This window comes from Medicago sativa, chromosome 6, assembly GCF_051527215.1.
Source record: "Medicago sativa cultivar Bolivia chromosome 6, Bolivia_mono, whole genome shotgun sequence".
Lineage (NCBI taxonomy): Eukaryota > Viridiplantae > Streptophyta > Magnoliopsida > Fabales > Fabaceae > Medicago > Medicago sativa.
The window spans coordinates 96,365,785-96,507,795 of record NC_140754.1 but is presented as its reverse complement, the minus strand read 5'-3'; the positions used below and the strand labels follow the sequence as shown (position 1 = coordinate 96,507,795).

The following is a 142,011-nucleotide window of genomic DNA, read 5'->3' as shown; positions in this document are numbered from 1 at the left end:
GGAAGTTTAGGATTGCTATATGCCACATGGACATTAAATCTTGGGTTGGGAGTGTTCAGGTCAGGACCAAAGGAGAAAAGGGTGGCAATGTGTTTTGTGCTGAAATATGTATTATTTGGAGAGGATTGTAAGTATGTTCAACAGTTTTTTTTTTCCCTTTTTTGTTACAATTTTCTTGCCAAGTAAAAACAAATGTTTCAAGCTCTAAGGTAAAGACTCTTGTAAAAACATGTTCACAGTATTGACTTCATTTGGCAGAATTTTGACTTGAATTTACTACATATGCAGGTCTCTGATGAGTGCACCATCAAATCTAGCTTCATTTTAGAGGCATAACTAGCCGCTACTCGAATTTTCAAGTTTATTGACAGAAAGCATATATGTTGACTTTAGTTACCCTTCACGGCCAGATACAGTGACTCTCCACGGACTCAATCTTAAAGTTCAGGCATGTAAAACAGTAGGACTAGTTGGACGAAGTGGTTCTGAAAAATCCAAGAGCATATATGTTGACTTTAGTTACCCTTCACGGCCAGATACAGTGACTCTCCAGGGACTCAATCTTAAAGTTCAGGCATGTAAAACAGTAGGACTAGTTGGACGAAGTGGTTCTGAAAAATCCAAGGTTCGATTGTTATTTGTTATTTTGTTTGTTCTATTTGTAGTATATATGCCTTGTGTTCTTCCGTGTGACCATTAACTGCATCATCTTCTTGATTACTAGTTGAACTACCATCATCTACTATCACTGCCACCACACTTGTCTTCATGTTTAAATTTATGCTTTAAAATCACTTCACCATTCTCCCGATGTAGTTTCCTCATTACAATATTATGTTGTTCCTTCCTTATATTGTTCTTTTCACACAACCACCACTCTATTCATTCAAATCTTAATATATATAAATGTTATACAGTCTCCAATCAACCCTGATTAACCCTAATCCCGCCCTTTTTCTGTGAATTTTTATAAAAATAGGGGTTTACAAGGAATCGAACCACGTACCATATGCCACCACTTCGTAACTTTTACCACCAGGCCACAACCATTTTTTTGAAATATTGTTGCTTCTAAAATAGATATGTAAGGCCTTTTTTTAAGCCACTAACTCCTTGGCGGTTCCTTTTCCAATAGGAGTTACTTGTTTATTATTGGCGGTTCCTTTTATATTTTTCCCAATTACTACATAGCAGGTGCAAACTTTTGTTTATTATTTTCTTTTGATTACAATGTTCACTATGAATTATCATTTTAATTGTGTTGATATTCTTTTGATTACAATGTTCACTATGAATTATCATTTTAATTGTGTTGATATTCACTTTTGATTACTTCAGCTGAATGATACTTATTCAGCTGAATGATACTTATATATGAAACTCTATAAAAACCCGTGCATCGCACGGGTTAGAGTCTAGTTCATAATAATTTCTACGCAAAACCATTCAAATTATTGGACATACATGTTAATTAAGATCAAACATAATTATTCCTCAAACAGAATCAACAAAATATTTTTTTGTTTCTTTTCAATTCCATACTCCTAACCATAATTTCCAACATCAAGCATACATATATAAATCAGAGGTGAAATCAAGAATGAAGGAATATACAAGATGACACCACTAAACTTGAAAAAAATTGTTCATTACATAACATCTTAATATCAAGATCTCTTGCAGTTAAACACGTAAATAACACAATAATAATGATATAAATTATTTGCAAAATAAATCCTAAAATTATTGGGAAAAAAGAGATTTTCCCATTGCACCTTCTCCTCAGAAATCATTCTTGAAGCAGGTGATAGAAGGAATCTTAGAGTAATCCATGAGATGTTTTATCCCATGAACAACGAGTGATGGTGTAATGAGAAGATCAGGCTTTGTAATCAAGACATTGGATAGTGTTAAGTTAGAAGAGGATTTGTTTGTTAAAAATATGAATCTACTAGGCATTACGGTTGGAATTGGGGAATTTTGAGGGAACTGAAGTAGAGAAAGGAAGGGGAGCTTCATTGGAATGACATGGTATGATAGAAGGTAATGTTCCCTAATGGCAATTTTTGTGTTGTTTTCTTGCGGAAGAAGCAACGTCATTGGAAGTGTGGCGTTGGATACAATTCCCAACCAATCAGAGATTGTAGCTTTATGGACAGAAGCTACCAATAGATTGTATAATTGCATGTTCACATCCATTGCTTCAGTTGGCGCCGGTGGCGACGCAGGAAGAGGGGATGAATGAGAAGGATAAGCAAAGAATACAACTCCAAGGATGAGAGGGAGAAACGATTTCATCATGTTATATGTATAAGGTTTAATCTCAGAGTCAGAAGATTTCATAAAATGATGAATGAATAAGGGAAAGTGTGTAATATAGGTCGCACTTGTTAGTAGAGAACAAGGGAAAAACTACACATGATCACTACATGATGAACCAATTTAGTTTCATGAAATTTTGAACACTCCTCTTAAGAAATTTTGCATGTTGGGTTGTTAGCACATGGTGTTTAAACCTCTTCATAGAAGGTGGGTATCGACATATAGTGTGCGTAATACCTCAATTTTGTTCGGGATTATTTTTTATTTTTTAAAGATTAGTGATAATATTTTTGGTTCTTACCATCATTTTAATCTCCTTATAAAATCTAGAAACATATAAACATATATATTTGTATATCATTTGTTAAATTTTATTATATCAAAATACAATTGCAAAATATAATTAAAAAAATACATAGTTAAAAATACAATAAAAAGGAACATATTATCACTCAATTATGATTTTCCCCGTACTGTTATTTTCAAACAACCACATGAATATATTCCAATCACACAGCTAAAGCAGGAATATATACTGTATCTTCTGTTAGTACTGTATCAATTAGGGTTACATAGATTCATCTCTGACCTAATCTCTAAGAGATTTAGCTACTCAAAATTGAGTTTACAAATAGCATAATCAATGAAAGAATTAAAACATACATAAACTGGGTTAGAGATGATGAAATCCTCTCCGCTGCAGCCTTCTGGGTGTTAAAATCGCACTTTAGCTCTCCAAAATCGTAATAATTATATTTGAGAGTGAGATGAGCTTAAATAGGCAACTTCTGGATCGCCCAAAATCGCATTGCGATTGTAAAATCGTACCACGATTGCATCTTTGAACCCTAATTTCCTTTAAAGCCCTTCTTGAAATCGTATTGCGATTGTATGGATCGTATTACGATCCAACTCCTTCGAAAACATGCCTTCTGACTTCAAGAAATCGCATTGCGATTGTAAAATCGCAGTACGATTGGCTTCATTCCAGTTCTTCCAAATTTGTTGCTTTTAATAGGCGTTAACCATGAGAATAGGCGTAACCTCTAGAGAGACACACTCCCTGAGACCGAGAGGAGATGGGATAAGCTTAAGAGAGATTCGCCCTTAGAAATTAGGTCTATCATAAACCAAGGTTTAAGGTTTGGTTGTAGGATTAGTCGTTAGATGAACCAACGATCCCAAGATACCGTTTTTATTGTTATTTTATTATTAAAAATCAAACCTTTTAAAACCCAAATCTTTTCAGCTAATCGTTTATGGAAGTTAATTAGAATTTAACCAACTCCCTGTGGATCGATACTCTTATTTTATTACTTCGATAGAACCGTGCACTTGCGGATTCTCCTATCAGTTTACAATCTACGGATTGTTTCCTAATATTTCTATTAGTATAGGGTACTCATATTAGGAAACAATCCGTAGATTATAAACCTTTATTCCAGAGGTTTTGTGCAACAATTATTCATGCAATATTCCAATGGTCATTGCTCTTATAAAAGAAAATACTCATGTTGTCCTATAGTATAGGGTATGATTAAAAAAACATATGAAAAAAAATTGTATTCATTGTAATAGAATGAAGAAAATACGAAGGCAAGTTTTTGTTACTTCTAATTGGATATGCGTTTAAAGGCTTGTTCTCGTGTCTCGAGGCAATTTTGATGTGAAAATAAGGAAGCTACAAAAGTAACAATTAACACTGAGATGGAGTAACGGATTTGTCAAATATAAAGAGGTATGTGAAAGGAAGTGATGAGACTCAAGGGAAAAATAGACAAATGGTGTTGTGTATTTTTGCGGTGGATGATAAGTGTTTAAAAGTGATATATTTCGCATAGGAGTTTAGTCGTTTTAGTGACTTGTTTTGCAAGATTCTCTATGGAAAACTCCAAATATTGTGTTAATATGTCATTTATGCTTTTGAGCCTTAGTCTACCCTTTTTGTGCAGGAAATTACAAGCAAGGAGCAAGAAATGTCAAAGTTCATGAAGCTACGCCATTAGCGTGTCCTACGCTATTGGCGTGATGAAGAAATACCCAAGGCCAGAGGGATACGCCATTAGCGCACCTGGGGCGTGGATCTGGAGCTCTCTTGAAGAGTACGCTAATAGCGTATTCTGCGCTATTAGCGTACAATGTCCAGAGAGCTACGCTATATGCGTACCTGGAGCGTGGAAGCAGAAGCTGGGTTTGAAGAGCTACGCTATTAGCGTATTTCACGCTATTAGCGTAAATGCTCCAGAGAGCCACGCTATTAGCGTGGCTGGAGCGTAGCAGCAGGGCAAGAACAACGTGGCAAGCTCCCATTGGCCAAATTATAGGCCGCCTTACCACGCTATTAGCGTGAGATGCGCTATTAGCGCAGGTGCAAAAACACAGGCCATTTAAATAGCATTTTTACCTCTCTTTTAGGTATTCACTATTCCATTAAAACATTTTACACATTTCTAGAGAGAGGTTAGAGCTATTTCATAGAGAGAAACACAAAGCAAGTGATTAAGGAGTAGATTCAACCCTAGATTCATTGAGACATCAAGGATCTTGGCATGGAATCTTCATCTTTCCTTCATTCCTTGCATTAGTTTACATGTCTATATGTAACTAACCTTCTTTGTAGTATTGAGGTAACTATCAAGCTATTATGTAATCTTTTGATCTTTTAATATATAAGGTTCTAGCTTAATGATTCAATATTGTTGTTATTCTTGCTTTTAATGCTTTCAAAGAGATTCAAGATGATTTGGACACAAACCCTTGAATCTAGACCTAGAATAACAATCTATCTTATGTTATATCATTCTTGACAAGTTTGTAAACCTTTGATAATTACTTTTAATCAAGCTTTTAATGCTTTCGGATACTTAATCAGGCTGGACACGGTCGATTAAGTCATCCGATCGACTTTGTTATCGTTTAAGGAATTTGGACACGAATGTTTAAACGATAACCTAGAAATAACGATGTCGCTTTGGACACGAAGGATATTGTAGAAATGATTGTAATAATATTGGTTATAAAGCTAGAGTCTGTTAATCGATCGAGAGATTGCTGCTGTTATGCTTGCTCGTTATCTTATACCGCAAGCGAAATAGTTCGATCCCCTCTCGTTTTTACTTAAATGTCAAATATGGATATAGTGTTACAAACAAACAATTTATATCCAAACCCTTAATGTGAACGATTGTGTAAATGCTTATGATTAACGTAACTCCCTGTGGAAACGATCCTATATATACTCACGTGTACATAGTTATATGACGTGTAGGAAAAATCTTACACCAAAATGGCGCCGTTGCCGGGGAGTAACGGAAATTTTTATCATAAGTATTGAAACAATTTTGTCATGTTAAGTCAATTTTGCACAAAATTCTTTCATGCATATACTTATACACTTATGTCATTCATTATTTTTTATGCTAACCACCTGGTATAGTCTTGGTGAACTTTGTTTATGCGAGGTACCGTTGATAAGGAAGACCTACAATTTGATCCTGAAATTGAGAAAACTGCTAGGTTACTTAGAAAGCAAGCAAAGGAAGCTAGGAGATTAGCCAGGCTGGCTCAGCCGGAATCTTTACTTTTTATTCCTTCTCCGTCAGGTTCGGTGCATACTATATCACTAGGTGATTCTTCATCACATTCTTCTGCACATTCATCTCCAGGAGTGATCCAGAAGTAGTCATGGCTAATGAAGATGAGAATGCTCTACCTATGTGGGTTAGTCCGAGGAGGCTAGCTAATCTTGGCAACCGTAATGCCAAATCTTTTGAGCTGAAGTCTGGGTTGATAAACTTGATAACTCATAACCAGTTTACCGGTATGGATCATGAGGATCCATATAGACATCTTACCAACTTCTACGTTACCGCCGGTACACTTGGTATGAAAGAAGATGAGGAAGAGGGTGTGTTTGTGCAATTGTTTCCTCATTCTTTGATCGGGAAGGCTAAGGAGTGGTATCTTGATCAACCAACTTCTTTGATGGAAAATTGGGGTGAGCTAGAGAAAGCATTTCAAGAACGGTTCTTTCCGGAGGATAGGCATCTTGAGGCTAAAACTTCAATTACAACTTTTGCTCAAGGCCAAAGTGAGACTCTTTGTGAAGCTTGGGAGCGCTATAAATCATTGCTAAGGAATTGTCCAAAGCATGGTTTTGATAGCCAAATGCAACTATATCTTTTTCGTCAAGGGCTTCAAGACATGTCCAAGACGATGCTAGATGCAAGTGCTGGAGGTTCTATTGCTTTGAAAAACCCAGCTGAAGCTGTCAGAATCATAAACCAAATGGCGCTCAACACAAGAAAATCTTCTCACAATCGGAATCCTAATCAAAGGAAAGCCGGTATTCTTGAGCTTGAAGCAAATGATGCGGTCTTAGCTCAAAATAAGCTTCTCACTCAACAATTAGAAGCTATGCAAAAGGAGATGAAAGCTATGCCTAAACAAATTCTTGAATCTCTCAAGCAAGAAGGAGGAACCGCTCAAGTCTATACTTGTGGACTTTGTACGGGGGATCATCCCACCGGCTATTGTCCCGAGCCCGGTTCTTTTGAAGGGGAAGAGGTCAACTATGTGGGAAACCAACAAAGGCCTAACCAACCACAACAAGCCGGAACCTCACAACAAAATCCGGGTACTTCCAACTTCCAAGGAAGGTATCCGGCCAACCAAAACCAACAAAGACCTTGGAGAACACCGTACAATAATAACTATCAATATCCACCATCAAACTACTACCAACAACCTTACCAACAACCATTCAATAATCAATACCAAAATCCACCACCAAATAACCCCCAACAACCTAATAATTCCCAAAGCACCGAGGAGGTCTTGAAACAATTCATGCAAGTGTCCATGGCTAACCAGAAAAACACCGACGCGTCCATCAAAGGCCTTGAAACGCAAGTTGGTCAGTTAGCTCAACAAATGGCTCAAGGTCCTCCGCAAGGTGGAGCGTTCACCGCTAACACTCAACCAAATCCTAAGGAGCACAACAAGGCATAGCAGTCAAAAGCTATAGCTACAAGGAGTGGGAGAGTAGTAGGTATAGGGGTAGGTGATGATATTGTTGTTGAGGAAAAGGATGATGAAGTTGTCAATAAAGAGGAGTTCGAGGAGGATAGTGTAGAGATAGAGGAGGAAGTGTATATAAAGAATAAAGAAGCATTAGTTGAAAAAGAAAAAAATCAAAAAAGAGATCTAGAGTTACAAGAGGAGATGGAGAGGAAGAATAAAGATGTGGGGAGAGATAAAGGGAAGAAACAAGTAGTTGAGAAGCAAGTGGTGGCTCAACGCTTACCATACCCACATGCTCCATCGAAGAAAGACAAAGAGCGGCAATACGCAAGGTTTCTTGAACTCTTCAAGAAGTTGCAAATTGATATACCATTCTCGGAAGCCTTGGAGCAAATGCCGGTCTATGCAAAGTTCATGAAAGATATCCTTTCCAAGAAAAGAAGAATCAACGATGAAGAGACGATCCAAATCGATGCCAATTGTAGTGCTATTATTCAAAGAACAATGCCAAAGAAAGAGCAAGATCCGGGAAGAGTCACTCTACCGGTAGCTATTGGCACAACACATGTAGGTAAAGCACTACTTGATCTTGGATCAAGCATCAATCTCATGCCTTTGTCCGTTGCCAAAAGAGTTGGTGACCTTTGTATAAAGCGGACTAGGATGATGTTGCAATTGGCCGACAAATCCTTTGCAAAACCACTAGGTATGGCCGAAGATGTTCTTGTAAAAGTGGACAAATTTATTTTTCCGGCTGATTTTGTGGTTATGGATGTCGAAGAAGATGAGGATGTGCCTATCTTAATGGGAAGGAATTTCATGCAAACGGCTCGGATGATGATTGATCTTGATGATAATATCATGAAGGTCAAGGTAAATGATGAAGAGGTTACCTTCAACATCCGAGAAGCTTTGAAGTACTCGAAAGACAAGGGTGCATGTTTCAAAATGGATGCAACCGAAGAAGTCATCTTGACTACTCGGAAGCAAATGCACAATAGAACACCCCTTGAGAGTGCTTTGGTGGACGCACTCAATGCTATTGATGAAGACGAAGCAAGTGCCATTGAAGAGTGTTTGAAGGAGCTAGATTCCTTGAAGGAGGTTCTTCCTAATCAAGCCATACTTGAAGATTTGAAAGAAGAATCCAAGGAAGAAGCCAAAGTCGATGACACCAAGGTAGAATTAAAAGTTTTACCATCTAATTTGAAATATGTTTTTCTTGAGAAAGATGGTACAAAACCGGTGATCATTAGTAGCTCCTTGTCCATCGATGAAGAAACAAAGTTGGTAGAGGTTCTCAAGGCCAACAAGGAAGCAATAGGGTGGAAGCTATCCGACTTGAAAGGGATAAGTCCATCTTATTGTATGCACAAGATCATGATGGAAGAAAACTTTAAACCGGTAGCACAACCGCAACGCCGCTTGAATCCAAACATGAAAGAGGTGGTGCGAAAGGAAGTAGTGAAGTTGCTTGAAGCCGGCATGATCTATCCTATCTCGGATAGTGCTTGGGTAAGCCCGGTTCAAGTAGTTCCCAAGAAAGGAGGAATGACGGTGATCACTAATGATAAAGATGAGTTGATCCCAACTAGAACCGTCACCGGATGGAGGATGTGTATAGATTATAGAAGACTCAATCAAGCAACAAGGAAGGATCACTTTCCCTTGCCCTTCATGGACCAAATGCTTGAGAGACTCTCCGGTCAATCCTTTTATTGCTTCCTAGATGGTTACTCCGGTTACAATCAAATCGCCATGAACCCAGATGATCACGAGAAGACGGCTTTCACTTGCCCCTTTGGTATTTTTGCTTATCGAAGAATGCCATTTGGCTTGTGTAATGCACCCGCAACTTTTCAACGGTGTGTTCAAGCAATCTTCTCCAAACTTATTGGTAAATGCATGGAGGTGTTCATGGATGATTTCTCAGTTTTCGGTTCGTCATTTGATACGTGTTTGAATAGCTTGGATACCGTGCTGAAGCGGTGTATTGAAACTAGCTTGGTGCTCAATTGGGAGAAATGTCACTTCATGGTTACCGAGGGTATTGTCCTTGGTCATAAGATTTCTGCTAAGGGTATTGAGGTAGACCAAGCAAAGGTCGATGTCATAGGAAAGCTTCCACCACCGGTGAATGTCAAAGGTGTTCGGAGTTTTCTTGGTCATGCCGGTTTCTACCGGAGATTCATCAAAGACTTCTCAAAGATTGCAAAGCCTATGAGCAACTTGCTCAACAAAGATAAGTCTTTTGTTTTTGATAATGAATGTCTTGATGCATTTGAATCTTTAAAAGAAAAGTTGACCACCGCACCAATAATCATTGCTCCTAATTGGGATTTAAATTTTGAATTAATGTGTGATGCAAGTGATTATGCTGTTGGTGCGGTCTTGGGTCAACGTAAGGATAAAATTTTTCATGCTATTCACTATGCAAGTAAGGTTTTAAATGAGGCACAAATCAATTATGCCACAACTGAAAAAGAGTTACTTGCAATAGTTTATGCAATGGAGAAATTTCGTTCTTACTTTGTAGGTTCCAAAATTGTTGTTTATACTGACCATGCAGCTATCAAGTATCTCCTTACTAAGTCCGACTCAAAGCCTAGACTCATCCGGTGGATGTTGTTGCTTCAAGAGTTTGACTTAGAGATCAAGGATAAGAAAGGCACGGAGAATCTTGTAGCTGATCACCTTTCAAGGTTGACAAACAATGAGGTAACCAAGAATGAACCGGAGGTTCGTGAAGAATTTCCAGATGAACGGTTGCTAGCAATCAATGTGAGACCGTGGTTTGCCGACATGGTGAACTACAAAGCAACCGGGTTCATTCCGGAAGATTTTGAATGGCAACAACGCAAGAAGTTCCTCCATGATGCTAACCACTTTGTGTGGGATGAGCCTTATTTGTTCAAAATTGGAGCGGACAATCTCTTGCGTAGGTGTGTGGATGATGAAGAGGCAAAGAAGATCCTATGGCAATGTCATAATTCGCCCTATGGAGGTCACTTCAACGGGGAGAGAACAGCCGCAAAGGTACTTCAATCCGGGTTCTATTGGCCAACTTTATTCAAAGATGCCAACTTACATTGCAAGCATTGTGATGAATGCCAAAGAACCGGATCAATGTCAAAAAGAAATGAGATGCCTCTACAACTCATCCTTGAAGTGGAAGTGTTCGATTGTTGGGGTATAGATTTTGTTGGCCCTTTCCCTTCATCATATTCAAATGAGTACATCTTGGTCGCTGTTGATTATGTGTCAAAGTGGGTGGAAGCCGTAGCATCGCCTAAAGCCGATAGCAAGACGGTGGTGAAGTTCCTAAAGAAGAATATTTTCACCCGGTTTGGTACACCAAGAGTGCTTATTAGTGATGGAGGATCACACTTTTGCAACGCACAACTTGCCAAGGCCCTAGATCATTATGGAGTCAAGCACAAAGTAGCATCACCGTATCATCCGCAAACGAATGGACAAGCCGAAGTTTCTAACCGGGAGGTCAAACGCATACTTGAGAAGACGGTCTCTACATCTCGGAAGGATTGGTCGGCTAAACTTGATGAAGCTTTGTGGGCATATAGGACTGCATACAAGTCTCCTATAGGCCTCACTCCTTTCCAAATGGTTTATGGCAAATCTTGTCATTTACCGGTCGAGCTCGAACATAAAGCCTTTTGGGCATTGAAGTTCCTAAACTTCGATCAAGAGAAAGCCGGTGAAAGAAGAAAAGTTCAAATGCATGAGCTTGAAGAATTGAGAAATCAAGCTTATGAATCTTCAAAGCTCTACAAAGAAAGGACCAAGAAGTATCATGACAAGAAGATCATTCTGAGACAATTCATGCCGGGACAAATGGTATTACTTTTCAATTCAAGACTGAGGTTGTTTCCGGGCAAATTGAAGTCTAAGTGGTCCGGACCTTTCATGGTTAAAGAGGTCAAACCATACGGAGCTGTGGAACTTGAGGACCCAGTCACCAAAGCCAACTGGACTGTTAATGGGCAAAGGCTTAAGCCCTACTTCGGTGGTGAAATTGATCGGTGTTTGACGACAATTTCACTAATCGAGCCATGATTTCTTCAAAATGCGTCAAGCTAAGGACGTAAAACAAGCTCTTGCTGGGAGGCACACCCAGTTTTGTAAGTATTTTTATGGTTATTGCATATAGTAGTAGTACATATACATTTACAGCAGAAATGAAAGACTTTGAAAAACTGATCCTGAAGCCTCACGCCAATAGCGAAATTTGCGCTATTAGCGTGAGAGCTCCAGAGAGCCACGCTATAAGCGTGAGTTTGGCGTGGGAGAAAAAATTTTGTGGGCCCAGGGGATTAACTCCCCTTAACTTCCCACAACCCCTCTTTTTCCCCTTTTACGGTTTCATTTGTCCATTATCTCATAACCACACATAAAAACTTCTCTCCCATTCCCTAACCCTAGAAATCAAACCCACTTTTCATTTTGGTTCAAGCACCCATTTTTGCATCATTTCTTCTTGCATTTGTGTTGCTTCTCTCTGCATTAACAAGGTTTGATCTTCTCTTCCTATCTTTGTTCTTAAATTTGAAAAATCCATGTTTTTGACATGATTAGAGATGGTTAGGTTAGGGTTAGAGTTTTGATTTGTGAATAGAGATTGTTCTTCATTGATAATAGTTGGAAAAGGAACAATAATCATAACCCACATGCAACAAACATTCATCTTTTGATTTTGACCCATTTTGTAAATTTGAAAAATAAGGGTTTTGAATGATTTGTATGCCAATGATGTGATTTTGATTCCTTTTCATGATTCTATTGTGTTTTAGAGACATAGGATGAAACCTAGGGTTGAAATATGCTGGATTGTGCTGAGAAATTGCAGGAACAAAGATTTTGAAAATTTGAAAATTGCAGGTACGAAGAGCTACGCTAATAGCGAAAATTACGCTAATAGCGCAACTTTTCCAGAAAAATTTCGCTATTAGCGTAATCTACGCTAATAGCGAAAGTTTCCCAGAAAAATTTCGCTATTAGCGTGGCAGGCGCTAATAGCGTAGATCTTCTTACTTGCCCAGATTTTCAAAATTTTTGATATTTTTAAATGACCAATTGTATTTTGTGCTAATATTTTCTATGCAATATGTTGGTGTTTCCTGGTTTTGTTGCAGATGGCACCGAAAAATGTTGAAAAAACTACCGGGACTAAGCGTCCTAGAGGCAAAGGTGCCTCTTCCTCTGCTGCACCTGCAATCCCAAACCGTTTCCCCACCCCTGCCCACTCTGCCAGGTTTAAGAAAATGGTACAGTACAAAACCTGGCACGAGAAAACTTTTGATATTCATCCTAGTGGTGAGCATTCTGATATGCTCCACATTTTCACTGGTCGCAAATGGACCAAACTCCTCGTGCCTGCAACCGAGATTAACACCGACCTAATCAGGGAGTTTTATTGTAATGCTGTCCCTGATGCCTCACCCGCTACCTTTGCTGAGACTTTCTCTTGGACTTCTTACGTCCGAGGAAAGCAAATCCCTTTTGATAGGGATGCAATCAATGATTTCCTTGAAAATGCTTTAAACCTTGAGCCATCTGAGGACCCCACAATGCCCACCTTGTGTACCTATGCTAAGAGAAACGCTCAAGGAAATTGGAAATATCAGCAAATTGAGCGTGATATAATGAACAAGGGTAGGCTATTTGTCAAAAATGACAAGGGAGAGATTAGGCATGCACTTACCAAGGAGATGACAGCTACTGCCCGCTTAATTTTCCAATTCCTTGTCCACAATGCCCTTCCAAGAGCCCATACTTCCGATGCCCCAAAAGCCGTTCTACCACTCATCTGGTGCATTATGAAAGAAGTGCCTGTTGATATTGCTCGCATCATTGCTAATGAGATGAAGGCTGTGGCTTTGAAAGTAGCCACTGGTGCTAAGAAGGTGGCTTTGTTCTACCCGGGTTTGATTATGGGATTGCTGAAGGCTTATGGAGTGCCTATTTCTGGACCCTATGATGAAGATATTGAAGGGGTCATTACTGACACTCATATTCGCACCTGGGAGAAAACAGAGCAAAGGGCAGCTCAATACCATTTCTCTGATGATGAAGGTGGCCCATCTGAGGCTGCTGGTTCTTTTGACTTTTCAGGTTTGCAGACCTTTATGCTGGAGCAGCAGATGCATAACCAGTACGTGAGGGACCAGAACAGCTTCTTGATGGACCAGAATGAAGCAATTTGGAGGAGTAACATGGGCATACACCAGGACCTCTACAATGCTCACATGCATCCGGGAAATGCTGAGTACCCGGTTATGACTCCTGAGCAGTACCAGACTTATGTTCATTGGCCTGAGGGCAGGCCAAATCCTTATGTGGGGGTGGCTGATGCTGTTGATGATGAGGCGACACCTGATGATGCTGGAGTCGTGGGTGATGATGATGATGTGTACCAGGATCTTGATATGGATGATGCTGGAGAGGATGATCAGTGAACTTGAGTTTTTAGTGATGTTTTTCTTTTTGCTTTATAACTCTATGTTTTTATTTCATGTTGGAACATCTGTTTATTTTGGTTGTATTTTGTACTCTTCAAGCACTGTGGTTTTTAGTGCTTGATTTGTTACTTTGTTACTTTGTTACTTTATATTTGGTTTAATAACTTAGCTTTTTAGTTTAATAACTTATGCTTTGGATGAAATTTTTGTTACATCTTGCTTGTGTCTCTCAAAAGAAAATTGCTCATGAACAATAAATCTTAAAGTGCTCCATGGAGCCATGTTTGAGCAAAAGCAGGTGAGTGATAATGATATTACTTGTGATAAAGCGTAAGGCCAAGGTATTGGTTTTCTTTTATTCTAGGTTTTTAATAAGAATTTGAAACTTGTACTTTGCACAAATATATATCATTTAATTCTTTTCATAGACATAAATATTTTTGAACCACTTAGTACTTAACATAAATGTGAGGTAGCTTCAATCTGTTGTATATATGCTGGAGACCAATAATCACCGTCTAACTTGTTTTAGTTATGTTAAATCTGATAATTATTTTGAATTGTTTGAAAGCATGGAAAGGATCAAGGCACTTTTTGAATTGAGAGTAACCAACTTGACCACATAAAGCCTACCTGTGAGAAGAGCGAGTATCTGATACCCCAATCCGAGCCTAATGAATCAAGTCCTCAAACATGAACTGTCAATATTCATAAGCACAATGCTTGTTGAATTTGCCTGGAATTTTTCAAAAAATCCAGTTCATGCTTGAATCTTATAGGACTTTGATATTTTTACTTTGTTGAACCCTTAACCTTTTTGTACTTTGTCCCTTGCCTTAGGATAGGGGAACATTCAATTAGAGTTTTTGTTGTATTCAAGTTGGGGAGAAAAAGGAGGCATTATATGTTAAGTTCTGGTGAAGTTGTAAAATAACCTGACAACGTTGAATCAAAGAAAAAAATTGTACATTTGAAAAAAAGAAAAAAGAAAAGAAAAGAAAAAGGAAGTGAAAAATCAAAAAGAGAATAAGTTGTCAAGGTTATAAGTTTTATTGTTAATCACCAAAGGTTTTAATTCTTGGTAGGGAAGTATATGGATTTCAAGTTGTGATACAAAAAAATGTTCCTCTTTGATAGGCTTTCTGATCAATTGCCCCACATATGACATTTCTTTTGTAGCCCGGCCAAGTTATAACCCTTGCAAGACCTTTTGATCCATGCTTTTATGCTTTTTGAGACGATATTTGGATGGACACCTAACTTAAATAGGATGTTAGCATGATTGTTGGATGTGTGTTCATTACCTCATTCATTGTTATCATTATATTGCATTTACTTTCAAAGAAGTGTGTTAGGTGTGGTTCATAGATAGTTATGTTTATGTATTGAAGTTTATGATGTATAGTTTGTGCTTAGGACATTTTTCGCATTCTTAGTTTGAACCTAGAGTAGCGGAGGACTTCATGCTTGTCCACGCGATCATTTTTTGAATCACCATTTGTTTATTTTTGTTTTGAATTGTTTGACACCATGTTGAAAACCTTGTCCAAAGCCTTGTTAGTTTCCTTTTCAATTAATTTGTTTGAGGACAAACAAAAAGCCAAGTTGGGGAGAGTTTGATAAGTGTTTAAAAGTGATATATTTCGCATAGGAGTTTAGTCGTTTTAGTGACTTGTTTTGCAAGATTCTCTATGGAAAACTCCAAATATTGTGTTAATATGTCATTTATGCTTTTGAGCCTTAGTCTACCCTTTTTGTGCAGGAAATTACAAGCAAGGAGCAAGAAATGTCAAAGTTCATGAAGCTACGCCATTAGCGTGTCCTACGCTATTGGCGTGATGAAGAAATACCCAAGGCCAGAGGGATACGCCATTAGCGCACCTGGGGCGTGGATCTGGAGCTCTCTTGAAGAGTACGCTAATAGCGTATTCTGCGCTATTAGCGTACAATGTCCAGAGAGCTACGCTATATGCGTACCTGGAGCGTGGAAGCAGAAGCTGGGTTTGAAGAGCTACGCTATTAGCGTATTTCACGCTATTAGCGTAAATGCTCCAGAGAGCCACGCTATTAGCGTGGCTGGAGCATAGCAGCAGGGCAAGAACAACGTGGCAAGCTCCCATTGGCCAAATTATAGGCCGCCTTACCACGCTATTAGCGTGAGATGCGCTATTAGCGCAGGTGCAAAAACACAGGCCATTTAAATAGCATTTTTACCTCTCTTTTAGGTATTCACTATTCCATTAAAACATTTTACACATTTCTAGAGAGAGGTTAGAGCTATTTCATAGAGAGAAACACAAAGCAAGTGATTAAGGAGTAGATTCAACCCTAGATTCATTGAGACATCAAGGATCTTGGCATGGAATCTTCATCTTTCCTTCATTCCTTGCATTAGTTTACATGTCTATATGTAACTAACCTTCTTTGTAGTATTGAGGTAACTATCAAGCTATTATGTAATCTTTTGATCTTTTAATATATAAGGTTCTAGCTTAATGATTCAATATTGTTGTTATTCTTGCTTTTAATGCTTTCAAAGAGATTCAAGATGATTTGGACACAAACCCTTGAATCTAGACCTAGAATAACAATCTATCTTATGTTATATCATTCTTGACAAGTTTGTAAACCTTTGATAATTACTTTTAATCAAGCTTTTAATGCTTTCGGATACTTAATCAGGCTGGACACGGTCGATTAAGTCATCCGATCGACTTTGTTATCGTTTAAGGAATTTGGACACGAATGTTTAAACGATAACCTAGAAATAACGATGTCGCTTTGGACACGAAGGATATTGTAGAAATGATTGTAATAATATTGGTTATAAAGCTAGAGTCTGTTAATCGATCGAGAGATTGCTGCTGTTATGCTTGCTCGTTATCTTATACCGCAAGCGAAATAGTTCGATCCCCTCTCGTTTTTACTTAAATGTCAAATATGGATATAGTGTTACAAACAAACAATTTATATCCAAACCCTTAATGTGAACGATTGTGTAAATGCTTATGATTAACGTAACTCCCTGTGGAAACGATCCTATATATACTCACGTGTACATAGTTATATGACGTGTAGGAAAAATCTTACACCAGTGGAGAAACTCAATTTCAAGAAGCTAGGAATAGCAGCTTCTTTCAGAATCGATTTGGAACATGGAAACGTACGACGGCGGTAGAGTGTGGGAGGAGAACCAAACACATTGAAATAGCTTTTGATGAGTGGAACGCGCGTTTCGTTGCTTTCACCGGGTAACCAAACAGACACTTAGTGTTTCTTGCATTGCATGAACTACTTGCATGCATTTAGTTTGATTAGGTGACTCACGTTCTTGAATGAACTATTTGCATTTCCTTTGATTAGGTGACTCACAACACAAGGTTGTGTTTTCGATTCCACTTCTAGTTCCTGATTAAAAAAAGCTTAGGCGGTAGTTATATTATTTTGTTAAGATACTTTTTTTTATCTAGAAATCATATACTTCCTCCGGTCCTCATTATAAGAAAAAAAAAATTTAAGAAATTTGATCCTATTTATAAGAGAATGTCACAACTTTTAAGGTATAGTTATTGTTTAAAAGATTTTTATATCCCTCATTTAATGTTTCTCTTTTTTTAATATTAGTGGGTGTAGTTATTGTTCATCATAACACCCATACCTCCACCAGATGTAGATGATTGTTTTAAGGATAAAAAAAATTGGATCAACTTGGCGGTGTTAAATGGATCAATTGCATTGATCTCATATCATGAAAAGAAGACTACTTTTCACATAACAATTCTAGGTGAGATTGGTGTGAAGGTATCATGGACCAAGCTCTTCACTATTGGACCATTGCCTTGTGTTGATCGTCCTATTGGAGTGGGTACGAATTGGGAAATATTCTTCTTTAGAAAAGATAAAGAAGTAGCTTGGTTTGATTTGAGTACCCAAATAATTGAGGAGCTTGGTTTTAAAGTGGATTTGCCTAAATGTCGTATAACAATTTACAAGGAAAGCATTCTTCCATTTGAAGGAATAAACAATTAACTTTTTTTCTTATTTTTACCAACAGATATATGATTGTGGTTTGGAGTACTTTGATCTCTGTCTTTTGTGCCTCAGCAGTATGTATTTACCGTCTAGTGGAGACTTCTTTGTTTTTTTGCAAGCATCTGGTACTTTACTTCTAGCGCTTTGTTAGCTTTATGGTTGAGAGGGTGATCAAAGTTGTGTCTTGTTTCTAGTAATTAGTAGTGGTAGTATTGTGTAGTAGGGGTTGGAGTTGCTGGTTTGTTTTGGTATATTGTAATCTTTGTATCTTTGTTTTATATCAATGGAAACATAATAATTATGTGAAATGTCTCACTCTTGATTATGTGACTTATGTAAATTACATGAACATATGTGGAAATGTGTACTTACTTATATTTTGCTTTGGTGATACTTGTATACTTGTGATGATAAAAATGATATGAGAATGATGTGATGACCTCTTGATGATGGGATGATTATGAGAATGTTCGCTTGACTTATGATGTTTGAATTGTGACCTGTATTTGTTGTAATTTTTGAGTATATTTCAAAAGTTTCAAATATTTTGTGTCTCATATTTTTAATTGAGAAATATAGAAAAATATTTTAAATCTAAATTATTATTATATAATTAATTATAATGGCTGACTTGGTCTTATAGACATGTTTTTAATTCCAAAGTTTTGTAACTGCCTTTTCTTAATATCTCTTAAACGTGGCTATTATTAAGGCTTATTTCTTGCTTCACTAAACAACTACATTTGGTCAAATGATGCACGTACATGAAAATATTCTACTTCACTTGCTTCTTGCCTTTGATGAGCATTGAAACAAAGAACAATCATAATGTGTCTATAAAATGAATTTTCACGTACCAAATGTAGTTGTTTTGCACTTGGCTTATAGAATCAAAACAAAAACATGTCTCTCACTTCCAATTGTTTATTGGGTTACATCTTCCTGAAATTATATCTTTCTTGTCAGTTTTGTATCCTCGGTTCTTACCGGGGAGTGTTTGTTAAATCCTGGGGATTAGCGTATAATTACGTGGAAAATACTTTAGGACAGTGCGATCAACACGTCTCAGACTACCTCACTGTTTGTTTGTTCTAAAGATCTTGATAGTTGATTCGGTAGCAGGTTTATCTAGTTGTGTTGATAGAGTTGTGGTCGGTGATCGAATTCAACAAGATAAGTTTATTAATCTCTCTTTTGTTTATATTTGATTGATTCCTTTATTTATATATATTGGTTATTATTCATAGAGATAATCTTATCTATAATTAAATAACAATCTTAAGGATTTTCTACATTGTTTAATGGTTGTCAATGTTAGCGTTTTCACCGCCAGCTGCTAGGCAATATTTGTGGATGGAGAAACGTATAACAAATTGTCAAGGAGAAGCTTTTTAAAGGAGATAGAAATTAAAGAATTTGAAGGCATTATATGAATTTGGCTTTGCTGCTAAAGAAGCTAGAAGAGCATGGTGTGATTTTGTAAGTTTTAAACTTTATTCCTATGAAACCATCCACAAGGGATCAGGTACATATCCTAATCTCTAAACCTAACAAGTCTTGTTGAACCTTGTTTCGTGTGTGATTGAAACTTCGATCTTGAGTTGAATGTTTATGAAAATATCTTTCTTCTAATGTCACTAATTTGGTTACTGCGATTCATTTTGATAATTATTAATTATATTGTTTTGACTTGGATAAATTTTCTAAGAATATTAAGATTATTGTGGGCTAATAATTCTTGTGTAACAACGTTACGCCTGTATATACAAAAGGTTTTCTTTTTTGTGGTGATTAGTTGAATTCTGAATGTAGTATTTCTTCATTTTAAATTATCATTATATGATGATTTATCTAACACTTTTACAGCTGTTGTGATATTGGTTCTTTGCAAATACATATTATTATAATTGTGTCTAAAACCCAATGTTATCATGAAATGAATAGTTCTATTGTGATGATGTGTTTGGGGTTATATATATAAATTAGAAATTGAGGGATATTTGCAAAAGCATGGAAATTTTGTTAGTATAAAATACATTGATATGTTCACTTTATAATTTGTGTGATATCTGTTCAAATATATTTTGTTGAAAGGACATCTACTATGCACATGCTCACCGAAGGATTTTTGTTATAAGTATTTCATTTGTCTATACTTTGATGTTTGCTTGTGAGGTATGGTGATTTATTCATTCATAAGCTTATTTTAAACCGTAGCATTAAAGTATAGTATGAGAAGTGGTAATGAATTGAAATTATATGGCAAATTATGATAATGGCATATCCGAATAACTGATCATGTGTCTATTTGTAGTATTGAAAATTTAATTGATGATCAGTGATTATGGCATTGTGGTTACTTTTAATCTGTTGATATGATTATTGAGTATGCACGTAGATAAATATTCAGAAAATGATGACAGCTGCAGTTTTAGAAGATGTAAATTAATTCTTCCATCGCATTGTGTAGCACAGTGAATGATTTCTACTTCTCATGTTGAAATATATATGATGTGGTCATATATCATAGTTTAATGTATAAAGCAATCTCTTTTAATATGATAAAGTCCATGTTAATTCTCTACGATAATGACTTGTTGGTGATTTTTAAAATAGTTGAATCACTTTAGAACCAACAGTTGTAACTCTTCATGTGAATCATTCATATAACCTTTGGGAAATGGGTGCTAAATGAACCATAACATTAATTCAAGTCAAAAATCTGATGCATATGGTCATAACCTTTGATAAAGGGGTGTTTTCTCTCATGTGAATGGTCATATGTTGCACTATAAATGCTTGGCATTTGGGCATCATTTGGTACACGAATTTTGTGAGATTAACATCAAAATTCTCCCTCATTCTCTTCTTCTAAATCATCCACCAATTCTCTAATGCATGAGTGAATTGTTGGAACCATAAATCTGTAAAATACTGTTAGGAGATACGCTTGGTGTGGTTGTGCAATACACATCAAGGAACTCATAGTATCCTGAAGGGGATTCGCTGATCATTCCTATTGCATCCAATATACAGTTATTGGTGGGGGCGAATCGAACCTAAAGGTTAGTGTGACAACCCCATATGCTTTGAGTTTACATGCATAACCATTAAACTTTTCAGATTTCAAGTGCAGCAGTCTCTTCCCAACAATCAAGATATACAACATGACTTTGATTAGTTATATCTGATATACGTATATCTTGAGTCCACTTGACTTGTGTATGAATAAGTTTACTGTTTTGAAAAACTTATCCTGCTTAAAGTGTGCATATGAATAACTTGATAACGTAGAGAATCATGTTTATAGTTTGGAGTGTGTCATTATCTTGTGTAAGTTCATAAGGATGTCTCTCAAATACATTTTAATGATAAATTTATGAAAATATGTATGGCGATATCATGAGATATTTGAGAGATACCATCAAATATTATATGGTATATTATGGGCTATCCATTGTATTAGAATAATACAATGATGTTTAATATATTTATTGTATCCATTGTATTAATAATACAATGATGTAAAAATATATAATTGTGTAGATTTATTTTCCCAAATGTGGAGGTGTCGTCGCTTGAAAAATAAATCAAGTAGACCTGAATAAAAATCCACACATGAGTTTATATTTTTCCAATGTGGGAGTGTTGTCACTTGAAATTCAAGTAGACATGAATAAAATTCACACATGGAGTTATATTTTTCAATGTGGGGGTTTGTCGCTTAAAATTTATCTAAGTAGACCTGGTGACGTATACCAAAGAAGTCAGATTGACAATATATGAAATATTGTTTAGAGTTGATGAACCATTGCATCAAAATAATGCAATGATGCTAATTGAAATTAAACTCCAATGAGAATAAATCAAAATGTAGAATTATTTTATGGTATGTTGTCGCTTGAAGTCATTCAAGCAGACCTGTATAATAAATCTACAAATAGATTTATATTTATCTACATTAATAGTGATGTCGCTTAATAATAATGTAAGAAGACATGTATAAAAATAATTATAGAGATCAAGTTTATTGTTATAGACTTTGATAAATATATGAGGTTGATTGACTTAGAGACGTCTTAGTCAATCTGATATGATGAAAGAAAATTGTCTTCATCATTTGTGTATAAAGTAGCTACTAAACAAAACCCCTGGGATGAAATAAATTTGTGTACATCGAGGGGATTGAGACTTAAGCCATTTGAAATTAATAAGTGATGGGAACCCTACCTTTGTGATTGGAGATCCCATGAATAAGATTCATATGGGTAAGAACAAGTCACTTATTAGTTCTGCTAGCACAAAAAATTAGTTAATTAATTTTTGTTTTTGTCCCTTTCCTATGGTGTGTGTGAGAAGTGCTAGACACTGCATTATTGAGAGGATAAGCATATAAAGCTTTTAATGAATTTCATATCCCTTACGGGTGGTGTATGATTTGCAGCATACACTTGATGAAATCACCTATATGAGTGTCAAGTGGGGCCGCTTGTATGAGATCTTGGCGAAATCTCTGGAGCACTCATGAAATATTCCAGGCACGCGCACGGCCTATTAGCGCACCAACAGCGCCAACGACAAGAACTGTGGGGGTGTGATGTGAGTGGTATACCGCTAACATACGCAAGTGATTTTGGTTCATATAGCTTGCTACACCAACTTCACTGTGTGTTAAGTATTATCAATCTAGGGCTGGTTCATATAGCTTGCTACACCAGCTTGATGCATCACATCCAGGATGTTAACCCATGAAGTCATTTTTTCTATTTTCTTTTAAACTTTTCAAATATGTGGGGGATTGTTGTAATTTTTGAGTATATTTCAAAAGTTTCAAATATTTTGTCTCATATTTTTAATTGAGAAATATAGAAAAATATTTTAAATCTAAATTATTATTATATAATTAATTATAATGGCTGACTTGGTCTTATAGACATGTTTTTAATTCCAAAGTTTTGTAACTGCCTTTTCTTAATATCTCTTAAACGTGGCTATTATTAAGGCTTATTTCTTGCTTCACTAAACAACTACATTTGGTCAAATGATGCACGTACATGAAAATATTCTACTTCACTTGCTTCTTGCCTTTGATGAGCATTGAAACAAAGAACAATCATAATGTGTCTATAAAATGAATTTTCACATAGCAAATGTAGTTGTTTTGCACTTGGCTTATAGAATCAAAACAAAAACATGTCTCTCACTTCCAATTGTTTCTTTGGTTACATCTTCCTGAAATTATATCTTTCTTGTCAGTTTTGTATCCTCAGTTCTTACCGGGAAGGGTCTGTTAAATCCTGAGGATTAGCGTATAATTACGCGGAAAATCCTTAAGGACAGTGCGATCAGCACGTCTCAGACTACCTCACTGTTTGTTTGTTCTACAGATCTTGATAGTTGATTCGGTAGCAGGTTTATCTAGTTGTGTTGATAGAGTTGTGGTCGGTGATCGAATTCAACAAGATAAGTTTATTAATCTCTCTTTTGTTTATATTTGATTGATTCCTTTATTTATATATATTGGTTATTATTTATAGAGATAATCTTATCTATAATTAAACAACAGTATTATGATTGAATTGAAGAGAATATGTATATGATGTTACTATCTTAGGAATGATGAATATGTGTAAAGGTGGTACTTGAATTCTAGAATGCTATACTTGTGCTTATATTTTTTTATGTCGAATATTTATCTTACCCCCCGGTGGTTGTTTGACCGTCTCTCCATTGAAAAATGGTGTAGACGTGCAGGTTTGAAGACGCTTAGGACGGCGTGAGTTCCCGAGGCTTAGCTTGACGCTTCCTCGTTTTTCTTACTTGCTTGGAGTCTAGTTGTAGGCTGTGATTAGGACCTTGTCAGGAGTTTTATGTTTATTACTTTTGGATTATGCTGAGAACCCTAATGTTTATGTATTATCGAGAATTGAGACATGTGTTGAGATTCTAAGATATCTTGAGATCTTGTTTTTATTCCGTTGCAAAACTTTGATGAAAATCGAATTATGCATATTTTGAGAAAATAATGATGTAGCACCTTAGATATTCGTGATTAATTGTTATATTTGCATTAAATATTACTTGTGGGGTTCAAGGGTGTTACACAAGACGCTAATGGTCTCCGTAAAGTGCAGTCTTCTTAAAAGGCCGTTGGTGATTGTGTGGACAGTGGAGATGGAGACAGGGTATACTCCTGTGCAGATTACTGCACAGAACTTCGCGCGCTCCCTCGTTTTTTCTTGCCTTGTTGATTTTGGACTTTGACATAATCTGTCTAGCTTTATTAGACATCTAGCTGATCCAATACACTTCGTATCTTGAAGAAGTAGACCCTAACCCAATAATATAGGTAGATTATGTTCTTTTTTGTTAGCTACTTCTAGAGTATGCTTATTTAGAGAGAAAAAAAAATAGAATAAAGAAATTGAAGAACTCATTTCTCAACTACTCTTGTAGCGTTGAAATCGTGTGCACAAATTTGTTGACAGGTGTGTCTCAACTACTCTTTTCAAGCTTTGCATATGCATTTCTTTCATTTCATTTATTTATATAGAAACTTCACACCCTACATTGGGAACCATTATCTCTCCTTCTAGCTACTCTCTCTTTCTAACTTCTTTGCCTTCCAACTCTAAAAAAAAAATAAAAAATCTCTCTCTAAATGTTTCATGCATTCTAGAGAGAGAGAGAGAGAGAGAGAGATTCCATGAGAACGTCCTCGTTTGAGAGATACCAATATATTTTATAATTGCCTGTTCACAACCATCCTTTGCTTATCCGTCTCATTCATTCCCTCTTCCTGCGTTGCCACCGGCGCCAACTGAAGCAATGGATGTGAACAGGCAGTTATACAATCTATTGGTAGCTTCTGTACATGAAACTACAATCTCTGATTGGTTGGGAATTGTATCGAACTCCACACTTCCAATGATGTTGCTTCTGCCGCAAGAAAACAACACAAAAATTGCCATTAGGGAACGTTATCTTCTCTCATACCATGTCATTCCAATGAAGCTCCCCTTCATTTCTCTACTTCAGTTCCCTCAAAATTCCCCAATTCCAACCGTAATGCCTAGTACATTCATATATTTAACATACAAATCCCCTTCTAACTTAACACTATCCAATGTCTTGATTACAAAGCCTAATCTTCTCATTACACCATCACTCGTTGTTCATGGGATAAAACATCTCATGGACTACTCTAAGATTCCATCTATCACCTGCTTCAAGAATGATTTATGAGGAGAAGGACAATGGAAAAATCTCTTTTTTCCCAATAGTTTTAGGACTTATTTTGCGAATAATTTATATCGTTATTATTGTGTTATTTACGTGTTTAACTGCAAGAGATATTGATATTAAGATGTTATGTAATGAATAATTTTTTCATGTTTATTGGTGTCATCTTGTACACCTCTGATTTATATATCCATGCTTGATGTTGAAAATTATGGTTAGGAGTATGGAATTGAAAAGAAATAAGAACATTTTGTTGATTCTGTTTGAGGAATAATTATGTTTGATCTTATTTAACAATTAACATGTATGTCCAATAATTTGAATTGTTTTGCATGGAAATTATTATGAATTTGAATGAATAGAATGGTGGTTGTGTGAAAAGAACGATATAAGGAAGGAACAACATAATATTGTGATGAGGAAACTACATCAGGAGAATGGTGAAGTGGATTTTAAAGCATAAATTTAAACATGAAGACAAGTGTGGTGGCAGTGATAGTAGATGATGGTAGTTCAGCTAGTAATCAAGAAGATGATAGTAAGTGATAGTAGCATATATACTACAAATAGAACAAACAAAATAACAAATAACAATCGAACCTTTGGATTTTTCAGAACCACTTCGTCCAACTAGTCCTATTGTTTTACATGCCTGAACTTTAAGATTGAGTCCCTGGAGAATCACTATATCTGGCCGTGAAGGGTAACTAAAGTCAACATATATGCTTTCTGTCAATAATCTTGAAAATTCGAGTAGCGGCTAGTTATGCCTCTTAAATGAGGCTAGATTTGGTGGTGCATATATAGTAAATTCAAGTCAAAATTCTGCGAAATGAAATCAATATTGTGAACATGTTTTTACAAGAGTTTTTACCTTAGAGCTTGAAACATTTGTTTTAACTTGGCAAGAAAATTGTAACAAAAAAGGGAAAAAAAAATTGTTGAAGATACTTACAATCCTCTCCAAATAATACATATTTCAGCACAAAACACATTGCCACCCTTTTCTCCTTTGGTCCTGACCAGAACACTCCCTAAACTTCGAGTAACCACTCCCTTTGTTTGACATTGCTTTATGCCAAGCTCCATACATGTTTCAAAAGCTGAGCAAAACCTTTTCAAAGTTTGCTTCTTACCCTTATACAAATAAACAGTTCAAACAAATGAGATTTCTTGTACTGCTATATATACAGTTCATTTTACCACTCGGCTCTTTTACAACCTTTGCAAATATGAGTGGCTGGCATGATCATCATGATTGAAAATGAAGCTACTGCAAGTATCCAAGATAGGAAGAGTGCTACTATAAAGCTAGAGAAAAATGCTGAGAGGTGAACCAAACAAAAACTAATCTGATATTTGCTTTCCTGTGCTTGGACCTTTTGTAATTCAGTATTCGTATTTTTTAAAAATTTATCAAAAAACAAAACCCTCATCAATCAGGTTCGAACCGGCCCATGCTGGTTGACAAAAGGACTTCCTTGCCACCGCAGTAACAATCTTCTATCTTCAAATATTGCTTTAAAGTATTATATATCTTAATAGAATTGGCCCACCCTGAGTATTATTTCTAGCTCCGCCACTGCCCATAAGGGTTCAAAATATTTATTTCTGAGACATCTGTAGCGCTTATAATCATTGTTTGGGTGGAAAGAAAATATAACAAATGACCTTATAATTACTTGTAACAGAATCATAACCAAATCCATCAAGATAACACACAATGTTATAAGAACGCTTAACATCATCTGGAATTAATATAAGACTCAAACGGACTGGGAGGAAGGATCTTGAATTTCTGGGTAGGTCGATGCCACAAATGATGTTTGTATCTACTTTGTTGATGGAGCGAGAGTATGCCAGCAATACTACTAAAACCAAAAATTTGAAAATATCTTTTATAGTTAAATGGATTTGAGAAATCAAATTTGAGCATATTCTGAAACCTGTGACCAGAAAGATACAAAACTTGCATCTGGCTCATATCTCGCCAGAATATAACCTTTAAGAATAGAGATGCTCCGTCATAATGAGAATTAGACGATAAGAAATTGTTGCGGAACATGTTCATGAAATGAGTATTTTGAGACAAGAGAGACCATGATTTGCGAACGGATTCAAATCGTTTAAAAGATTTAAGAGGAAGTTTTGATAAAATGGAGAAGGAAATATCATCAGGTATATAGGTACTCACAATTTCATTCTTATTTTTCACAGACACTGATTTCTTCTTCTCCATTGATTCGATTTTGAAGTGTTAGGGTTTTGATTTTGGAATGGTAACCCAAAACCCTAACCAGTTTGTGGATTTGAAACAAGCGCTGAGACTTGTGGTTTCTTATTCTTTTCTTCTGGTAACCCAAAACCCTAACCAGTTTATGATGGATACATTATTTTTTTTAATAAATCATCAATTTAATCCCTGAACTATCAACATCTTACCATATAAACTATAAAAAATATACTAAATAGTCCTTGAATTATATAAAATTCATCAATTTAGTCCCTCGCATTTAGATGATGTATATGATGTACACCCTCCGGTCACTATTATAAGCAAAACTTTGCATTTTAAATCCATTCAATTAATTATGTGTATGGTATTTATTATATACCACTAGCGGAAAGACGGGCACTATCGTGCCCGTCTGTCCGCTCTTTCTATTGCGCAAACACATGTGATTATTTTATTATGTTTGTTTGTATAATTTTGATTAAATTTTTTAATTTTTTAAATATTAATGGAAATTATTGATATATTGATTTATAAACAAAATATTGTCAAGTTATATAACAATTATTTATGAACTCAACATATTTTAGTTTGTCTGCATATAAAATAACGAAAAAATAATGATCTTTTATTGTTTATTCTAATAGTAATTAGTATCATCATAACATAAATGTATAAATGACATTTTATGTAAAAGAAACACTGTTATGATTGCGATAAAAAAATATCTTTAAAAACTACATTTTTCATAAAGTATCCATCTTCTCCTTCTATTTTCCCTTCATTAATGAGAACTTTCGTTGAATTTTGAGAAACTCCTCTCGATAAAGCTACATATAATTGACCATGACTGAAAACATGTCGTGGAAGATAGATTCCGACATTGGGAATGGTCTGCCCTTTAACATTAATTTTTGCTCACATTTGTTACTAATATTTTTTTAGAGAATTTAAAGTCCGATCTTTAACATAATATTTTACTCACGTTTGTTACTAATATTTTTTTCCAGAGAATTTAAAGTTCAATCTTTAACATTATTTTTTGCTCACGTTTGTTACTAATATTTTTTTAGAGTATTTAAAGTTCAATCTTTAACATTATTTTTTTTCTCACGTTTGTTACTAATCTTTTTTTTGAGGATTTAAAGTCCAATCTTTAACATTATTTTTTGCTCACGTTTGTTACTAATCTTTTTTTAGAGGATTTTAGAGGATTTAAAGTCCAATCTTTAACATTATTTTTTGCTCACGTTTGTTACTAATCTTTTTTTTTTAGAGGATTTAAAATTCAATCTTTTCCATTATTTTTTACTCACGTTTGTTACAATTGATCAAAGACTAAGGATGAGTAATTTATTTCAATAAAATAATATGGAATACTGTTTTTTGTGGAAGGTATATGAAAATACATGACAATCTTTGTCGGTTGTAAAGAGGGGAACAACACAGATGTACAACATAAAAGCGGCTGATAAAAAAGTAACATGAGTTGTTGTTTTGTGCTAGTTTTTTTGTGAGTTTGATCTTTGGTTAACAGAGGTAAAAGAGGGTTAACGGTGACGATTAGTGACATGGATTACTAATCCACGTATTATTTTATAATTGGCTATTTGTATTTAAAATTAAGGGCATTTTTGGAAAGAAAAGTCCAACCCAAAGGTGTGTTTATAGATAAAAAAAAAAAAGCACACTATCATAGTTTGTATAATCACTTATAAACCAGCAAAGTCAAATAATCCATAAAATTAATCAACTTTGATTAGTTGTAACATGAAAGAAAAAGAAAAAAAACTTACAGGTTAATTCTGAATTCTGATGCAGAGGGCGGAGAGAGGTTGAGAAAAACTAAACAATGCGGGAACGAACTATGAACTGTGAGAACCCTACTTATTAATATTTTTGATATAGTGCTAACAAATCTTTTTCTAAAAGATTTTGAATCATAATATTTTGCTCACGTTTATTACTAATATTTTTATCAGAGGATTTAAAGTCCAATTTTTAACATTATTTTTTTCTCATGTTTGTTACTAATCTTTTTTTTTTGCTCACGTTTGTTACTAATCTTTTATTAGAGGATTTAAAGTCTAATATTTAACATTATTTTTTGCTCATGTTTGTTACTAATATTTTTTTAGAGGATTTAAAGTCCAATCTTTAACAATATTTTTTGCTCACCTTTGTTACTAATCTTTTTTTAAAGGATTTATAGTCCATTTAATATAGTGCTAACAAATCTTTTTCTAAAAGATTTTGAACCATAATATTTTGCTCGCGTTTGTTACTAATATTTTTATTACAGGATTTAAAGTCCAATTTTTAACATTATTTTTTGCTTAGTTTGTTACTAATCGATCTTTTTTTTTTTGCTCACGTTTGTTACTAATCTTTTATTCGAGGATTTAAAGTCTAATCTTTAACATTATTTTTTGCTCATGTTTGTTACTAATCTTTTTTTAGAGGATTTAAAGTCCAATCTTTAACAATATTTTTTGCTCACGTTTGTTACTAATTTTTTTTAGAGGATTTATAGTCCAATCCTCATTGGCTATTATTTTTGTTTAAAAAAAATTAAAAAAACTCATAAACTCATGAGAAATAAAGCATGAAAAAACATAAACTTTGGATTATTTTTTTCATAAGTGATTATTGTTCAACTTTGATTTTCTCAAATTCTGATTCATTCATTCTTCTAACAAAAAAAAGTAAAAACAAAGCTTGAATTGTAATGTTGGCGGAAAGTAAATTGCTCGAAGGATAAAACAGAAAGATATTCGATTCATGAAGTGGACCTTAAAGATATTTCATTCAATGGTGCTTCAGAAGTATTAATCAAGTTCGTGAGCCTTGGAACTTTCTAATTTTTTAGAGGTGATGAGATGTGATCAGAGGGTACTATGATGAATTCTGGATCGATTTGAATTCATGAGAAGAGACATAAAAAATGCAAATATAATTTTTAAACTTTTTGTGAGTTTGATCTGTTGTTAACGGTGGTAAAAGAAAGTTAACGGTGACGATTAGTGACATTGATTATTAACCCACGTGTTATTTTATAATTGGCTATTAATTTGTATTTAAAATTAAGGGTATTTTTGGAAAGAAAATTCCAACCCAAAAGTGTGCTGAAAGGGGTAGTTTTCTTTATATATAGTATAGATATACATCATTTAATGAATGAATCTAGAATGCAATGTATTGCTTATAATAGTGACCGGAGGGTGTATAATTTAGGGACTAATTTGAAGGATTTTCATATACTTGACTAAACTGACAAATTTTGTATAGTTTAAGGATTATTTAGTATATTTTTATAGTTTATTAAGTAAATTGATGAGAGATTGATAGTTTATGGGCAAAATCGATGATTTGTTCTTACTTTTTTAGGGGTGTTAGGAACAATATCTTTTAAACACTCGTTATTTTATTAGATAAAATCAATCTAGATTCTTCAATGCAAGGATAGGTGGAGATCCAATATTCCCTTGATCTTTTTCCGCGCCTTTATTCTATTTCAATGCAAAAGGAGAGTAGTGTGGGGGAGGTTTGTCGTTATTCGGAGGGTGTGAGAAGATGGTATTTATGTGGCGTAGAGATCATTTTGTATGGGGTAGGTTGGAGGGTGTGGTGTTGGGAGAAGGGAGAGATGAGTGGTGTTGGAGGCCGGAAGATGGGGGAGGTTTTACGGTGAATTCTTGTTATAAGCTACTTGAGAGAGGTTGTTTTTGATTGAGGATAATATTCCCGAAGGTGAGGAGAGGGTGTTTGGTTACTTTTGGAAATGCCAAGCTCCATCAAAGGTATTGGCTTTCGCTTAGATGACGTTACTTGATAGAACTCCGACAAGGGTGAATCTAGCGGCTAGAGGAGTTTTGAATGGGGAGGAGTCGAAAAATTGTGTGTTGTGCGGAAGGGTGGAAGAAACGGTGTTACATCTTTTCTTGCATTGTGAGGTGGTTACGGAGGTGTGGCGAAGAGTGATGTCTTGGTTACAATTTAATTTCTTAATACCTCATAATCTTTTTGCTCACTTTGAATGTTGGTATCATGAGGTTAAATCTAGAAAAGTAAGACGGGGATTTTGTTTGATTTGGCTTGCTTTTATTTGGGTTATTTGGAAGAGAAGGAATGAGGCTATTTTTGACAATGGTGTGGTTGAGATAGAGGTTTTGGTGGACAATATCAAGGTTCTAGCTTGGTATTGGAGTATGAGTAAACTCAAAATAGCGACATGTTTGTATTATGAGTGGTTTTGGAACCCGAGGGATTGTTTACACAACTGTTTTGCAATACAGAATGCTGAGATGAATTTAGAGGAGATTACTGCATTGAGCTACGGGAGAAAACTGCAAGAATGGTAATTAAAATATAACATAAACCAAGCATAAGAAAAAAAAGGAAATATAACTGGAACTAATTGCTGGAGCCAATTATTGGAACCAACAAATTGAACAAAAAAGCAATAAACATAGTTGAAAGTGATGCGAGTTAAGAACACTCAAGGTTCATACTTCATAGAAAGAAAATCAATATGAAACGAATTTAATCTCGTTGATTGACTGATTTAAATGATCAAAGTACAAGCAGAATTAGTTTATATAAAGAATTGAATGAGTTAAAGAAGTAAACAGATTTGTAACTCATCTCATTGATGATCTAACTAACTATACCTAACGTGAGCGAACCATCGTCACTGGTCTCGAGTAATAGAAAGCAATTGAAAACTACAAAAGTTTAAAAATTAAAACTAAAGATCAATCTGTAAAGGCAAGAGATCGATCTTTTTATTGATATAGAAATCACACAAGTTTGCAAATAAAATGAGAGTAAACATTCAAAATAAAAATGCAAAAGCAAGATAAAAACTAGTTTCCTAGTTTACTTGACAATAATTGTGATAACCACAATCATATACTACTTTGTGAAAACAAGAAAAACAATTAACTACTTATTCCTCCAATTGGAAATATGCTTTTGTTGTAAATTATTATCCTACAATCAAACCACATTGTATTATAAGCAAGCTCCTCAATCGTTTGGGTGCTCAAATCAAACCAAGCTAGTTGTTCATCTTTTCTTACGAAGAATATTTCCCCCCTTGTCCCCATTCCAATGGGATACCAAACGCAAGACAGCGATCCAATAACGAAGAGTTTTGTCCAGGATTCTTTCACGCCTAGTTCGCTCAAAATTGATATGTTAAAAGTTGTAATCTTTTCATTATATGAGAGCAAGGCAATGGACCCATTTAACACCGCCAAGTTTATCCACTTTGCTTTAACATCAAAACAATCATCAACGTCCGAGGGTATCGGGGTTGTGAAGAACACCTCATTGCTTAAGTTAAATGATACCAAACATGGTCCAACTGGACTATTATCTTTGCACAACCAATGACAGAACCCATCCATGTATGCTTGGATGCCCTCGTCACAATACATATAACCCGGCATGTGAAAATCAAGTTTCTTCCATGAATTACTTCTTAAGCTATATATCTCCCATACCTGGTCTAAAGTTGTATCTCCAAGTAAATCTTCGAATGGCACGTAGGGACGAAGGTCATAACCTAGAAAGCTTTGACCTACAAAGTGTACACGACGAATGACCTTATAGTCGCATGTACCACGGTCATAACCAAAGCCATGAAGACAAGAAATAATGATATAAATATCCTTAACAGCGTCTGGAACATATGACTCAACCGGACTGGGAGGAATGAGATTTAATAGATTGGTAATTGGGTTCCACAAAGTAATTTTGCAAGAACTTAGTTCATGGAGACAAAGAGTGCCATCGCTACTACCCAGACCAAAAATCTGAAAATTGCTAAATTCTTCTTCAAATAGATTTGGGCAATCTAATTTGATTTTATTCTCAAACCTCTGACCAGAAAAAGAATACAAAACATCTTCTTCGGATTCAAAAACCTTTAGCATGATAGGTGCTCGGTGAGAGTTAGATATGAAATTGTTGCGGAACAAGTTCATGAAAGGAGTGTTTTGTAATAAGAGAGACCATGATTTACGAACGCATCCAAATCGCTTTAAAGACTTAAGAGGCAGTTTGTATAGAATGGAGAAGACAATATCATCATGTATATACCTGCTTACCTTTTCATTATTCTTCCCCACTGATTTCTTCTTATTCTCCATCAAGATGAAACGCTAAATAAAAAACAAAACAGCGAATTAAAATTAGGAGGAATTTGGATCAAACCACAAAAAAAGTAAAAAAGAAAAACACACTAACCAGGAAGGGGAAGAATAATGAGATTTAGAAGGAGCGAAACTGTTCTATATGAGATTAAAAGCGTGTTTTTTGGCGGAGTAGTTAAACAAATGGGTTTGACTCGGTTGTTTGGTCATCATTTGTTTGTTTTTTTTTTTTTGTTTAAGAATCATTTGTTTTTTTTTAATAGAAAGAATCATTTGTTTATAAATGCGTCAAAAATAAGTAGGTTATCGATTTGTTTGTTGTATTATTATTATTTTTTTTTTGGAGGATTGTTTGTTGTATCATTTAACACTATCTTTTGGTTCAACTCTTCTTTTCTTGTTTATGAGTTCATGTGTTTGCTGTTTACAAGTTGGCTATCATTTGTTTCTTGTTTTCAAGTACGTAGTTTGTAGATTATTTCAAAAAAAAAAAAAAAGTACGTAGTTTATTTATAGATGCCTCAAAAAAATATGTTAGCGTTTTTTTAGTAGGTTAACTTTTGGTCCAACCTCTTCTTTTTATTTTTCTCAAAATTATAGGAAATATGAAAATAAATTGTATTATCTTTTGGCCATAAATTTAAGGATCCTCTTGTCCAAAAGTCCTAGCTCAAATGGCAAATGCCGAAATTGCAAGGTCAGACGTTGTGACCCGGGTTCGAACTCGGGACCTCACAGTTGTGTGTGAGTTTAATTCAGTGGATTACCACTTCATCTAAGACCCAAAAAAAAAAAAAATTTAAGGATCCTCTTCATTTATGAAAATAAAAAGGGGATTGTCATTAATTTAAGGATCCTCTCCTTTGGAGCTTTTCTCGATGAGATTGAATATTTCGTTTGGAGCATTTGCATTTTGCAGCTGATATTTGATTATTATTTTTCAACTTTGCAAATGAGTTATATTTTGAGGATCAAGATGAGACAATAATTTATTTTCTTTCAAATAATCTATTTGAACTTCAGCTGCTTATTATCTCACCTATAATATTGGGAAAACTAATAATCAGCCTACTAGACTATAAGTTGGCTCAATTCACTTAGAATATTACTCTCTCCGTTCCTTTTTAAGTGTCGTTTTAGAGTGAATTTTTCGTTCCTAATTAAGTTTCGTTTTAGCATTTTTAATGGTATGATTTGTCAATTATACCCTTTGTCAATTACTTTTATTTTTTATTTTTGTTTTTTGGTTACTCTTATCTTTTTCAATAAAATTAATTAACGCTATATATTTGGAAAACTAAAGTTTGTTTTTTTATATTGACCTAAAATAATTAAAGAGATATGCACAATATTTAGAAAATTGACAATTGTTTGTCATGAGAAAAATATAAAACGCACAAAAAAATAGGAATTTGTTGGACGAAGAGAGCAATTGTTTGTTACGAGACAAAAATAACATATTTAAATTTATTGGAAATATAGAGTGTTAGTAACAGAATAGGAATTTATTTGTTAGATTAAAATAAGGATATAATAAGAAAAAACTTTTGCAAAAATACATTTAGCTATTTTTGTGCTAAAATTCTTAAACGACGCTTAAAAAAACGACAGTTTGTTTTATTTATTTTCTTTCCTTGTTGCTACGATTGAAAACTGTTTGCTTTATTAAAGTATTAGAGTATCCATCAATTAACAGGTTTCATCCTTTTATTTATTTTTATTTTTAATATCAATTCATCAAAATGAGGTTCCGTCGTACCGACGGAACTCAGGTAAATTACGTTGTAACGAGAATTTAAATAATTGTTATGAATAATTTTGTTTTATAATTATTAAAAATCTACTACGAAAGTAGAGATACCGAGATATCGTTTACTCATCAAAAAGAGTGAAAACGATATTGACTTGGAAAAATATCAAGTTTTTGATTGAAGAGGTTAATCTTTTAATCCTAAGTAAGAGTTTATTGAATTTAGAAAAAGAAATTTTTAGTACTATAATTATACGCTACCAAAGTAGGTGGTTACCCGTCTAAGATTCTGACAACGTGTTGCGAAAGCAAACGTTATCTCTTATTAGATAAATTCTACAAGAAGTTTTAATTCTCTCGTTACCATTTAGTTAGCTCAACAATTTACTTTAGTGACGGAAGTCGACGGAAACCGTCGTTTTGGTCTCTACTCGTCTATTAATTAATTAAATCTTATTTTATTTCGCGTAAATTCCGTTACCGTTCTTTTGAACAAGTCCTGTTTGCTCCGAGCAACCCTCGTTGAGAGGGGGTGTGTTGCGAGTATTTTCCCAAATACGATATTTAGGTTGTATTTTTTTATTGCGCCTAAACAATCGGTCCTAAGGTCTTTGACCGGTCCAGCGTATGTGAACAATATAACCAAGAACTAACAAAGATGAATTTAAAAATACCACTAACACGTGTAAGGAATAGAGGACGTCCCAACAAAGTTGACACCCCACTCTAAGCCTACTTTTGTCAAATGCTCATATATATTATTTAAAAAAAGGAAAAAATAAAATAAAAAACTGGGGACATAGAACTGACCCGGTGAATCCAAGTGAATCAACCCTAATGGGAAATACAACGACAATACACTTGATCCAACCCTACTCAAGTCTAACAAACGGATGTTTGCGAGCCCCAACAGGTCAATAAGTTGGCAAATGAACCGACTGTCAACACAGAACGGATCACGTACCATCAACTCCCTGCACTATCAGCAGCAAAACAATTCATTAACCAACAACGAATTCAAATGATCAAATTGGATTTAAGACCATATATGTTGACCAAGATAAGTCTTCACTTTTCAATACGGCGAATGAATCGACCGCCAACACGATCAAATTCACGTTCCAACAACCCCTATTAACAACAATCATAGCAGGTGCCACGTATCGATCATTTGTTGTGAGGTTTACATTTCCATAAATAAATTTGAGGAAAACCCTCAAATATATATCATATAGATATAGATATAGATATCAAAGATTTGTCTCGTGTATGATTTGTATGAAAAAAATATAATTAATGCATTATAACTGCAATAATATGATTTGATTATTTTTTTATCTAAAAGATATTTAATAAATGCAATAATAATCAAATGTGCATAATAGAAGACAACCATGAAGGAAAAGAAAAGAAATTTTCCGCTTAGGTGTATGCTTTAGATTCTTGTGTTCTTAAGACAATATTTTCTACAAAAGTGCTGATCCATTCAACACAATGTGTATGTTTTAAGGTGTGGATATGATCAAGAGGGCATGCTTTTGAACACATTGGCAAAAACAGATGGAATCATGGGACTGAGCAGAGCGAAAGTTGGCCTACCTTATCAGTTGGCAAGTAAAGGGCTTATTAAGAATGTCGTTGGTCATTGCTTAGGAAATGACGGAGTTGGTGGTGGATACATGTTCTTAGGTGATGATTTTGTGCCTTATTGGGGTATGACTTGGGTACCTATGGCGCAAACTACGTAAGTAGGAGTTTCTTGACAATGTGCTTCTTTACTCTTCATGAAGTGACTTTGTTTCTTCGTTTGAGAAATCTACAATATATCGGTCTGTTTATTTTCTAAAACATTTTTCCGTTTTCGTTTTCAATTTTTACTTTGTATGTCAATGGCTAGAATAACATTTGGTTGAGTTTTTTTTTCTTTTTAGTTGTGAATTTGTGATACGTAGAAGATGAAAGCTAAATAGGGAGAATCATTTCTGAAAATACTGAAATGAAAACAGGGATTATATCAGTGGAAACTTCTGTTTTTAAGAATTTTCGGAAATATTCAATCTATTTTTAAATGCATTTTTAGAAACTTTTGTAATTTTTATTATATCAGTGGAAATGAAAACAGGAAACAGATGAAGTAATCGGACCTAAAGCTCCAATTTGAGAATACCAACATTGATTCTTAAAACTATTGTTCTATACTGTTTTTGTTTGAGAATTTTCGTTTTTAAAGTTTTTGTAAATTTACTGTTAAATTTTTGTGAATGCCAACATTCTGTTTGGAGCACTTGTTATTTGTTGTTTCTGAGGTTTCTTCTGATTCATCTATAATTTATATGTGACATATTCTCTTCTCTATACAGAGATTTATACCAAACTGAGATTCTTAGAATAAACTACGGAAATCGTCTACTCAGATTTGATGGAAACAGCAAAGTTGGAAAGGTGGTTTTTGATAGTGGCAGTTCTTATACGTATTTTCCGAAAGAGGCGTACTTGGATCTTGTTTCTTCTGTGAGTTTTTATTTCTAAGGAAAATTATGTACTTCTTTTTAGTCCAATGTTGAATATGAATTCAGTATGCATACAATGGTGCAGCTTAAAGAAGTTTCTGGATTGGGACTCATTCAAGATGATTCAGATACAACTTTGCCAATTTGTTGGCAGGCTAATTTCCCAATCAGGTAAGGGAAATCGCTGGAGGTGAAATTCAGTCTTTGGTTTTTGTAATGCTAGCTGTTTTCAGCTTAAATCTATAAATTTCTCTAGGATCGCTTACGAAAACAGTTTATAACTTATATGAAAATAGTTTGATTTTACTTTAATTTTTGATATAGAAATAGCTTATGTATAAGCACTTATATGGTAAGTGTTTATGCTATAAGCGCTTAATTAAGTTGTTTATCAAAACAGAAAAAAAAAAAAAAAAAACTGGTCTAAAATCCATGTTAAATGCATGCAGATCTGTCAAAGATGTCAAGGATTACTTCAAGACATTAACGCTTCGTTTTGGAAACAAATGGTGGATTTTGTCCACATTGTTTCGGATACCGCCGGAGGGTTATTTGATCATTAGTGTAATCCTCTTTTTCTAATACAACTTTTATTTCCATTTCCAAATGATTTTTGTTCTTGGAAGGCCTTCTAATAAACTTCTATGCTGCAGAACAAAGGCAATGTTTGCTTAGCTATCCTTGATGGTAGCAATGTAAATGATGGATCCTCCATTATACTTGGAGGTACTTTCACACCCTCAAGGAAAACTTTATTATGATCTTGTGCCTTCTAGTTTTTATACAAGGTTTTTTTTATGTTGATGAATGGATTTCAAAAAGATAATATGCTTTATACACTCTTTTTTGGTGTGTTGTTGATAAGTAACTCAGCTAGGATTAGACCATTCATTAAGTGTTATTGAGGTTCTGTCACTTTATATAGTAAATCAAGTTACTAAGTTACTTGCTATTTTACATTAAGCTTTGGAACTTCTATGACTTTTTGATTCATATATATTAATGTTACTAATTGTTGCTCTCTAATTACACCTAACTCTTGATTCATATATATTAGTATACCAATTTTTGCTACCTTCGAATGTTGACTGAAACAATCGTTGGTCAAATTTTACTTATCTTCTGACTGAACTCTATATTACTAGCTTCCTCTTTTCCAGAGGACAGGATGGTTAAGACAAAAAAAAAAAAAAATACACTTGTGTTTTTATTTGACAACATGCTATATTTTTCTTATAAATTTTTTATTCTGCACCTTATTTTCTAATTTGTGAACATTTTTTCTTCTTAATTGATTATGAATATATTTAATTTTTGCAGACATTTCACTGCGAGGACATTTGGTTGTGTATGACAATGTGAACAAGAAAATTGGTTGGGAGAGAACAAAATGTGGCATGCCAAGCAGAATGTTGAAGAAGACTCACAATTTCTTAACTGATAGTATGTTATGATTCACACCAGAATCTTAGATGTCAGTCAGGTGTAAAATAGTATGTGTATAGGTACAGCCATAATGTAGGAATTTGGAGGAATAATGAATTAATATCGTATTATGTTATCTTAAGAGCCTAGCGGTGAAACTCATTGTATGTTATCTTATTTTTTTGTTGAGTACTTTTGCATTTCACAACTTTAACCAACTGACAGGAAAACAAATTGTGATTTTAAGTAAGCAAAACTAAGGATTTCATGTCGTTTTCATTGTTTTCTTAATTCTTTTTCCATTATGAGCTTTATTTTCATTGTAAACTGTTCCATTTCAAATCATAAATGGCCCTAGGTAGCAATGACAATGACCATAGTGTCGTATCTTCTTAGCATTTGCTTAGCTCCATGTATGAACCTTTTAGAATCACTTTTTGGTTAGTCAAGTGATTTGACGATGTTATTTTTGGCTTTTGTTCCCGGATGGAACTTTTTCGATCTCGGTAGACGATATGTCTCGCTCAAGGTCGGGTGTTTACTTTAGAGTTTTGATCAAGGTCGGGTGTTTACTTTAGAGTTTTGATCGAATGAATGACTTGGGTCTTCTTTCTTGGTCCATCCTACTTTTATATGGATGATGAGCCAAGTATATTGATCACGAGCCACACATCCCTTTGATGGCTATAACTCAATGTGAAAAAAGAAAAAAATAGCATGATGCTCATAGACAATGAACCGGATATTTTTCTTCATATCATATATTTAGAGGTATATTTAAAGGACTTTAGTTTGTTTTTTTTTAAGCAAAGACTTTAGATGTTTTGAAATGATAAAGACTTTTTTGGTATTAAAATGATAAAGAGTTTATAACAAAATAAATATAATGTTTAAGAGGAACAAATTGGATATATTTAAATTATAGAATGAATAATAAATTAAAATATTTAAAAATCCTAATTTGAGATATTACACCGCAACAATCATTATATATAACAACATACGACATTTTTCTTCAAAAAAAAAACAACATACGACATATATATATATATATATATATATATATATATATATATATATGATATTTTATATGGTTGAGAGCTTTAACTTCGTGACAACAAAGTTTCTAGAACCTCCTTCAAAAAAAAAAAACAAAGTTTCTAGAATCATCTCTCAAAAAAAGTTTCTAGAATCATCAAAGTCTAACATAAATGGTTGTGTAAAATGTGTGTACCGAATTATATTCTCACTCATAAAAAACAATGACATTAACATTAACATGAACCATAAACACACTATCTGCAACAAAACCATGCATTCATTCCCAACAATGTGTCACATTGACTATTGGTAGCTTCTATGGTTGCATTGACAAATAAATATGATATTTTATAGAGAAAATACAATATATTTATTTAAATTATAAGATATATATACTAAATTATAACTTAAAAGATACAGTAAATTATAATATTCAACAAATCCTCGTTTTATCATAAATATATCAAGTTTGAAAATCCTTCCTATCGATTTTAGGCCATGGTTAAACTTAACCTTTGATTTGAGATCAAATTATCAATTTCTCATAACCAATCTCACATATTAAAACAATCTCAACCGTCAAAATAAATTGAAAAGTCGAGAGTTATAACTGGGTGATACGATTCCTAGAATCACCAAACTAAATCATCGAATAGTTAAGAGTTGTAACCATGTGACACACGTTTTTAGAATCACCACATAGTCTAGCGCAAGTGGTTAGTATCGAGTTCTATTCCTACTTATAAGAAAGAAAGAAAAAAATAACATAACATTGACACGAAACACACTATCAACAACAAAACCATGCATTCAGCTCCCAACAAAGCCTATGGTTGAAAGACATCAACATCCATCCAATTTCTCATTGCTCTTTCTAGACCTAATCAATTGATTGAATTTACTTTTTTGTGTCACCAAGCTGCAAAGTGCTTTTGAGGTCGACAAAAATGGTGGCTTTGCCAACAACAAAGAAAAAATAACGATCCGAAATAAAGTCACCATTAGGTTCAATTTCAGCTTCCATCAAATTTCTTAAAGTATCGATTTTCTTCACCAATTAATCTGATACAAGTACGTTATAATTGATATGTTCAGGGGCGTAGCCCTTCACATCATCAGGACTATTCCACCTGTTGTTACTGTTGATCTATCTAATTAAATGTCGAAGAAACTGTTGTTACTCCTAAATATCTTGTCAACTAAGCTGACATAATATAGGAATATGAGACTATTGTTGAAGTTCATCAAACCCCTGCTAGATAAATTCATAAGTCAAATGTTGAGCCTGCTAACTTCAATAGTGAATTTTAACTGGCCTTTACATCAAACAGACTAAAAAAACTGAATTTCTTAATGGGAAGAAAATGGTTTTATGAACCTTCCACCTGGACTAGAGTAAGGTATGAGAGGGTTAAGGTGGTGGTGACGAGTCATGGATACACCCAAAGCTAGCCGAATTATATTTTATAAACAATCAGCCAAATGAGAAACGATGACACTAATTGTCTACGTGAATGAGAAGTTATCAGGATGTTTGAAATTAAGGATTTGGATCAACTGAAATGTTTCCTAAGGATTGAATTCACAAGATCTAAAGAAAGGTATACTCATAGACAACAGAAAGTATGTACTGAAGCTAACAAAGATGCAAGCTAACAAATGCTGGTGAAGTGATTGATAGAGAAAGATACCATACTGATCGTGAGACGGACCGACCTATCTATCTCATAATCGTCCAGATATATCTTTTGCAGACTGCAGTTAGCTTGGTATGTCAACTAAAGCACTCGCCAGGACTGCAACACCTTAGTTGTTTATGGATTTTGATGTATCGAAATGGTCACAAGGTAAATGACTAATCTATAAGAAGCATGAATACATGCATAGAGAAGTCACTACTATGACAGATAGTAGATGAACTTATGGAAACGAATATTGGCTAGGAGCAGTACTCAAATAGAATTTGAATGAAATGCGCATGGAATATGGGAAATTAAGTGGATTGAAAATCTAACACACAAACTACGACGAGTTCGCGTGATAGAATAGAATTAATCATTGAAAAAGGAAAAATACTTCTTAGCTAGCTGCACATGCCTTAATGGCTGATTACACCTAAAACGCATGGAACCATACTATAATGCCATGCTAGAAATCAAAAGGTATCATGGTTACAACTTTCAAATCTCATTCACTATATGATCATGAAAGGATTCAGATTGAGCGTTGTTCAATGACCTGTATGAGTAAGCATATAATCTATGTCGATTATATGGTCTATTCTAGAGCTATTGAGGTACACAGTCTATACATAACAGAAACTCAAAACACAAAATTGAAATAAATCCAGATCCAATTACAATATGCATAACAACTGAAGGGTGGATCAATTCTTTACATTAAAGTCAAACAACGAAAACATAACACACATGATTACAAATACAAAAAAGTCGATTAACCTAGCATTTAAACCTAATCAATACCCAAAATAGTTCCTAATCACGTACGTACACCAAGTAAAAGAGGAATACCATACAAGCAGTGAAATTAGCATAGGAACGCAGAGCATCAATCAGCGGATAAGACGAGTAGTGAATGACGGAATCAACACCATGAACGACGAGTGATGGTGTCATTATCATATCAGGCTTACGGATCAACACGTTGGAAATAATTCTTACATCCGAAAAGGATTGATGAGTTAACACCAAGAAACGTTCCGGCAGGATCGTAGGAAGAGGACTGTTTAGCGGAAACGTCATGAAAAAGAGTAAACATGATGAGTGAATTGAAGGAGAGAAGGGTTTAGGAGTGTTGTTGGTTGAAGATGATTATGCGACTCGATACGAGGGTTTAAGGGTCGTGATAGTGATGATGCTACTCGCTAAGGTCATTTCCTTTTCTTTCTTTTTCTTTTTTGTCAAATTATTTCCTTTTCTTTCTTTATTTCTTTTTTGTCATACAATCAATAAATATGCAATAATAATAATAATAATAATAATAATAATAATAATAATAATAATAATAATAATAAGGGTTATCTCTCAAAATAATAATAATAATAATAATAATAATAATAATAATAATAATAATAATAAGGATTAAATATGTTTTTGGTCCCTATAAATATGTCGACTTTTCGTTTTAGTCCCTCTAAATTTTTTTTTTCAACTTTTAGTCCCTAAAAAGTTTTCCATCTTCACTTTTGGTCCCTTTTTAAAGTAAACTCATATGTACAATTCATATTTTTTAATAAAATTTTCCATAAAAATTCATAATATTATAAGAATCTCTCCAAAAAAGTTTTAGAATTTTTTAACAAAACATGAATTTAATATGAATTTTTATATTTTTTACGGTTAAAAATTCATATTAAATTTGTGTTTTGTTAAAAAATTCTAATTTTTTTTAGAATATTTGACACATTTCTGCGCAATTTCATTAAAAAAATACAAAAATTTAATTAAAAATAGGGACCAAAAGTAGTGATTGAAAATTTTATATGACTAAAAGTTGAAGGAAAATTTTATAACAATTTTGATTAGAGAACAATTTTCTCTAATCAAAATGATTTGAAACTTTAAAGACTTTTTGACTTGTTTAGTAAGAGATTCTTTTCACATGGATTTATTATCTCCATTCCAATGAAAATCTCATATTGTGTGTGTGAACCAAAACCTTCCAAATGAGTAAATCTACACCACCATGTATCAAAATGAAAATCTTCATTCTTCTCTCTTTTCTCATTTTCACCTATGCAAATTCTCAACAATCTCACTTATACAATCAAGAACATGAAATCCTATTAAAAATAAAAAACCATTTTCTAAATCCATCATTCCTTAGTCATTGGACAAAATCAAACACTTCATCACATTGTTCATGGCCAGAAATCATTTGCACAAAGAATTCAGTCACTTCACTTTTAATGATCAACAAGAACATAACACAAACATTACCACCTTTCTTATGTGAACTCAAAAACCTCACTTACATTGATTTTCAACTCAATTATATTCCAAATGAGTTTCCAACATCCTTATACAATTGTTCCAAGCTTGAACATCTTGATCTTTCACAGAACTTCTTTGTCGGTAACATTCCTAATGATATCGATCGGTTGGCCAGTCTGCAGTTTCTTAGCCTTGGAGCAAACAACTTTTCAGGTGATATTCTAATGAGTATCAGTAAGTTGAAGAATTTGAAAAGTCTTCAAATTTATCAATGTCTTCTTAATGGTACTATTGCTGATGAAATAGGTGATTTGTTCAATCTTGAAACATTGTTATTGTTCTCAAATAGTATGCTACCTAGGACAAAGTTGCCATCTAGTTTTACTAAGTTGAAGAATTTAAGGATGTTTCATGTGTATGACTCTAACTTGTTTGGTGAGATTCCTGAAAATATTGGTGAAATGATTGCTTTGGAGTACTTGGATTTGTCAGGAAATTTTTTGAGTGGAAAGATTCCAAATGGTTTGTTCACTTTGAAAAATTTGAGCATAGTTTATCTTTACAAGAATAATCTTTCTGGAGAGATACCTGATGTGATTGAAGCGTTCGAGTTAACAAGCGTGGATCTTTCGATGAATAATCTTACTGGTAAAATACCAGATGATTTTGGAAAACTCGAAAATCTAAACGTCTTGAGTTTGTTTGTGAATCAATTATCTGGAGAGGTACCAGAAAGCATCGGTCATTTGCCGGCTCTAATTGATTTTATTGTTTTTCAGAACAATTTATCAGGTAATCTTCCTCAAGATTTTGGTAGGTACTCTAAACTTGAAACTTTTCAGATTTCATCTAATAGTTTCAATGGAAGGTTACTAGAAAATTTGTGCTATCATGGAAGGTTAGTTGGTTTAACTGCTTATGATAATAATCTTAGCGGCGAGTTGCCAAAAACTTTAGGTAGTTGTAGCTGTTTACAGTATCTGAGAGTTGAGAATAATGAGTTTTCTGGTAACATTCCTAATGGTTTATGGACATCTATGAATTTTTCACAAATTATGTTAAGTGAGAACAAATTCACCGGTGAGCTTCCAGAAAGATTGTCTCAGAATCTTTCAATACTAGCCGTAAGTTACAATCGGTTTTCTGGTAGAATTCCAAATGGAGTTTCTTCTTGGAAGAACGTAGTGAACTTCAATGCTAGTAACAACTTTTCCAATGGAAGTATTCTGTTAGAGTTAACATCTCTTCCTCGGTTAGAAACTCTTCTACTCGATCAAAACCAGCTTACCGGTCAAATTCCATCGGATATAACATCATGGAAGTCTCTAATAACATTAAACTTGAGCCACAATCAATTATCTGGAGAAATACCTGATACAATTTGTCAGTTACCTGCACTTAGTGTGTTGGACTTATCAGAAAACCAGATCTCGGGCTGAATTCCACCTCAACTAGCACCTATGAGAGTCACAAATCTCAATCTCTCTTCCAATTATTTGACTGGGAGGATTCCGAGGGACCTCGAAAACCCTGTGTATGACAGAAGCTTTCTGGGAAATTCTGGTCTATGTGCTGATACATTAGTACTAAACCTTACCTTGTGCAATTCTGGAACTATAAGGAGAAGAAGTGATTCATCTATGTCTAAGGCTATGATCATAATTGTAACACCCCGTTTTCCCAACGTAAAAATTTCTTAAATATAATCAGAGTTTAACAACTTTAAACGGAATGCTACACTTCTTAAAAACTCATAAACTGAATAAGTAACAATTTATTCTTCAAAATCATTGAACATAAGTAATTCAAAACTTTGCAGCGGAAAATAGTTCAACAATAAGAAAAGTCTTTGGCACGCAGGCCTTATTATAAAAGTCTCATAAATCACAGTCATCAGTGTTCATCAAAGCTTCATAAAATAATACGCAAAGGAATAGAAAATAGTTCATAAATCCCATCCCGTTACGTATCAGAGCACCTAGACACTTGAGCCAACCAACCTACAAGCCATCAGCACCTGCAGTTACCCATACGAAGGGCAACATTTCCAGCAGAAGGGGTGAGATTTCTCAAACAATAATATTAAACATATAAATCATATAAAGTACATTCAACAACTTAAACATCATTAATATATTTTAAACTCCATTAACTAGCATCATTAATCTCCTACATTAGTCATATACTTCATTTTATATCCTCTTAATTATAGACATAAACATCATCATATAACATCAATTACTAATCATAAACATCAGCATACATAATCAAATATTAATTACAAACATCGACACATATTTTAATCACAAACATCAACACATATAATGATCATAAGCATCAACATCTAATACCAAATATAATCATAAGCATCATCATGTATTTCACATAAGTATCATTATCAAAGCATATGATTTATCGAAAACAACTTCATAATTAAGTTCATAATCAACTTCTTAAACAAACATCATCATTAAATCATCATCAAATATAAGTTATGACGACTCTACAATGCAACAACAACTTCAACAACAGCTTAGACAACTTCAACAACAACTTAGACAACTTCAACAACAACTTAGACAACTTCAATATGCATGTGGTACCACCAGGGCATTAAGCCCCCTTCGCTAAGGTCATATTTGGACCGTCGGGCATTAAGCCCCCATCGCTAAGGTCATAAAGAACCTGTCAGGCATTAAGCCCCCATCGCTAAGGTCATAAGGTCATAAATAACCTGTCAGGCATTAAGCCCCCATCGCTAAGGTCATAAAGAACCTGTCGGGCATTACGCCCCCATCACTAACTATGCAACGACACATTCTTCCTACAACTTGGACAACAACGTGAACATCTTATACAATTCCATTAAAATGGACAACTTCTTAAATCATGACAATTTAGACCGACTCATACAACTCTTATCATCTTAACGTCTTAACTTCTTAACATCTTAGCATCTTGACAACATATGGATCACATAAATAATTCATGTCATATCATAATGTAACAATATCAAAAGATAATAAACAACATCTTAAAACATCATATTCATCAATCATAAACAACATCATATAACATCGTATTTAAACATCAACAATAAATCACTATGTATCTTTGTAAAAACATAATAAATTATCCACAACATATTTTCATGTCAAACCAAAGCTACTGGAAAGGTATCACAAATATCAACAACTTTCATGTTTACAACAAAGATCAATTCAAAACAGAAACATATGAACAAAACGCAAAAACATGAAACAGAGAATGCTGTCACCGTACAATTTTGCTAAGACCTCCCTGTAGTATTTTCATCATAACTCAAAGATCAAACATCATTTTCACGTCAAACCAAAGCCACTAGAAAGCTAACAAAATTATCTAAATCTTTCATGTTTACGCCTAAGACCAATTCTGTACCGATCAATATCAATTTCCATTTTAAATTCGGAAAAGTTGTGCTGAAAGTCCATAAAAATTCACTGTGACCTATATGCAGTAATTTGACCATAACTCAAGTTTTATAAATCGTTTTGACGTGATACCAACGGCATTAGAAAGCTAACATCCATACCTACAACTTTCGTGTTTACACCTAAGACCAATTCCTCACCTATCTATACCAGTTTTAATATCAAAATTCGGGTAGAATGCAGATTTTCTCCAAGTTTCACCTAATCTCATGGTTCTAACCTCAAAACTACTTCCAATAATCATCATATGGATTATCTAAGGTCTGTTCATGATTCTCTCATCAATTCTACGGTTCTTCATCATCTAATCATCAAAATCGCTCATAAACCCTAATTCTTAAACTCACCGACTTCTCATCTAATCATATGGTTTAAACTTCAAAACTATTCCAATAATCATTCTACGGATTATCTAAGGTCTGATCACAGTTTCTACATCAATCTAACAATTTTCATCCATTAATCCTCAATTCTTCACTCAAAACCCTAATCTTTTTAATCTCACAAACTCTCCCCAACTTTGTTAGATGTAATCTAATGATTTACAACTTAATATTAATGCAAGATAGTCTCACCCTTACCTTAAATTAATTCCTGAATCAGCAGCAGCGTTCTTCTTTCCTAAGGTCTTCTCCTCTTCTCTTGACTTTTCTCTTCTCTTCTTTCTTTCTTGTTCTCCTCTTTTCCAAAAAGCGGTTTAAGGTAAACTCTTTCTAACCCAAGCCTCTCTATTTATAATACTAAAATATTCTTCCCAAATCTATTTAGGCCCAACAACTTATTCTTCTTTCTATTCTAACCCCCAATTCCACTCACACTAATAATCCTCATAATCTTATTTATTTCTAAATTAAATATATCTCTCTCAAATAACAAATATATCTCTAACAAATAACAAATATATTTCTACACCAAATAACAAATATATCTCTAACAAATAACAAATATATTATGCTAGTAAATACCAACATATAACATAACAAAATATCACTCATCAAAATAAATCGACTAAATCATAAAAAGACATCTAATCTCAAAACTACCTCCAAATCTACTTACTCTAATAATTCTCATATTCTAATAAATAATAGAATAATGCCACTTAATAAAATACTAACACCTCACATATTTAAATAAATCACATAAATAGACTCTAACTTAATTAAATAAAAAGGAGGGCGTTACAATAATCCTTGTTATAGTAGCTTCTTTAACGGTTTTCTTTGCGGTGTTCTTGTCGATCAGTTTTTACAGAAAAAGAAAGCGATTAATGAGAAGGACATGGAAGCTAACTTCCTTTCAGAGGCTGAGTTTCACAAAATCAAACATTGTGACGTCGATGTCAGAACATAATATCATTGGAAGTGGTGGATTTGGTTCCGTGTACCGTGTTGCTGTTGAAGATTTAGGCTATGTTGCAGTGAAAAAGATAAGGGGAAGTAACAGAAAGTTAGACCAGAAGCTTGTGGATTCAGTTCTTGCAGAAGTTGAAATACTGAGCAATATTCGGCATAGCAACATTGTGAAGTTGATGTGTTGTATCTCAAGTGATGATTCTCTACTACTTGTATACGAGTATCATGAAAATCAAAGCCTTGATAGGTGGCTGCACAAGAAAAGTAAGATACCGGGCGTGTCAGGTACGGTCCATCATAACATCCTTGAATTGATTGGCTGAGGAGACTGCATATAGCCATCGGAGCTGCACAAGGTTTGTGCTACATGCATAATGATTGCTCGCCGCCTATTGTTCATCGAGACGTGAAAACAAGTAACATTCTTTTGGATTCGAAATTCAATGCAAAAGTTGCTGATTTCGGTCTCGCCAGAATATTGGTCAAGCCAAAAGAACTTGCTACCATGTCAGCTGTGGCTGGAACATTCGGCTATATTGCTCCAGGTGAAAAAATGTCTCATAATATCTTTCATAGTATCTTTGATATTATATTAGAGTATCTTAACTTATTTCCTATGTTCAGTTTATAATATATTAGATATTATATCAGAGTATCTTAACTTATCTTAAATCTCAACATTTGTCATCAATGTAATCTCCATGTTAATTTCATGCGTGAATTGCAGAATATGCTCAAACAATACGAGTGGACGAGAAGATAGATGTTTACAACTTTGGTGTAGTCTTATTGGAACTGACAACAGGAAAAGAAGCAAATCATGGAGACGAGTTCTCGTCTCTTGCAGAATGGGCGTGGCTGGCGCCACATTCAGATAGGAACCGAGATAGAAGAACTTCTAGACGACGATGCTATGGAACCTAGTAATGTGAAAGAAATGTGCAGCATCATCAAACTTGGAGTTATGTGCACTTCAACACTACCAGCTAGACGACCATCAATGAAGGAAGTTGTGAAGATATTGAGCAACTGCAAGGATCCACTCGCCAATGTGGAGAAGATTGTTGATATCTATGATGCTGCTCCACTTCTTAAGAATTTGAAAGGGGAAAAGCAGGTTGAATACTCAATATGATAGCTATGCAGTCAGAATTAAGTTCAGTATACTTTAGAAGATTAAGTGCTAGGATATCAATAACCTTTGAACATGTGATAAAATAAATGCACATTTGTAACAAAATAGGAAATTGAGTTTTGGACTAACTGTTATAGTTCCTAACTTCATCTTTTAAAGTGCAAAATTCACTTTAAACTTCAAAGGAAAGAAATCTAAAGTTTAGAGTGTCCTATCTGATAATAATACATAATGGTGACAAATGAAACAAAAGGGCTAGTCTTGAAGTTAGAGTTGGAGAGAATGAAACTCATAGTACTGCTACTGTGTAACTAATAGAGTCATAGTCATAGAAGAGAAAATAAATGGGTTCAGAATCAAATAAGCTGTAGTTAGGAGTTCTAGTAATAGCGTGCTTTGCAAATTGTAAAAGACAACTGAGTTGTATTGAAGAGATATATTAGAGATACTAGTTGGTAGTGGTATATATACTTGTAATAACCCCATTAGTGGGATATCTTCATCATTTGTAATATTCACTTTTATCATCAATACAAATATTATTTGAGTTTTCTCTCTATCCTTCCATGGATGCCATGTTTACTAACATGGTATCAGAGCAAACTTGGTATCCACCTTAAAGGATATTTTCCGCTGCATTTTCTCGAGAAAATCTAATTTTCTCTCTTTCACTTTCTTTCTCTTGTTTCATTTTCCTTCATTTTCTTTTCTTTCTCGATCATTTTCATCGATTTCTTCAACTTTCTTCTTGATTTTGTTATAATCTCAAACTTGAGATTCAGTCTCTGTTCTTGATTTGTTCAATCAATTTCTCTTTTGATATGCATCTCGGTTTCATATGATCAACATTTTCCAGTTTGTGATTGCGTTTTGATCGATTTTTTCTTTGTTCTCACCTCTTTCCCTAATTTCTAGGGTTCGGTGATTCAGTTTCTCTCTGTTAGTTTTTCTGGTTCAATATCATGTGCGATTCAAAAGTCTTGTTCAAATTCTTACTTGATTGCAATTTTCAGTTTCTTAATCTCTGGATTTCGTGATTGTGTTTTGTCCTTGCGATCTCTACTCTATTTTCAGATTCCGTTTTTCATCATAGTTTTGTTTTCGTATACTCTTAATCCCAAATTCTAGGTTTTACGTTTTCAACTTCTTGATCAGAATTAATTTTCTGATTCAATTTGACAATTGAGGGTTTCATACAGTTTCTTCGTTACGACTCGAATCATCGTTAGATTCAATGCATCAGTTCCTTTCATTTGTGTTGTTCCTCCCAGAAATTCTGATGACAAATTGTGCTTCCAAGGTGTTTGTTGAATGTCCTCAATGGAAAATAGATTGACATTGTGTTCAGATTGATTGCTGCTGATTGCTGATTGCTACTGCTGATTGCTGCACATATTTCCCGTGGCATTCACCTTTCGTATGTTGATGAGGTCACCTTTGTTGGTACTTGTTGGTTCATTCTCTCATTTACTGAATTTTTTGGTTCCGATATCTTGCTTCATTGTGGTGTTACTCCTAGTTTTCTTTGTTATTGCCAAGAAGTTGCTTATATCCTTGTTGATGAACTCTTGGATACACATTTGTGTTAGCTTTGGCAGAATGTACATTGCATGTGAATTTGGTCACATGGTTGAGTTTTTGTTATGCGCACATGTTGCTGGTGGTTGTTGTTGCTAGGACTTGCAGCCTCTAATTCTCTTTGGAGCAGCCTTGGGTTTTTTTTTATTTTCATTCATAGTTTGAGAATTAACTTTGGAGCAGTTTGTGAAGCATGTCTGTGTTGGGAATTATCCAAGTTTATGGAAGAGCTTTGTTGGAAATTTGAAGTTTGTGAAGCATATGTTTGTTGTGGCTATCTGCTGCACAAGTGCTTTCTTCAAAATGGTTATGGCCATATATTTCCATTTGGCTAGTTGAAACTGCTTGAAGTGCTTTTCTGCTTGCTGGAAGTTATTTGATTGTTTGGTCTTGTGCCTTATGTGCACGAACTTGTTTGCTATTTTGTTGAAGCCATTGGTTTTCAACATGTTGGTTTCTTTGTTGAGCTCTAGCATGCTGTCCTTGGATTGCTTGGAAGCATTGGTTTGGACTATGGTTTGAATGCATCAACATGGCTTTGTTTTCTATGGTTTGAAGACACATCACATGGTTATGCATCTCTATTGGCTTGCATTTGGTTTTTTCTTGTCTCGGCTTGGCATAGGAGGGCATCACTTTTATCTTTGGAACCTTGGTCTTGTATATGACCTCCTTCCATTGTAGACTATGGCCCTTCCTTGCATTTGATTTTTCTTGTCTCGGCTCGGCATAGGAGGGCATCACTTTTATCTTTGGAACCTTGGTCTTACATATGATCTCCTTCCATTGTAGACTATGGCCCTTCCTTGCACTTCTTTTTGGATACCATCATTGTTTTTGGATATCCTTGTTCTTCTTGTCTTGTGCTTCTTTCTTGAGTTCTTGAGAACTCTTGATGGTTAAGCGTTGTGCCTTAATTGGCTTTGTTGATATTGGCTTCTACCGGATGGTGGTTAAGCGTTGCTTGGATGCTTATTCCTTCAATTGGTTCAACCTTGAGTTGTGGTTGCTTCTTGTTGGATAAGCACTTGTTTGATGACTTTGTTCTTTTTTTTTTTAGCCGATGTGTTTCCGGCATCTTTCCTTGTATTTTCATTTGCTTGATGCATTTCCTTGTATTTTCCCATTTCAAGTTGGAAGTGTTTTGAACACCTTCCAACTTGAGGGGGACTATTAGAGATACTAGTTGGTAGTGGTATATATACTTGTAATAACCCCATTAGTGGGATATCTTCATCATTTGTAATATTCACTTTTATCATCAATACAAATATTATTTGAGTTTTCTCTCTATCCTTCCATGGATGCCATGTTTACTAACAAGATACATCGCCTTTTTAGTTTTTTTTTTATAATAGTGTAATTGGTTGCTCTGTTTAGATTTCAGTTGTCTACATATTTGGAACAAACTCGACTATTTTGATACAAAAGTTGGAACAGAACCATTCTAGGTTGGAAACTCAAAAGTTGGAACATAACCATGTTGTTAGAGAAGACGATATCTCATGCTAAAGCAACTCCAAATTGAGTAGTTTGAAAACGAGGTGAAGACATAATTTCTGAAACACAATTTAGGTTGTAGAATCAAAGAAACAGACTACGTAAAATGCAAGCTATGAGCGTATGACAACGGCCACAAAATTGAGAATGAACATTGAGCAGGCGTCGTAATCCAAACCAAGGATTGATAAGCCCGGAGGCAACACCACAAGGATCAACATTCCTTATAAGTTCAAAGTGAATTTCCCAAGTCTCACTAAACTGTAAAGAGCAAAGTCTCACAAGCCAATAAGCAATGTGTTTCAAATCTGATTTCCAAAAGCATGAGTGTGCCTTTTATAGAGGACAATACCTTACAAGTTCAGCTTTTCTGATGAGTTCAAACAAAATAACTGACCAAACAAAAATAAACCAGGATAGTAAATATTACAAAAGGTTGCCAATTAGGAATGTATATCATAATAATCAAAAGGAACTCTTCATTGATAACCCAAAAGCTATGAGTTAAAATCTTTCACCTTTGCCAATAAGTTAAGTTAATCCTAATTTATTCTTGTAAACATGTTACATTTGGCAAAACATCACTATTCAAAAGTTTACATCTTTTCTTTTCCTTTTCTTTCTTTATTTCTTTTTTTAAATACAATCAATAAATATGCAATAATAGGTTTTTTCTAGATTACTCTTTCTAAATTAAAGGGTAGATTACCCCCTGCTCACGTGGACCAATTAAAATGAATAATGTGAACTACGTAATTAAAGTCAAACATATAATTACAATTTTGAATATATTTTTGTTATACATACTCACCCCACATTCAATTAATGTGTATTTATGTTTTAAATAAAAAAATCTAATGAAATCTTTCGTTACCTCATCTCAATTGTTTCTTTTTCTTTAGTGTTTTTTGTTTCATCTCTTCTATGTTACGCAAATTTTTTTACACCATATCTTAGTGTTTTTTCAATTTTGGTTCTTTTTCTCTCACAAAATTCATTTGTTAAAAAAAAATTCACAAAATCCATTATTTTTATACCTTAGAAGGATCTAAAAAAAAATAGTATAAACATTATTTTCTTTTACAACTGTTAGATTATATATTCCCTTGTACCAAAAAATAATACATATTCTCATGTGTTTTTTTTATTACAAAATATTCTCATGTATATCAATAATAGTTTAAACGTTTTGTAAATAAAAATAGTTTAAACGTTAGTTTTTTGACATAATGACTAAACATTATTTTTTCCCAAGATATAAATATATTAGTTTAAAAATTATATTCTTTGATAAGAATAAACAAAAATATTGGTCTAAACGTTATGCAATTAATGAATTTAAAACATCTATTTGTCAAACAAATATATTTTAAAACACCTGAATTTCTTAAATCGTAGAACACGACTTTAGATCGCTTTTTTGGGTTTCATGTATATTACTTGGTCAAAAATAATAAAAATCTCAACTAACAAAGTTAGAATATGTATTTTTTTTTTTGACAAAGTATTTTATTTTATTTTATAGAGTCATTTTTCAGATTTTGCGTATATTATATGATCAATTTCAACAATTAGTCTTTGACTATATTATTAATCATGCAATTCATTCTTTAAACATGCTAACACCGTAATAAAATAGTGAAATATAATTAGACTCTTTTTTGCTATACATTAAACACTTTCGTTAGAAAATTGATTTTCTTCTAATGTAACTTTTGACTGCACGATCCACGAGTGATCTTAACCATTGGAAAAAAAAAATTAAAAGGCACGTCTTGAAAGTTTGCTTTAATTGTCAACCATTTGTTTTCCCAATGGTTTAGATTTGCATGACCATGTGAATTTAAGATTATATTTATTTCAATATATAAAGGGAATACATTTGACAATTGTAATAGGATGCACCCTTTTGAGAGCATGGCACAGTGTTCCTCTGCAGTGCTCTGTAGCTTATATAGTGTGTGGTTGCTAGGATACGCCGGTGAGACTCTGAATTCATTCCAAACTCACCTTCTTCTATGCACTCTTCTATAGAGTAGGAGAAAAGAGGCACTTGACATTGTTTTTTAGGAGGGGGTAGTGAATGGTGAAGCTCCTCTTATTCTTCTCTCCGTTTTCAAGTTTTTATTCATTCTATTTTTCACCATTTTATACAAGAAGCTTACTTTGGAGAGTGGAAGTGGGTAAATAACTTGTTTATCAAGCATTTCAGTTTTCTAACATGGGACAACTTTACCAAACTTGTCACTAGTTTTTTTTTTTGTTTTGTTCTAGTATAGATCTCATCTCGTGTGGTAAAATACACGAACTCAGAGGGAAAAAATGCCAAAAAATTGAGGTGTACAATATTGTGATGTTATTAGGAGAAAGATTTAGGGCTTGTTTGATTTACTTTTCAAAAACAGTTTTTAAGTTTTTAAAAATTGGAAAATAAAAAACCTGTTTGGTAATACAGTTTTAGAAAAGTGTTTTTAGAAATTGTTTTCCATTTATCAGTTTTTAAAACTAAAAAACTAAAACAGCTAAAGGTTGTTTTGCTTTTCAATTTTGCTTTTCTCTTGCCAAAAACAGAAAACACGGAGAAAATGCACAGTTTTCATTAATGGCAAACTTGTAATTAATGGTAAAATCTTTTGTTTCTCTCTCAACACTTCTTGCTGTATTTCTTCTGGTAGTGTGCACTACTCGTTCTACTCTTGCCAAACAAGTTTTTTCCTTCGGACCTCTCCAAAACAGTTTTCAAAATTGAGATTACCAAACAAATTTTTTTTTGATTTCTTTTTCAAAACAGTTTCCTAAAACTGATTTATAAAATAGAATTTAAAAGCTAAAAACCAAAACTCTTTCAAACAGGCCCTTAATTTTAGGATAAGATAGACTTGTAAAGATCTCGTGAAAGATTGCTAAGGGTCTATCAACGCTCGGTCATGGCTTAGGTTCGATTCTACCAGGGATAATAATGTTCTGACGTCATACTCACAATAATGCTTCTGAAGTATTGTTCGTTCTAGACTTTGTGTGAACTCTTACCGTTTTGTCCTTTATAAAAAAAAAAAAAACTTATTAGTTTGTGTTGTAGTTAATTGACAATTATATTAGGTACGAGTGTTGTTTATAAACTACTTTTACTCTTTTTTTGAAGGGAAACTACTTTTACTCTTGACTTCAAAATAATGTAGGACTTTTTGGTGTGCCAGATTAATGGCCTAAAAAAGAGTTGTAAAATTTCACCATATCGTGTTATTAGGTGAAAGAGTTTATTATTTTACCCTTCAAGTTATTTTCAAGTTCAAAAATGTGCTCTGATTGTTGGAAATTAGGTCTTACTCCCTCCGTTTCAAAATGAGTGTCGTTTTAGATGTTTACACACATATTAAGAAATGCAATGATTAAGAGAAAGAGAATGGTTATTTTACCAAATTATCCTTATTAACTATTGGTTAGTTTTAAAAGTAATACTTTGGAAGTAGTGTGCAGAGTATTAATTGGAGGGTACAATTGAAAAGAAAAAGTTATTATTGCATTGGAAACTTAAAGCGACACTCATTTTGAAACAAATTTTTTTGGCTAAAGCGACACTCATTTTGAAACGGAGGGAGTAATAAAAACAGATTTCATGAAACATGTTCAATCATTATAAATCGATAGCGGAAGCAAACAAAGCATTGAACATGATTATGATCGGATCTACGACATGTTTGATTTATCAAGGATATTAAGAATTATGGTATTAGGAATACCTGGATAGAGCTTTCATGTAGCCCTCTCCACAACGGCAATAAGGAGAGAAGGTGATCTGAAACAAACATCAACATCAACACGGTTAGTGGCGGCTGATTTGGTTCTTCCTCAACCGGTACCTTTATGCCTCAAGTTCTCTTCAGATGGGGAGAAGAGAGAGTTTTGCCGTGTACAGTATATTGGGGACCATAGCCTCTTTTATATTGGATGGCCATTAGGGTTTCCCATTATTCCGTTAATGGGCCATCCGGACATCCACTCATTGAGTCCATATCAACTAATTAAATATTTAATTAATTATCTAATTAGAAATCTAACAGCCTTATTACTTAATTTGATCACTAATCAATTAAGGCTCACAATTGATAAATAGCTAATATAATTATTATTACGATATTTGCCCACATAATGATATTGAAATATTATTAAAGCTAAAATATTCCAACAATCTCCCACTTGGGCTACATATCTTAATAATTATATCAGAATTCTTTAGGCGCGCAACTGAATGCTATTTATCTTTAGATTTCAACCTTACAATCTGGTCCACCTCATACATTAATAATAGGACCACCACGGCTGTCGTCACTGACGTATAACGTGACGAAACCCCGACGACCACCATACCAATGCACTTGATGACATAGATCGATATGGATGAGTGGCATGGAAATTTCATGTAATGTGATCTCTAAATCATGCCTATTTCCAACTGATCCAACTGAAAACTTTAGTGAGATCAAAACTGAAGTTTGCAAATTCAATATTTGCACAAAATGATACAGAAATGGTTATAATAAATATAACCTCATGAACTTTATTTCTGGAGAAAATCATAACATAAAGTCTGTATCAATACCAAAACAAAAGTATAGAACATAAAGTAAAAGAGACTCCCACTAATCCAAGACATCCTTGATGACAACAACCATATGAAAGACCTTATGTGTCATGTCTTTGAATAGCGGATCAGCTAACATAAAGTTTGTCTCTACTTGTTCTATCATTCAACAACAATAATCTATAAGGTAATGAACCTTATAAACTTTGTTATCAAATAACTATACGACTGAATTATGTCACTATATAACTTGAGTGGTCTTTCAATGCCTTTAACGATATGCAACCAAGTGACATAAATACTTAGAGTCATTTCCTGAGTTAGGATGTATGTCATATATTGACATCCAAAAGTCAGAGTCTGACACAAAAATGATCTCCAAATTGTCAGATCTCTGATGTGAGCATAAGCTCCTTATGAACTGTTATGTTAGTCAATTATAAAATAACACGTGGATTACTAATCAATATCATTAATCGTCCCCGTTAACCCTCTTTTACCTCCGTTAACCACAAATTAAACTCACAAAAAATGGCACAAAACAAAAACTCATGTTACTTTTTTATCTACTGATTTTATGTTGTACATCTATGTTGTCCCCCTCAATACAACCGACAAAGAATGTTGTACATCTGTGTTGTCCCCCTCAATACAACCGACAAAGATTGCCATGTATTTTCATATCCCTTCCACAAAAAACAGTATTTCCATATTATTTTATTACTTCCACAAAAAACAGTATTTCCGAACCACAAAAAACAGTATTTCCATAATATTTTATTAATATAAGTTCACTCTTCCTTAACCTTTGATCAATTGTAAAAAAAGTGAGCAAAAAATAATGGTAAAGATTGGACTTTAAATCCTCTAAAAAAAGATTAGTAACAAACGTGAGCAAAAAATAATGTAAAGATTGGACTTTAAATCCTCTAAAAAAAAAATTAGTAACAAACATGAGCAAAAAATAATGTTAAAGATTGGACTTTAAATCCTCTAAAAAAATATTAGTAACAAACATGAGCAAAAAATAATGTTAAAGATTGGACTTTAAATCCTCTAAAAAAATATTAGTAACAAACGTGAGCAAAAATTAATAATGTTAAAGATTAGACTTTAAATACTCTAAAAAAATGATTAGTAACAAACGTGAGCAAAAAATAATGTTAAAGATTGGACTTTAAATCTTCTGAAGAAGAAAAAAGATTAGTAACAAACGTGAGCAAAATACAATGTTAAAGATTGAACTTTAAATTATCTAAAAAAAAGATTAGTAACAAATGTTAGCAAAAAATATTGCTAAAGATTGGACTTTAAATCCTCTAAAAAAAGATTAAGACTCAAAATATTTTAGAAAAAGATTTGTTAGCACTATATTAAATATTAATAATTAGGGTTCTCACAGTTCATAGTTCGTTCCCGCATTGTTTAGTTTTTCTCAACCTCTTTAGCCCTCTAGATCAGAATTCAGAATTAACCTATAAGTTTTTTTTTCTTTTTCTTTCATGTTACAACTAATCAAAGTCGATTAATTTTATGGATTATACTTGACTTTGCTGGTTTATAAGTGATTATGATTCAAAAATAATTTTGTTATATGTCTTGACAATATTTTGTTTATAAATCAACAATTTCCATTAATATATAAAGAAAACTACCCATTTTAGCACTTTTGGGTTGAATTTTTCTTTCTAAAAATACCCTCAATTTTTTGAATAAAAGGAGATATTTCATTAAACTTGGTCCAATTGAACCTCAGGTAAAATACACATAGGAGTTTCTCCTATCCAAATACCCTCAATTTTCAATACAAATAACACATGTAAAAAATATATAAGAATAATTTAAATATTAAAACAAATGTAACAAAACCGACATGATTATATTTTTTTTGTTTTTTTTTCGTTTATCATTTAAAAAGTGTAACAAACTAGATGAGTATATTTATACTTACTTTTTCATCACTCCAATTATACCCTTAAACAACTTTTTCTATAATAAAATTGTTGTTAGTGTCATTAAAAAAAGAATTTAGATTATATTTTTTTGTTATATTATATTATTGTCGATTTCATTGAAATAGATAATCATTGTTAGTTTGATTTTTTATAAATTGAAAGGAACAAACATTTATATTTTTTTAAGTTTTAATGAAAATAAAAATTTCATAAAATAAATATCATTCATAATTTTCAAACGTTAGGGCAATAAAAAGAGCGAAAGTGACCATCTTTTCGCAAGTATAAGTAAGAAATGTTAAATATTAAATATATTTTTTAATTTGGGTGCAATTTATTAAAGTAGAAAAATTAAGTAAAATTATTAGATTGTTTGTTTTTAAAAAGAGAAAAATTATTAGATAGTTTAATTAAAGGGAAAAAAATCTCAATATCAAAAAAAAAAAAAAAAACGGGAATAAAATCTCCCTCGTAAAAAAAAACCTATATTAAGAGAATGAAGAAACAAACAAAACCGAAAACCCTAACATACACACAGTAGTCGCCGCTTGTTCACTAACAAACAATGAACACTCATCACAAGCGAATAAGCTCTTCTCATCTTGAATTGATGGAGAAGAAGAAATCAGTGGTTGCTGCAACGAATGAAAAGGTGAGCACCACATATATATCCGATGATATTGCCTTCTCCATTCTATCAAAATTACCTCTTAAATCTTTCAAGCGTTTTGAATGTGTTTGTAAATCATGGTATCTTTTATCTGAAAATCATTACTTCATGAACATGTTCCGCTACAATTTCTTATCCAATTCTCAATGTGAAGGTGCATCTCCCCTGCTCTTTGTAATTGAAAACTATGAAGAAGTTTTGTATTCTTTTTCTGGTGAGAGGTTCGAGAATAAAATCAAATTAGATTTTTCAAATCCATTTGAAGAAGATAACTCTTTTTATATTGTTGGTTTTGGTAGTATTAATGGCACGCTTTGTCTCCATCTATATGAATATGATAATTTTGGAAAAATTGTGCTGTGGAACCCAACTACCCAAACAATCAAGCTTCTTCCACCATGAATCAACTGTCACTAATGTAACTGACGAGAGGTTTTTTGATATTTCCGTTAACGCCCTTATTCATGGATTTGGTTATAACCATGTTACAAATGACTATAATGTCATTCGGCATGTAAAAGTGTTTATAAAACCAAATTCATCAACTGGTTACGATGGTAAGTTCAAAGAAATTGTTTCTCATCGGTTTGGAGATATTAATTCACCAAAATGGGAGATATATAGCCTAAAAAGTAATTCGTGGAGAGAACTTGATGTTGACATGCCGTATTCTATGGAACGTTGAGAGGGAACCCGAGTCTATATGGATGGTGTGTGTCATTGGTTGTATAAACAATATAAAAAACTAGACTTTTCACCCGTGCTGCCGCACGGGTCATATATAGTTCAAAACAATACGTGCACTTTTTATTAAAAAATATAGGTGCTAAATATCATTAGGCCTGTTATAAAAACTCATGTTATACGTATATACGATAATTTGTTTAGTATAAATAAGCTTTTATCAGTAAGTTTTTTTTTTTTTTTTGAAATGAGCCTATATGACTCTGTAAGTTAGATTGCAATTTGAGATATAATAGATACTTGATATATAAAGGATGACACCAGTGTCTGTGTCAACATGATTGGATTATAAAGCTGCCAATTACATACTTTGAATGAGAATTATAACACCAGCGTATGTGTCAACATGGTTGGATTAGAAAGCTGCCAAGAAGAAACCGCATTGTTGACACCGTATTTTCAATACAATGCAAGATCAAATTTTTCCTAAACATATCTTGAAGGAAGTTAGAGTTTCAAGTGTGCAGTGGCATTTATTCGTATAACTATGCCTTTTTTAAACCATAAACACCTGGATTGAGAAAAAAAATAGCAATAGTAATATCAAGGTAACTAACTCAATACAATTCCAACACATAATGCCAATACATTTGTTGTAATAATTGGTCAATAGCAGAATAGGTTTGTAATTTTGTTAAATTATCTGTAGATGTTGTGACATTAAGTAGTAACAGAAATGGCATTACACACACTAAGCATATTATTGAGAGCTTATACTTCATGGGTTTCCAAGTTACTTTTAAACTTTGCTCAATGTAAGCATGGAGCAATCATTGGATTTCAGAAAAAATATATGACCATTGTAATGCCATTTTTTATATATCAGCATCCTCAGGATCTATTTGTCATTGGCAAGCATGATAACACATATTATAAGTAATCGTCAACAATATTATAACACTAAAGGAAATTGCATGAACTGATAAGATAACAACATATAAAAAACAAAAAAAACGCAACTTCATTCAAGATCGTTGCTCAATCAACAGTACGGAAAACAGAAGGTGCTAGCGCACAACATAAGAGTTTTAAATATTACACAATAACACAGCCAGATCCAAACAACAAAACAAACAGGAAAAAAAATTTTAATAAACTAAAAAAGACAATCCATCCAGAGAACAACAACTAATCTTCATAGGGACCATTGTAACACGAACACAATCTCTTAAGCATCCTTTTCCGTTTTGACACACTTGAGCTTCGCTGGTTCTGTGATGGAATTCTCCCCAAGTTCTAGGACATCCTTTGTAGCAGACCCCACACTATCAACAGTCCTTTTACCAACGACCTTGCTGTACAGCATGCCTTCATCGACTGCATCCTTGTGCTGAGTTTTGGTGGAGTCACCACACTCAGCCAGTCTAACCTGTAAACAGCATAATAACATACATATTGAGAAGCTCACACATGCCAATTAAATGTTACTACATAACAAAGCATAACAATGATCAATATCAGATGATTGAAATAACTATGGTCCAAAATCAGATTGAAAGCAAACATAGGAGACCATCTCATTGTTAAAGTATAAGCACATGACACGAAAAGATATGAGTTTTAAACTATAACCACAATACTCTCATCTTCAAATTAGAAGATCAGGGGTCAAATGCTTTTAAGGATACCTCTCATCTTCACAATTTTTGCGCACATATAAACGTCTGATCCAAAATTATCTGCTATTTTAGTTACGTCAATTGCCATTTCATTAGACATAGTCAATAAGTTTGCATCTGGATTGTCGCCTTCATTTTCTTCAGCATCATTCTTAGACACAAATTGAACCGCTGTAAATTAGAGTCATATACAAACACTATATAATTGACACATAGAATTCATCATAGATGTGTACCTTAATTTTATGGAGAGTTACAAATTGGTCAATAAGATTGACATCATCAGATGTCCGTTTCAAAGAGTAGTTGCCCCAATTGTGCAGAATGTTACCATCAGTAACCTCAACCTTAAACATGCGTTTTCCCATACAAATATCCAAATCTGAAGGAAAGTCCAAAGTATTTTCATTCTGCACAAAGGTATGAACATTTTTACCAACAAAGGTCCGAACATTTTTACCAACAAAGGTCTGAACATTTTTACCAACAAACGTCATAATAACAGCACCCTAAAAAAATGAAAACGCCATTCCATTAAATAATCCACGTGACACAAAAATACGAAGTTGAGTCAAACAAAAACGAAAGAACACAAATAACCCACGTATTTAAAAGAAACTGTAAATTAGCTGCAGAAACTGTAAGTTACCAATCCTCACCAAATTTCATCATTCACTAAATTAAAAGAAAAATTGAAGTCCATATATAACACAATGGATTTCCATAATTTGAAAAACTAAGCAGCAATCATTAACAAAGAATGCACATTACCTTTGCATTTCAACAGTAAATTAAACTTCCATGCACCTCAATTGGGCTATAACACCTCGAGGAATGACCTTATAAAATAGAGATGAGTTCCTTGGAACTTGAAAATGATGGTGCCTTGGAAGTAGCTTGAATTGAAGCAGTCTACAACTTTCACATGACATAAATCCAATAGTCTTACTATGAATTAAGTCCACAAATCCTTATCATGTGAAGGTAGATGATCAAAATATACACTCACCTAAACAAAATATTGAAAGTGGTTCAAAAGAGGAAGACTTTTAAGAAATAAACAAATATAATATGATCCTCTCACTTCTACCAGACACTTACAAAAGCAACCAATTTTTCTCTCATAGTAAAACCAAAAGAAGTGTATACTTCATCCATAATTGAGATTTATCAAAATAATACATACCAAATCTGCCAAAATATATAGAGTAGAATAAAAAGCTCCAATACAACAGATAACACCTGAACAACCGATTCATGGTAAAATATTCAAAACAATTGGCAGTTGGGACTTTTCAAACCAAACCATAGAATAACATTACATCCACCTCTACCTTTCTCTAGTTTCCTTCACCTTTTTAAAAAACTCAGTCCATGGACAGAAAAATATTTAGTGTGTGCTTCACTAACATTCTTTCACTTCCACTAAACAAAGCTAACACAACATTATATAGAAGGATTGAAGAAAAAAGAATGCACACTTACTTTAAATCATTAGAAGAACTTGGATTGTAAATATTTTTATCGGCCTCAAATTGTAAGTATTCTTACAATTCCAACAACGCCATTAACTTAATGAACACAAAACCAATTACTTATTCAAAGGCAATTATAATCAATTTCTGAAAACTATGTGTAAGAGTTGAAGCATGACACGGCTAGGAACAAAAATCAATATTTGCATTCCATTTTTCAAAAAATATGATATTTAAATGTTAGGAAAAAAATTCTTAATTAACTTCATAGACATTTATGCCTTGAAAAAATCACATTTCATTAGACTAACTTAGTGGCAGAATTTGGTATGACATCACCAATTAAAATCTTAACACGGCTAACAGGAAAAGAGTAGCAGCAACAAAAGTATATTTACAAATAGATAGATCAAAATAAATGCATGTTGCTAACACATTAGACTATAAGCATGCTTCTGCCACACAACCCATTAAAGTAGACATAATACATTATAGAGAGTCAATATTATGGTAAAGGATGGTAAAAAAATGACAACATATGATTTTGAGTCCTCCAGTATCAAAGGTTCAAATGAAAGAAGCAAAATCACAAAAAAAAAAGTTATAAAATATGAGACACCTTATGCCTGATTCAAAGATTGCTTTTAGAAATTCAATTAAAAAAATTCATTTGAACATGAATAACCAAAAACCAAAAATTGAACAAACTAATGTTCTCCCTCTACTGATGATAACCCCAAAACATCAGTGTTGTGTTTCACAACTGCAACCACAAACCAATTCATAGATTATTCAAAATACCATAGAAAATAAAAACAATTCTTTGTATGAACAATAGCCTTTATCTCTATTACTTTAATTGCATATATTATTATGTGGCGAATCTGAATCCTATGAAGAACTTTTTCACGACTAAGACAAAAAAATTGAGTTACTTATTCCACTAAGACAATACAAATTTAAAAGTTCAAAGGGATAAACAGTTAAAACAAAAACAAAGACATGACTTGTTAAAAACAGAGTGCATAAGTATAAGAAAATAGGAAAGTAGAGTATCTTCAACAAAAAAGGATGAAAATTGAGACCTTCCATATTCAATGCTTGGACCTTACATCCATCGTTGGCAGTTCAATTGCTAAAGTTATAACGTCACTGGACCATCAATGGTAAAAAGAAAAATTACTTAGATTAAGTAAATCCCCAATATGAAAATCCCAAAATTGACAAACAAACCAAACCCTATAAATTATTTATACGAATTATTACCTTGAATTGGGTTTTTCGGCAAACTCCATTTCTGAAAATAAACCTCCTTATCAAGATATCTAGTTGATATGGGTTTTACGGCAAATTCTATTTCTGAAAATAAGAAATTCGTGCAAATGAATTAGGAGAAAAATGAAGAAGAATGAGAGAGAATAAAAATGAAGCTTATGCTGATAAGGAGTTACAATGTTTACGCTGATACGCAAGACTGCCGGCGGAAAAACTTGTGGTGTGAAGCTTTTGTGAGAGTGGGAGAGAGAGAGAGAGAGATGCAGAGAAGAAGCAAATGAAAGGGTGAACAGGAGGAGATACACGTGAGGAAATGAAAAGAGAATAATTTCTCTAAAACATCAGCTGTTAAGTTTTCATTTGCATAGGAAACGTAATATACATTTAATGTCCTAGTAAGTTGGATAGTTGTATTCTGCCAACAACAGCTAATTAAATATATTAGGAGGTTAAGTGGAATCCGAAAATTTTGAAATGTTGGAGCCAAAAGTGTAGAATTAGGGTTAGCAAATTAGGTTAACATTGTTAGCTAGGATTAGATATAAAGGATATATGCCGGTTGGACAATGTTTGGTATCATTTTCCTTGAGCAATGAAGTGTCCTTCACAACACTCATTCCCCCAGAAGTAGATGATTGTTTTGATGTTAGCGCAAAGTGGATAAACTTGGTGGTGTTAAATGGATCCATAGCATTGATATCATATCATGTAAAGATGACTACTTTTCATGTATCAATTTTGGGTCAACTCGGTTTCAAAGAATCATGGATCAAACTCTTCATGGTTGGACCGTTGCCTTACGTTGAGCGTCCTATCGGAGTGGGGACAAAGGGGAAAATATTCTTCATAAGAAAAGATAATGAAGTGGCTTGGTTTGATTTAATTACCCAAATGATTGAGGTGCTTGGTTATACAGCAAAGAGTTGTCATTTTCTTAGGATAATAAATTATAAGGAAAGCATTGTTCCATTTGAGGAATAAGTAGTTTAATTTTTTTTGTTGATTCTCACAAAGAAGTATATAATTGTGATTGTTGGGATCTCACAATTATTGTCAAGTAAACTATGACACTACTTGATCTTGCTTTTGCATTTTTATTTTTAATGTTTACTCTCATTTTATTTGCAAACTTATCTGGCTTCTATATTAATAAATGAATGATTTTTGTTTTTATCGAATGACCTTTATTTTTATGTAGAAATAACTTATAAATGGAAAAATTTATATTCTTGTCCGGCTATGGTTGCAGGGACTCTCTCCTTCTCTCCCTTCCTCTCATATCTGGTTCAATTTGTTTATCATTGTTGCTACTATTTTTTATTATATCTTTCTTCATCTTATTTTCCGATCTTATGCTATTATATTTACTACTTGATTTCTTAAAATGTTAGCTTAATGATCAAAATCATGGTTAGAGACAAGGGTTGTTGTTAAGGTGCTTAATGATTAAGGTGGTCAATGGTTGAACTTCAAATATTAGTTAGAATTGAGAAACATTGGAGTAAATATATTACAACGTAATATTGAAGTGGTGGGACTGGAATGTTGAGATTTCAGTATCTAAGCACTACTAATGCTTCTTTACTAATCAAATATTTTTGCTTTTCCAAAACAAAGGAAATATTTTTACATTTCAGTACTAGAAAATCTAAGATTGGATAAATGCCTAAATCCCCTGCCACCAATACAGGTTAAGCCCCTTAGACAATTGGTAAAAATTTAAATATGTCTTGTTCTTGTATATTTTAGTTTTGGCCCTTGTAAACATTTTTCGGACTCCGTCTCTGCCAAGTTCAAAACCATAACATTTTTGGTCTTACATATTCTTCTATTAAAAATAGGCCGACTTGGTATTTAACATTTTAAACCTTGATTAAAGCTTGATTAAAGCTTGATTTTTTTTCATAATAGAGTTCCAACTAAGGACAGTCTTAAATTAAGAGATATAAACTTCAATTTGTCGGCGTAATGTATTGGCGGTTGTGGAAACCTTGAAACCGTAAGTCATCTCCTTTTTAATTGTCCTCAGAAAAGGGGGCCCCGAGCACCTTCATTTCAATGTTCTAGCTCTTGACAATGAAACATTTGTTGAGATATCTTTTGTGTGCTGTTAATGCTTTCTGTCCCTGCATTTTCTTTATGGCTTCCTGCATAATTGTGGGGATATGCTGTTAATGCTTTCAATGTTCTAGCTCTTGATTTTTGGAAATGGAAGGCCGTTTGACAAAGTGCTCTTATCGCGTTTTGTTTTCCTTTTGTATTCAATTCTCAACAATTTTTTGATCTGAACTTATCTTACAATCAAAGGATTGTGGTAATAACTTCGGAAGTGCGTCGGTCACTACTGCTCAGTTTCTGCTCATTGGCATCCACCCCGTTCTTGACTCCGTCGCATAGGTCTTCACAATATCCCATGCAATTGCAATTCTCCTTTTTCAAGAATCAACCATTGTGATTTTGTTGCAGTTCTCTTTTGTCAAGTTAACAATTTTGGGTGAGCTTGGTGTGGAGGAATCATGAACCAAACTCTTCATTGTTGGACCATTGTATGGTGTTGAGCGTCCTCTTGGAGTGGGAACGAAAGGAGAAATATTCTTCATAAAAAAAGATAAAGAACTAGTCAACAGATAACAAATCTTTATTGACTCTGTTTTCTTTAGCATGAACCAATAGAAGTTGCAATTTTCTTCAAATATAAAACTCAAATGTTACAAAAGAAACATAATCCGAATAGTCAAGTATTAAATAATTTACAAAGAGAACTCAAGAGAACTAATCCAAACACTTAATTCGTCCTTACAACCGTAGCTTCGATCAAACAACTATACACGAATATATTGTAACATTGACCGGACAAATGATCCGGTTTAAATAATGAATTTATATATTGACATTTTTTAATTTTACAATTTTCAATATGAATTGATCGATTTAAACAATAGATGAATTGATTTATTTATATATACAACAGCTGGACAACCGCCTTTTCTTATGTCACTTACTGCTATTAGAGTGCCGCGCTTTACATGTGAATTGGTGGTTTCACCAATTTTCCTATTAATGTTCATAGGTGTTTTTGGAGTATGCACAATAAGTTGAGTAATCGCTTTCCCTTGAGATTCACTCAGCTGATGACCTCTCTCTTGAAAAACCTACTTTCTTCTGAAAGCTCAATGTGACCACCATCACGATTCACGATCAATCAAGTTCTCATAGCAAACACAATCTGGTATTAGCTACAGAAGATAAAGATCGCAAGTAGATAGAAATTAGGAGCATCATACACAAAGAAACTATTTGAATACAAATGGGTTAAAACCTTGGTATAGACTATTGGTCACTGTTGTGCTTATTCCACCGAAAGAAAACCTTAGTACCAAATTCTTCATCAACATTCTTCTTCCAAAATGATGATGATGATTCGGTGGGAGCTTGCAATTCAACAATCATGATGCTTCAATTCAACATTCTTCTATTTGAAGTTTATGTCTTGTGCTCTTTGCTGTGATTTGTTGAAAGATAAAAGCCTAGCCAACATTCTATCAGTAATCATAACGTTATTCTATTTCCTTGTGATTCTCTGCATATCAATGCAATAAAATATGAGTGACCAAGAGTACAATTCATGCAGCCAGAATGAGATCAAAGCTGCCATAACTCGTCTGTATCTATAGGAACCAATATATGTCTTGCACTGACAAATCCACTAGTATGTAAGTGTGAAGTACACATTGTCAGAAGACAATTTGTGGCAGTGGTAGTAGGTGATGGTCTAGAGAGTTCAACCAGTAATCATAGTATTTTTTCTTTTACATTCCAAATTGAATTCAACAAACTGCGCCTGTACTTGATCTGAAATATATTTTGGTACATAATATAAAATATTTTTGTACTTTATGATATATTTTGGTACTCAATTTGAGATAATTTTGTACTAGATCTAATATGTGAATTACTTGTTTCCAAAGTTTCTCACATATTAGTTAAGAATTTTCTCCATAAAAATAGAGAGCTTACATAGTTCATTCAACACACCAAAAAAGACCTCTGAAACTTCAATTTTTTTCCTTCTCTTCTCCCTTTTCGACTTGGGTTGACGAGGTTTTTTTCTGTACATCTCCTTTTTCTAACCCTTCAGAATAAGGTCGGTATCACATTGTGTTTTGTGAAAAAAGAAGGTTTTTAGCTTTGAGTTTGTGTTATTTACTACAATTGTGAAAAACTAAGGAGTTGTAATTTACATCCGAAAATGAATTTTTTCTATAGGATGTAATTCATGCTAAAATGATATCAAAGAATCTTATTTACTGATTTATACTTCATAAGATTGGGTTACTCAAACTTCACCAATAATCGAAAAAGAATATATTCTTAAGATCATGTTTCATTTTCGAAGGGACATTATACCTTAAAGGGGACATATACTATGGAAGGAAATATGCTCTTAAGATCATTCATAATTTCGAAGGGAATGTCCTAATTATGGGAGATGAAACACATACACCCCAATTGGATAAAATTCAAACGAGAATTTGTCAAGAATTATTACATTTTCCCCATGATACAGACTCATGTAAAGTACTGAGACACCATTCATTCATGATGAACTATTCAAGGTCTTTCACGTTCCATCTATCTAATACCGAAAATATATCCTCTACTTTTTCAACAACCCTACTAAAAAATCTAACACTATAATCCTTGACCCATTTATCATATTAAGACAAATCACTTCAATAAAAGGAACAAAAACACATTTAAGGTATGAACTTGAAGGTGACCCTTTAACAGTGAAAACCCTAAAATCTAAATGAAAGAGGCTATGATGTTAGATGATAAAGATCAAGGTTGAAACTTTGAAGCATCAATGAAGAATGAAGAAAAGAGGATTCAAAAGGGTGAAGAGAAAAAACTATATTCTTCTTTATTCTCTTAACCCTTTTGAAACCCCTTTTCTTGATTCTTCATTAATGCTTCAAAGTTTCAATCTTCATCTTCGTCACCTAATCTCATAGCCTCTTTCATTCAGATTTTAGTGTTTTCACCGCAAAAGGGTACCTTCAAGTTCAAACCTTTAATGGGTTTGTTCCTTTCTTGAAGTGATTTGTCTTAAGGGTCAAGGATTATAGTGTTATATTTTCAGTAGGGTCGTTGAAAAAGTACAGGAATCAGTATCACGTTGTGCTTGAAGTGATTTGTCTTAAGGGTCAAGGATTATAGTGTTATATTTTCAGTAGGGTCGTTGAAAAAGTACAGGAATCAGTATCACGTTGTGTTTTGTAAAAAAGGGAAGATTTTTTCTGCTATGACTAGGTAAATCCATCTAGTTGGTAGATCAAGTGAATGGTGGATCAACATCATGTTTACTATGACTATGTTATGATCAATACATATTCTACTACTGAAAAGAAGAAAGTGTTGTCAGAATCTTATTTGCGGTTTTCTACTGAATAAGACTGTGTTCACTTCTACTACTGAAAAGAAGAAAGTGTTGTCAGAATCTTATTTTTGGTTTTCTACTGAATAAGACTGGGTTCACTCAGACTTCTCCAAAAATTGAAGAAGACTATATTCTTAAAATTATTCTTAATTTTCGAAGGGACATTATACCTCAAAAGGGCTGTGATTTTAAAAATACTAATTAATTCATACGGGACATTATATCTAGAAAGGATATATGGTCTTAAGAACACTCTTAGAAAAAGAGATGAAGAGAAGAAAGACTCGTCAACACAAGTTGAGAAGGGAGAAGAGAAGAAAAAGATTCGAAGTTTCAGAAGTCTTTTTCGGTGTGTGGAATGAACTATGTGAGCTCTCTATTTATAGAGAAAATTTACAACTAATATGTGAGAAACTTTGGGAACAAGTAATTTACATATTAAATCTAGTACAAAAATATTTCAAATTGAGTACAAAAATATAATATATTACATACCAAAATATATTAGATTGCATATCAAAATATTTTTGCAAAACTTGGGAACAAAGAAAGCACTTCCTAATAATGATTAAATTAATTATTTAATTTAACATTTCCAAATAATAAAATATATAAATATATATATTTTTTCGCTAGTGCTTACTTCGTTCACATAATTATTTACCCCCATTATATAAACAATACTAATGTGTGTGATCCACCCAATGTAGAACTTCCACTTTTTTTCAATTCACACAAACACTAGTTTTATCCATTGTGAACACTACTTTTATCCATTGTGAGGATTTGTGTTTAATTTTTCAACTCAATTTTCACGCATGTTCCAACAATCCCCCACTTATCTCTTCGTGATTCCATGCATAACAATATTGTAAAAGCATATGTGAGTTAGCAAGAGTACTGTTCATGTAGCGAAAATATGATCAATATTGCTATAGCATGTTAAAGTTACCAAACAAATTACTCCCTCCGTCCCATAATACATGACACAGTTGACCCTATTACGCATGCCAATGCATAATTTTGAGCTTAAATATCTTGAATAATATGTTAGAAAAAATTATGAAAATTTGATATTTTGAAAGTACTCATCGAGACGAATCTAACGACTTCTTATATGATATTATTTATCTTTGTATATTATTAAAAAAAATATGGTCAAAGTAAGTTAAGTCAAAATTACAAATTTTCAAACGGGTCATATATTGCGGGACGGATGGAGTATAACTTGTTAAACTTTGAGCAATAATTGTGCAATACACATTGTCATAAGCATTACTAGGAACAACTAGGATCATATAGGTTGGAATTATAATACAAAAACGAGAAGTCAGCCTTCATATAGGTTGGACGATCAAAATGATTAAAGTACGCGGCTGCAAATATCTTCATAAACATTTATCAGGTATTGCGAAGGAATAAAACAGAGCATTGTTATGATGCAAATGGTGGAGTCAAGTAGGAATGTTGCTATGTTGAATTTAAGCTACTTATGAAATGATAAATTGGAAGTCAATAAATGATTAATTACACATGAATAGAAGGCAAGATGTGCCGCTGGACCTTTTGGATAACAAAACCAATCCTCGTAAACACAGTAGGTGATGATCTACTTAGTTCAGCTAGTAGTCATAGGGAAAAATGAAAGACTTTTACAACAAAGGAGATAAAACTCAATTAAGAGTAACGAGAAATGTTACTTAAAACATTTCAACAAAAGAGACTAAAAGTAACGAGAAATGTTACTTAAAACATTTCAACAAAAGAGACTAAACATTCATATTAAAATTGATCAAGCAAGATCAAGTAGTTTTTTAATTTACTTGATTAAAAACCCAAGTTGTGTGATTTAACAAAATCTCCTAAATGACCATCAACCACTTATCTTAATAAATGCATAGAATTAGATTAACCGAACATATTAATCAAATATTTTAATTTATTTTCTTATATTATTAACGAATCAAACTTTTCATGTAAGTAGTCACAATTTTGCTTTCGCATATACGATTAAGTATATTTTTTATATAAGTTAGAAATGTGTTATATTAAATATATTTTTTAATTTGGGTGCAATGTATTAAGGTGGAAAAATTAAGTAAAATTTATAGATTGTTTGTTTTTAAAAAGAGGAAAATTATATAGTTATTAATTAAAGGGGAAAAAAGTATCCATCCAAAGAGATTGAAGAAACAAACACAACCCAAAACCCTAACATACACTAGTGGCCGCTTGTTCACTAATCTTCTTTTGCGAAACCCTAACAAACAAGCAAACGCCAGTCTTTAAAATTTCTTCAAAGCAATGAACACTCATCATAAGCGAATAAGCTCTTCTCATCTTGAATTGAAGGAAAAGAAGAAATTTGTGGTTGTTGCGACGAATGAAAAGGTGAGCACCACATATATATCTGATGATATTGCCTTCTCCATTCTCTCAAAATTACCTCTTAAATCTTTCAATCGTTTTGAATGCGTTCGTAAATCATGGTCTCATTTGTCTGAAAACCATCACTTCATGAACATGTTCCGCAACAATTTTTTATCCAATTCACACCATGAAGATGCATCTCTCATACTTTTTGTTATTGAACACTATAACGAAGTTTTGTATTCCGTCTCTGGCGAGTGGCGAGAGGTTCAAGAATAAAATAAAATTAGATTTTTCAAGTCCATTTGAAGAACATCTTTATTTTAATATTTTTGGTAGTATTAATGGTACAGTTTGTCTCCGTCAAATTTTCTATAATGCTAATTATTGCAAAACTGTATTGTGGAACCCAACTACCCAAACAATGAAACTTCTTCCACCTAGTAAGGCTGAGTCGATTGTCACTAATGAGGCTAAGGAGGGTTGTTTTTATATTTCTTTTAATGCCCGTCTTCATGGATTTGGTTATAACCATGTTACAAATGACTATAATGTCATTCGGCATGTAAAAGTGTATATAAAACCAAATTCATCAACTGATTACGATGGTAACTTCAAAGAAATTGTTTCTCATCGGTTTGGAGATATTAATTCACAAAAAAATGGGAGATATATAGCCTAATAAGTAATTCGTTGAGAGAACTTGAAGTTGACATGCCGTATTCCATGGAATATGAAGAGGGAACCGAAGTCTATATGGATGGTGTGTGTCAATGGTTGTATGAACAATATAAAAAACATAGGCCCGTTGAACAATGTTTGGTATCATTTTATTTGAGTAATGAAGTGTCCTTCACAACACCCATTCCCCAAGAAGTAGACGATACTTTTCGTGGATAAACTTGGCGGTGTTAAATGGGTCCATAGCATTGATCTCATATCATGATAAGACGACTACTTTTCATGTATCAATTTTGGGTGAAGTCGGTTTCAAAGAATCATGGATCAAACTCTTCATGGTTGGATCGTTGCCTTGCGTTGAGCGTCCTATCGGAGTGGGGACAAAGGGGAAAATATTCTTTATAAGAAAAAATAAAGAAGAAACTTGGTTTGATTTGAATACCCAAATGATTGAGGAGCTTGGTTATACAGCAGAAAATCTTCATTTTGATTGTAGGATAATAAATTACAAGCAAAGCATTTTTCCACTTGAGGAATAAGTAGTTTAATTTTTTCTGTTGTGTTTCACAAAGAAGTATATGATTGTGATTGTTGGGATATCGCAATTATTGTCTAGTAAACTAAGACACTACTTGATCTTGCTTTTGCATTTTCCTTTTTTAATGTTTACTCTCGTTTTATTTGCGAACTTATTTGGCTTCTATATTAATATATAAATGATCTTTTGCTTTTATCAAATGACCTTTAGTTTTGTATAGAAATAACTTCTATATGGAAAACTTTATATTCTAATGAGCAACAAAAGAGTTTTGGTAGAAATCAAGAGAGGGAAAAATATAAGCGGCGGGCTACCAGCAGCTAAACAACCACCTGGTTTCTCTTTCACCGGCAATGACACAACATGGTGGAGAGGCAGAAGAAATCGGGCAGGACAGTAGTGGAGGATTAAACTGATGTGGCCGGCTATGGTTGCAGGGACTCTCGTTCTCTCCCCTCCTCTCATATCTGGTTCAATTTTTGTATCATTGTTGCTATTATTTTTTACTGTATCTTTCTTCATCTTATTTTCCGATCTTATGCTATTATATTTACTACTTGATTTCTTAAAATGTTAGCTAAATGATCGAAATCATGGTTAGAATGCAGAGATTTCAGTATCTAAGCACTACTGATGCTTCTTTACTAATCAAGTATTTTTGCATTTCCAAAACAAAGGAAATATTTAGGGATAAGTTTTACTGGGTTATAGAAATAGTGCAGGGACTTAACATACTACTGAGGTGCATTTCATAAGAAGATTGACAATATAAAATGTCAGTTACATAAGTTGCTCTATACATTTCACTACTAGAAAATCTAAGATTCGATAAATGCCTGATTCGATAAAAAAGTTTAAATATGTCTTGTTCTTGTATATTTAGGTTTTGGCCCTTGTAAACTTTTTTTTCTGACTCTGCCAAGTTCAAAACCATAATAGTTTTGGTCTTTGACATAACCTTCTATTAAAAATATGCCAACTTGGTATTTAACATTTTAAACCTTAATAAAAGCTTAATTTTTTTATCATAATAGAATTCCAACTAAGGACAATCTTAGATCAAGAGGGATAAATTTCAATTCGTCGGCGTACTGTATTGGCGGTTGTCTTGAAACTGTAAATCATCTCCTTTATAATTGTTCTATGTTATTGTTATCGGTTGTGTGGAGCGAGTCTTTGAAGTTGCTGGATTTTTTGTGCGCCCTCACAAATCGGGGGGCCCAAGCACCTCGTTCATTTCAATGCTCTAGCTCTTGACAATGGCACATTTGTTTTTTTTTGTCCCTGCATTTTCTTTATGGCTTCCTGCATAATTGTGGTGATATGTTGTTGATATACATTATCTGCTGCAAATTTTTTAATATGAACTGCTACGCCAAACACTGCCTTAGCAAAACACATAACTAAATCACGTCTCTTTTTTCAAGAATCAACCATTGTGGTTTTGTTGCAGTTCTCTTAAGACAAACCCATGTATAATTTCCTCTTTAAGAACCCTATAAAATCTGAAATTTATTTTGAATGAATTTGGCCTCTTAACTAAGTCATTACTGTGAAATACAATGTCCATGCAATTTGTCATTTATAATGGTACATTTAATCAAATGATAACAAATCTTTATTGCCTGTGTTTTTTTGTTCTCTTTGATGTATAAGCTTTGTAATCTTCAGTGTGATCTTTGACTGCATCATCTTCTTAATTTCTTTGTTCAGTCTGAATGTTACAGCAATGCTCATTTATCATATGATTTTTTGATTGTGATGGAATATCGGTTTTCCCTTTTGCTAGATTTTGAAATGGTTCCAAGTTATGATTTCTATTATTCAATTCACGTGGATTATTTCCAATGCAAAAAAGTTAAGGGAGCATATTTGAATTTCAGAGAAATGCTAAATTGTGCTCTTAAGGTAGAAGTTAATGAATCAAATATAGAAATAGTTTATTACAATGTGTGCATTACATTTAACCTTATAATGAATTGAATGCACAAAATTTTAGAGAATATTTCTTCTTTAAAGTTTCTTAACATATGCGTTAAGGCCACAAGATAGCCCTACTTATTCAAATAGTTAAATAATTTACAACACACGATATCATACTAAGAAATACATGAATAGATGATGTTTTAGGGTATTGTGAATGGATTTGTGATTTGTTAAGGTGTTGATATTTAAAAGTTGATGGAAAAATAGCGTTAGGTGAAATTTGGTTTGAGTATAATTAGAATAATGATAAACAAAAAATACACCTTCATTTTTATCAATAATATTTATTTACCAAGAAGAAAATACCAAATTTCAAAACTCATAAATTATTCCTTAAAAAATGTTATCATAAATTCAAAAATGAAATGAAAATAGAAAAGAGAAAAATTCAAAGAAGAAAAATAAAACAAAAAAAACAATGGTAGCAACAAACTTCATTGGATCCTTCTATTTTTTAACATCATTCCCAATTTCACTTTATTAGTTGTTTTTACGTTTTACCATTTTGAGCTCAACTGCTTTGCATTTTCTCCAACTAACAACCTTACACTTTGACATTTTTCCTCATGCCTTAACCTAACTTTTTGGTATAAAAGGATGATAAAATGGAGGCAAAAAAATAATAGAAGTTTAAGAGCAACAAGTTTTCCCAAATCACCATGAAAGATATATCTATATTTATAAATTGTGAGTAAGTCATGAGAGATTTTGTTGTGTTGTGCGCGACAATGAGTGTGTAGTGAAGAGATTCAGCTCGATAATGATAACATTACAAAGAGTGAAATAATATATGGATGATCACTACGAATTGATTGAGCATCACAATTGGAAGCAAGTGAGTGAGTTTTGAGGGAGTTGAAGTAGTGAAATGTAGGTTAGCTTCATTTGTATCACATGATAGGAAGAAGCCAATCGTAAAAACTTTGTTGTTGTTTCTATTTGGAAGCAACAAGTCATAGGCATTAAGGATTTTGACACAATTTCCATCCACCGACTTATTGTAGTGTCCTTGATTTGATAGACCTAATTAACAAATCATATAACTAAACACACCGGATAATTCACGATTACTTTTTTTCCCTTGCTAATTCCTATATTATCACATTGGGTACCAGGTAAATATTACCGTTGTTAACCATGTGGAGTACCACTATAAATATTTAATGCAGGAATGTAAACAATTTAGAAAAACTTTAATTAGATCTTTTCTTCGAAACACTCACTCAAAACTACGATGATAAGTCGTTCATCGTAACAGCTTACAAGTCATCAGAGACCGTCAATTGATATCTAATTGATGTCACAAAATAGTTAGATATTGCAAGGACATTACAATAAGTTAGTGGATTGAAATTGTGTACAATTGTCTTCCAATGACTCTGTTGCTGCTTATCAAAAATGACACAGAGATAGTTATGAACATTTCTTGGCTCTTTCCGTTTCATGTTGTGCCGATGATTTTGACATGCAATCCACTACTTTGCTCAAAAAACAGTTATTTCAATTGTCATGCATGAACATTTTATAGTTATCACTTGCAAATTCAAACAACGGAGAAAAACTAATGCTAACAACTACAATGACTAATGAGAAGAAGAACGGAAATACATATTTTTTCCAAATTAATTACATGATAGTTTAGTCTTTTATTTTTGGTGTAACATATGCTATTTGCAAGTGATAGGATATTCTTGGCCATATAGAAGATGTTGGCAGACATATGTATGAATTATGCCAATATTGGAAAACATGTGTAAAGAAGATGTTTCAACTTGGTGAAATTCGTTCTGTGTTAGAAACGAAAAATGCCAAATTGAATTAGAACCTATTGAAACTATCTTGGTAAACACTATATATATTTGCAATGTAAATTTATTAGCATTATCGTATAACATTAACACTTCAATCCATTTGAGTATAAAAATGGAAATAAGCAACCAAGTGAAAACCAAGTATAGATGGTGGAATTAGACTTCACGTTTATAAACAAGCCAACAGAAAAATAATGGAGAGTCCCTAATGATTTTTGGAATATAGGTAGATGGGTATGATCTCCTATTTCTCTTTTCCTTCTTTTTTCTTCTGTTTATATTTGTATAACACGATTTCACTTTTTTATTTTGATGAAACATTATTTCACCTTCATCATTCTTACCAATAAGATATGAGGCTATGTAAGTAGAAATGAAATAATCAAAATGATTTGATTATCCATATTAGTTGACCATTAACAAACCATCCCCAAGAAGCCCACATTATAATATACAGTTTAACCTAAGTTCCCATAATATTTTTTTCTTTTGCATGAACCATTATATATCACTGTTGATAATAAAATTTTCATCTATGAAATTTGTGGTAATACAGTTTTGAGGAACATAATCTTTTAATTTAATGATAATTTTAATCGAAAATGAGGGATTTTATTTTCTACATACACAAATATTCAATGTACTATTTTATTAGGAAGAATGCTTCCGTTTCTTTCTCAATTGGATCTACAAAAACCTATCGCTCTTCGTACATCTCGATGTCTCGTAAAAAATAGAAGATCTGTTATATCATCTAACTTCATGTCTCTATCAATTAGCCGATACAATAACATTATGTTTTGATAGTATGTGTGATTGTAAACTTAGATCGATGATTTCAACTAGTATCTATCTATAAATGCTCCTAATAAGTCAAATGATCGATTTTCTAGTGCACATCGGAAAAATATTAAGTTGAGAAATAGAAACATCGATATAACAAAATATGATTTATGTATAACCCGACAGACTAAGTATTTACACTAGATCTTAGCTAATTACGTTTAATCCCAACACAATGAGAAATTAGCTACACGTTGTTATGGTAACATATAATAATTATAAGAGGATAACGAGATGTTGCATCGAATGACTTGATCTATAAGCCTCAAATGTTTCCACTTTGTTTACAAACTATTTCTACTCTTCTATTATTTTTCTCAGACCTTCTAACATCCAAGAATGTCCGAAAAATGGAATTACACCTATCTATTTATATATTTCATAAAAGTGCAATTTCACCTGTGACTGGACGTTTCTTCATTAGGGAAAATTAACTTATTATTTTGGCTTTACCTTTCTTAATTTAATCGCCTAAAAATTGTGTTGCTTGCCAAGCGAATGACTTGTGTTTCCCTTTCTAGGCTTCATTGCTTAGGGTCATTCCATCATTTTCTCTAGATTAATCTACAATGAGTGTTGAAAAAAGGGTAAAAGTGAAAGCAATTGATATTTTATCTAGCTTACTAATATTCACATTAAATGAGGTTTTTTATAAGATTTATTGTAAAATAGGCTAAAAGGTTCCCTAAATGATATAGGTAAAACAATGTCATTTTGTCATCTTATCGTATTTTTGAGGATGAGCTATATATTTAATTGGTCATATACACCCGACCACCTCGAATGTTCATGGCAGGGTTGTCCCTATGAAATTGGAGGTTCGACTCTCGTCATAAAAATAAGTCCATAATAAAATAAAAACACAATTTTTAAAAAAAGAAGGATTGTTGTAATTCTTTGAAATAGCTTCCATTAATGAAGTGACTATACAAATTGGATGGTTTAATAGCATTGAATTATTGTGAAAAACTGAGAACTAGAGTCTAAATGATAGGTGGTGGTTACCAGTGTATGGCGGTGCGTGGCTGAGAGATGGGAGGTCGAGAGGAAACACAAGAGGTTGAGAAGAGAAAGAAGTAGCGTTGTTGTTGGAAGAAGGAAGAAACAAAAACATGTTTTTTTTCCTTTGATTGGGGGTTGGGTATTGGCTATAATTATTTTTTGGGCCCGTCACTTTGGGAGGCCTAGTTTGGTTGAGCTTTTTGCACCCCACCAAAGATACACCTTGGTGGTTGTTGAATATTATTCGAAATAGGTTGAAGCAATTCCATTAAAAGATATCAAACAAAAGGATGGTATTGATTTTATCGAAGACCATATAGTCTGTCAATCTGGATTCCTAAAACTCTAATTAAAGATAGAGAGGAAATCTTCATAAGCAGAAAAAAAAATGGTAAGATATGCATAATCTAGAGATATATCAAACTATAAGCACAATTGCTTATTATGCCCAAGCAAATGGACATGATGAAACCATTAATAAAATTTGACTAATGTAATAGAAAAACATATTAATGAAAAACCTCAAAATTGACATGAAACTCTAAATTAGATCATCTGGGCATATCGAAATTCTCCCAAATTGACATCGTTTTTTAAGTTTGTGTATTGTCAAGATGTTGCCTTACCAGTCGAATTGAATTTGCAATCATTTACAAAGGCAAAATGATTTACCTGCGCAAGGAGAAAAAATGATTTACAACAAAGGAGACAAAACCCAATTAAGAGTAATGAGAAATGTTAAAACATTTAAACAAAAGAGACTAAACATTCAAATTAAAATTGATCAAGCAAGATCAAATAGTTTCTTAATATACTTGATTAAAAACCCAAACTATGTAATTTAAGAAAATCTCCTAAATGACTATCAACCACTTATCTAAACAAATGCATAAAATAAGATTAACTGAATAGCATGCAATTATAGCAGAAACCAAACTAATTGAGTTGATATGACATTGAAATGGGCAAGGAATTTACCTGCCCTCTTCAAAGTGTAGGGTAAAAGGTCAGAAACTTCCTAGCACGGCAAGAACAATCCACAAATAGAGCAATAATCCATGAGGATCTGAGAGCTTAATCACTGCCTGCATCACAAGACCTTTAATGTAGAACACCATGGCGATAAATATCAATCAACGAAGACCGTATGAAACATTACATTGAATGGAATCCTGCGATCTATAACCATATCAAACCCCATTTCAGATCAAAACAAACCCACACAATTATGTTCTTATTTCCTTTCCTTTACATATTTCAATAACTTTGGCTCCCCGCGTTTCAGGAAGCAACCTCACCGGTTTTCGAGACATCTACAACATGAGATTTTAAGGCACAATATGCAACGTAATAAAAAAAAACCTTAAACTGAATAATCTCTAAGATAAACCTAGGTCATTTATAGATTGCAATATCACTTTAAAGTAGTTTGTTGGCTATTTATTCACCTGAAATAATTAGTATTGTAGAATTGTATTTAGGAGAAAGTTAAGCATTAGTATACACAAGGGTCACTATAGTTGGATTTCTTATTTTTGAAGAAGTAGTTGGTTTTCTCATTAATCGCTTGCATGTTTGAAATCATGGTAAGTCCAACAAAATCATGGTGGAATTGTGAATTTTACACAAGGATGGGACAACATCATTGAACACCTTAATTACATAGCACTGACGGGTGATGTTGGATGAAAAGGGTTGCATAGCTATCTGGAGGAAGAAGAAGAAGAAGAGGCGTGCATGGGAGAAAAAGAGAGGTGCACGTGGTATTTTAATGGAGCATTTAAAACTCAACCATTAACTTTTAATCAAATGGTTGATAGTTATTCTCATATAAGATAGTCATTCTCGTAGTATACATCACGTACATGTGTGTGTAGGGTTTTTTTTATCGTGTGCAAATTTTCACATGCTAATAAGTTTAAAAAAGTAAGTTTGCATTGGAACTTGTGTATTTAATATTAAATATGTATCTTTTTAGTAAATAATTGTTGTTTTCGATAAAAAATTTCCATTTCTAGTTACTTTGACATGTGCAATATTGCACATGTTAAACAATATATATATATATATATATATATATATATATATATATATATATATATATATATATAACAACTTAAAATAAAGTACAAGTGTATTAAAACCCAATAAAATGCAATTGTTTATTCATTACATAAAGTGAGACATAACTCGCTATTACAAAGTACTCATTACATATCCCTATTGCATAATAGAGTTTCAACACTTTTTCTATTATACATTGTACTTAATCACATAAGCTACAAGGGAAATAAAAGCTAAGACTATAGATGGTCCTATTTGTCCCAGTGCCCACTACTGCAGAAGGAGAAAATATTCATACCAAATGAATATTAGTCGCAAGGAGAAGAAAAAACATGATAACACGATGAACTATTGAGTAAAAAATAAAGTGAATGATATGTTATAAGGTATTTTCTATTTATAGGTGTCTATATATGTTAGTTAAAGTGTGTTGTTGCTTAACCCTTGATTAGTTTTGCAATCTTTTTGCACGAGCACCAAGTTCCTTTAATTATATTGCATGATTGCCTTAGTTGGTTAATAAGCATTGTTGCAGGACCGGCATAAGGGTCAAACAACACAAGCAAGGGTTTTAAGTCTCAAAATTTTGGGTGAAAAAAAAAAAGCTTCTAAAAAATTAATTTGGTTATAAGTATATTATATGACAGATAACTTACATTCATTTGCGTAACTTAACTGATTACCAAAAAGACCTCGATTACTCTTGGTCATGAATTCAAATTTTGGTCTCCACAAAATTGATTTTATATAAATATTCTGTTAAAAAATAATAATTTTAAAGGCCGCATTAAAAAACTTCCTTTAGGCCTCTTAATTTGTTGGGACGGTCCTGCAGTGTTGGTGTCTTTGCAAAGACATTAAAACCTTAAGTGTACTTTGAGAGAAAAATATATCATTGAAAGGAGCCAATAAACATAAACATTGAAGCGCATAATTGAAACTATATTTTATAAATAAAAAAATAAGTAAGAAATAAAAAAAAATTACTAAATTTTTTGAATTTTCTCAAAGCCGTATTTACCTTAACTAATTCAAGTGCGACTCTAACTTGGATCAATCCAATCAACATCAAAGTGGTTTGTAACCCAACATATTAAAATAAATATGAATTTTGTATGTTGACGTCTAAAACTTTAATGTTGTCTAGAGTCTTTTAATTTAAAATTTAAAATTGTAGAAATTTAAAATTTAAAATTGTAGAAATTAGTTTGAGTATTGGATTATTTAATTTTAGAATGTCATTTATTTATATTACAAGACAAATTCTGATATAAATAAATTTTAGATGGACTATCATAAGAATATATTACAAGATCAGGGCCGGCCCTAGGCATAGGCTAGGGGTGCGACGGCCTAGGGCCCATGCCGGTAGGGGGCTCTAATTTTTTTTTTTACAAAGGAAGTGTATATAGAAATATTTGATTTTTTGTGGGTGTATATAGCAAAGTTCACTGAAAGGCCCAAACATTGACATGTTGAAACGTTGGGCTGGAGCTTGTTAATGTTTTTAGCCATCTATCTCAACTTGCTATATATATCCCGCATATACAAAGATTTCTATATACATCCTCCCTATATTTTTTTTCTTAATAATGTGCCAAAAAAAATTATCGAATAAATTTGTGATATTTTTTTGGGCCCTTTGTTTCTAATAATGTGTCTCACTAATATTAAATATATTGGTCATATTTATGATCCAAGAAATTGGGATAACTTTATAACAAAATAAATTATATTTTAGTTGAAAATAGGCCTACTAAAGAAAGTAATCTTAATGTTGTCTTTCAAAGGTTAAAAAGATTAAATTATATCATTATGCTAAATCATGCGAGATGCATTCATGATCATGAAACTGATGTGAGACGCATTTAGGTTCATGTGGCCCACTCATCTTTTTTTTTTTTTGTTCTTTTTTGGTAGTAAAAAGTGGGAAAAAGAAATGAAAAGAAGACCGAATAAAATCACAATAATGAGCTAAAAAAAAGTTATAATGTATTATGTAAGGGGCCCTTTTCTCATATTATGCCTAAGATCTGTAGAACTCTAGGAACGGCCATGTACAAGACACACAATCATAAGAATCTATTAGAAGACCATCAGTTGTACAAAGAATATTTTTTAGTCCATGCAATGAACTAATAAAATTACTTTCTTTTTTTAGGGAAAAAATATTTTCTATTTTCATATATTTGCGGTGGAGTGAAATGTTGTAGCGGATGACCGGAATATGATTAACCTGCAAAATAACAAACTGTGAAATAAACCTGAGGCGTGACTATGTCACTGAACTAATGAATTATCCGCAGAATTGCGCAACTCCCCCAGAGTACAACAGGTTCTTCTCGGCGGTAAGCATACCGAGGCTATCAAGACACGAGAAAAATACAGACTCAATGACTCAGGCTCTTATTATTTTTGTAACACTGGAAGAAGTAGTTATGAAGAAAATGGTTTGCGACTCTGTATGCTACGTACTGAAATTTTTAATTCATTTATAAGGTACTATTGAGAGAAAGCTTTAACCACATTTTTTGTTCCACTCAAATGCAGTGCTATTAATTAGGTAAGTGGAGATTGACCAAGAATAGTTGCTAAAAAAGTGGCAATACTCTTAGTAATATCTCAGCTGCAAGTAAATAGGTAACGGATCTTTTGACTGTTACACAAATTTAATTTAAATATAAAAAATGGTAGTCAATGTGGTAACTTGCCTTAAGATAAACTAGGAATGAAAATTCACACTACATCCACGTTTCTTTTCCTTCTCTTTAATAACTCATCATAATAATAATAATTATAAAAATAATAATAATAATAACTTTTGAAATAATTGCAAATATACAACAATCCCCCACATATTTCAAAAGTTTTAAATTAAGAAAATAATTAGCTGAGTCACCTTTGAATGTAATGCATCAGAACGGTGTAGCAAGCTATGGAACCCGTCCTAGACTAATGAGGCTTAACACACAGTGAATTGGTTTAGCAAGCTATGGAACCCAATACACTTGATGTATGCTAGAGGTCTCATAATCACATTACACCCCCACAATTCTCGTGTAATCGCTGTGTTGCGCATTTAGGCCGTGAGCGTGTCTGGTTTTCATGAGTGCTCTAGAGACCCGCCACGGTCTCATGCAAGCGGCCCCACTTGACACTCATATAGGTGATTCCATCTAGTGCATGCTACAACCACACACCACCCTAAAGGCTTATGGTAATCATTAAAGGCATTAAAAGCCTAACCCTCAAATTTTATTTTAATTAGCACTTCTCATTTCATTGTCATAACACTATAGGAAAAGGACAAAACAATTTAGTGCTAACATAACTAACAAGTGACTTGTTTTTCCCATTGAACCTTTTTCATGGGATCTCCAATCATAAAGGTTGGGTTTCCATCACTTGTCGTTTTCGTGTGGCATAGTCTCATTTCCTACTCTTTCTTCTCGAGGTTTTTGTCAACGAATTCGTTAAATTCTCAAATATTGATTAAGACGTCTCTTGATCAATTAATCTCGTATATCGTCAAGTTTATATCATAGACTTGGTTTGCACACAAATTTGCTTAGATAAACTAAGTAAGACATATTCATCAATAAAATAAATCATTTTATTTTATTGGTTCATATTCAATTGTCATCATTGTATTATTTTAATACAATGGCTCTTTTAAACAATGTTTCTTTGATGTGCTTCAAATAATATAGTATACTGTTAACATAATTTTATCAAGTCAAGAAATATTAACATATGCAATGCAAGTATGTCGAAATACACAAACAGAACAACATTAATTTACCCCCACAATAGAAATATTGCATACGTATCAGCATACATCGAATTTTAACAGTAGTGGTATAACTCAGTTCTATACATAGCACTCAATTCATTGCATTCATGTAATAAAGAACTTAGTAAGTGCTCATAGAATTTTCAATTAGGTAACTTTAACCAATCAGTTTAATCTTTATAACAGAGGTTGCAAAGATTGTCTCAGTGAAGCATTATTTATATCAAACTAACAAGAGAATATAGTTTAACCAAATTTTCATTGTAGGTAACATTATATCCAGCTTACATATACAGATAATGAACATTAACATTTGATCACTTTAACCCACTACTTAATTACTCTGACATGGTTTTTCATGATATTTAATCATAACATGCAGGAGCACATAATTAATTAATGATAAACATCCAAACAAATCAGAGATACACAATCAAATAAATTAGAACCGCATATATATAAAATCAAAGCATGAAAGATTTATTAAAACTGGAGAAAAGACTGCTAGTTAAGCAAAGTAGTCTTAGGAGATGCAAACTAATCAGAAACACTAAGAACAAAAAGCCCTTGATCACAGTACCCTTTCCCAACAAATACATTGTTCTTAGTCATGACCATCTTATCGGACTCAAAAGACACTTTAACACCTACTTTGTTTAACAGTGCTACAGAAATTAAATTGGTCCTAATGGTAGGCACATGTAGCACATCACTCAAAGCTAAGGTTTTGCCAGAAGTGAGCTTCAGAAGTACTTTGCCTTTGCCATTCACTGCAGCGGTTCTTGAATCACCAAGATAGACTTGATCTTCATCATCCCCCACATAAGTGTAGGAGGTAAAGGCCTCTCTCTTTGCACAGATGTGTCTGGTAGCCCCTGAGTCTACCACCCATTTTTTGACATCACTGACAAGATGTACTTCAGATATGACGGCAGCAATAACATCATCATCGTCATTTTTCTTATCATCTCCCTGAGCCAAATTTGCTTTTGGCTTAGGAGGCTGGCCATTCACTTTCCGATATCTGCAGTGATATGCTTTATGTCCTTTCTTTCCACACACATAGCATTCACCTAGGTTTGCTTTGAAATTGGGGTTAGTTACTTTGAGAGCATGATCAGTTTTGTTTTCATACCTCTGTTGTTTACGCGCATTGTTTTGGATCAGATTTGCTCTCGATTCCAAAGCTTTGGCTCGTGCAGCTCCACATTCCTTTCTGCTAGTGTCTTCAATGATTATGTGTACGATGAGATCATTAAGAGACATCTGCTTATGCTTATGTTTCAGTTGTTGCTTGTAATCATTCCAGGAATCAGGCAACTTTTCAACCAGGGCACCAGCGACAAACACATCTGGAAGTATGATGTTCTCAGCCTTCAATTCTTCAATGAGTTGGTGATACTCGTTGATCTGCACTTTAATTTCCTTGTCCTCCTTCATTTGCCATCGCAGATAGTTTCCAACAACAAACTTATGTTTGGTAGCATCCTCAGCAGTGTACTTGACATTCATGTTGTCCCAAATTTCTTTGGCAACCTTGTAGGAACAATGAACATCGAAAAGTACATCAGATATTGTAGAAAGAATTGTATGGCGACAAACCTTGTTAGCATTATTCCATTTTTCAAGTTGTTTGGCATCTGATTTGGCTTCATCTGGTTTGACATCAGTAAGAGCAGAAGCGACACCGTGGACGTCTAACAGAGTGAATACACGTTCATTCCAACGACGATAATTCTGGATGACCGGAATATGATTAACCTGCAAAATAACAAACTGTGAAATAAACCTGAGGCGTGACTATGTCACTGAACTAAGGAATTATCCGCAGAATTGCGCAACTCCCCCAGAGTACAACAGGTTCTTCTCGGCGGTAAGCATACCGAGGCTATCAAGACACGAGAAAAATACAGACTCAATGACTCAGGCTCTTATTATTTTTGTAACACTGGAAGAAGTAGTTATGAAGAAAATGGTTTGCGACTCTGTATGCTACGTACTGAAATTTTTAATTCATTTATAAGGTACTATTGAGAGAAAGCTTTAACCACGTTTTTTGTTCCACTCAAATGCAGTGCTATTAATTAGGTAAGTGGAGATTGACCAAGAATAGTTGCTAAAAAAGTGGCAATACTCTTAGTAATATCTCAGCTGCAAGTAAATAGGTAACGGATCTTTTGACTGTTACACAAATTTAATTTAAATATAAAAAATGGTAGTCAATGTGGTAACTTGCCTTAAGATAAACTAGGAATGAAAATTCACACTACATCCACGTTTCTTTTCCTTCTCTTTAATAACTCATCATAATAATAATAATTATAAAAATAATAATAATAATAATAACTTTTGAAATAATTGCAAATATACAACATGAAATTGAATAAATATTTACGACACACCGTAAGCCAATTTGAATAGCTTATATATTTTAGGTGTGTGGTAATACAAAATATTTAAAGAAGAAATTCATGTATAGATATTTTAGGGTATTGTGAATGGACTTATGATTTGTTAAAGTGTTGATATTTACTAGACTCTAACCCGTGCGATGCACGGGTTTTTTAGAGTTTCATGTATAGGTATCAAATTGATTATATCATTAGAAACATTTAATGGAATACAATAGTGTTTTTAAAAAAAACTAAATTGATTCATTAATTAACTATATGATGTATATATTTCATACAAAAAAAAAATAAAGAATCAAAATGAAATCAGACATATATATTCCCTAACTTGAAATGAGACATATATATTGCTTATAGAAATGCTATAAGTGGCTATCTTAAAATAATGATCAATAACGTAGACAATTTGTCAAAAAATTTAGTCATGCATTAAGGTTTGCTCATTACCTGTTCATATTCATTTACAAAATGATAATGATAACACCCATATAATCCACATTGGAAGCTATTAACTTTACATTAGGTCTCCAAAAAGCCTAATCTATAGCACCACACAAATTTTCCGCAAGAACTGAAAGAATCATGTGTGGGTTGTGCTGGTAGAAATTAATAGGTGGTCAGTGGATTTTGGATGATGTGATAGTGGAAAATGAAAAAGGGATTTAATGGTTTGCTAAAAAGGGTATTTGATATTGGATATCAATTAATGGAAACAAAACTAATCAAGAAAATTGCTAGCGACTTAGTGGTCAATATGTTGAGTGGAAGCCATTAGGTCTCATGTATTGCGAAGGTTATTTCATAAAGATTTTTGTTCGAATCCTTGCGAAGGTTATTTCATAAAGATTTTTTTAGCAAATCAAAAAAGGCGGGATTAGGGTTAAACAGGGCTACTTGGAGACTGTCTAACATTTAGATATATAAAGATAAGTTGATGGAAGAATTTATCAAATTTTAGCATTAGGTGAAATTCGGTTTGATGCATGTTAAGCATACAAGCATTGAAACTTGTGCAGTTAGAAAATATGAAAGGTGTGTTTTTTTTTTTTTTTTAACCAATGAAAGGTGGGTTTGTCTTGCAAAATATGAAATAATCTGTCCGAATATTGTTTGGTTGATGGTTCAATGCAAATGGTAAATTATGCATTTTGTTATTATACAAATAATAATATATTGTTTTTGTAAGGAATGTTATACAAATAATATAATCTTTATTTGTCAAAAAATAATCTTTTTACAATTCAAATAAAAAATGTCAAAATTAATATAACATTTATCTATATATTGATTACATAATTAATTAATTACTTTTCTAATCTATATATTTTAATTATTTCAGAACACAATTTAGACTCAACTTTAGTACAATGACGTAAAAATGGATACAAATTGTTGCAGTCCTTTTTTTTACGCATTTATGCATTAAGACAATATTTTTGTTATTAAGACAATAGTTAAGTTGAAAAAGAAGTAGTAACAAGTGAAGGATGTAGAGGTTGGTTTAAAAAAAATAAGAAACAGTGTCGGTAAAAAAATATAGTCCGGATAATTCCACAGGTAATTACACAAAAAATTTAAGGGTTAATTATGTTTTTAGTCCCTATAAAATAGCGATCTTGTAAGTTTAGTCCCTACTTAATTTTAATAGCATTTTTAGTCCCTAATTTTGTTTTTCTGCACTGAGTATTAGTCCCTACTCAATTCAAATTTGTTTAATTTATGCTTAAACTCTTAAATTTTTGAACAATTTTTTGCAGACATGTTTAGAACATTACTAAAAGATCGTCCGCAAAAAATTATTGCAAAATTTGATTTCTACATCCAGATTTTATTACTTTTTATCTTTAACTTTTGTCGTTTTAAAAAATTCATATTTAATTCATTTCATGTCAGAAAATTCTAAATTTTAGTAAACGAACCTTTCATAGTGTTCTAATCTTGTCTCAAAAAAATCGTTCAAAAATTTAAGAGTTTAAGGATAATTAATCAAACTGTGTTTTAGCAGGGACTAAAATTATAAGTAAATTTTTTTTTATAGGGACTAAAAATGCTATTAAAATTAAGTAGGGACTAAACTTACAAGGTCGCTATTTTATAGGGACTAGAAACATAATTAACCCAAAATTTAAAAATCAATAGGGTTAATTCCGTTTTTGGTCCCTGCAATATAGTTCGGATAAATCCGCAAGTAATCACATGAATTTTTTTAAAAAAATTAATATGGTTAATACCGCTTTTTTGTTGTTCATAGTGCATCATGGTCTTACTCTTTTGGGATTATTCAATTAAAATAAAATATAGAGTTTAAAGAGTTTGGTCGGGTTTGGAGAGCTTCAAAGGAGGTGTTGAGTATTTGAATTTTGTTGGGGTGATGGAGAAGGTTAACGTGTATTTGGAGGTTGAGAAGGTGGAAGTATTTGGAGGTTGAGAATAAGTCTTGTGGGAGAAATGATGGTTGAGCAATGAGAAAAGAATGACTAAGTGATATGTGAGAATTTTTGTTAATTTTAATTTTACTGGTTGTGTGAAGAATTATTCTGAATTTCTTTTTGTTGTTGTTGTTGAGAATTTCTTATGAAGAAGTTTGTTTGAAGAAAATGGAAAAGATGACGATGCAATTTTGATTTTAATTCTCTTGTTTTAATTATAATTTATGTTATTTTAATTTCTAAAATTTTCTTTTATTTGATTAAATAAATGTCATTTGACAATAAAATCAATTAAAGAAAAAACATTGCAAAGTAAAGTGTGACGTTTGTGTAGATTATATTGACAGGGTTAAATGAAGGATCTAAAGTGGAAAGATTTAAAATAATAGAGACAAAATATAATCTTTTTTAATAGGGACTAAAAATAAATTCGCCCAATATTCCAGGGACCACTATATTATTTGTCTATTCAAGGTAAATCTTTATTATCTTTTTAAAAAAATAATGTTAAATCTATTAATTTTCATATTTGTGATTTTTTTAATATTTATTATTTTTAAAAAGTTGATATCGTAAGTTGGAGAGTACAGGTTATTGGCGTCGTCACCATGGTAGACAGAATCGCGATCCAACTCGTAGGATCGTACGAGTTTGCGATCTCGCAACCCCCCACCGTGCCGGAACGCCGCCGGAATCGTAATCTGATGGGAGCGGCCGGAATCGCCGCGAAAATGCGTGGAAGCGGTGGAATCGAGTGTTTCGGCCGATTCTGTGCGGCTGTGCGCTTCTTCAAAATTCCGGGTTCGCGGGTCGGGTTCGCGACCCGGTTACTTAAAAAACAAAAAAAAAAAACGTTTTCTTTAATATTTGTATTGCTGACTTTTTGTAACGTTTTTGCTCAATAATTATTTTAATTAATTGCCGAAAACTTTCCCAATACACCCACTAATCTCATTAATTGTCAAGTTTTTTTTTTTTATTAAATTAATTGCCATTTTATTAATATGTCGTTTTGCTTCTTTTTTCTTGGTTGTTTTGGGTTTGCTTTTTCTATACTTCAAAGTTCTATGTCGTTTTGATTTCTACTCTTGTACAAGTTATTTTTTTTCGCTAATTAATAATTGTTCATGTGATTTAAAAAATTAATAAGTATATAATAATAATTTTTTGACAATACAATTTATTTGTTTATTGATTAAGTAATTGTGGTATTGTTTAAAAAAAAAGTAATTGTGGTATTTTGAAGTGTTTTTCCACTTATATAATTTATTTTTAATTTTTATGTGTCATGAATTTGTGAATCTATATTATTTTGATTGTGATTTGAGTTTTTTTACACTTAATTATGTTGTTTTTATATGCATATATATACAAATATACATGAAGTTGTAAGATTGGTAGGATCTTACGATCCGTGTTACGATCCTCCGATTCACGATCTTGTAACCCTTCCCCGATCCTGCATAGGATCTCGATTTTGTCTACCTTGGTCGTCACATCGACACCGTTTGTGGGATCATTGCTTGAAGTCACGCTGTACTTGCTACGAGTTTGGTAATCTAATCCTTATTTATTAATTTTATTAGGTCTGCAGCAACTTAATCTAATAATTTCCTTCTAAAATGATGCATTAGGTTAGCAACAATTTGACCTAACAAATTCCATCTAAAATGCAGCGCACCAATTTAACCTAACAAATTCCCTCTAAAATGCATCAATCCCTAATATTCTAATATTTCTAACTTTTCATTCCTATCTTGTTGTGTCATCGTTTGTATATATCTATTGTTTCTGTAGACTTTTTTTGACAAGTTGTTGTACACTTATTTAATACGTTTACAAACAGAATACCCTAATTTCCATGCAAACTCGGCTACCCTAATTTCCATGCAAACTCGGCTATATATAGTAAACCCTAAACCATGTTTTCTTAAAAGATTTCAAACAATAATAATATGGTATGTCTGTTAATGATTTTTATTTGTAAATCAAATATGCTTATATATGTGTATATACAAACGACCTTCTTTAATATGTCTAACCCGGGCAACGCCAGGTCTCTAACCTAGTTCAATTTAAATTGTACTATTTTTTAAAACAAATTATTTAGTATAATTATTGTAAATATGTTATAATACTTTTTACATTTAAATAATAGCCTAACACGGTCGGTTTGACTCCCAACGACAACTGTTCGACCTAATTCCAGCCCGCCCCCTTTCAATCTCGGCCCACCCCAGCACAGACGGCTCTCGCCCTCCATATATCACTTATCAACTCGTATGTTAAGATCACCGAAGGTGTGGCTAGTTTCATGTTTCTCCTTCTTTTGAGTAGATTGGTTTGTGTGTAGTAATTTGAACATTTTTATGTAGTTTTGTTTGTTGGGTTGTTAACACATGATGTTTAAACCTTTTGTATATATTTGTAAAAGGTAGGTATCGTCCCCAATATATCCGAGAAAATATTTTTTTTTAAAAATAATTGAAAATAATTTTGATACATTTGCAATTATTTTATCTCCTCATAAAATCTATAAACATCCAAAGATATGCATGTATTTAATTTGCTATATTTAATTATAACAAAATACAATTACAAAAAATAAAAAGAAAAATATATAATAATTAAAAAATACAATAAAAAAAGGACACAATTTCCACTCATTTCTTTTATTTTTCCTTTTTCCACTATTTCACCTTTCACCAAATATAAAAATCTAAAACACTAAAACATAGTAGCATAAAGTACACTTCAATTTGTGTACTTATTTGAGCCACTCTTTTTTTATGTCATTTCCTCTTGCCTTGTCAAAAAAAAAAAAAAAAATATTATTTGAGCTACTCAAATTAATAAGCACCTTCCACCTTTTTCCTCATCGGGGAACGTATGTGCAACCAATACTTATTAACTTAGGTTCATCAATTGGATAAGGTCTAAGTTTAACCTAGTTTTTTAATATAAATAAAGCTTAGAGAAGGAAGAAAAATCACAGCAGAGGAAAATATAGAAAGAAAACAATAATAAACACTTCATCATTCAACTAACATAAAACACCACACATATCAAATCAACCATCAAACCACCACATCGGAGAAGTTTGTGTCCACCAAACATATAAAAGAAATTGAAGAGAATGACAGAGAGGGAGAGAAGGAGAAGTTTGTGTCCACCAAACAACCACATCGGATCTCCTCGCACAGTTGTTATGCTTGCAACTCCGAATGACCACCATGTCCCACAGCAAGCACTTTCTCCCACCATAGATCTGAGAATCAGCCTTCGCCCTCCTCGACATCTTTATCATGTTTGCCCTATCTCTATCATTCTCTTTTACTCCTTTCTAAAAACAAATTATTCATTTTTTCTTTCTCTCTAAGATGGATTAGTATCTGTTGTGTGTGTTTTAAGAAACATGTATGTTTAGCATCATATTTTGATATTAATTTGCATTTAAATAAAAAAAAATTATAAACAAAATTATAAACTCAAAAGTGAAGTTATTTTTATATTAAAAATGAGTTTTTATGACACAAGTTAAGACGACTTGATAGTTCATAGACTAGTTTTTCCAATGGATTAATCATGAAAAATAAAATAAAAAAGGTTAACTGGAAATGATATCTTTTTAATCGTTGAGATTTTGGACATAAGTTGTGTCAATTTGATAGTACTAAAACTCGTCTTTTGAATAAACTATCAAAATAAATCATTTTAAGAGGCTTGTAAATGTGACATCTTTTTAATCCTTAACTGTTACACAACAAGTTGTACAACTTGATCATTATCAAACTTTTCAAAAACAAATTATTATAAGTGAGTTAATTGGTTGTGACGTATTTTTAATTATTGAGTTGTCATGACACATATTTGTAAAGTGATAAAATAATAACATCGTCGTAATTAGAAGAAAAAAACTTGAGATTATAAACACTAATATCATATATTAGAAAAATCAAAGATTCATTAACATCTATCAATTAAAATTGTTCATTCCGTGTCTTTATATTTAAAATTAAAATTGTCTTTATAATTTACAAAATCATCACTAAAGTTTTGGTCCTCCGTCTTCGCCCTATTCTTGATTCTATTATTGGCCCCTGCCAAAGCAACTTCCTGCCAGGTAGAGGTACTTCTGATAATGTTGTTGTTTTGCAGGAAATAATTCATTTCATGAGAAGATCAAAAAAGAAAAAGGGTTTTGCTGCTTTCAAACTTGATCTTGAAAAAGCGTTTGATAATGTTAACTGGGCTTTCCTTAAATCTTGCCTTCAGGACTTTGGCTTCCCAGACATCACCATTAAGCTTATCATGCATTGTGTTACATCATCTTCGCTCTCTATTCTTTGGAACGGGAACAAATTGCATCCTTTCAAGCCTTCTCATGGTCTTAGACAAGGGGACCCTTTATCTCCTTATTTATTCATTATTTGCATGGAAAAGCTCTCCATTGCCATCAACAAAGCTGTTCTTCAAGGTGATTGGAACCCCTCTCTAACAACGGGCATCAATTGTCTCATCTTCTCTTTGCTGACGACGTCCTTCTTTTCACCAAGGCAAAAAATTCTCAACTCAGATTCATCACTGATTTATTTGACCATTTCAGCAGGGCATCTGGTTTGAAAATTAATTTGTCAAAGTCTCGAGCCTTTTATTCTTCGGGTATTCCACAGGCCAAAATTAATAGGCTTACTTCTATTTCTGGCATAAGAAGTACCACATCTCTTGATAAATATCTTGGCTTTCCTATCCTTAAAGGAAGAGCAAAGAGAAGTGATTTCCTTTTTATTATTGAAAAAATGCAAACGAGGTTGGCATCTTGGAAGAACAGGTTGTTAAACAAACCCGGAAGATTAACTCTTGCATCATCCGTCCTTTCATCCATTCCATCTTATTATATGCAGATTGCTTGGCTCCCTCAAAGTATTTGTGATAGCATTGATCAAACCACCCGTAATTTTATTTGGAGAGATAGTAGCAATAAGGGTGTTCATTTGGTTGGTTTGAGTAAAATTGCCCGCCCAAAGAATCAAGGCGACTTGGGAATCATAACAGCTAGGGAAACTTATATTTGTCTTCTTGGCAAGCTTGTTTGGGATTTGCTTCAATCTTCTCCAAAACGTTGGGTGGATCTTCTCTCTAATAGGTATGTTTCTGGGCATAAAATCCTCCATGCTACAACTCATTCCAAAGATTCGCCAACTTGGTCTTCTATCATTCATGCTAAAAATGCTCTCAAAGATGGTTTCACTTGTCACGCGGGTTCTGGTAATTCTTCCTTTTGGTTTTGTCCTTGGAGCTCCCTTGGCTTCTTAGGCTCCATTGTCCCCTACATAGACATTCATGATTTGCACTTGACTGTTAGAGATGTCCTCTCCACCAATGATCCTTATACTCGGGACTTGTACTCTCACCTACCTCCTATGGCAGCAGATTCTATTAATAACATGCACATCAAGTTCAATCCCTCCATAGAAGATGTTTTTATTTGGAGTTCCAACACAAATGGTGTCACACTACCAAGTGTGGTTACAAATGGTTGTTGTCTCGTACCAACATGGTAACTCATTCTAACACTATTTCCTCTTGGTCTTGGATTTGGAAATTAAAACTTCCTGAAAAGCATAAATTTCTTTTTTGGTTGGCTTGCCACAACTCTGTCCCTACTCTCACGTTGCTCAACCATAGAAATATTTCTCCTTCGCCTCTTTGCTCCTGTTGTGGTCTTGAAGATGAGACTTTCCTTCACTGTGTTCGTGATTGTAATTTTTCTAATATTATTTGGCACCATGTTGGCTTCCATAATGTGAACTTCTTTGCAAATTTGGATGTGACTGATTGGTTGAAGGAATGGTATATGGGCTCTCACTCTTTCCTTTTCGCCGCTACTATTTGGTGGGCATGGCATCACCGTAATCTTATGTGTTTAAGCAATGAGAACTGGCCTCTTTGTCGCCTCTCCGACAACATTCATATCATGGTGGATTCCTTCATGTTTTGTTTTGCTACTTGTCCCAGAACCGTGTCAGACGACATTTTCATAAAGTGGGTCAATGGTAACCATTCTGGCGTCATCCTTAAAGTTGATGGCAGTTCTCTGAGCACCCCCTTGAGAGCTGGTTTTGGTAGTGTCATTCGAAATGATGCTGGATTTTATTTATCAGGTTTTTCCGGATATATTTCTGACTCATCTAACATCTTATATGCTGAGCTTTATGCTATCTACCATGGCCTAATTTTGGCAAGAAACTTAAATATTGAAGATCTCGTCTGCTACAACGACTTTTTGCATTGCATCAACCTCCTTAAGGGTCCTATTTTGAATTTTCATGTCTATGCGGTTTTGATTCAAGATGTGAAAGATTTGATGGAGCAAAATAATGTCTCTGTTTACCACACTCTTAGGGAAGGTAATCAATGTGCGGATTTCATGGCCCAAGTTTGGAGCCTCTTCCGGATACTGGGTTGTCGTACCATTCCTCCCCTCCGGATGACCTCATGAATCTTCTTAGGATGGACGTAGCTGGGACTTTCTTTTCTAGAGATTAGTCCTTTTGTGTTTGATTTTTGTTTTTTCTTTTGCTCTTTTTCCTTCCCTTTTGCATTGTAACAAAAAAAATAGTATTGTAGAATTTTGTTCATTTTTAACATTATAAAATCTTTCCTTCAAAAAAAATTATAAAATCTCTCTCTCTCCCTCTCTCCCTCTCTCTCTCTCCTCTCTCTCTCTCTCTCTCTCTCTCTCTCTCTCTCTCTCTCCTCTCTCTCTCCCTCTCTCTCTCTCTCTCTCTCTCTCTCTCTCTCTCTCTCTCTCTCTCACTCTCTCTCTCTCTCTCTCTCTCTCTCTCTCTCTCTCTCTCTCTCTCTCTCTCTTCTCTCTCTCTCTCTCTCTCTCTCTCTCTCTCTCACACTCTCTCTCTCTCCTCTCTCTCTCTCTCTCTCTCTCTCTCTCTCTCTCTCTCTCTCTCTCTGTGTGTATGTGAAAAATCATTCGAATTTCATCTCAAATACATTTGCCCATTTCATTTTGTAAAATTTATGAGAAAAACTCTTCTTATAGTATAAATTTTCAACTAATGGGGGCAATCTAATATTTTTAGAGGGGACAATTAAAATATCAAATACTTCACCAAGTTAACACAAACATTAGTGGGGGCAATTGCCCCCAATCTCATGTATATAGATTTGTGCCTGCTTATGTAATCAAACTCAACCTTCAAACAGACACTAAATACCTATACAAGAGAATCTTCTTTTGTCATATTGAAAATGTCCCACTCATGATACAAATATATTTGCTAATTTAATACATGGAGATTTTAACTTTATCCATGGACATAATTGCAAAGACAATTCAATTGAATTGTTGGAAATAGGAATATGTGTGGATGCACGGTGGCAATTGATGGATTCATGATCAATTGTCTCCTTATGTCCAGGCATATTCCAATTTCTATCAATTCATTTGGATTGCTTCTACAAATAAGTCTGAGGGTAAAGCTAAGAGCTTCATGTATTACATTAGCAACAATATTTGTATCATGAGTGGCCGTTGGACATGGAAACATTTGTATATTTCCATGTATGCCCACACAAAATTCTCATGCGTGTGTATTTGGTGTTAGTTCAAAATATTGAGTTTGTTTAAATTGGATGTACGAGCAAATACTGAGGCCAACCACTACACGACCAAAATCCGAAATTGTATCCCATAAAGTTGGAACATGTGTATTAAAACATTCTAAAACCTAGCAATTGGGTGAAATAATGTATACATATGAATTATTCAATATGAGATGAAGAATAATATAAGAACTTATATATGATATGAACTCACATTTTTTCTTTCTGGTGGTTTTGTACAAATGTTAGTATTGAAGAATGTCAATGACCATTGTTGTTGGAGCAACAAATATGAGTATTGGGGTATAATATAAGTTAAGACAAATAAACATATGAAAATAACCTCATGGTAATTGTGAATCAGATATTTAAGTACTTTTTTTTCTTTACATTTTCCTTTGCTATGATTTTTCATCCCTCTCCAGTTAGTATCTGTTGTAATTCAATAAAATATGTTCTTAATTATTTACAATTTGCCTTCTCATCCCAATGAATCAGTCATGTGGTCTATTCTTACTTGATATTCCATATGCTCTATTAAATAATCAAAAGTTCTTTTACCAATTTTTTTATTAGAATAAATACAAATATTGATTCTTCAATACATAAGCAGTTCCATCATTTAAATAATTTAATAATCAGTTTTACCAATATCTGATTGAATGTTGTCAAACATTTTTCTTTTTCTATTACAATTTCCTAGTCCATGTGCATGTTGATTACATTGCTCTTTGAAGATGCAACATGTCTTGTGCACATAGAAACATTTGGTCATACACACTTTCCAATTTCTAGAAGTTGAAACCTTCCAGAATTCATCATAGAAATTCAATGCCAAAATTTCTAATTTCTAGAAGTTGAAACCTTCCATAATTTATCATAGAAATTCAATGCCAAACATATTTACATATGCATGTAACTCATAAGCTTAATTCCTCATCAACCTCTTGGTCAAATTTCGAACGTTGGATCAAACTAACATATAAGAATATTATATCTCAATCATAGATTGAACCAACGGACGAAATTTGTCCGAAGAGGATGTAAATCAACACCAATTTAACTCATTTGATTTGTTCCTACATTATGCAATGGTTGCCATTAAACATGGACAATACATTCAAACTACCAAAGTTTCATTTCTGGACAGACCAGAATCCATTCAAATTATTGAGCATACAAGTAACAAGATAGTAAATCATGATAAACTATATAACTAATATAATGATCATGTCAGGCTGAGATTTCCACAGCCATCTTTTATAGACATGGAAGGACAAAAATGATAAACTCTAATATATATACTTGTGAGGAAATTGCGGCCGTTGAAGTGCCTATGCCGTAATTTTTTTTAAACACCGGATATCCCGCCCGTACGCAGGACTGGTACCGCAAGCGGAGCTAAGCATCCCAAATTGCGGCTGATTTCATCAACCGAAGTGTCTTCTGAACAATGTCCATCTGGTAATTCGTCCAATGAGTTTTCGCCTTTTTTGTCTTCATCGGAAGACTTGACCTCCACAAAACTAGGTTGATTTGTTGAAGATAACAGCCTTGCCCACATTCTATCAGTTATCACAACATTGTTTTGTCTCTCTGTGATTCTCTGCATAACATAGCAACAAAACATGAGTTACCAAAAGAGTACCAGTGTTGTATCCAAAACCAAAATGTGCTAAATACTGATGTAACATCTTAAAGTTACCATGAAAATGCTATCTAGGAGTGTTCGAAACCATAAAAAACCGAACCGTTAAAATGAACCGTACCGAAAAAAAAACCAAATTCTGAGCGACAATTGTGAGAGACAGGCAGTTCTCGAACGTTCAGTTCAACTCAGTAAGTGAATTATCCGTCAGAGTTTGGTTATTTTCAGTGTGGTTCAGTTCGGTTTTATTTTTTTTAAAGCGTACAAATATGCGGGAACTTTGTGCACCGAGCTGCCCTTTTTTAGTCCTAACAGTTCAATTCTGTTTGAGACGAATCATTAACAGTTCGGTTTAGTTTGACCGAACCATTGTAACAATTCGGATCAGTTTTCATTTTCCTTCTTGAACTGAACCATAAAGTCATAATGCTATTTATTAGAACAAACACATATCATGTCTAATGAACTTACATAGAAAGGTATATAAGTCTGTCTTCCATGGACAAGTCCACTTGTGTAGCCAGTGTAACCTGCCATTGCTCCATGAACAGCACTTTGAGCAAGAAGTGTACAGTATACATTGTCAGAAGCATTACTTGGAACAGCTCGGATCATATAGGTTGGATCTGTAACGCAGAAAAGCGACAGTAATATTCTTTCAGTATCGATTGCTGGTTTGAATGTCTATGCACGCAATGTTTTATGAATGTTAAATTTTACAAACCTATATATTTGAGAGTAATGGGCAGGGTCTTCTCTTTGGCAAAATGATCCTGGAAGATCAAAATTTTAATGTAAGCGAGAAAAATACCTTCAAAAGTAATTACAAGATAGCGAAAAATTGGCACGGAAAAAATAGAGCATAATCGGTATTGGTCTACTTTTGACCACTTGTATCAATCAGTGTACTGTTGTCAAATAGCGGCGCTATAATTCTATAGCATAGTGAATTTTGAAGCATCTACCGCAAACAGAACAAATAACAATCATACCTTAATACTTTGAGATATCCATAGCCCAACATCTTGAAGAAGTTTGTTTCCAGAAGCATCCTGTTTCTTGCCAGATTGCAGACTCTCGGTAAGAAGTTCCTGTCCCGCTCCTTCAGCAATCACGATAACCATGTGGCCATTTTCCTTGAGCCTTCTATCTATATATTCATAAAGTCCACCAGGACCTTCGAGGTAAAACGGAGACTCCGGAATCAAGCAACAGTCAACATCTCTATTTGCAAGAGTAGCATACATTGCAATAAATCCTGCAGAATGAATCAATATTGTCAATGGCAGATCGCGGAAACTAACAGTTTGTTCAAATTTCACTACACAACAGTGCTAGAGTGCTGCTATATCTGCTACTTAACGATGTTTTGTACTAAATAGGTATCGCAGGATAATTGTGATTTGTTCAATTACTGCTACACAATAGTGCTGTAATAGCCGCAATTTAAAAGACTACATTGATTTAAAGCATATATGAAGCTATGTTTGGTATGCTTCCAATATCAATAAATTGACTCATAAAAACAAGATATCATCTTTAGGCCTATTGAAGGTGATCACAGAATGAACCAATAAACTGAGTATTGAAGGCATTATAAACACCTAGGAAACTTACCGCTGTATCGACCCATCAGCTTGACAACACCGATACCATTTTCAAAACTTTCAGCTTCAACATGTGCTGCATTTATAGCACGTTGAGCCTCCTCAACAGCAGTGTCAAAGCCAAAGGACTTGTCAATAATCTGTTAAGCGATAAAGAGACAGTAGAAGAAATTTACCAATTAGTAATGCTGATGAGTAGTAAGAAATGGATTCAAGTTATATGAGGTGTGGAAACCACAATGTGCAAAAAAAAAACGGACTTACCGGGATATCGTTATCAATGGTTTTCGGGATTCCTACAACCGAACATTTGAGACCACGCCTTCTGACTTCCTGTATCGATAATCAAGTTGAACTTTTAGTAAATCTTCTACTTCAATGTAACTAGTTTCACATATCTTAAATTTTAACATGACCATATAGTAAAATTTTCATGCAAATTCCCGAAACCATAAACCAACAAGTTTGAAAGTTTTATTCAAATTATCGGTACCTCGAAAATTACAGATGCACCCCTCTGAGTTCCATCTCCTCCAATGATATAAACCTGAAATTCAAAGCGATATTAATCTAATGTACAGACACACACAAAAAAATCGGTAAAATTGAAAGAAACACAGACCTGATTGATTCCGCGATCTTGAATACTGTCAACTATCTTATTAGTGTCGTGTCCACCTCGCGAAGTACCAAGGATTGTTCCTCCACGCTTGTGTATGTTATTAACACTTGAAGGAGTTAAAGTGATTGTATTGCGAGCGTAGAAGCCCCTATATCCTCCCTTCACATCAAAACATTTTCTCAAGTTAATTAACGCAGACCAAAAAAAAAAACTGTGATAGCAGGTTAACTCCATAAAGATCGATATGTACCTCGATTCCAAGAACTCGAGTCACGCCATACATATGGTGTAAGCTACAAACTAATTCCCTTATCACAGTGTTGAGTCCAGGACATAGACCTCCACATGTAACAATTGCAGCTTGAATTTCATCTGATTCAAAATACACCTGAATGTCCAATTTCAAAAGGGCAATAAATTAAAATAAGTCACAAAATATATTAAAATTTGCACAAATAAGTTCACACAGCTTAGAAAACATACCTTCTGACGCGGTCCAGCGCGCCGGAAATGTACTCCCCTTGGACTATCTTTGTGAACAACAACCTGTCAAAGTCAGAACAAAATCAAAATAAATAAATAAATGAAATGCAAATTCAAGTAACATTGTCTTGGTTGCAATCTATGAAGCACAGATACGAACACGGACACCAAACAAGATATAGACACCGACACGTTGACACCGCTGATAATTTGAGAAAATCACATAATTCAGTGGAATTATATGTGTCGGTGTCGGTGTCGGACAAGACACGTGTCCGACACTTGGACACGCCTAATCCGATGAGTGTCCATGCTTCATAGGTTGCAATTAACAACATTCCACCAACTTCACATAAACATCTTCATCACAAGATTTTGGATCATAACTCTATGCATACAAGTACAATTTCTTTAATTTGGATTAAAGGGTGTCCCTACTTGTTATTGAAGATGTAAATTAAAAGCTATTAAGATCAAATTCCATAATAACCAATTGAAAATTACATAAAAAAACAAAAAATACCAACCTTCTGAGGAACTGTGTCATCAACATGCACAAAATACTGCCTGAAAATGTGAAAAAAGTGAAAATCAGCTTATCAATTATAAAGAAATTCAGTAATTGAAATCAAAATCACCAAACAAATAAGAGAGAAAAACAAACTCACTTTACAACTGAGTAAGCAGGGTTGTCTTGCAAAGGATTAGGATATGTCTGCAGTAACACCAAGTACAATTAACAAAAAAAAGCAAAGTTTTATGTTAAAAAATGCAAACTTTAATCTTTTCCACCATGCAATCCAAGATATAAATTTCACTAAAATTAATAAAAGTAAAAAAAAAATCCCAAAAAAATAGAAAAATTTATACACTTAAAACAAAAATTAAAAGTTGTACAACCAATTTTTCATATCTGATCTGTTAACAGATAAAAAAACAAAAAACACCAATAATCCAACATAATTAATAATAATAATTTACTGTCGGCAGAAAGAAAAAGAATATTAAAAGTATCTTTTTTTATTATTAAGACAAAAACTAAAGGAAAAAAAAAAAGTTAAACATGATTAATCATTGACCATGAATAGTAGCTTGAGAAAAAAGCTAGAGAGAGAGAGAGAGAGAGAGACATACTGGAAGATCAGGAATGTAATCAGACAAGTGAGGAACATCTTCAAGTACATAACCAGCAGGACCAGTAATAACCTTAGGTTCAGTTAAACCCATCTTCTTAACACTTACAGAACCCAGCTTGAAAAATTCTTGTTTTTGATGATAAAAAAACCAACTTTGATGATTTCTGAATGAGCCCTTGAAAAATTCAAGCAATCAAAAGCTATATAAGAATAAGTTTCAGCAAGTTTTGATTATATAGTTGAGTTGAAAAAAAAGTTGGTCTTATTTATAGTACATGGTGTTGACCATATGAATCAATTTTGGTTGGCACAAAAAATGTTTAGATAGAATTTAAATATTTATTTTATGAATGATGATGATCATAATCATATGGTCATGAATCACATGTAGCAATATTATTAATAATAATTATTATTATAATAAATGTTATAAAAAAATTTAAATGTTGATTGATCATATACTATACTCCCTCAAGTAATCCTTCCCAAATCCTATTTATAAGAGAAATTTAAGTCAACAAAGTTAATGTATCTGGTTAAAGAATTAGATCAGATACATCAATTTTTATTGACCTAAATGTCTTTTACATATAGGACCATAGGGAGTATAAAGTTTGATCAACAATTAATGCATCTAACATGTTTGATCAACAAAAATTAATGTATCTGATCAGATGAAAGTACAGTCATATGTGAGTACCTTTGAAAGTGTTTTGTGACGCTTCAAGTCTGTCCTGACTCTGATGAATACCGGAATCTAATTCATCTAATTTTTTATTAGAATAATAATAAAAGTTTATGAAAGAGGAAAAGAAGGTGAGAACTTTCTTGGATGGTTGAAGAGAAGAAAAAAAAATGGTTAGTTTTTGAAGAAAGAAGAAGGAGAAGAAAAAGAGAGAGTCTAAGTTGACATCTACACACAGGTTTTTGGTTTACTAGGGATGGCTGCGTGGAACACAGAGTTAGTGCTGTGGTTTGGTTCTAGAATAAACCTTGGAGATTCCGAATTTATTGTCTTTGTTTTAATTTTCTAACGTTATTTGTCTTGTACAAGAAGTAAACAAAGAAACATTGTAGTATATGTCATATTGTCATGATGTATGTACCTATGATGTATTCTACTATGTACATGTGGTAGGAATATTTGGATCAACTTATTTATTTATGGTATAGATTTTTTTTTTTTGAGGGATTATTTATGGTATAGATATGATTTTGTTTTTATTCAAAAAAAAAGATATGATTTTGTTTTTTCTTTCTCTTTTTAAATCAAATCAATAAAAAAGAATTGATAAAAATCAAATCAATAATTATAAGTGGTGTATTTTTATATTTTATTAAATATTGTCAATATTTTTTATTTTTTTGAAGAAACATTTGTCAATTTTAGATGCTTTTTTTTTTGAGGAATAATAATAATATATCCTAAAAAATAACATATCCTTAAAAAAACATATATCTTTATTATTTACATTTTTTGTTTCCATAAATTTTAGTGTTTTTACTAGAACAAATTTTATATTTTACTAGAATATCTCTTTAAAATGGAGAGATATTCTATATTTTACTAGAACGAATTTTAGTGTTTTTTGTCTTTCCATTTTCTAACGTGCGTGTCTTGAGGAAAAAGTAAAAACAGAGCATGGTATGTATGGTGCAATCAAATAATGTCCTTTCTAAATTATTACCAAAAATAAATATAATTTATTTCCTCAATAAAATATATGATTGATTTTTATGTTTTTTGGTAAAAAAAAAAAAACTATTTCAGTCAAATATTGAACTCTGCTTTACAATGGATGTTGGGTCTCCAGTTCGACAACGTAAATTTTTCTCTTAATTCTAAAAGGGTTGTTGATCATGTGAATTCAGATATAGATGATAGTGGTGAGTTTGGACGTGTCATATCCACTTGTAGACAATTGTTAGTTAATAGTTTTCAGAACTCTCATGTCGAGTTGAACAGGAGGCAAGCGAATGAGGTCGCTTACTAGTTAGATCATACAACCTCATTTAATCATAGCTCCCATGTTATAGATGATGTAACCTCGCGTATTTGGCACATTTTAACTACTGAAATGCAATGAATTTTTTCCTTCAATATCTGAAAACACTAAATTTCTTTCTTCATTTAACAAATGCAGGCTCAATATTTGAAATCACCTTACTAATAACCTCCTTCAATCTCTTTTCAAGTACCTTAGCTAGAACCTTGTATATGAACCAAAACATAGAAATACTTAAATTTGCTTCAAGTGGTAGATTACCCTTTATTCAGAATTAACACAATGATAGTAAAATTTTAACTTCCCGTTAATTTTTTTTAAGAATACACACAATTAACCTCATTCGGTCAAAACTTTTGAAACTATACAATTTCAAATAACTTGGCTGCCTCCTATTTATCAAAGACTCTAACTAGTTTCCCTACTTCATATTCTTCAATCGAACTAAAGGTTGACCAATCAAGTGAGATTTTAAATGTGATTCAAAGTGATTAAAGGACGTTTCTCAAACACTCTTAAGAATTTTATGAAATCTTACTTAACATCTACCCATAGCTCTTTTAAGAATACAAAATTAACATCGTTTGGTCAAAAGATTTGAAGCTATACAATTTCAAATAACTTGTCTCCCTTCTATTTATCAAAGATTCTAATTAGTTTTCCGATTTCATCTTCTTCAATCGAATGAAACTAGAGACTATACAATCATGTGAGATCTTAAATATGAATCAAAGTGCTTAAAGATTGCTTCTTGAATACCTTTAACCCCTTCCACTATCACCCTTCCAACCTTCCTACTAAAAATTTAGTTATCCTCCTCCTACTCGAAGTCATACCTTGAAATTTTTTCAAATTAGCATCACTCTTATTCTTAGATTAGATTATAATAAGGTTAAATAATCATACTCAATCATTTTAATTAAACAAATGCAAAAAAAAAAAAAAAATTATCAATTTCATTCAAGAGTCCAAATATAAATAGTTTACAAAGTAGATTAGTTAAAACATCATGCATGCTGTTTAGGTGGACATCGATAAACTTTGTGCTACTACCTGAATTTCAATTCATATAAATGACTTACTTTTACATGACAAATTGGCCAATTCATGAGTGAAAAAAATGACTAATTGAGCAAATAAGCAGGGGTCCTCCGTTTTTGGTTCAAACAATCAGATTTTAACCATATAATATATGTTCTTGTGAACATAGTTCTGTCAATAATATGTTCCAATGTATAGAGGCTGAAATTTTATTTTAAAATTTTTCACTAATTCACTTTAAAAGATCAAGTTCTGACTATTAAGATATTTGACAAGCAAAAACTAAGATCAAGTTCTGACCGCTAAGATATTTGACAAACAAAAACTGAATTATGAATAGTATTAACTCTCAAATTAGTTTTGTCAATTGTAACCAAAAAAAATTAGTTTTGTCCAAAAAAAAACTCTCAAATTAGTTTTATTTATCAGCAATGTTGTCTTATCTTTTTGTGATAAGCACAATGATCTCTTATCTCATTTCTCATTTCTCATTTCTCATTTGACATTATATGATTTTATTATCTTTTTAGTCAAATTCAGGATTTTTATTATAATAGTATGTATAAATTTTCCATTGAAAAAGGTATGTATATAAAATATTTAAATAACTTTCATAAATTGTGAGCCGATGTTACAGAGTATTATAACAATTTTTTTAGGTGGAATATAACAATTTTTTACTTTCATTATTGGTGATAGACATACCGGAGAGGCAGATTTAAATAAAAAATTATAAATTATTGGATGGACTATGTAATATCCAAAAACATATAATAATATAATGGCTTAATTACTATTTTGGTCCTTCAAGTTATTTGTTGGTTACATTTTGGTTTCATAAGTTATTAACGTTACAATTTGGTCCCTTAGGTTATTTGTTGGTTACATTTTGGTCCCATAAGTTATTAACGTTACAATTTGGTCCCTTAACTTAATTTTTGGATTCGTTTTGGTCCCTTAACTTATTTTTTGGTTTCGTTTTTGTACCTTAACTCTAATAACATAAAGGACCAGAGTGGTTGACGGAGGAAGAGTTAAGGTACCAAAACGAAACCAAAAAATAAGTTAAGAGACCAAATTGTAACGTTAATAACTTATGGGACCAAGATGTAACCAACAAATAACTTAAGGGACCAAATTTTAACGTTAATAACTTATGGGACCAAAATGTAACCAACAAATAACTTAAGGGACCAAATCATTAATTAAGCCTAATATAATATAATTATAAATTAGAAGTCTTTCCCTATTGTCAAAAAATAAGTCGTACCCAAAATAAAATATTGTGGAAAAGGCAGCACCTTTGTTAGGCATGTCACATGTCACTCTTTATATATATAGATAGATAGATTGAATTGAAAGTCCCTAAAAAATAAAAATATGGGATGAATGACGTTGTCCAAATTAATTTTTGTTTACTATTGGTACAAAGAAAATGTTTACTACAATAGAACTATTTCATTTCCATCCCAATACAAAGGAAACAATACAAATTAGAACAACAAAAGAAAACATGAGAATTCCTTAAAAAAAACATGAGAATTAGTTGAAGATGTGATCACACTTATCATGAAATATAAGAGCAACCATATTAAAAGTTGTCCAAAGAAGTCGATACATAATTAATATCAATAATTATCAATGTCATATATTGTTGGACATACGATTAAAAGTGAAGTTTTATATGAAGGTTTACATAATAAGCACTGCTTCACTGGAACTGTCTTTCGTCTAACATAAAATCTCTCATCCCAAAAAATAAGCTTGAAATTTAATTTTGACTTTTCCTTTTTTTTTCTTCTTTTTTTTTTCCTTTTTTCCTCGTTACATCGTAACACTACAAAAAAACATAATAAGTACTGCTTACATGGGTGAAGTTTTGTCACACTCTATAGTAAAAGGGTCAAAATAAGAACAAATTTGTTTGAGAGACAAAAACAAAAGTCGTTGCATTAATTTATAGACTAATAATATGTTAACAAACTAACCCTAACAAAAAATATTTGAAAGTATTTTCAAGGGACTTTGATGGATGATAAAGGGCATGAATTATGCAATGAGATATGAAAATAGTTAGTTATTCCCGCATGCAAGGTCACATTCTTAATCGACATCACAAAGGTCTTGCTTGAATCACATGAAGTTTATGATGTTCAAATAATGAATAAAATAAAGTTGTATGAAAGAAAATAAAAATAAAAATTGTACCATTTAAAGAAAGAAAGCACTTGGGAAGGTCCATGTGAGATCATTTGTCAGAACAACGTTCGTTTTGATGGATGTTGACATAAAATTACGTGGACCAACAAAAATATAAGAACATTAATTATCCCCTCAAAAAAAAAAAAAACGAACATTAATTATGGTCCCTAGTTATCCTTTTCTTTTACATGCCTCAGTCTCAGTGTGTGACACCGCGCCATCTAAGCCTCACCATCCATTGTTTCTCCCTCTTAAGACTCTTCCTTGTAGGGGTGTAGGTCAATCTAGAAAACCCCTCAAATTCACCTAAAAAAAAAGAGTTGGATCGGGTAATTAGGTGGGTATAATTTCTAAAAATGAAAAACTCATAATAATAATTGGGTTTCAGGTAAAACTAGATCCAAATCCAAAAAACTCACTTACTCAATAATGTAAATATTTTTTATTACTATTTTTATAGGGTAGAAGAAAAATATTAAAGGTTATGGTTATAAACCAAGTTCTATTTTCAAAACATACACATTGTACTGTATATAATGAAAATCAAAATATGATATAGTCAAGATGTTGTACTTTTTGTTTATTTTAATACTAAAACAATTTTATGTCATGCAACTTTAGTTTGTTGCAAATATTTTATGATAAAGTTTATTATTTGATATTACAATTTATTATTCTATGATACATAAAATTATAATGAAAATAAGTTAACCAATTTTTTTATGAAAATTAAAAAGTAGAGTAATATTTAAGAAAAATTATGAGTACTTTGTCATTTAGTCATTTAATATTAAAAATATATAAAAATAAATTGGGTAACTCATTACCCAATTCAACCCAATTTATAAATTAGTGGGATTACCAAACTCATCCAATGATATAACGGGTGTTTATTTTATCTCACCCAAACCGGAGTATCCTACATGATTCGAGTATTGGGTTCGACTAAACCCAACTCAAACTCACTCATGTACACCCCTACTTCCTTACATGAGAGATATAATTATAGTCAAAACGTACCATACATTGAATAAGGGCTTAATTACATAACTGATCCCTTAAATGATTATGAATTTCGGTGGGTTTGGTTATGAAGATGATGAATTTTTTGGGTTTGAGGATGAAGTTGATGTAGGAGGAAGATGAATGTTAATGTTTTTTAACAAAAGTTAACAGAATGGATTTAAATGATGGACAGAGGTAAATTAAAGGACTAAAATGGGGCGAAAATTAATAAGGGGACCAAATCAAATTTTCATAATTATTTAAGGGATCAGTTATGTAATTAAGCCTTAAATAAGAGTATATTTTTAATCAAAATTTAAACATCAATAATAAATATGCAATATTCATTTGAGAATGCTATAAATACGATTTAATATGAGAACGGTTATTGAAATTCTTAGAATAAAAACAAGAATAAGAAAAGTAGAGAAGATAGCTCATTTATAACTTTTAATTTTTCCTAATAAATGAATGAGTTGATTTGTGTAAGTAATTAAGCAATAACTAATCATCATGCTATTCTTGACTTCAGACTCTGACGAACTTGAGACTCTGGTAGTCAGCTTCTGATGGTCTTCAGACTCTGATTGTCTTCAGACTCAGACTTACAACATAAGCTTCCTTTGTAAATTCCTTTGCTCTCATTTGTTCTTCCAGGACCAATACTTTGTCTAAAGACTTATAAATTTTAGTCTATGGTCATGCACACTTGAACAATTATTAGCATATCCAATTGAATTTTTAATACCTTGTTTTCATAAAAACTTAAGGTGGCAATATTAAACACATTTTGTTCCAACAGCTGTTCGGCTCCCCTCTTCAGTTGAGCACGTTGACGTGCAAGAGAAATCTGAGTTAACTGTTTCTGCTTATGTTAGGGAGATGAGTCCCTCGCTTGCCGAACTCAGTAAATCACAAACGGATGTTTCCACCAATTCGTTCAGCTTTGCCTTGCAAATGTTACAGATGAAATTCCAATGGGAAGGTTGCCTCAGCCCGCTAGCCCTGTGTTGGGTTTGGTTACCGCAGTAACGCACAATGATGTGCATTCAAATGTAGTGGAGTAAACGCTTCAGGACTCTCAGGACGTGAGCGTTCTAGAGACTTCTATGACTGCTATTCCGCTTACCTTTTCAGTAGAGCACGTTGATGTGCATGAGAACGCTGAGTTAGCTCTATCTGCTTATGTTAGGGAGATGAGTCCCTCGCTGGCCCAGCTCAATGAATCGCAATCTGAGGTGCATACAGGTTTGCTCCACCTACACTCACAAGCCAAAATTCTGTTGTTTCGGCCATTTGCTTCTTCTGAATAGCTCACCCATCAATCTGAAATTCTGGCAGATCTAGTAGTTCAGCAGGTTAATGGTAACGTAGGTTCTATCATGTCCAAAGGTAGTAGCATGCTCGCAGTTCAGTCAGATTTTTTCGCAGCTACTATAGTTCATAATGGTAAAGCAGGTTCTGTCATGTCCGAAGGCAGTAGCATGCTCGCGATTCAGCCTGATTTTTTGGCAGATACGGTAGATGGTAACGCAGGTTCTGTCATGTCCGAAGGAAATATCATGCTCACACAAAGTGAAATTTTAGTTCATCACAAAACCTAAATATTCAACGTGATATGGAATTATGGAATAGAATTCGGGAGTACGATCAAAAAGTAGCGGAAGATCCATCCACACCGGTTCAGTCCAAGAAGCAAAAACAGAAATTGAGACAACATGTCCTTGGGAAACCTCCGTATAGAACCCACTCAAATGGGTGCTTCTCCAAGTGCCCAATGATTGTCCTATATTGGAATTCTCGTGGTAATGGCAACTCTGACACAAGAGTTGCTTTAAAATTTTTATTTCCGTCTCATAAAACATTGTTAATTATTATTGCAGAACTTATGATTTTCGCGGTGTAGAAGAGGTTCCGAATGTATATTGATGATTTTGGTGGATTTGATGAAAAAGATTAACAGGAACTGTTGCCCCAGATAATCCACCAATGCCTAAAATGGATGAAAAAATTATTGACATATACAACGGGGTTGCAAGTATTTTTAGTAGATATACAGTAGGCAAAATCCCCAACGCATTTAAACACATCCCCTCAATGAAAAATTGGGTGGATGTCTTATATGTTACTGCATCTGAAAAGTGTTAAAGCTATTATTGTTTCAAGCCACTAGAATTTTTGCTTCTAATTTCGGTGCAAAAAAGGTTGAGCACTTTTACAAGCTTATGTTGCTTCCAAGAGTGAGAAATGATGTAAAAAAAGAACGTTAGAAAGCGACTCAACCAGTGCCCTGATGATTTTTAGAAATGCTTTTTTAGTCCCAATTATGCTTCGAAACAGATGGCATAATGCCGGTAATCTTGGTGTTCAAGTTATTTCTTTTCATAATTACCATGAAGGTAACTGTTGTGCTGATGTAACACCCCTATTTTTTTCTCACATTATAGGGTGCGTTACATACAATAAAAATCGCAAAATGTAAATAAATATAATCCGGCCGCGTCAAAATAATAATATTCATTTTTTTTTTCTCGTCTTAACTATTATGTTTTTTTTTCTTTCTTTCTCACCATTTTTTTTTTCGTATGTTTCTTTTTAAAAACAAAGAAACAAAATAATAGCATGCTTCGGTATATTTCTTTAATAACATTCTTTCTTATTTTCTACTGAATGTTTCTTCTGTAGGTTTACACAACAAAATAAATTTGAAACATAATTAACAAATATTTACATCATAATATATATACATATCATTCGGTCTAAGCCTGCGGCTTATAATGCTAAAGTCATCATAGTGAATATTTTACAATGATCCATAAGTCTTCATGAGACTTAATATAAACAAAGCATAATTACCATCTAGCTAGAGCCAAAATGCATTAGTCAAAACTACATCAGTCCTACTATGTTACCAAGGCTGACTACTATCCAAAATAAAAGAGTTTTAAGAGACATTAAGTACATAACAAACTAATTAGCACTCTTAAACTCTTTCCCACACACTAGAAGTCACATCTAAACATGGCCATTAGGGTCTCCCCCAATGAACTCTCCCTCCTCAAGGTACTCCTCTGGGTCCTCCTCTGGTTCCTCCTCTGGATCCTCCTCCTCAGGTGCATGGACTCCTCCTCCTCCCTGCTCAGCAACATCAACAGGATCAACAACCGGGGGAACTATAGGCTCTTGTGGGTCTGGTCCTACAGGTGGGACAACACCCATGTCATGGAGAGCTAGGTACAACCTCTGCAATGGTAGAATCATCTCTGTGGTCTCATGAGTAACAATAGTAATAGTAGGCTGGCCACCGAATCCTGTGGTAGTGCGAACAAGTCCGGTAAAGATCAATGTTTGGGTGGCCAAATTTATTTCCCAAACATCATCCCTCGGATCCTCAAGGAACTCGATCCTGCGTGTTCCTGAGTGAGCTAAATATCTCCCTGGCATCATCTACAAAACATCCGAACATACCCAAAAACAAAAACAACAAGATACAAAAACAAACAAAGAAGGGTGAATTACTCGTACACAAGTTTTCCACGTGATTTATTACATAAGGAAAAAGAAAATAATCTATATATAACAATATGATAATTACATAAATATTTTTCTTTTCATCCACTGTCCAGCAATTACAAAGCATATAAAAAAAAAACTATCTTTTAAAAGGTCAAATTAGCATTAATAGTTTGACATTCAACTTGACACATGCATGAACTCTTTTGACTTTTCTCTCGACTCTAGTTTATTTTTCATTTCACAATTTACTACTCCATGGAGGTTCCACTCTAATGAGCATAAAGCCGTTTCGGCGACTATAACATGATTATTAGTATTATGAGCAAGATATACTTAAACTCTAATCATTCTAGTCCGATCGCACTACCTTATTATAGATAGTCTAGTTTTGTCAGGCTCACCATGTCGGGTAGTACGAGTACCTTCAGCCGGGAAGCAATCCCCAACTATTGATAGGCGTTCGAAACACAAGTGCCCTCGATAGGTCCTCAAAGTAACCAAACCATAACTATCCTCGTTCCCATCTACACCTGAGTGTATAGGGACCTGTTATAGCTCCTTAATTGTCCCTACTTTCTAGACAAGACAATTACTCAAACTCAACTCAACAATGTCAAACAAGTATATATCATAATTATCATTTGTTCATTAAACTGGATCAGCCCTTCAGAATTATGTTTAATTCAAATAATATAGTGCTTAAACCAGCTACCTTTACAACCAAAAATATTCAATCCTGTTCCTGGTGCATTTAAGTGTACGGGTATTATATTATAGTAGGTAATCATTCATGGAATTCATATTGAACCAGTGAGTAAACTTCCACTTTTAACAAGTACATATTTGATTTAGATGATGTTGCCATAAGCTATATATATACCTATATTTCAAGATAAGTTATCCTATTGTTATAGTACTCTTAAATTATATCATGGTTTTTGCATTCTTAAACATTTTCTTTTACAAGTTACCTATAAGTCAAGGTTTTATTAAATAGATATCATCAAAATCAATAAAGTAAGATACAACTATCTCTCTTAGATTATTTCTTCTTAAGAGAAGTTTTTTACTCACTATCAACGTTATAAGTTATCACGTCGAATCATAATCGACACTTTTGTTATAAGTCATATGTTTTCAAACCAAATTCATACATCGAATTCACATAGTACTTATCAAAATTTAGCATATTCATTTACTTACTCAAGAGTGATACCAAATAAACATAATAGAACTATCTAATCAAGTAATCATTTACAAAACTTTTTTTTTCTACTTGTATATTACATTTTTAAAATAATACTCCTAATTATATTAACTAAAACACATATAAGTCGATGCCCTTTGACATATACTTGATCGCTAGAAATTATCACCTCATCGAGAAATTAACTCTCACAAGTAGAGTTATTTACTCACACATAATCACTTAAGCACATAACTTATGCAAAATCTTTAAAACTTATTAGTAGTAATTCCCCTTACCTTCGGTTTCTTCGAAAGTTGTTGTTATATTGTTTCCGTCTAAAGCAGCTCCAATATCACCTGGTTTTCTTAGAGAGAAGAGAGTTTTTGTGTTGTGTGTTGGTGATTGGCAAAAACCCTTATTTATAGGAAGATGAATGTATACTCTTACTAGAAAACTTACGGTTCCTATCTTCTTCCTTTAATTATCCATTCCATTTTTTTAATTTTTTATTTATTAGAAAGTAACGTGGGGAGAAAGAAAATTTTATTCTTTTATATATATATATTTTTTTTAACAACAAAAATACTGTCCCCACCCCCCCCCCCCCCCCCCCCCTTACTTTTCAATTCTTATATTATTATTATTATTATTCTTCTATTATTTATTTTAAAACACTTTTAAATATAAGTTAAATTTTTGGATGTTACACTACTACCCCACTAAATAAAATTTCGTCCTCGAAATTTGTATACCTTCAAATAATTCTGGATATTGAAATCTCATCTTCTCTTCTAGTTCCTACGTGGTGTCTCCCGTCGTTTGATCCCATACGACTTTAACCAAAGGAATTTGTTTACCTCTAAGTTGTTTAATTCTCTTGTCATCAATCCGTACAGGTGATGACTCATATGACAAATTTTCTTTTAACGGTACTACATCAGGCTCAATTATATGAGATGGATCGGAAATATATTTCCTTAATTGTGAAACATGAAACACATCATGGATGTTTGAAAGAAAAGGGGGTAAAGCAATTTGATATGCCACTGGACCAATACAACGAAGAATTTGATATGGTCCAATAAATTTAGGAGTGAGTTTTCTGGACTTAATAGCTCTACCTACCCCAGTCGTTGAAGCGACTCTCAAAAATACGTGATCACCTTCCACAAATTCAAGAGGTCTTCTTCGTTTGTCTGAGTAACTCTTTTGTCTGCTTTGCGCGGTACGCATCTTTTCACGGATCTGTTTGACTTTATCGGTCGTTTGTTGTACAATCTCTGGTCCTAAAATGCTGCTTTCCCCATCTTGATACCAGCACAACGGTGTTTGACATTTCCTTCCATACAGAGCTTCATAGGGTGCCATTCCTATGCTTGAATGAAAACTGTTGTTGTAGGTAAACTCAATTAATGGTAACAATTTATCCCAATTTCCCCGGTTATCTAAGACACAAGCTCTCAGTAAATCTTCTAGGGATTGAATCGTCCTCTCGGTTTGTCCATCGGTTTGTGGATGATATGCAGAACTTAATCTTAATCTGGTTCCTAAAGATTTTTGTAAACTCCTCCAAAAATGAGATGTGAATTTCGGATCCCTATCTGAGACAATACTTGAGGGTATGCCGTGTAGTCTAATGATTTCCTTAATATAAATCTGAGTCAGCTTTTCTACATTGTCGTTAGTGTTAACAGGTAAGAAATGAGCTGACTTTGTCAATCGATCGACAATGACCCATATTGAATCAAAATTATTCCTGGTTTTTGGCAATCCTACGACGAAATCCATCGAAATGCTTTCCCACTTCCATTCAGGTATGTCTAAAGATTGGAGCATTCCAGCAGGTCTTTGATGTTCTACCTTTGCTTTTTGACATGTCAGGCACGAGGCAACATACTCAGCAACTTGCTTCTTCATTCCTGGCCACCAAAATTTTTGTTTTAAATCTTGATACATTTTGGTTGTTCCTGGATGAATACTTAGGTTGCTTTTATGTGCTTCGTCCAAAATCATTTTTCTTGTCTCCGGATTATTTGGGATGCAAACCCTCCCATTGAAACGTAAAATTCCGTCTGCTCCCAACCCAAATTCTGAATTTGTTCCTTGTTCAATCAATCTTATCTTCTCATGAAGTTCGTCATCTGTTGCTTGTTGCTCTTTTATTGTGTCCATCAATCCATTTGATATCTTTACCATTCCCAAATGAATTATTAGATCTCGATATTTTTCTATCAGCTCTAACTCTTTCACCATCATTGCAGACATATGAATTGTTTTACGACTCAGCGCATCAGCTACAACATTTGCCTTTCCAGGATGGTATAGCAGGGTAAAGTCGTAATCTTTGAGAAATTCAATCCATCGTCTTTGCCTCATGTTTAGTTCCTTTTGATCAAACAAGTACTTTAGACTTTTGTGGTCACTAAAAACTGCAAACTTCGCTCCATACAAATGATGCCTCCAGATTTTCAACGCAAACACAACTGCAGCTAACTCCAGATCATGCGTAGGATAATTCTTTTCGTGGGTCTTAAGCTGCCTTGATGCATATGCTACTGCCTTTCTATGTTGCATGAGAACGCAACCTAATCCTTGATGTGAAGCATCACAATAGACTTCATAAGGCTCGTCTGGTTGCGGTAGGACCAATATCGGTGACGTTGTTAATTTCTCCTTCAATGTTTGGAAACTTTCTTCACACTTTTTAGTCCAGATGAATGCTTGGTCTTTCCTCGTAAGTTGTGTTAATGGAGCTACTATCTTTGCAAATCCTTCAATGAATCTTCGATAGTATCCAGCCAATCCAACAAAACTTCTGATCTCCGTCACCGACTTTGGTTGTTCCCATGAGAGTACCGTCTCTACCTTTGCTGGGTCTACGGCAATACCATCTTTTGTGATGACGTGACCTAAGAATTTTACTTCTTCAAGCCAGAACTCACACTTTGACAATTTTGCGTATAACTTCTTTTCACGGAGAATCTTCAAAACTTCACGCAAGTGATCTTCATGCTCTTCCTTGTTTTTAGAATAGATAAGAATATCGTCAATAAATACAACTACGAACTTATCGAGAAAAGGGTTAAAGATCCGATTCATGTAATCCATAAAAATTGCAGGAGCATTCGTCACTCCAAACGGCATTACGAGATACTCATAATGTCCATATCGAGTTCTAAACGCAGTCTTGGACACATCCCATGTCTTTACCCTAATTTGGTGATAACATGTTCTTAAGTCAATCTTTGAGAAAATAGAAGCTCCTTGGAGTTGATCCATCAAGTCGTCTATGCGAGGTAATGGATACTTGTTCTTGATCGTCACTTTGTTGAGTTGTCGATAATCCACACAAAGTCTCAAGCTTCCATCTTTCTTTTTCACCAACAACACTGGTGCTCCCCAAGGTGAAACACTTGGTCTAATGAATTGTTTTGATGATAAGTCCTCAATCTGAGTTTTTGGTTCTGCTAACTCATTGGGTGACATCCTATACGGTGCGGTTGAAATTGGACTTGATCCAGGTACTAGATCGATCGAAAATTCGACGTCTCTAACTGGGGGTAAACCTGGAACATCTTTCGGAAATACATCCGGAAAATCTTTTGCGACCGGTATTTGGCTCAATACTAATTCACTCTCGATTTCTAAAGAATATAATAACATGTATCCTTGAGCTCCTTCTTTTAAGGAAGCTTTTACTTGATTGGCAGATATAAATCCAGAAACCTCAGGGTTAGGAAAAATTATGTTCTTATGTGCACAATCTAAAAGAATCTGGTTGAAAGATAACCAGTCCATGCCTAAAATCACATCTAATTGTTTTAAAGGCAAACATATCAAGTCAATAAGGAATTCTCTATCCTGAATAACAATAGGACAGTTTTGACATACAAAATGTGCAGAAATAGGTTCAGAAGTTGGAGTAGAAACAATTAAGTTAAAAGGCAATGTCGTAATTGGTAAATTTAACTGTTTCACACGATCCATGGAAATAAATGAATGAGTTGCGCCTGAATCATATAGTACAGTTAGAAGATACCTGACATATCGCACTTTCCATGTATGAGATCTTCTGATTGAGAAGCTTCAGCACCATTCAGAGTGTAAACTCTTCCTCTAACAGTTGGTTTGACACCTCTTACATTGTTCATCTTTGGTTCAACTTTTTGATTCGGGCAGTCTCTAGCAAAATGTCCTGAATCTCCACATTGATAACATATCAATCCCTTAAGTGGACAAGTGTTCGCCAAATGGTCTGTTTTCTGACATTTGAAACACTTTCGGATATTGTTTAGAGGTTGGTTCCTCGATTGTCCTCCTCCAAAAGCATATGCAACTGGACGATAAGGTTGTTGATCGCGGTTGTTACCTGGAGGTCGTGAGTAGGGTTTCTTTTGTGGTGCCTTTCCCTTCTAGTTTGATCCTTGTGAAGGATATTTCCCCCTAGATGGTCCTCCTACATTGTTTCGATTAATTCCACCTTCTTTCATCCTTTCTATCTTTCTGCATTTTTCAACCAAAGGTTGAAACTGACGAATTTCCAATGGCAATACAGACTCCTTGATACTAAATCTAAGTCCACCTTCAAATCTTTCACACAACCAATCTTCGTCAATTTGGTCCTGGAAGAAACGAAAATGTTTGGACAATGATTCAAACTTAGCCGCATATTCATCAATTGTCATTCCACCTTGTTTCAAGAGAAGGAACTCTTGTTCTTTGTTAGTTCTAGCACTTCTAGGAAAATACTTGTCGAGAAATTTCGTGCGAAATATTTCCCAAGTGATATCTTGATTGTTAGCTTCAATCATCTTGCGAGTTCCTTTCCACCAGTATTCGGCATCTCCCAATAGTAAGTAAGATGCATATGTTACCTTTACTTCGTCGGGACATCTCAACACAGCGAATATCTTTTCTATCTCTTCGAGCCATAAGTCAGCTTTCTCTGGTTCGGTTTCTCCCAGAAATTGTGGAGGATCGTGACGTCTGAAATCTACTAATCCTTTATTCTCAGCGTTTCGTTCTTCCCTTTGTTGCTTTCGAATATCCCTTTCAGCCTTCGCAGCAGTTTGTTCTACAATGGTTGCTGCCATTTCTGCCATAGCTTGAATAGCTCTTTCCATACCACCTTCGGTATTGCTTGCTTCTCCATTATCTGCTTCTATATGATTATTTCTACGAGTCATTGGGTTCCTAAAATTCATAATTGGTTAGAACCTAATTATTAAATAATATAATAATCTATACAAAGTTAGTACAAACAAACGCAATTAGTACGGACATTCTCTAACGTTCCCGAAAGAATCAACCGTGCTCTGATACCACTAATGTAACACCCCTATTTTTTTCTCACATTATAGGGTGCGTTACATACAATAAAAATAGCAAAATGTAAATAAATATAATCCGTCCGCGTCAAAATAATAATATTCATTTTTTTTTTCTCGTCTTAACTATTATGTTTTTTTTTTCTTTCTTTCTCACCATTTTTTTTTCGTATGTTTCTTTTTAAAACAAAGAAACAAAATAATAGCATGCTTCGGTATATTTCTTTAATAACATTCTTTCTTTTTTTCTACTGAATGTTTCTTCTGTAGGTTTACACAACAAAATAAATTTGAAACATAATTAACAAATATTTACATCATAATATATATACATATCATTCGGTCTAAGCCTGCGGCTTATAATGCTAAAGTCATCATAGTGAATATTTTACAATGATCCATAAGTCTTCATGAGACTTAATATAAACAAAGCATAATTACCATCTAGCTAGAGCCAAAATGCATTAGTCAAAACTACATCAGTCCTACTATGTTATCAAGGCTGACTACTATCCAAAATAAAAGAGTTTTAAGAGACATTAAGTACATAACAAACTAATTAGCACTCTTAAACTCTTTCCCACACACTAAAGGCTCCTGTGGGTCTGGTCCTACAGGTGGGACAACACCCATGTCATGGAGAGCTAGGTACAACCTCTGCAATGGTAGAATCATCTCTGTGGTCTCATGAGTAACAATAGTAGTAGTAGGCTGGCCACCGAATCCTGTGGTAGTGCGAACAAGTCCGGTAAAGATCAATGTTTGGGTGGCCAAATTTATTTCCCAAACATCATCCCACGGATCCTCAAGGAACTCGATCCTGCGTGTTCCTGAGTGAGCTAAATATCTCCCTGGCATCATCTACAAAACGTCCGAACATACCCAAAAATAAAAACAACAAGATACAAAAACAAACAAAGAAGGGTGAATTACTCGTACACAAGTTTTCCACGTGATTTATTACATAAGGAAAAAGAAAATAATCTATATATAACAATATGATAATTACATAAATATTTTTCTTTTCATCCACTGTCCCGCAATTACAAAGCATATAAAAAAAAACTATCTTTTAAAAAGGTCAAATTAGCATTAATAGTTTGACATTCAACTTGACACATGCATGAACTCTTTTGACTTTTCTCTCGACTCTAGTTTATTTTTCATTTCACAATTTACTACTCCGTGGAGGTTCCACTCTAATGAGCATAAGGCCGTTTCGGCGACTATAACATGATTATTAGTATTATGAGCAAGATATACTTAAACTCTAATCATTCTAGTCCGATCGCACTACCTTATTATAGATAGTCTAGTTTTGTCAGGCTCACCGTGTCGGGTAGTACGAGTACCTTCAGCCGGGAAGCAATCCCCAACTATTGATAGGCGTTCGAAACACAAGTGCCCTCGATAGGTCCTCAAAGTAACCAAACCATAACTATCCTCATTCCCATCTACACCTGAGTGTATAGGGACCTGTTATAGCTCCTTAATTTTCCCTACTTTCTAGACAAGACAATTACTCAAACTCAACTCAACAATGTCAAACAGGTATATATCATAATTATCATTTGTTCATTAAACTGGATCAGCCCTTCAGAATTATGTTTAATTCAAATAATATAGTGCTTAAATCAGCTACCTTTACAACCAAAAATATTCAATCCTGTTCCTGGTGCATTTAAGTGTACGGGTATTATATTATAGTAGGTAATCATTCATGGAATTCATATTGAACCAGTGAGTAAACTTCCACTTTTAACAAGTACATATTTGATTTAGATGATGTTGCCATAAGCTATATATATACCTATATTTCAAGATAAGTTATCCTACTGTTATAGCACTCTTAAATTATATCATGGTTTTTGCATTCTTAAACATTTTCTTTTACAAGTTACCTATAAGTCAAGGTTTTATTAAATAGATATCATCAAAATCAATAAAGTAAGATACAACTATCTCTCTTAGATTATTTCTTCTTAAGAGAAGTTTTTTACTCACTATCAACGTTATAAGTTATCACGTCGAATCATAATCGACACTTTTGTTATAAGTCATATGTTTTCAAACCAAATTCATACATCGAATTCACATAGTACTTATCAAAATTTAGCATATTCATTTACTTACTCAAGAGTGATACCAAATAAACATAATAGAACTATCTAATCAAGTAATCATTTACAAAACTTTTTTTTCTACTTGTATATTACTTTTTTAAAATAATACTCCTAATTATATTAACTAAAACACATATAAGTCGATGCCCTTTGACATATACTTGATCGCTAGAAATTATCACCTCATCGAGAAATTAACTCTCACAAGTAGAGTTATTTACTCACACATAATCACTTAAGCACATAACTTATGCAAAATCTTTAAAACTTATTAGTAGTAATTCCCCTTACCTTCGGTTTCTTCGAAAGTTGTTGTTATATTGTTTCCGTCTAAAGCAGCTCCAATATCACCTGGTTTTCTTAGAGAGAAGAGAGTTTTTGTGTTGTGTGTTGGTGATTGGCAAAAACCCTTATTTATAGGAAGATGAATGTATACTCTTACTAGAAAACTTACGGTTCCTATCTTCTTCCTTTAATTATCCATTCCATTTTTTTAATTTTTTTTTATTAGAAAGTAACGTGGGGAGAAAGAAAATTTTATTCTTTTATATATATATATATATATATTTTAACAACAAAAATACTATCCCCACCCCCCCCCTTTTACTTTTCAATTCTTATATTATTATTATTATTATTATTATTATTATTATTATTATTATTATTATTATTATTCTATTATTTATTTTAAAACACTTTTAAATATAAGTTAAATTTTTGGATGTTACAGCTGACAGGTTGGCCAATATGGGTCATTTGGTTCAGGTATCTGTTTTAACCGCCGGAACTACACTCTGATTTATTTTGTGAGCTGTGTGGTCTGCCTAACTAAAGATTCACACAATTTGCTGCCCTTTTCTTTTTCATTTCCTTTCATTTTCAGCTTTTGAGGGTTTTGACTAGTAGTACCCCCATTTGTATATATTTTCCCCCTTTTATAATACAATCTTTTTCGAGTTTGACAGCATAGGATGAAGGTTTCGCAGGATGCCAACTTAGGTGGTATGTCATTGTTTTCTCTTGATACATGTCTTTTCTCCTGGGCTTACGTAAAAAAAAAAAAATCAAGGCAATTACGATAACTTTTTATAAATCAACCCAATTTTTCTAAAAAATAATAATTATATTTTCCATTGATATCTGAAAGTGTTTTCGGATACCTCAAATTCCACATATTACCCATTTAATGGATACCCGCATGAACATGTCGTGGACACGAATATCATATTTGTTCAATTGGAGGAGCTTAATAATAATAATAATAATAATAATAATAATAATAATAATAATAATAATAATAATAATAATAATAATAATAATAATAACTATTGTCATACATGCGAGTAATTATGTTCCTTTACTTCTAATAAGAAGAAACACATTAATAATCTTTTCCTGTTTATTCATTTTTTAATTTTATGAAAATCATTACTTTGCAATTATTGAAATAATAGAGTAACATGAAAATATAATCCTTTAAATCAATTTTGACAACAATGTCTACAAAGCAGACTCACTAAAATTTTGTTTGATTATGGTAAAAGTATCATTTGTACTCGCATCAGTTGTATACCTATATTTATTAAAAAAACAAAATATAATAACTAATATCACTAACTAATTTTTGTTTTTAGAAAATCATATTCCTTTTTTTTTTTTTTGAAATTTTAGTGTATTATTAAAACATATAGAGAAAATCTCAAATATATAAAAAATATAAAATTCTTTTAAACTTTACTTGTAATGATAATTGATAAAGGGTGACACCACAAGATATTGCGGGATAGATTGTATTATTGTATATTAAAAATGACTTTATATTGATCCAATGGTAATAAAGTATACACAACAACGATTATTTTAATTTTGTAAAAAAAATATATTTTACTTGGTATGAATCATTTTTTTCAGATGAAAAATATAAGGGTTAATACGTTTTTACCCCCCTGTAATATAGGCGAGTTCCGGTTTTCCCCCCTGTAAAAAAGATTCTTTCGATTCCAACCTTGTAATATAAAGATTCCGTCGAAAACCCCCCTGGTCGAATATTGGACCCCCAGCTGATGACGTGGCGTGACGTGGCGCGCTGAGTCACCCATTTCTGCTGACGTGGCGTGCTGACTGTATAATTAATTTTATTTTTTATTTTTTTTATAGGGTACACGTGGCATTTGTCATTTTTTTATGTCTTTACCCCCCTGTAATTTAGGCGAGTTCCAGTTTTCCCCCCTGTAAAAATTTTAAAAATAAAAAATAAAATCTGGAAAATTTTAAAAAATAATTATTTTTTTAAAAAAATTCTGGAAAATTAATAAAAATTGAAAATAAAAAAAATTGTTCAGTCTTCCGGTTTATTTTCTCTTTTATGTTGTTTATTCCTTTGATGATGTCTAACTAATTCCTTTATGATTGGGTCATAAATGAATGATTTTGTTCTAACTCATGACCATGAAAGTTATTATAGTTTATTCAGTATAAATTGTACGTAATGCTTTTATGATTCTCACCCAATATAATTGATTTTAGGGAATTATAATTAGAGAAAAGGGCTTTGAGTTAAGGGATTGATCTGAGCTGTTTTTTTAATTGTCGTAAACCGATTAACAATCATATGATTTAGGTGCAGATTACTAATAAGTGATGAATAGATGATACGAAAGACCTAATCATTTCTCTAATCATATTTCAAAACCAATTTTATTCTTCAGTAATTTATTTATTATTGCAAAAAACCATGTTTTCCTAAGGCAACCCCCCATTAACATACATCCTGAATATTGACGAAATTTTTCAGGGTTATGATTTTTTCTGGGTATTTTTTTATTAATATTGATGAAGATGATGAAGGTGATAAGAGAATAAGATGAAGAAAGGAAAAAAATATCGGGTAGTTATAGTGCACTATTATTTACAATAGACGTCTAAAATCCAACGGTTTATGTTTTATCAAATAGATTCCAGTTATTGATCCAGATTTTTAAAATTTTAAATATTTTCCAGTTTTTTTATTTCGCAAAAAAATCTAAACTTTTTTTTATTTTGAAAATTAAATTCCAGTATTTTTAAATATCTTCAAAATTTCAAAAAAAATACGAACTTTTTTCCAATTTTTTAAATTTCAAAAAAAAATCTAAATGTCTTTTCGCTTTTTTATTTTATTTTTCGAAAAAATAATCTGATTTTTTGTTATTTTTAAAATTTAAAAAAAAACAATCTTTTATTTTTTAAAAAAAAATAATCTGATTTTTTGTTATTTTTAAAAGATTTTCAGTTTTTAATTTTTATTATTAAAATGATTTAATGATGTGGTATGTATATACACACATGTCATGCGAATTTTTTTTTTTAATTTTTTAAAATTTTTCAGTATTTTTTTCATTATTTTCAATTTTTATTAATTTTCCAGCATTTTTTTTAAAATTTTCCAGATTTTTATTTTTTATTTTTAAAATTTTTACAGGGGGGAAAACTGGAACTCGCCTAAATTACAGGGGGTTTAAAGACATAAACAAATGACAAATGCCACGTGTACCCTCTAAAAAAAATAAAAAATAAAATTAATTATACAGTCAGCACGCCATGTCAGCAGAAAAGGGTGACTCAGCGCGCCACGTCACGCCACGTCATCAGTTGGGGGGTCCAATATTCGACCAGGGGGGTTTTCGACGGAATCTTTATATTACAAGGTTGGAATCGAAAGAATCTTTTTTACAGGGGGAAAACCGGAACTCGCCTATATTACAGGGGGGTAAAAACGTATTAACCCAAAATATAACAATATCTCTAACTAATTAATATTTGTAAATAATATTGTTATGTAAAATATTTTGTTGAGATGTATTCAAAATAAACTTTTTATTTCCAAAAATAGCTAGATAAAAGGAATTTTCTAAATAACTTGCATTTTTAGATTTTCTGATAAATTATTAACGAGTTTTTTGTTGTTAAATTACTTAACAATATATAAAAACACCTCATACACCTAAAAATGGGAGTCAACATGGGTTGGGATTGTTAAAAAAAGTATGAAACATGCAATATCTACACGTCAAAGCTATGCCAATATTTTAGATTTCAACTATAAAAGTAGGCAACATGCAAGATCTCCACATCTTCACAAAATTGAATTCAACAAGTTTTTAACTTCAATTCTAACGAATTCAAGAAGGAAATAAATCTTCGCTACGGTATTTTCATTTATTAATTTACACAAAATAATAACAATAGAATCATTAACCATAACTAATGATGTAACAATAATCATTTGTGTGCAGGTAAACATGAGATTAATCTCTAAATCGTTTATTTTCTCATTATCAATACTTGTGATGCTATCAAGCACAACTTATTCACAACCACAGTCTCCAAAAGTTATCCAATCAACGACATATTTGTCAAAAGAGTTTGAAGTGGGGCCTGGAGAAGTTGCAGATAAACAAATATATAATATTGAATTTCCAAAGGGTCATGTTGGAATCAAGAGCTTTGATGTTGATCTTGTTGATGAACATGGAAAATCTGTACCATTGCATGAAACTTACATTCATCATTGGTTTATTTTAAAATATATTATAAAGAAGAATATGTCAGTGTCACAAGATCCAAATGATCATACCAAACCTTCTGGCGATCTCATTTACAAAAGAAATGATGGAACATGCAACAACGGTATTCTTCCACATCAATGGAGTTCTGGAAGTGAAACGCGAGGAACAAGTACAAAACTTCCTTATCCATTTGCGGTTGAAATAGGTAACCCTACAGATATTACAGAAGGGTGGGAAGAGCAATGGTTGTTGGGTGTGCTGGTCATTGACACACGAGGTGCTGAAGATAAGAAAATTTGTATTCAATGTAGGTGTGACCAGTTTAATCTCCCTGAAAATTTTTATGATGTAACAGTTGGATTCCATGGAAAAGTGACTCCCGAATATAAAGCAGGAGTCCTTTGTTGCCAAGATAAGTTTCAGTGCAAAATGAGAAAGGGATTTCAAGCACCAAGGAGAAATCTTGCCATAAGGTACAACATAACCTGGGTTAACTGGGACCAACACCAAATTCCTGTTAGATTTTATGTACTTGACGCCACTGATCGGGTAACAACAAATGGTTCTGAAATAATCCACGATTGTCAGGTAAGTAAATAATTTAAATTTAAATTTTTTATTTTTTGTGGTTAATTAAATTATGTCAAGACCAATATGTGGCTTGGGCGATTGGGTTTGAAAATCTTAGTAGGAGGCTCATTGAAACTCTCTTTACTATCATAGAATACAAAAACTTTCATTTACATGTAAAAACAAAACAAGATAATTTCTTAAACATGATGATAATAGTTTTTTTTATTACTTTGCACGTAAGAAACAAGTGATCCACAAAGATTTTTAAATTTATTACAGGCAGAGTTTACTATTTCAGAAAATAATAGTACAAACCTTTTCCACGTTCAAAAAGCAAGCATCCCTATGAAGAAAGGTGGTTATCTTATCTACGCCTCTGGTCATGCGCATGCAGGTGTTGTTAATGCAACATTATACGGACAGGTAAAGTTTAATATTATTCATTTGACTAAATTTTGTTAAATTTGGTTATGTTTTCTTAATGTATTTCTTCGACGATAATAAAATTTCTTGATTCCATATTTATTCAAATTAATCTTGTGATAATGTTTTATTAATTTTTTTTTGTTTTGCATTAATTAATTAGGATGGAAGGACATTGTGTACATCGACACCAACATATGGAACGGGAAAAGAAGCAGGGAATGAGGAAGGTTACCTTGTTGGAATGTCTGTATGTTATCCAAAACCAGGTTCAATGAAGATTGACGATGGTGAAACCGTGACCGTAGAATCAATATATAAAAATGAATTTCTCCCTGCAGTTATGGGAGATATGCACTTCTATTTGGCTGATGAGCTGCCCCATGAAGCATAGACATCAAACTTCTTTGAATTTATAAATGTTTGATTAGATAAATTATTATTTGATACCATTAATGTAACAACCTAAACCAAAATTTTAGATACTTAATAAAATAAATTATTTAGGAATGATTTTTGCAGCTGATTTAAATTAAGTATAAAAAGTTAATTTTCAATAAAAGGTTTAGGATGCCACATTTCAATCTTTCACTTAACCTTTATATGAAGTCTTAAATTAAAATATCTTGGAGCAAAAGGAACCAAGATTTATCAATTATTTATGATCTAATAGACAATTGGCTTTATCTATAAAATAGTTTACAAAATAGTACTATTCATCCAATAGTTTTACCTACCATAAAATTGTTCAAGACTATATAAAAAATCATTGACATTTAAGCAACATAAGTCATTTAAATGTAAACATTGTCATTTTTTGCAAAAAAAAAAAAAAAAATCAAAATTTAAACAAACTACAAAATTTCTAATTTAAGAGGAAATATGTAACATATAAACATAAACTGTTAATGATATTTGATTATGAGAACTTACTTGTTATTGGAGTGTTAGTTGATTTGAACTTGAAAAATTGGGGATTTGGATGATTTGAGAGAGTTTTTAGAGATTTTAGATGTGAAATAAGGAAGAATGAGGAAATGAGTTACTGTCTGACCTTTACATACACACCACGTGAAATAACTTAACTCACGCTGGATGTACCGGACGTGACTTAAGTCATGTAGGCTGTATTCTAACGTGACTTAAGTCATACTGAGTATAATGCCTACGTGGCTTAAGTCACGTAGGAACATTTTGAGAAGTTCGATTGAGAGTGAGCAATTTTTGGTGAAAGAAGAACAATTTTCAAAAGTCTAAGTATATTTTGAGCTAGCTTTTTGAAGCACGATCCAAAATGTGGAATAATGGACCATTAACACGGTCCATTTTTTGACAGCTCTAAACATAATTAAGTCGTTTTAGTTTTTAGAGATTATAATCCTTCATATATAGTTACGTCAAAAAGAAAGAAAAAAAAGATCCTTCGTAATCATAGTTGAGTCATAGACACAAATTGTTCTTTCTCATCCATTTCATGCTAAATTTATAGAAATCTTTGCAATAAGCATTATCACAAAATGCACCATTTGCGCACGATAAATCTTGATCCAACAGTATTAATATATACATGCAGGACACCATAATAATTTGAATCTTAATGCAGCAACAATCCAACAACCACAAGGATCAAATACATATGGGACCTAAATCTAAACCATATTGCAATAATGATAAGTGACCACTCCACACCTAACTTGCTAACCCTATTGATTATTGGTGACAGGACATGTACTACAAAAGAAACCGTCCCTTAATATTTACATTTAATTTATTAATCAATAGTTTAGAATGTTTGTGTTACTCTCTAATGCCAATTGTTCACTTTAGAGTAGCTGAGTCCTCACATTATATATATAGTTTTACAGTATTTTTAACACATTGCATCATCTTATATTATGATATTACTCTTAAAATTTATTTGCACATAAAATTGTTCGATAAACACCTCAATTTTGTCATCATGAGCTTAACCAGTTGGTAGGGACAATGCATAATATATGCAAGGTTCAAAGTTTGAACCCCGGACACCAAAAAAAAAATCTCAAATTCATTTTCGATAATATCGTAACTCCAAATTGATTGTTTTTGTATGCAAAATACGATTGGATTGTAACTTCCGATCAACTTTTTTTAATCAAGTGAATAATTTTGAGGTGTTCATTAGCAACCATTTTAATAGCGACTACTTAAATTAAACACATTTATCTTAATCCTAGATTGGGCTGAAGCCCAATATGAGACTAATTTTCTCGAAAAATGTTCCCACATCAAAGAATTCAAAGAAACACCACGAAAATACCGAAATAACCTCATCAACAGTTAACTACCGATGAATTTTAACCGCGGTAGTTAACTCTCAATGAAAATTGGGGTTAAATTTACCATTTCATGATATTTCTTAGCTTTGTTTGATTGTAATGTAAACAAGAATTTTCAATTTTCTGGGTTAGTTCAAACCGTTGTTGTACCCCTTTTTATAATTTGTCAATTGAAACATAAGTTCATTACTAGCCACAGAACTTCCAAGCTAGCTGTTTTCAATTATTAGTCAAAATGGGATGTTCTTCTAGTTTTCACACCAAGCTTGATCAGTCTAATGATTTGTTTCTGGATTTGGATAAGGTCATTGAACACTGTGTCACTAAATTTTATTGAACTTTAGAAAGTGAATTTAGTACAATGTATAGAAATTTGATTTAATTTGTATACACAGACGGTGTAATTGTTTTAAACATATATTCAATCTAATCACACCATGTAGATATTTATAAATAGATTATAGAAATTAACTCAAAAAGGGTGAATGTGTAAAAAAAAAACATTATTAATACATAGAAATTAATATGACATGAATTTGAAAATGCAACAATCCAGTCATAATGGAACAAAATGTGATCGTGAATGGAATTTTTTGTGACCATAATATATATGTAAGAAAAATTAGGGTCACAGTCAGTTTGATTCATGAATGTGTAACGAACGAATAGTCACTATAGTCTCTCAATGTATCGAAATTTCAAAATAGTCCATAATTGTGAAATATATTAGTCAAAATAGTCATTAACGTTAAAATATTTCATTAATATTGTCATATTAACCGCTCAATATACTTACTTATTGTCATATCAATTCTTATAAGTACTTATTGAGGGTTAAAACAACGATGGAGACTATTTTAATACATTGAAGGAGAATTGTGGCTACATGTTACACATTCTAAAATGACTATTACCCTAGAATTTAATTAAGAATAACATAAAACTTTAGTAGGAACTTTATTTTAATTTAAAGAAAAGATATCGACCCGTGAGGGAGCTGGTGAAAATCTCTTGAAAAGCAAGTTGGCTATGTGAAAGAGTATGATTATGTCCTTGTATTGTATAAACTATCCAATTTCTCCCAATGAATTAAATCAATGAATTGATTTCACTATCTTTTGCTAATCCTTTGGCACCCTTCAAACTATCTTTGCAGTCACCAAATAATTTAAGTCACATTCATATCTATTTTTTTATCTGGATAAAACATTCCATTTCTTTTTAATTTGTTTAAATTTTCATTGTTATTTTATTTTCTTTATCTCTTCGATTTTTAAAAGTCACATTAAGTTAAGTATATATCAAAAGTCTATAAAGTTTAACTCAACTGATAATGTCGATATTGCTAATTTGTATATATTCGTTTGAATTTAAATAAAAAATCTTACAATTGTACATGAGTTTTAAATAATATCACTTTGTATATGGACCTAGTAAAATATAAATAGTAAAAAACCAATTATATTAGTGAATTATCTTATAATAAAGCTATAGAGCTGGCATGGATAACCAGGATGTAGTAGCTACCATCTGGCAACCATTATCACAAATTGAATTCTATCTATCTAGTATCTACCAGTCCCACGGAGAAAGAGTAACTAGTTATTTTTCTTATTCTACGTAGGGTACAAGTTAGAGTCACAAGATTAATGAACACAGTGATTATAGGTTGAGATTGTTCCAAGATAAGTCAATGAGACTCGTCATGTTTTTGTAAGGTAATTGTATTTTTTTTCTTTTGGGTTTTAGATAAAGTGGTAAATCACTAAAAATAAACTCACATACAACTGTGAGGTCCTGGGTTCGAATCCGAGTCACAACGTCCAGCCTTGCAATTTCGAGATTTGACAGTTGAGCTAGGACTACTTCTAGACTGTGATTGCATTCTTAACTAATTGCCTTGTTTTTATTGATATCTCCATTTTTAATGAAAAAAAGTTTAAGTCAGTTGAACTTTAAATATTCAGTACGATTAGAACAGACTTTAAGGTTTACATGTAAACATATACTTGGAGATGAACTCATTTATTATTAATGAAATTCTATAATCATTCTAAAGAGAGGGATAAACATCTTAAATGTTAATATGATCAAATTAATTTTTTGTTTTTGAGGTGCGATCGAATTAATCTTAATAGTCTTGGGAGTAGAGATTAAATCATGAGGCAACTTATTATTCAACTTACTATAATCGTCAAACAAAACTTATATTTCCATAAATTTTGTATTCCTAAGAAAGGGTAGTGGCATTAACACTACATTTTTTACAATGATATCTAGATTATTTTTCAATTTACATTCTAATAACATAAAAATTTAAAAAAATTGCAAAAGGAATAATGAGTATAATAAATTCCAAAATATGCTTTTGGAGTATTCAGGTGTCAATATATTGTCGTCTTTCCAATAAGAGTAATGATATTTTGACATCCATTTGATAACAACTTTGTTGACAACCTTGTTTTTCTCACTTCTTATTGGTCAAAAACAATGGAGAGAGAAAAAGGAAGAGAGAGGATAACAACATCATGTGAGTATGAGAGAGAAAGTTGTCCAAAAATTGTTAAAAAGTGGTTGTCAAAATATCATTTCTCTTCCAATAATCATCATTTTGCTAACACATTAAAAAAATACAAATTTTGTATGTCTAAAAGTGTATAATTTTGATAAATTATGTACATTTTTTAGAAATTTGTGAGTTGAAAAGTAGACCAAAATTTTGTCATAGTAGGGCCATACAGCTTATGCCATTGGACCTTGGGTGGCGTTTAGCCTGGGCAAGTAAAGTTCTTTCCCACCATGGGAAAATGCCTTTTTGCTGCACAGGTGTAAGTTGCAAAGGGTTGTGGCCAAACAAAAAAAATCCTGCATTTATATTTTTTAATGTTGTTGGTATTTTACTAGTGTACCTCCCCATTCTCTCACATCTACCTCATCTTCACTATTTTACTTCATCAACAACCATATCCTTTATCACCGTCAATTGTATTTTTTAGTTGGGATTTTTTTTATCAAACACTTTGCTCAAACCACCAACAACAGCCTCCTGTATAGTATCTTTGGCATTCTCCTGAGTTTCCAAATTCTAGACCTTGTCTGTATCTCCTCTAAGTGGTTCACACCAACAGGACCATCCACACCTATTTTCTCTGCAAGTATAAAAAAGCTTATAAGAGTACCAAGTAGACAGAATCGCGATCCAACTCGCAGGATCGTACGAGTTTGCGATCTTGCAATCCCCATCGTACCGGAACGTCACCGGAATCGGTGGAAGCGGTCGGAATCGCAATCTGGTGGGAGCGGTCGGAATCGCCGTGAAAATGCGTGAGATCGGTGGAATAGAGCGTCTTCCTCATAATCTCGGGTTCGTGGGTCGGGTTCGTGACCCGGTTGCTTAAAAACAAAACAATAAACATTTTCCTTAATATTTTGTACTCTTCACGTTTTTGCTCAATAATTATTCTAATTAATTGCTCAATAATTATTTTGTATTTGACAACATTATAATAAATTAATATCAACATTATAATAAATAGAAACATAGGGTCAATTCAGTCCGAAAATTTTGGATGAGAAACAGCAAGCCCAAAACAAATTTCTAAAGCCCATGAATTAATTAAAAAAATAAATCAATAAAACAAATGATAAATTGTTATTTAATTAATGGTGGGGTCGGTTTTTTTGGTCCACCATGTAACCATCAAAAAGTTACAACAATTACCAAGTCATAGATCTAAGCCATTCAAATAAAAAACTATTAAATCAATGGCTATGATTAAACTTTCCCATGATGGGAAAGAACTTTCCTTTCCCATGCTAAACCCCACCTGGACCTTGATGTCTCTCTCATTTGTTTTCTACACGTGAAGAAACAGATCAATCAATGCATCCAAAAATTAAGTGAGTCATGAGGTTTTATATAATTAAAAATGATCAAGAATTTTCTAGCAAGCAAGATTTATAGTCAATTAATTTTTTTTCTTCTTCTGAAGTAGTCTAATGGCTAGAACTCACGTATATTAAATGTGAAGAAGTGAGATATCTGAGGTTCGAACCCCGACTCGCATATAATATGCAATATCCTTGCCATTTGAGTTAATCTCACAGAAATATTTATAGTCAATTAATAGAAACTAAGTAATAAGACCATGCCTTTTACAAGGAAAAAAAAATAGTTTAATTAGTATTACTTCAAGACAGAATGCACCAATCAATCATTAAATTTTTTGGATTCCATGCATAGTGCAATTACCGATTTTTATTGTCCGATTTCAAATTAACGATAATCTAATAAAATGTAATGTGAACCAATCAATCATAAACCACTGTATAATTGTCTATAATGGATTTGCATCACTCGTCAAAACGAACTTGAATTCATTGTCGAAATCAATTACATGCATTCACACAATCAACATACTAATAATCGTTGAACCAAATCAAATAATTTACTTTTAAGTCCAATTTTAAAATATTTATCATTTCATCATGATCGAACGATCAAGATGAAATTATTTACATAAATGCGCGCAATAACACACAAAAATAGTTGGTATGTGACCACTAATAATTAACACCAAAAAGTTATACTAGTGATTATTGATTAGTAGCCCCTCTTTTTTTCCTTCTCATTTCAGCAACCTATTCTTCTGACACAAAATTTCATTCAACACAAGTCAACATCTATACACAACAAAAGGGTGTACAAAACAAAGCAATGGCCCAAAAACTCATCACATAATCAAACTATAAGCTAAAAAAGAAAAAATGTTAAATGTTGAACAATAAAATCTAGCACATTCAAGCCAAATCAACCTCACCAATCCATCACTCTCTTACTTCAATGCATCAACATTATTTACATTTTCCTTTTAGAAAACAACATTAGAAACCACATCCTATAGTAACCAACCAACCAACCAACCAAACATCTTGAGCCAAACAATGAAAAATCAAAACACCATCATTCTTGTTTTTCTCTTTCTCATTCTTCATTTAGCTACAACAAAAGCTGGTTTTGGTGTTGGTGGAAGTGTTGGTGTAGGTGTAGGTGTTGGAGGTGGAGTTGTTTGGGGGGTAGGAGGTGGGAATAGTAACCAAAATCCAAAGTCTTATGAATCTCCAACATCAAAGATGGAATCAGCTTATACAGTTCTTCAAGCATGGAAATCTGCAATCACTGATGACCCTTTAAAGATACTAGATTCTTGGAATGGTTCAAATGTATGTTCATACAAAGGAATCTTCTGTGCAAATCCTGAAAATGGAATAACTTCTACAACAGCTTCTACTTCAGTAGTTCTTGCAGGCATAGATCTAAACCATGCAAACCTTCAAGGAACACTTGTACAAGAATTATCATTACTCACTGATATGTCACTACTTCATCTCAATAGTAACAGATTCACTGGAACAGTTCCTGAAACATTCAAAGATCTTGTTTCACTTCAAGAGTTAGACCTAAGTAATAACCAACTTTCAGGTTCTTTTCCTTTGGTTACTTTGTATATGCCAAGTCTCATTTACTTGGATATTAGGTTTAACTCTTTCTCAGGTTCATTACCTCAAGAGCTTTTCAACAAGAATCTTGATGCAATATTTCTCAACAACAATGAGTTTGAAGGTGAAATACCTACAAACTTAGGTAATTCACCAGCTTCTGTGATCAACTTAGCTAATAACAAATTGAGTGGAAATATTCCAGCTAGTTTTGGTTTCATGGGATCAAAGATCAAAGAGATTTTGTTTCTGAATAATCAGTTAACTGGTTGTATACCAGAAGGAGTTGGTCTTTTTACTGAGATGGAAGTTCTTGATGTGAGTTTCAATTCATTGATGGGTCATTTACCTGATACATTATCATGTTTACAGAATATAGAAGTGCTTAACTTGGCTCATAATCAGCTTTCTGGAGAGTTATCAGATATAATCTGTTCTTTGAGGAGTTTGGCTAATTTAACTGTTGCTTATAATTTCTTTTCTGGGTTTAGTCAACAATGTTCTAAGCTGTTTTTTAGGAATGTTGGTTTTGATTTTTCACTTAATTGTATTCCTGGGAGGAACATGCAAAGACCTCAACCTGAATGTTCTATGATCCCAGGTGGTAGCTTAAGTTGTCTCAGAATTCCAACACCAAAGCCTCTTGTTTGTGGTTCTATGTCTGTAAGTACCTCTGAGAACGCTCGTTTCTCGTCACAATCACATTCACATTTTTCAAAATCACAATCTCCTCCTTGATAGTTACTGAGTAAATCGTTATTTTAGTTCCTAAATGTATCAGACAATGTTACGATAGTTTCTGAATGTATTAAAATTGCAAAAGACATGAGTATATCTTTTGTTATCAATTTCACATTCGAGGATCAAAACATACCGATGAAAGAATCAGTCTTTCTAACGTACATTTACGGACTATAGTGACAGCACTGAAGGATCGAAATGACTGTTTACTCTGATAATTATAGTTTAGTTAGTTACAGGCTGTTATTGGCTTTGTCTACTAATTAGTGTTACCAATTCTAATTCAGACCCTTTCAATTTAAATTCTTCATAGATTCAGTAAGCATATTTTCTGTAATTATATTTAGCCTGTATGGATAAGTTATGCTTATAAATTTTGGAGGAAAATTATTTGCAGCTTGTGAAACATCTATTATCTGTCTTGGACATTATAAAAGATAGATAATTTATGTTTCACGTGACATGTTTGGTTTGGTTACTTTATTAATGTGCATTAGTTCATATCACGGGTTATTATACTTTCAACAACTTCATTCCATGAAATTGACAAGGCCTTTTGATTGCTTTTGAGAGCACTGAGCAGTGAAACTTGTGTGCCAGTGTAAGCTTTAGATTACACAACCAATAATACAATCTTACCCACTTTGCTTTAAAAAAAATCGCCTGCGCGAATTGGATTTGGATTGTGTGCAGCATGATTGCATTCAGTCAGACACATTTGAACCGTCTGATCAAAAATTTAAAGGTCAAGATTTCAATGATGATTTTGATTTTTCTTAAAACCTATAATACTCGGCTTCAAACGGTTTAAATGTAGCTGATTGTATGCAGTCGTGCGATTGTGATTGTACACAACCCACATCCTTCATAATTCCACTATGATAAGGCAATATTTCAAGATAGTGATGGTTCAACAAGAAATAATGCAGGGGAAATTGCAGACTTTCATATTAGAAAAACAGGTTCAACTCCAGTAGAGTGATCGATTCACTTGAACAGTATGCATGTACACATAACATCAATCACTTCATTAAGAATGCTTGTTTCACATCTTAAACTGTTTTCTCACTTTAGAGGAGTTAGATTCAACACATCGTTGATCGAACAACCTAATAATGCAAGTCATTTGGTGAGAGCTAAAAACATGTGAAAGCTCAAAATAATTAATCTGTCACAATAATAACAAGCAGCGTATCAGAACTAGTAGCCCTGTTGTTTACAATGAAAAATTATGAACAGAAATAATCATGAAAAATGAATACAGATCGGAGAAGCCATCTCAATTCGTGTGTTAAGCAATAAAATACATCGGATTCGGGAGTTTAAAAGACCGGGTGGATACTGCATAACCCCACAAATCACTCCATTGATCTCCGGAGCTTCCATGGATTCTGTAGCCTTCACTCATCAACTCTTGTCGCTTTTCAGACTTGTAACTAGTTGCTGATTTCCCTTGATCAGAAGCGCCTCTGTTAAATTGCAAGGAACTTTATGTTAAGTTTAACAAAACATGTCCCAAGTAGGAAGCTCGGTTAGTGGCCTAAGAGATACTGAACGAGTTTTAAGAGGGAGTTTCAGAGTTCGAACTCGTGAAACTAGCATAATCACTATTTCATTAATATTTGCCTGTAAAACACAAAGCTGATTGGTGACCTAAGACAAACTGGAAGAGTTTTACGCAGAAGTCTTGGAGTTTAAACTCTCGAATCTAACATTATCGCTAACTTATTGACATTTAGCTATAGCAAAGAAAAACTTAACAAAACAAAACGTACATAATTTCAAGGACCAACAATTTTTATGTACTCTTGATAGGTGACCTAAGAGACATGGAATGAGTTATAAGCATGAATTCTAGGGTTCGAACTCTTGGAACTAACATAATCTCTAACCTACTAACATTTATGTATAAAAAAATGTTTAACAAAACACACCATACATATATTTTCTAAGAACCAACAATTTTTATGTACCTTAAGATGAGTCTCTCCCAATTTCTGTACCCTGCAAATAGAAGGTTTGCTTCTGTGACATTTCTTTGATGCTCACTTCTACCAGTCAAGAGAAATATTGTGAAGCCCAATTCTTGAAGCTTTCTATAGAAACTCAAACTGGCAGGTAAAGCTGGTGCATCGGCTAAGTTCACCCAATCATTGAAGGATGTCTCATTGAAGATTTCTGACCTGTTGGTCCAAACATCAGAGTGTGAAATAAGTTACCCTCATAATGAACTTATCCAAAGACACTTCTTGTAGGCTAGTTATAACTTATATCTAGTGTTATTCATCAATGACTTCATAAGGATTTCATGCCACAAGTATGCATAAGGACTTGAATAGTTTATACAAAATCACAGTTTTTCAACTAAAGATTTCTCTAACATTTAATTTCACAATAAGCTATTTTCTAAACACAAAGCAAGCAGATGATAAACCATGCTCATATGTCATTTCATTCTTCACCTTTATAATTTTGTTCATATTTTACTACAATTTATTCATTATTTCATTTTAATCCAGTGATTATTGATATAAACTATTCAATTAAATAATTAAGCATGAAACCATTACGATTATATTATTCCTAACCTTTGTCTAACGAATTTCATTCAAGATCATACAAGTAAATTCTTTGAATATTTAATCCAGTATCAAATAGTCTGAGGTGAGGACTACTTTCATCAACAAAGGGACATTAGGGAGAGTTTACTTAAAATTTAGTTAAGCTAGCTTAAGATATAAACACTTGTATCAATGTCTTGATACGCTCAAAAAAATAAACTTAACTCATATCTATAAATTGTGCTCCACATACAATAAGATCTCCAGAATAGTGTATGAATAAGCTCTTTAACTTTTTTCCATTAGACAAATATAAGCTCTTAAACTTCTCTACACGTATTTATGAGGAAAGAATAAAAAAAAAAGCTCATGAAGGTTTATATGTGTTTTGTTCATAAGAGTATGACGACAAAACTCACTCAATATATGTTTCATATCAAGGTGGATATGTCAGAATCACAGTGGATCACCGTGATTTTCGCATACTCATTGTGATACCAAACACATGCTAAGTGTATAGAAGTGGAGAATTATGGGTTCGAACATATAATGTCCCTCCATCCTTTTAACATTTGAGTTATACTTACGAGACTCATAAATCTTTATATTGGTGATCACTGATTGGAATAATACTAATGAAATTAGTGTTAAATTAACTCTCTGATCAAAGAAAAACAAGTGTATCATAGCTCTGCTAAAAAGCTGCAAAGACATGCGATAATTTTGAGCAGATTCAAATCCGTACTTCTAATGTATGAGTTTCGCGATTAGACTCTTTTAAAAAATGTTTACTTAAAAATGGACAATTATAAAAGGTTACTCATAGACCCTAAATACATATACTCCTAGAGTGGTACTGTTATTAGTACTTCTCGACGTGAATAATATTGGCCGATTCAAAAAAAAAAATATTACTCAATAATTAATAAGTTTAAATATGATTTTAGTCTATTATAGTGTTTTTTTTTTTCACTCCTGGTAAGGTTTTTTGTCTGGATTTAGTCTCGACAAATTCAAAAATTATTGCTTTCTATCCATATTGTTAGCTTACAGGACCATCATTTATTGAACCACTTATAATCTAACCTCTTTTGCAAGGACACTTCTAGTTAAAGGTGTGACCCGGTCACCGACACGTGTCCAACACGACACTTATGATCAAGGTTTTAAAAATCGGTCCGTTATCGAGAAAAAGGCCGCGACAAAAAACTATAGGTAGCCGACATTACCGTTTTTACAAAGTGAACATAAATCACGACGAGACGCCGTTACAGTCGCAACAAAACACCATTATCGAGAAAAAGGCCGCGACAAAAAACTATGGGTAGCCGACAAAATCCTATACGCGATAGCGGCCGTTATTTAAAACCTTAACTATTTCTCAAACTTTTATTGATGTCAGTGTCACTATCGTGTTTAATGTCCTTGTTTATTGTCCTTGTTTAATGTCATTGTTCGTGCTTCATGATTAGTATAACAAACTTACGGAAATGAAAACAAAAGCATTATAATTGCATAATTACATGAACTAAAAATCCTGACTAATATAACCAAAGTAATTAATTGAAATATATCTCAAAAAACATTGAATAGGAAATGAATGAAGCAATAAAAATCCAACGGCTAAAAAAGCACATACCCAAATCCAACATCTTGATAATACGGCACATTAGAAAGCAAAGTTTCATCAATATCAAACACCCAAGCATCCCTACCATCACCACCAACCGTCACACCTTTCGCAAACTCATCAGAAAATTTCCCCACCACCTCACAATCCATCTCATATTTTTCTCCGATCATATACTCCGCCACAAACTCCACACATCTCTTCGGAATCTGCTTCCATTCTCCGACGTTGTTCGTCTCCACCGCTAATCTCCAGCTGTCGCAGTATGAGGTGGAGAATGAAGGTTCGGAGGGGAGGCGGATGGTTTGTGTTGAGATGGGGTGGATCGATGAGGAGATGATGAAGAGGAGGATTGTAAGCCGGGCGACGGTTTCCATCGCCGGCGAGTGGTGGAGATTTCCCGGCGAAGTTTTTCCGGCGAGTTTTGTTTGGTTTCGAAGATTATAACAGAAACTGAGAAATGTGTTCAATGAATGAACAGAACAACAAAAAAACACAATCTGATTTAGAGGGTTATTATTGTAATTTAATGCGAGTTTGACTGGGTTTAGTGACTTGTCGCAGTTTTTTTTGGTGGCCGGAGTTTCAACCCGACCCTTGCATATATCTATCTATACATTGTTCCCACCAGCTTAGCTAAGTTCACAAAGACAAATGTCAGCGATTTAGTGACATGGCAGAGATTAACTAGATTGAGGAATTGAATTTTAAATGATTAAATTTTGAAGTGAAGAATTGAAATTGAAATAATTAACAAATGGGTCTTGTTAACGAATGCCCCCGGACACTATTTAAAGATCCCAAATTTAGAAAATATTTCTTAAAAAAGTCAAATGTTACAAATTCCAGTGCATAAATGAAGAGAAAGAATATATAGAGCTGACAATTGCCTGTGGTTTGTCTGTACAATTCAATTATTCAATTTAGTACCCAAAAAATAAATGTTACTCCCTCCGTCTCGGAATAACTGACCCATTTTCTAAAAAAAAGTGTCCCAAAATAACAGACTCATTTCAATTTTCAATACAAATTTCATCATTCCCAATACAATATAACACTAAATAATACTACTTTTATCATTCCCAATACAATATATTCCACTTTCCCCTTCATTTATACACTTTTCTTAATCTGTGTGAAAAACTAAAGTAGGTCAATTATACCGGGACGGAGGGAGTACAATCACTATCCTAATTTCAACTATTGTAAAAAACCAATTAAATTGAAAGAATGATAAATCAAAACTAGCATCTCTAGCTCAAACCAAACATTCCCACATTGTATCAAGTAGAAACACA

General features: G+C 33.0%; 7 protein-coding genes, 1 long non-coding RNA gene and 4 pseudogenes across 13 annotated transcripts; 6 read left to right on the top strand and 6 right to left on the bottom strand.

Moving 5' to 3' along the window:
* Positions 1-32,089: 32,089 nt before the first annotated feature.
* LOC146918603 (F-box protein CPR1-like) lies at positions 32,090-33,762 on the bottom strand. Its single transcript, XM_085720247.1, has 2 exons — positions 33,580-33,762; positions 32,090-33,494 (listed from the first exon to the last, which is right to left on the bottom strand). The coding sequence occupies exon 2, from the start codon at positions 33,480-33,482 to the stop codon at positions 32,268-32,270; it is 1,215 nt and encodes a 404-aa protein (XP_085576373.1). The 5' UTR covers positions 33,483-33,494; positions 33,580-33,762; the 3' UTR covers positions 32,090-32,267.
* A 2,980-nt stretch (positions 33,763-36,742) lies between these two features.
* On the top strand, positions 36,743-39,287 carry LOC146918602 (aspartyl protease APCB1-like). Its single transcript, XM_085720246.1, has 6 exons — positions 36,743-36,979; positions 37,596-37,746; positions 37,831-37,916; positions 38,195-38,309; positions 38,399-38,471; positions 39,066-39,287. The coding sequence occupies exons 1-6, from the start codon at positions 36,768-36,770 to the stop codon at positions 39,197-39,199; spliced, it is 771 nt and encodes a 256-aa protein (XP_085576372.1). The 5' UTR covers positions 36,743-36,767; the 3' UTR covers positions 39,200-39,287.
* A 4,548-nt stretch (positions 39,288-43,835) lies between these two features.
* On the top strand, positions 43,836-50,394 carry LOC146918601 (uncharacterized; annotated as a pseudogene). Its single transcript, XR_015016278.1, has 3 exons — positions 43,836-45,813; positions 48,815-49,537; positions 49,720-50,394. The product of XR_015016278.1 is annotated as an uncharacterized LOC146918601 (transcript).
* Positions 50,395-60,307: 9,913 nt separating this feature from the next.
* On the top strand, positions 60,308-66,506 carry LOC146918599 (putative F-box protein At5g62660; annotated as a pseudogene).
* On the bottom strand, positions 62,095-66,035 carry LOC146918600 (uncharacterized). 2 transcript variants are annotated; one of them, XR_015016276.1, is made up of 4 exons: positions 65,702-66,035; positions 65,517-65,609; positions 65,336-65,402; positions 62,095-62,525 (listed from the first exon to the last, which is right to left on the bottom strand). It is a non-coding gene; the product is annotated as an uncharacterized LOC146918600 (long non-coding RNA). The 2 variants fall into 2 exon arrangements; XR_015016277.1 differs by lacking the exon at positions 65,336-65,402 and having other exon boundaries at positions 65,702-66,027.
* A 6,763-nt stretch (positions 66,507-73,269) lies between the features above and the next one.
* On the top strand, positions 73,270-74,555 carry LOC146918598 (F-box protein CPR1-like; annotated as a pseudogene).
* Positions 74,556-99,574: 25,019 nt separating this feature from the next.
* LOC146918597 (ATP-dependent 6-phosphofructokinase 7-like) lies at positions 99,575-104,995 on the bottom strand. 3 transcript variants are annotated; one of them, XM_085720243.1, is made up of 14 exons: positions 104,713-104,995; positions 104,011-104,187; positions 103,545-103,591; positions 103,404-103,443; positions 102,877-102,939; positions 102,644-102,781; positions 102,394-102,552; positions 102,265-102,318; positions 102,036-102,104; positions 101,782-101,911; positions 101,157-101,422; positions 100,889-100,937; positions 100,636-100,790; positions 99,575-100,122 (listed from the first exon to the last, which is right to left on the bottom strand). In XM_085720243.1, exons 2-14 carry the CDS (start codon positions 104,101-104,103, stop codon positions 99,868-99,870), a joined length of 1,518 nt encoding a protein of 505 aa, XP_085576369.1. In that variant the 5' UTR covers positions 104,104-104,187; positions 104,713-104,995; the 3' UTR covers positions 99,575-99,867. The 3 variants fall into 3 exon arrangements, with proteins under 3 accessions (XP_085576369.1, XP_085576370.1, XP_085576368.1); XM_085720244.1 differs by having other exon boundaries at positions 104,011-104,176; XM_085720242.1 differs by lacking the exon at positions 104,713-104,995 and having other exon boundaries at positions 104,011-104,253.
* Positions 104,996-112,992: 7,997 nt separating this feature from the next.
* On the bottom strand, positions 112,993-115,396 carry LOC146918596 (uncharacterized). The gene is made up of 2 exons (XM_085717459.1): positions 115,268-115,396; positions 112,993-113,713 (listed from the first exon to the last, which is right to left on the bottom strand). Exon 2 carries the CDS (start codon positions 113,711-113,713, stop codon positions 113,282-113,284), a length of 432 nt encoding a protein of 143 aa, XP_085573585.1. The 5' UTR covers positions 115,268-115,396; the 3' UTR covers positions 112,993-113,281.
* Positions 115,397-119,383: 3,987 nt separating this feature from the next.
* On the bottom strand, positions 119,384-120,157 carry LOC146918595 (uncharacterized). Its single transcript, XM_085722073.1, has one exon. It carries the CDS (start codon positions 120,155-120,157, stop codon positions 119,384-119,386), a length of 774 nt encoding a protein of 257 aa, XP_085578199.1.
* A 6,540-nt stretch (positions 120,158-126,697) lies between these two features.
* Positions 126,698-128,428, top strand: LOC146918594 (uncharacterized). Its single transcript, XM_085717458.1, has 3 exons — positions 126,698-127,556; positions 127,821-127,964; positions 128,128-128,428. Exons 1-3 carry the CDS (start codon positions 126,702-126,704, stop codon positions 128,356-128,358), a joined length of 1,230 nt encoding a protein of 409 aa, XP_085573584.1. The 5' UTR covers positions 126,698-126,701; the 3' UTR covers positions 128,359-128,428.
* Positions 128,429-134,873: 6,445 nt separating this feature from the next.
* Positions 134,874-136,909, top strand: LOC146918593 (leucine-rich repeat extensin-like protein 2 pseudogene; annotated as a pseudogene). Its single transcript, XR_015016275.1, has one exon. The product of XR_015016275.1 is annotated as a leucine-rich repeat extensin-like protein 2 pseudogene (transcript).
* A 738-nt stretch (positions 136,910-137,647) lies between these two features.
* LOC146918592 (HAD superfamily, subfamily IIIB acid phosphatase) lies at positions 137,648-141,207 on the bottom strand. The gene is made up of 3 exons (XM_085720237.1): positions 140,723-141,207; positions 138,496-138,705; positions 137,648-137,991 (listed from the first exon to the last, which is right to left on the bottom strand). The coding sequence occupies exons 1-3, from the start codon at positions 141,088-141,090 to the stop codon at positions 137,814-137,816; spliced, it is 756 nt and encodes a 251-aa protein (XP_085576363.1). The 5' UTR covers positions 141,091-141,207; the 3' UTR covers positions 137,648-137,813.
* Positions 141,208-142,011: the final 804 nt, after the last annotated feature.

Excerpts from the sequence above, each read along its gene's own strand:
- LOC146918603 (XM_085720247.1), bottom strand. The coding sequence starts at position 33,482 with ATGGAGAATAAGAAGAAATCAGTGGGGAAGAATAATGAAAAGGTAAGC.
- LOC146918602 (XM_085720246.1), top strand. The coding sequence starts at position 36,768 with ATGCTTTTGAACACATTGGCAAAAACAGATGGAATCATGGGACTGAGC. Across the intron at positions 36,980-37,595 it reads GTACCTATGGCGCAAACTAC|AGATTTATACCAAACTGAGA; the intron begins GTAAGTAGGAGT and ends TTCTCTATACAG. Across the intron at positions 38,472-39,065 it reads ATCCTCCATTATACTTGGAG|ACATTTCACTGCGAGGACAT; the intron begins GTACTTTCACAC and ends TAATTTTTGCAG.
- LOC146918597 (XM_085720243.1), bottom strand. The coding sequence starts at position 104,103 with ATGGGTTTAACTGAACCTAAGGTTATTACTGGTCCTGCTGGTTATGTA. Across the intron at positions 100,938-101,156 it reads GGATATCTCAAAGTATTAAG|GATCATTTTGCCAAAGAGAA; the intron begins GTATGATTGTTA and ends TTGATCTTCCAG. Across the intron at positions 100,791-100,888 it reads CATTACTCTCAAATATATAG|ATCCAACCTATATGATCCGA; the intron begins GTTTGTAAAATT and ends TCTGCGTTACAG.
- LOC146918596 (XM_085717459.1), bottom strand. The coding sequence starts at position 113,713 with ATGATGCCAGGGAGATATTTAGCTCACTCAGGAACACGCAGGATCGAG.
- LOC146918595 (XM_085722073.1), bottom strand. The coding sequence starts at position 120,157 with ATGACTCGTAGAAATAATCATATAGAAGCAGATAATGGAGAAGCAAGC.
- LOC146918594 (XM_085717458.1), top strand. The coding sequence starts at position 126,702 with ATGAGATTAATCTCTAAATCGTTTATTTTCTCATTATCAATACTTGTG. Across the intron at positions 127,557-127,820 it reads AAATAATCCACGATTGTCAG|GCAGAGTTTACTATTTCAGA; the intron begins GTAAGTAAATAA and ends AATTTATTACAG. Across the intron at positions 127,965-128,127 it reads ATGCAACATTATACGGACAG|GATGGAAGGACATTGTGTAC; the intron begins GTAAAGTTTAAT and ends TTAATTAATTAG.
- LOC146918592 (XM_085720237.1), bottom strand. The coding sequence starts at position 141,090 with ATGGAAACCGTCGCCCGGCTTACAATCCTCCTCTTCATCATCTCCTCA. Across the intron at positions 138,706-140,722 it reads TATCAAGATGTTGGATTTGG|GTCAGAAATCTTCAATGAGA; the intron begins GTATGTGCTTTT and ends TTGGACCAACAG. Across the intron at positions 137,992-138,495 it reads TGGGAGAGACTCATCTTAAG|AGGCGCTTCTGATCAAGGGA; the intron begins GTACATAAAAAT and ends GCAATTTAACAG.